The 140,880-nt window shown below is 44.6% G+C and overlaps 2 protein-coding genes across 7 annotated transcripts; both read right to left on the reverse strand.

Annotated features, from left to right (window-relative positions):
- Positions 1–7,124: 7,124 nt before the first annotated feature.
- Positions 7,125–98,064, reverse strand: LOC144611466 (CCR4-NOT transcription complex subunit 3-like). Of its 5 annotated transcripts, XM_078430583.1 has the most exons (22): positions 97,969–98,043; positions 69,752–69,790; positions 65,710–65,870; positions 57,131–57,198; positions 55,460–55,527; positions 52,604–52,678; positions 47,675–47,764; positions 46,222–46,350; positions 44,889–44,915; positions 44,703–44,771; positions 39,095–39,314; positions 37,437–37,579; positions 35,948–36,001; positions 28,130–28,302; positions 23,594–23,736; positions 20,972–21,080; positions 18,568–18,724; positions 16,499–16,601; positions 13,599–13,797; positions 12,104–12,236; positions 9,423–9,548; positions 7,125–7,490 (listed from the first exon to the last, which is right to left on the reverse strand). In XM_078430583.1, the coding sequence occupies exons 3-22, from the start codon at positions 65,760–65,762 to the stop codon at positions 7,392–7,394; spliced, it is 2,238 nt and encodes a 745-aa protein (XP_078286709.1). In that variant the 5' UTR covers positions 65,763–65,870; positions 69,752–69,790; positions 97,969–98,043; the 3' UTR covers positions 7,125–7,391. The 5 variants fall into 5 exon arrangements, with proteins under 5 accessions (XP_078286709.1, XP_078286710.1, XP_078286712.1 ...); XM_078430584.1 differs by lacking the exon at positions 65,710–65,870 and having other exon boundaries at positions 97,969–98,064; XM_078430586.1 differs by lacking the exon at positions 46,222–46,350.
- A 9,189-nt stretch (positions 98,065–107,253) lies between these two features.
- Positions 107,254–137,609, reverse strand: LOC144611497 (cilia- and flagella-associated protein 184-like). Of its 2 annotated transcripts, none has more exons than XM_078430629.1 (12): positions 137,579–137,609; positions 136,001–136,037; positions 132,473–132,580; positions 129,066–129,254; positions 127,120–127,169; positions 124,745–124,934; positions 121,039–121,142; positions 119,521–119,671; positions 117,638–117,831; positions 116,466–116,678; positions 113,286–113,423; positions 107,254–107,516 (listed from the first exon to the last, which is right to left on the reverse strand). In XM_078430629.1, the coding sequence occupies exons 3-12, from the start codon at positions 132,573–132,575 to the stop codon at positions 107,265–107,267; spliced, it is 1,584 nt and encodes a 527-aa protein (XP_078286755.1). In that variant the 5' UTR covers positions 132,576–132,580; positions 136,001–136,037; positions 137,579–137,609; the 3' UTR covers positions 107,254–107,264. The 2 variants fall into 2 exon arrangements, with proteins under 2 accessions (XP_078286755.1, XP_078286756.1); XM_078430630.1 differs by lacking the exon at positions 137,579–137,609 and adding an exon at positions 137,449–137,525.
- Positions 137,610–140,880: the final 3,271 nt, after the last annotated feature.

Raw genomic sequence — 140,880 nt, forward strand, 5'->3', positions numbered from 1 at the left:
CCGGACAGGATGCTCTCTACAGCCCCAGAGTAGAAGCAATGAAGGATCCTCAGAGACACTCTGAATTTCCTCAGTTGTCTAAGGTGGTAAAGGCGCTGCTTAGCCTTACCCACCAGTGCGGCAATGTGCGTTGCCCACGTCAGATCCTCTGCGATGCGGACTCCCAAGTATTTAAAACTGCTCACCCTATCCACAATAGACCCATTTATCTCCAGTGGCGTGTACGTCCTTGGATGTTTAGCCCTTCTGAAGTCCACAATCAGCTCCTTTGTTTTAGTGACATTCAAGAGGAGGCTATCCTTGCACCCCTGTTGTTAGCACATCGTCCCCAGCCAACAATGGATCATTGTGGACTCCACCCTGCCTGAAGGTATCTGCTGTCAGCCTTGTTTTGTTCTGTCGACCCACAACATCACCTATTCCTTTCCTCCAGAGATGCAGCCTGAACCGCTGAGTTACTCCAGATTTTTGTGTCTATCTTGGGTAGATTTCACAAGTGGCTAAACTTCAATCTTTCTCTCTCAGCGTCAAGGAATCTCAAAGCAGGAGGAGGTGGTGTCCAAAAATATCACCCTGCTTCACGTTTTCAAACACAGAGCTGCAAGTGGGGATTAAAACATAGTTCCTTCGTACCTATAAGAAGATAACTGCAGATGCTGGTACAATCGAAGGTTTTTATTCACAAAATGCTGGAGTAACTCAGCAGGTCAGGCAGCATCTCGGGAGAGGAATGGGTGACGTTTCGGGTCGAGACCCTTCTTCAGACCGAACCGAAATGTCACCCATTCCTTCTCTCCTGAGATGCTGCCTGACCTGCTGAGTTACTCCAGCATTTTGTGAATAAGTTCCTTCGTACCTGTTCATTTAGTTTTATACAGGGCGGCTCGGTGGCACAGCGGCAGAGTTGCTGCCTTACTGGCAGTGAACACTAGCCTGCATTATGTGGACTGTTTGATTCAGGAAGCACAATAAGTTTCTGACAACACACAAAACAAAAAGTGTTTAGTTTAGAAATACCGTGTGGAGGCAGGCCCATCGGGCAGCGATCCTCCGTACACTAGCCCTGTCAATAGACAATAGTCAATAGGTGCAGGAGGAGGCAATAGACAATAGACAATAGGTGCAGGAGTAGGCCATTCAGCCCTTCGAGCCAGCACCGCCATTCAATGCGATCATGGCTGATCACTCTCAATCAGTACCCTGTTCCTGCCTTCTCCCCATACCCCCTCACTCCGCTATCCTTAAGAGCTCTATCTAGCTCTCTCTTGAAAGCATCCAACGAACTGGCCTCCACTGCCTTCTGAGGCAGAGAATTCCACACCTTCACCACTCTGACTGAAAAAGTTCTTCCTCATCTCCGTTCTAAATGGCCTACCCCTTATTCTTAAACTGTGGCCCCTTGTTCTGGACTCCCCCAACATTGGGAACATGTTTCCTGCCTCTAATGTGTCCAATCCCCTAATTATCTTATATGTTTCAATAAGATCCCCCCTCATCCTTCTAAATTCCAGTGTATACAAGCCTAAGTGCTCCAGCCTTTCAACATACGACAGTCCCGCCATTCCGGGAATTAACCTAGTGAACCTACGCTGCACGCCCTCAATAGCAAGAATATCCTTCCTCAAGTTTGGAGACCAAAACTGCACACAGTACTCCAGGTGCGGTCTCACCAGGGCCCAGTACAACTGTAGAAGGACCTCTTTGCTCCTATACTCAACTCCTCTTGTTATGAAGGCCAACATTCCATCGGCCCTTCGAGCCAGCACCACCATTCAATGTGATCATGGCTGATCATTCTCAATCAGTACCCTGTTCCTGCCTTCTCCCCATACCCCCTGACTCCGCTACCCTTAAGAGCTCTATCTAGCTCTCTCTTGAATGCATTCAGAGAATTGGCCTCCACTGCCTTCTGAGGCAGAGAATTCCACAGATTCACAACTCTCTGACTGAAAAAGTTCCAACACACTGGGAACAATTTACAGAAGCTCTATTAACCTACAAATCTGGAAACCAGAGCAAACCCATTCAGTCACAGGGAGAATCTGCAAACTCCACACAGATTACACCCGTAGTCAGGATCGAACCTGGGTCTCAAGTGCTGGAGTGCTGCATCTTTACCGCTGGTTGAAGGTGACATTTTACATTAAGATATCCACAAAAAAAAAAGGCTTATTCTTTAACTGCAAATTATGTTTCCAAATACACAGGACAAGATGTTAGAAATGCAAAGTGCCAGATGTCAACTTGCTCCCGGTGGTGATGGGAGGCTTATGCACTCACCTGCGCTCCTCCGATGTTGAGAAAGGCTAGGCAGACACGTCATTGGGGTTATCAAGTGGGCACGTACTTTCATCGACGTTTCGCTGATTGGACCCACGACGTGTCCAGTAGGCTCAGCAGTGCATTCTGGCGTCCCAGAACCACCCCCTTCTGCATCTGCCTAGCCGGCTTATAAAGCAAACAGCGTTTGGCGTTAAATAAGAGCAGAGGACAAGAATAACAAATGGCGTGTTTATATAAAACGCAAGTCAGGCCATAATTAAGCAGTCAAAGATTTCACTCGGGTTTGAGTGTCTCATAACAGCCTTGAAGGCAGTCCAGTTCACCAGCATTCAGAAATTCAACCACCCGCTCCAGTCCAACGTGTTGTGATTACAGTCCCACAGGAATGTGGTTAACACTGCTTTCTGGATTGGCCTTGCCAGGAACTCAGCAAGAGAAAAATAACGATAAGACAAACTCCGGTATCTACATTACAGGAGAAAATATAACAATTTGGTTACAATCAGGCATGGGATGCATTAGACAGACACAAAGTGCTTGAGCAACTCAGCGGGTCAGGCAGCATCTCTGGAGAAAAAGGATGGTTGACGTTTCGGGTCGGAACCCTTCTTCAGACCGAGAACTGATTTATGCGGTCCCTGAAGATCCTTTACAACAACCTGCCCACTACTTGTAACACATAGGGGACACACAAGGAACTGCAGATGCTGGTTTATATATTTTTTAAAACAACAAGTGCTGGAGTAACTCAGCAGGTCAGGCAGCATCTCTGGAGAAAAAGGATGGGTGACATTTCGGGTCGGGACCTTCTTCAGATTCCCACCCATGGGATTAATTTGGGAATATAGTAAACCGAGGTCAGATCTGGTCAGTGTTTAAATAGCGGTAGGCATGAAATGCTGGAGTAACTCAGCGGGACAGGCAGCATCTCTGGAGAGAAGGAGTGGGTGACGTTTCAGGTCGAGATACTTCTTCAGACTGCTAAATGCTCGAATTATGATAGGTTGCTAGATTGAATAGGTAAGGACATTTTCTTATGCAGACTTATTTACCATACCAATGTCAATCACCGTGCACCAGCACATGGCACGTGTACAGGCAAGGAGGACAAGCTGTGCAGGAGAGTGTGCAGGCAGGTCTGCAACCCATCTACACCTCGCGACTTTCCATGGAGTAGTCACTAAAAGTCCACCTTGGCCTATGAGATCTCCCGGTCGGTGGCCAAACATTTTAACTTCCCGTCCCTGGGAACACATTAGAGGCAGGAAACATGTTCCCAATGTTGGGGGAGTCCAGAACAAGGGGCCACAGTTTAAGAATAAGGGGTAAGGCCATTTAGAACGGAGATGAGGAAGAACTTTTTCAGTCAGAGAGTGGTGAAGGTGTGGAATTCTCTGCCTCAGAAGGCAGTGGAGGCCAGTTCGTTGGATGCTTTCAAGAGAGAGCTGGATAGAGCTCTTAAGGATAGCGGAGTGAGGGGGTATGGGGAGAAGGCAGGGACGGGGTACTGATTGAGAGTGATCAGCCATGATCGCATTGAATGGCGGTGCTGGCTCGAAGGGCTGAATGGCCTACTCCTGCACCTATTGTCTATTGTCCCATTCCAATACTGACCTTTCTGTCCTGGGCTCCCTCCACTGTCAGTGGGAGGCCACACGCCAACTGGAGGAACAGCGCCTCGTATTTCACTTGGGGGGCTCACAACCAGGCAGTATGAACGCTGATTTCTCTAATTTCAAGTAACTCCTGGACTCTACACTTCCTGAGGTCATCTGATGCCAGCTCTGATTTGATCTAGCCCTCGAGTTTCCCTGCTATCTTTCAGACTGAAGGATTCCGACCCAAAACATCACCAATTCTTTTTCTCCAGAGCTGCTGCCTGACCTGCTGAATTACTTCAGCGTTGCTTTGTATCTTTGGTATAAACCTGCACCTGCAGTTCCTTCCTACACTAAAAGGTATTTATCTACTGGTTTATTGCAGCTGGTAGATCTAGCATTTATTTCCCCATCTCTAATTGCCCAAGAGGACAAACATTTTGAATCACTATTATCCATCCTGAAGGTACTCTCAGGGTATAATTGATGGTAATGTTCCAATAGACAATAGGTGCAGGAGGAGGCCATTCGGCCCTTCGAGCCAGCACCGCCATTCAATGTGATCATGGCTGATCATTTTCAATCAGTACCCCGTTCCTGCCTTCTCCCCATACCCCCTGACTCCGCTATCCTTAAGAGCTCTATCCAGCTCTCTGTTGAATGCATTCAGAGAATTGGCCTCCACTGCCTTCTGAGGCAGAGAATTCCACAGATTCACAACTCTGACTGAAAAAGTTTTTCCTCATCTCAGTTCTAAATGGCCTACCCCTTATTCTTAAACTGTGGCCCCTTGTTCTGGTAATGAGGTTCCAAAGTAATGAGGAAATGGATAGGAAGGAACTGCTTTACACCGAAGATGTACACAAAATACTGGCGTGAGGCAGAAGGGTCTTGACCTGAAACATCACTCCACCCTTCTCTCCAGAGATGCTGCCTGTCCCGCTGAGTTACTCCAGCACAGAGTCTACCTTCAATGAAGAAATTTAGCTGTAATTTGGTCAAGTCTGTGTGCAGTTTGGAGGGGAACCTGCAGATGGCAGTGTTCCTACGTGTCTGCTTCCCTTGGTGCTAGAGGTTAATGGGTCCCTTGGGATGGACAGGAGATACAATGTCCGAGGACATGTTCCCCTCTCCCCCAACGTTGCAATGCTGGAAAACCTTTCATTACAAATCTCTCCGCCCCAAACTCTCGCGCTTGAACTACTATCTACCTGGACAAAAAGCTGGAGTAACTCAGTAAGAAAATGTTCTTACCTATTCAATCTAGCAACCTATCATAATTTGAGCATTTAGCAGTCTGAAGAAGTATCTTGACCTGAAACATCACCCAGTCCTTCTCTCCAGAGATGCTGCCTGTCCCGCTGAGTTACTCCAGCATTTCATGCCCATCGTTATTTAAACACTGACCAGATCTTCCCTTGGTTTACTATATTCCAATTTAATCCCATGGGTCGGAATCTGAAGAAGGGTCCCGACCCGAAACCTCACCCATCCTTTTTCTCCAGAGATACTGCCCATCCCGCCGAGTTACTCCAGCATTGTCTGTCTTCAATCTAAACCAGCATCTGCAGTTCTTTCCGACACATTTTGACTACTATCTACCTCATTGGTGACACTCAGACTGCCCTTGACCGGAATTTGCTGGTTTTACCTTGCATTTAATGTTATTCCTTTATCATGTATCTGTAAACGGTAAATGGCACGATTGTAATCACGCATTGCCTTTGTGGTGACTGGACAGCATGCAACAAGCTCCTTTGACTCTACCTCGAAGGTAGACACAAAATGCTGGAGTAACTCAGCAGGTCAGGCAGCATCTCGGGAGAGACGGAATGGGTGACGTTTCGGGTCGAGACCCTTTCCTTTTCTCCAGAGATGCTGCCTGACCCGCTGAGTTTTGGGTAGAGACCCTTGGTACACATGACAATAAACTGAACTAACTAACTGTTACATAAGATTAGAGGAAGCCCTATAGCAGAGGGAGGAAAGAAAGTTAATCAAAAGGAAGCAGAACTGCAATATGCTTGAATTTCACCCCAGCATAAATGGGAAGAGAGAGGAATGAACACCCGAGATGAGAATAGAGAATAATGTTGAGGCATCAGAACATATACAGATAGAAGTTGCAACAGTGAAATACAAAGCTTATTTCAGAAATCTAATACAAAATACTGGTAAATCCCACATTCTGACCGCTGAGAAACCCCGATGGTTCAATGCCCGACTCTCTCCAGAGGGTGAACCAGGGTTGCAGAGTAGGAGTGGACTGTAGCGAGACTGGAGCTGGGGATCTCGAGTGTGGCAGGGTCCACCAGGGGGCCAGGACCATGGGAGGGCTTGAGGCCGGAACACCGGTGTATTTCGGGCCGCCTTCAAACACACTGTGGCTCACGACAAAACGATGCTGCGGGACGTTGGGGCATTAATGGGGCAGCCGAGAACAAAGGGGGACCCTGCCTGGGGGAGCCGAGAACAAAGGGGGACCCTGCCTGGGGGAGGGGGGTGGGGCCGAGAACAAAGGGGGACCCTGCCTGGGGGGGGGGGGGTGGGGCCGAGAACAAAGGGGGACCCTGCCTGGGGGGGGGGCCGAGAACAAAGGGGGACCCTGCCTGGGGAGGGGGCAAGAACAAAGGGGGACCCAGCGTGGGGAGGGGTGGGGCGCCGAGAACAAAGGGGGACCCTGCGTGGGGGGGGGGGGCGCTAGAACAAAGGGGGACCCTGTGTGGGGGGGGGGGGTGGGGCTGAGAACGACGGGAACCACTGGGGACCAAATGAAATACTCTGTAACTTTGTCAGCGCCCGATATTGGGCGACTATTCGTAAAATCGTCTGCGCAACAAAGAATCTCACTGCGACATGTTGCACCTGGCAATAAAGTTTCATTCATGATTAATAGGATCAACATCCAGTACAGGTGCCCCTCAGCTTCTGTTCCAAGAAACCCATCGGAAACGGAAAGTATTGCAAGTCGAAATGCATTGGGTAATACACGCGATCACGTGGCCGGAAGCGAGCGGCGGCTCACTGCCGTTTGCACCATCGCAAAGTCGAAACATCGTGAGCCGGGGGAGCACCTGTAGTCCAAAAAATAAATCAGTTCCAGCATTAAAGTGCCAGATTATCAGGACCTTAGCGACTTCCCTCATGGCCAATAAAATAAGGAAACTCGGACCATGCCACAAAATAAACATTAAGTATACATGAAAAATGTTTTATTTTTTTCATACAAGCACTAACTGCTTTTTAAACGCAGAACTGTACAGATTCCTGACAAAGTATTTTCCAATACAATATCTTATGCACAGGTTAGAACAAAATACATGATGTACAACATTTTTTGATTTCTTTCTTCTTTTTTTTTCCTCAAAATTGTACAAGGTCTCTAAACGAAAGCTCTCTTCCAAGAACACCGGTGTGTTCAGACTGCGAGTCCGATACTGGGGTACTGAGGTTCAATCAGTAGCGTGGGGAGCCGTTCCCCCACCCTGGCACTGGGTGTACACTTCCTGGTTACTGCAGGTCCCTGTCCTCCAAGTATCTGTATTCGAATGTGAAGCCTTCCTTCTTTCTCTGGCCCCATTTCTCATAGTCAAAGTAAATGTATGTTCCCTGTTGGGTCAGAAGGAGAGCCAAGTTAGACGCAGACACTGCTTCACACGGCTTTCATCCTGGGTAACATCAATCTGTGCCTACAATTTTAACCGTCACTTTGCAACTCAATGCTTCGTTTTTAACAACTCCTCGTTTATTTTCCTCCAAAGAGTGCTGGTTATTCCACTCCCAAACACAGGTCCAGCCATGCTATCAATAATACCACAGCTGGGCTTTAGACAGTGCAAGGCAAGACAGTGCCACCTGATGCATTGAGTAAATCAGACTCAATGCACACACAAAAGCAATGGGCCTCACCTAATAGGCAATACTCTGGAAGCCATACCCACCTGCACAATCTACTTGCATCTGCTCTTTTCTCTCTCCATTGTCCTCATCGCGTGAAACTGCCAACATCACTTACCTATATTGCTTGAGACTGATAGTATAATGAGAGGTTAGGTGCTGAGTAAGTAAACTCCAGCCCATTTGATGTAAAAGAGACTCTAAGTGCAGTGGGAACAGGAGAGATAAAGGTAGGAGGAGGATTGAATTAATACCATAAAATATTAGCCTCAAATAGTTTACAGTATCAGGAAAATTGCAGAAACAAAAATGTGAAGATGGCATTGTGATGGGGAAGTTAAGTTTACATCGAACAGCTTTGGACATACCAGGTTGTGTTACCTGAACTCAGAGGCTACTGCAGTGCCCAACCCAGAAGGTACAAAACCTACCTTTTGGTCACAGTACACTAAATGTAAAAGTAGCCAAGCCTTAAGCATTCAGCCAGAACCCCAGTCTGCAATCCAACTCACACGAGTCAACACCATTTAGTAACAAACGAGTCAGAACCTTGCAGAACCAGGAGACAATCATTCAGCCCGTCACACCACTGCCTATTCCAACAGCTTGCATCTACCCTATGTTTAGTTTAGTTCAGAGATACAGAGCAGAAACAGACCATTTGGCCCACCGAGTCCGCACCAACCAACAATCCCCGCACATTAGTACTTTACATTTATTCCAAGCCAATTAACCTACAAACCTGTTCGTCTTTGGAGTGTGGGAGGAAACCAGAGATCTCGGAGAAAACCCATGCGATCACAAGGTGAACGTACAAACTCCGTACAGACGGCGCCCGTAGTCAGGATTGAACCCGGGTCTCTGGCGCTGCAACTGCTGTAAGGCAGCAACTCTACCTCTGCGCCACCGTGCCGCCCAATCTGCTCACTACCCTGGAGATCTTTTCCGAGAGCATTTTCCCCAATTCACTTTTGGAACTTAAAATAAATTACATTTACCTCCACCAAACTTTCAGACAGTACATTCCTGTAGCAACTCAAACCTCATTTTCCCCCTGGAAAAATATGTCCTTTACCATTTTTGTGCTGTTGAATCCATTTCCTACCCACCCCATCCAGAGCTCCTAATTTCAAACCACCTGTTAAACCTCCCTGACCTTATTTGCGTCTATGACCCTGGCCTTTCTGAACTAGTTTGCAGGTAAGCAGGTTATGGATTTTTAAAAGTACAGCAACACCAGAGTGCAAAGCTGCTGCAAAGCCAGCCAGCTTCCTTCACATTTGTCAATTTAAGGCCACAGATGACAGTAAAATTGTTGTAATCCACTGATTTTTTGGGAAGACGGGGCAGCTTAGAGTCCAGCTCACCAGGTTCCCATTGCCCACACTCATTTTAAACTCTAATTCAATGAAAATGTTGTTATGCAAACGTGTGACATCTTTAAATAAGTGAACTGAAAGTGTATCGGATAATTAACAGGAGTAACATCCAATAGTCTGGAAAGTGTGCCAGGCTGGCACTGAGTCCCGAGGGCATTTCATTGCACTTGAAACACTAATGCAGAGCGATCCCAGGTCTCCTGGTCTACAAAGGATAATCAACTAAGTTTTATTGGCAGACTGAGAATGCCGGTCGGATCTGTACCTGTTCATATTCGTCTGTGATTGTTTTTGGCTCTTCGTGTCTCTGGAACCACATCATGTACTTGGTGTGGAACCTCCAGGACTGTTTCTTCAAAGCTTTAGCAGCCAAATACTGGGACTTGGTCCCCTGGTAAAGGGGAGGAAGGAAAAAAAAAAATAGCATCAGACTCCAGAGCAAGAACAGCCCGCAGAAGTGCACAGTAAAAGCAGCCAACTTAGGCGTCAGCTCTTCCACCACAATCTCCAATTTAGACACAAAATGCTGGAGTAACTCAGCGGGTCAGGCAGCATCTCTGGAGAGAAGGAATGGGTGATATTTTGGGTCAGCCCGAAACGCCGCCCATTCCTTCTCTCCAGAGATACTGCCTGACCCGCTGAGTTACTCCAGCATTTTGTGTCTACCTTCGATTTAAACCAGCACCTGCAGTTCTTCCTGCACAACCTCTAATTTGTTCCATTCCTACTACACTTTCCAAACGGCCCTTCACATTTCAAGCATCAATCCTATTCACTTATTTACACAATCTGTGTCCACTTCCCTTTCCAGCAATGCATCCCAGAGCTCCAGAACTCACTGTTAAACAACATTTGCCCTCCCATTATTTTGCCAATTTCTGCAAATCTGTTACCTGGTTACCAAGCCCGCTGTAGGATTCAGCTTCACCCTATTTTATCAACAAAATGCATTGTACTTTTGGAAACCTAGTGAATCTCTCCGTAATCTTCTCAGCTAAGAAAAACATCAGCTTCCCTTTTCTTAACTATTTTACAAGGTCCTAATCTCTCCGGGGAATAATTGCATACTTCGCTGGCAAAGTGCAGGATTCATAGATCATACAGCAGGAAAGCAGGCTCATCAGCAACGGAGAAAACAAGAGTGCAGAGGACAACTTGACTGCCAGCACGGATGCAATGGGCCTGCTTCCATGATGCACGACTCAAAGATCTCTGGCCTTGCTGGAATGTTTGCGCGAAACTTTCACGTTTTCAAGCAGAATCCTCAGCACTAATGCTTAATCTTGAAGCACTCTGAGCGGAGGCCAAGGGGACGATTAGAGCAAGTAAATAATGCAGGCACACCAGATGTTTACACTGCTTTTTCCTAATTTATAGTACGCACTTCATTACAGGGGACCACAAGAAACAAGGCAAGCCATTCAGAGTAATTCCACCTGGCAGATCATCGAAGTCTGGAATGCTACTCAAAGGAACAGCTGTGTGACATGTTCCAAGCACACTTTCCAAGCCAGGAATAATCTTATGGAGATAGAACCTTTTATTTAGGAGTTAGAACCTTTTATTCATTCCCCATAAGGGATATGGGGAAAAAGCAGGAACAGGGGACGGATTCTGGATGATCAGCCATGATCATATTGAATGGCGGTGCTGGCTGGAAGGGCCGAATGGCCTACTCCTGCACCTACTTTCTATGTTAACAATTTTCTCTCCCCGTATTCCTTTCTCCTCTCAAAAGAGGAGACTTATTTTGGAGGTGCACAGGTTACAGGGCTGTGCTCCAAAATGCCCATTCTTCCCATGCATGGCCACATGTAGTTGATGAGTGTCAACTACATGCGAAACGACCAAACAAACAGGAACAAACAGAGAAGGAATGGGTGACGTTTCTCCACCTGAAACGTCATCCATTCCTCTCCAGAGTTGGTGCCTGTCCCGCCGAGTTCCTCCAGCTTTTTGTGTGTCTTCGGTTTATAACAAGCATCTTCAGTTGCTTCCTACACACTTTAATCTGGAGCCCACTATGTGGTGGGGACTCAGATTGGATTAACGGCCCAGTGCAAGGATACAAATCCAGTGCAAAGTTCTGGTAAAGGTGGTCTCAAGGACAACATGAAGCTCTAATAAATAGGCAACATTGAACTGCTTCAACCTGCTGCTAAAACTGAACCCAATTTCCATCTTATTCCAAGTATGAATCCAAAGCACGTTTGCAAATTGAAACCCGAGCACTTTAGTGCCTTGTTACAGAATGGTTGACAGACACAAAAAGCTGGAGTAACTCGGCGGGTCTGGCAGCATCTCTGGAGAAAAGGAATTGGTGACATTTGGGGTTGAGACCCTTCTTCAGACAGAGATGCTGCCTGAGCCACTGAGTCACTCCGGCTTTTTGCGTCCGTGTTCGGTTTAATCAACCAGCATCTGCAGTTCCTCCCTACGGAATAGCTGCACTGCTCAGAACTAGGGCAAAGGTTTAACAGGGATCTGAAGTCAAGCCTTTCCACACGGGGAGGAGCAAGTACGTAGAAAGGGCTGCCAGAGGGAGGTACAATTATAACACGCAAATATTATTTGGGCACATACAATAGACAATAGACAATAAGTGCAGGAGGAGGCCATTCTGCCCTTCGAGCCAGCACCGCCATTCAATGTGATCATGGCAGATCATTCTCAATCAGTACCCCGTTCCTGCCTTCTCCCCATACCCCCTGACTCTGCTATCATTAAGAGCTCTATCCAGCTCTCTCTTGAATGCATTCAGAGAATTGGCCTCCACTGCCTTCTGAGGCAGAGAATTCCACAGATTCACAACTCATACAAGGATACAAAAGGTTTAGATGAGTATGGGCTAAAGGGGAGCAGTTTAGATCTTTATCGGCATGGATGATCTGGACCGAAGGCCCCTGTTCCCATGCAGTACAACTCCACCAATCCATGAATACTCACCTCTAGGTAGTAGAAAATAAAGAAGAGTGTTTCGGTGGACAATCGTTGGTAGAACTCCAGTGTGTCCGAATGGACAGGGGGTATCTGATGGTGATAAGGCGGCGTGGGACATGGATTACGCGGGAGGTAGTGTCTGCAGGGGGGGAAAAAAATCAAACATTTTCTTCAGAAACAACCAGACATCCTGGAATTGACTAACCAATGGTAATGTACAACTTGTAAAATACCGTTCTAGCTCACAAAAATCCAATGGATTCGGACAATGCCGTAGCCATAGACTAAACCGAGTGACACTAGCAAAATACTGGTATCAATGGCAAGGTCAAGAGTTGGGGGGGGGGAGGGGGGGGGGATTGTTGAATTAAACAGGGGTGGTATATACTGCCTCTCGGTTTCTGCGGGAACACAAAAGTAAACCACCAAGACACACAGGACCTACTCCCATCCAACTTAAACTCCGCAAAAAGCAAACGCTCTCCATTTTGTCTCCAGCTGGTCAGTGTGGTCAAATATTGAAGTCAATTACAAACATAGGGATGCAAAATAAATTACAACATGTCCATCCTCAATAGCCGAGATTCCACAACACACACACACCATGTTCATACATCTCTATTCAATTGCAACAATTAAAATCAAATCGCCTCTCCCAAATCGCATCAATCTGCGGCAACACACTTATAATACTGTCTCAGCCTTGCTAGCCCATTGGAGAAAATAGAAAATCCATAATATTTTTATCCACGAAATCAAATGTGCCACAGCTACCATTACACCATATTAATGGGCCACGTGACTTGGTTGAGGTAGCACCCAAGCTAAGCCTGCCCACTGGAACAATAGAACTCACCAACACTATTCCCAGTTCCGATTTATTTGTTGAACAAGTCAAAGTTTCTTTTATATACCGAGCACACAAAGCAGGATTTCCAGTTTGTTTTACTGACATAATCAGGCTTTAGGTTCAGTGTGAAACCAAGAATATTTAAGTGGTTTCATTGTAAGCTATTAAAGAAATCTTAATGTCATAAATGTGATTTGACATGAAAGCCCAAAAGGATAATATGCTCTCCAGTAAGTCAGTGGGACAGGCAGCATCTCTGGAGAGAAGGAATGGGTGACGTTTCGGGTCGAGACCTCAAATGTCACTCATTCCTTCTGAATGGAGGGTCTTCTTCAGAAGGGTCTCGACCCGAAACGTCACCCATTCCTTCTCTCCAGAGATGCCCCGCTGAGTTACTGCAGCTTTTTGTGGTCTATCTTCAGTTTAAACCAGCATCTGCAGTTCCTTCCTACACATATGCTCTCCAGTGGCTGGCTGAGGTATTTTCAGTTTTCGTAGTATTTTAGTATGGCTGGGAAATGGATTTGTTGAGATTCAAAATACAAAAGGGAAGGTTCACTATTGGAACCCATATTCATTGTTTCCATGTGTTGGAAATTAATCTTCTCATTTTCCCCGAATTTATTATCCTGCCCACGAGTGACTACTGACCGTATCCTCTCAGAGTCCGACGGGTGGGGCATGTGTAGCCAAGCTGATTCCACCATGTGCAGCTGGTATTCTTGGTCCTTGGAAAGATGCACTGGGCTGAGTGGGCACACACCCAGCATCGGCTGAAGATGAACCTCTGTTGTTTGCGGAACAGTAGATGTCATCGAGTTGCTCTGCGAAGATTGGGTGCTGAGGAGAACTGGAGAACAAAAAACACAACACACAAAATTTAGGTTATAAAAACAAAGTTTAGTTTAGAGATGCAGTGCGGAAACAGGCCCTTCAGCCCACCCAGTCCGTGCCGGCCAGCAAATCCCCGCACACTAATACTATCCTACACACTGGGGACAATTTACAATATTTACCTAAGCCAATTAACCTCCAAACATGCCCGTGTTTGGCGTGTGGGAGGAAATCGAGGCACCCGGAGATAACCCCTTCGCTGTCATAGGGAGAACGTATAATCTCTGTACAGCACGGATAGTCAGGATTGAACCCGGGTCTCTGGTGCTGTAAGGCAGCAACTCTACCGCTACGCCATTAATCTTACTCATTCCGTGATTGTACTAATACCCTACCCCACTTCAGGATGATTTACATTGAATGCAGGCCAGAACAAGCCCTGCTGACCATCAATGGTCAGATCTCCACTCCGTAGTGAGCTTTGAGTGCAAGAGCTCAAGCCTCGTGTAGCAGAGGCAGGTGAACTAGAGTGCTGACTGAACAAATGCAGCCAGACCAACTGCACAGTAGTGGACAGAATCAGACAAAAACTTCTCCACCGCACAAGGCATTGTTCATCATAAGGACTAGCAGACTCAAAACAGCATGAAGTATCCTCTGGAAATGAATGACAGCAGGCACAGGGTAGCACAGTGGCACAACAGTAACGTTACTGCCTCACTGCGCTGGAGACTGTCTGCGTTTGTACATTCTCCCTGTGACCGTGTGGGTTTTCCCTGCGTGCTCCGGTTTCTCCCACATTCCGAAGACGTGCAGGGTTGTAGGTTAATTTAGTTTAGTTCAGAGATACAGCACGGAAACAGGCCCTTCGGCCCACCAAGTCCGCGCCGACCAGTGATCCCCGCACACTATCCTACACACACTGGGGACAATTTACACTTATACCAAGCCAATTAACCTACAAACCTGTATGTCTCTGGAGAGTGGGAGGAAACCGAAGATCTTGGAGAAAACCCAGGCGGTCACAGGGGGAACGTATAAATTCCGTACAGACAGCACCCGTAGTGGGGATCGAACCCGGGTCTCCGGCGCTGCAACTACCGCTGTGCCACCCTGTAAAGAGTTTTGCTCTAGTGATCACTCTGCGCACTAGCATTATTCTACACGCTGGCGATAATTCACAAATTTACTGAAGTAAATTTGTAAATTATCGCCAGCGTGTAGAATAATGCTAGTGTGCAGGGTGATCGCTGGTCTGTGCGGATTCGGTGGGCCAAAGGGCCTGTTTCCTCACTATCTTTAAAGTCTAGAGCATGAGGAAGTTCAATGAGATTCAGATCCAAGTCTGCCCTCTTGAAGGATGAAACCCTTGCGCTCTGCAACGATCAGGAATATTATTTAAACCTGGTGATGCCCAAGTGAGCTGGAATTTCCCCACATGTATTTGGGTGCTGAGTGATTATCTGGCCTATTATCCAGGCAACATGAAACTTCTGGGAAAATAATTGGAGGATTTTCCAACAATAAAAGGTATTGGAACAGCTGCAACTGTGGGCAACTACTTCATTTGAGGCTCTTGGCTGTAGCGTTCTGCACCCTTTGCATCTTTTTAATCCTAGTTCTGGAACAGCTCTACCCAAGACCACAAGAAATTGCTGAGTTGTGGATGTATCCGAGTCCATCACACAGACAAAACTCCCCTCCATCTACACGTCACACTGCCTCACGAAAGCAGCCAACATAAAAGTCATAACACCACCTTTTCACACCGATCATTCCCTGTTCTCCCCGCTCCTGTTGAAAAGGTACAAAGCATGTACCACCAAACTCAGGGACAGCTTGTTACCCTATGTCATCAGAATTCTGAATGGTCTCCCAATTGTCTAACCTACCTAATTGGACATTGAACTTTTTCCTCAAACTGTATCGTTACAACACTGAAAACGACATCCAGCCACTTTGTATTTTTCTCATTGCTCTCCCTGGTGTATTTGTGTGTGGCTCCATTATATTCATTCATTGTATTATCTGATTTAACTGGACTGCATGCACACAAGAGCTTTTCACTATCTCGGCACACACCTGAATAATAAAGCAATAACAATCCTTGTGTCCTATTTGTTCAGGTTAATAAAGGCTGCTTTGATCCACAGTTGACAGTTCAGTGAGTTTAAGGTGAACATTACCTCCTTCAAAGATAGATAGCATCAGGAGGCCTGTACAAGTCACAAGGGCAACCAAGTAGACTGGGTGCAGATATCATTGGAATCTTCTCTAGAAGACCAGCCTCATGCACAGCAAACATTGCTGCCCTCAGCTTTCTCATGCTCTGAACACTCCATCACTTTGACTTGATCAAGGCTTTGCACAGGCACAACAAATTTGGTTTCCTTCTCAAACATTTCTAGGGTAACAGAGAGCTCCTGGATACTCAGCTAGTTTACCAGTACTAACTGGTCAATGATTCGGGGTGAAACTCGGGTCAATTTTCACCTCTGTCTCGGGTGAAGAGGTCGATTACTACAAAACCATCCTCGAGCCCTAAAACCATAAATCGGGGATTGCTGGTCGGCGCAAACTCGGTGAGCCAAAGGGCCCGTTTCTAGACTAAACTCTTGATGGTTTACCATAGAATGAAAGATTTTGGCACCCATGTTCCCATACGAGTGTGAAGTTCTACAACCCCATTACAGGAACATAGGTCTGCAGACGCTCACCTCTCTCGTTCAAATGCAAAGACTGGACTTGCTCTTCCAATCCTGCACTCACAGCTGCTCGTTCTGCCATACTTTTTAAAGAGCTGAGTGTCTCTGGAGCCTGCTGCATGTATAGAAAAATCAAACAATGTCAATACAAAGACTTCCCAAATATTTGCCTTGCATACAATGCATCCGTTTAATGACTTTCAGCACACACCAAGATCCCACCAAGAGCAGTTCAGATTCAACAGAGCTGCACTTTATCGAGGGAGGAGTAACAACTAGGATTCCCCTGGGCTTTGAGAGGTGCCCCAAGGCCTTGTATGCCCAGATGATAGCCATTGGTTCAGTGTGTTTTTAAGCATCTACAACAACACCCCAATAGAATGTCAGCCTAGATTATACATCCGAGCTCTGTACATGAACTTAAACCCAAAGCTTTGATTCAGGTGAACGCACTAATAAATTGGCAATAATAGCTTTTAATGAATGCTTAAATAAAGTTACAGCTCCAAAGCCAAATGCTAAACCTTGGCAATAACATTACTTTTTTTTGCCGAGATAAAGAATACATTTCAAGAACTCTGTGATCTAAGAGTACTTAGGAATTCTCACAAATAATGAAGTGAGCAAGATAGAATATCGAAAACGAGAGTCGGGCAGGGTGGACAGAAAAGGGTTAAATTAAAAGGATCACACATTCAATTGAAAACCCCATCCATTTTCCCATGGAAAAGATGAGACAAACCATTCAGCCTTTGCTGCAAAAAGCTTTGATAGACATTGGGAAAATCCCAATTTGAAGCAGCAGTAAGTTGGGCATGAACAGGAGTTTACCTTCAAACTGCAACCCTCTGAGCAGTACAGATTGTGACGTAACCGACCAGAACATTCCAATCAACAGTCCTTAGCCTTTCAAACAAAAACCTGTGTCAGGTTTTTATTTGCAGTCCTCACAGATACGGTAAAACTGTAATGTTTCATGCTTCAAAGGCTTAGCTAGAACACCATCTCATTGGCACAACAAGTCCTCAGTACATCAGGATTATACTTCAAAATAACAAACCCCAAGGCACTGCACCCTGCTTGGTACTTTGGAGACATTAGTGATAACAGACAAACCAGCTTTGGAAGTCCCCAAACAAAATAATGACACATGTCCCCTCTACTATATTTGAACAATATTTGTATTTTGTTGCACACGTAAGCCACCTACAATTGCCTGCAACAGGAACAATGACTCCCAGAAGAAAAGAAATCTTTGCAAAAAGTACCGGTAAACAAAACTGTGACGTGCATTGTAATGACCTGAAATTGTAACAATATCTTGTGGGTCATTTCGGGACCAGAATCAAATTTAGTTTTTATGCTTCTCACAAGTTTACTGCAACGATTCAGGATTATTCAGGGGTTATAAAATTAGGTGGTGGTAGCAGCATTAATTCAAAACAAGGACCAATCTTCAGTATATCTATTCTAATTCAGCTACCAAACAGTGCGATCACTTTGAAATTAAAGGGACAGCTTTGCAAACAGACAGACCTGTTCTCGTATGCATCAGCCAAATGTGAATTGTCCCACATAAAACCGTAAATCTTCAGCTTCAATTATTTCGCACCATTGTGATAAGAGATGAAGGAAGCTTCCAGACCAGACAAAATGGAGATATATTGTACCTTCCAATGGCTACAGATTGTTTTGGCTACTGCTGGTGAGGTTCACTGATTAACCAATTCCTGAATCACCCCAAGGGTCGAATGATCAAAGTCAGTTGCACCAATGAGTAGTAACAGGACTGCACGTCGGAGGATGATATCAACATGAACAATGCCATTTAGGCATCCGTTGAGGGTGGATGTACAAAATTAAACTCAGAAGTGCAGTGTTGTGCCTTGTATAAATTACTGCAAGAAACACACCAATCAATATTGCCTCTCACAAAAGCCACTTTAAAGTAGACATGGGTTGGTCAGAATTCCAGTACCCAATAGACACCAGCTGTGTACTGTTGAACTGCAGCGTTTGTGGGCAGCCAGAGAGGGACGAAGGTGGAATCACTTCACCCACCCATTTTAATCTGTACGTACCTTCAGCTCCTGGGAGACAAACGGCAAGGGTCCATTCATCATGGCTGGTGTTGGTTTAAGATCAGAAAAGTTGGAGGCTTGTGTGTTGACCTGGCTGGCTGCAAGTACAGGGATGATGCTTGTCGTGATAGCGACAGACACGCTGACCGGCTCTTTCCTGTGTAACAGAGGTTCACAAGAACAGAATTAAATACAAGATGTCTTCACATTAACGCCAACCTACACAAACTAGTCTGGTGAATTTAGTTAACTTCCCTGAAGAGTTCTTCACTTTATTGGGAAGATGCCCCGAATACGGCAGAAAATCTGAAAGTCAGGTCACATTTAAGGACAGTAAATGTACTTTTGTAAATCTGCTCTGAGGATGCTGACAATGCGGCAACTACAACAACACGTTAACAATCAGTGGCCTGCCAGGCCACCATTACAGTATCACATAGCACAAGATTGTAGACCAGAAGGGATTGAGAAAGCAGTTGTTTTCCCCTCAAAGGACATCAGCAAATCCATTGAGGTTTTAAAGTAAACCGACCACCCATAAATTACAAAGCAGAAGTATAAATGATGTAAATGTGAAATAAGGAGAGATTTGGGAGGTTGGACAACTGCCGGGGAGGGAAGAGAGTTCCGTGTTATCAGACCCTCTGAGTTGTAATGAAGGGCATCGATCTGAAAAATAGAACACATAACAGTACAGTACAGGAACAGGCCCTTCGGCCCCAATGTCCGAGCAGCTGAGCGAGATACCAAGTGAAGCTAATCTCCTCGCATGCACGCAAATCGTATTCCTCCATTCTCTGCATACCCACGTGCCTATCTAAAAGCCTCTTAGATGCCTATATGTGTCTACCCTCAGCAACACCACTGGCAGCGCGTTCCAGGCACTGACCACTTTCTGCAACAAAAAACACTTGCCCTGCACATCTCCATTAAACGTTGTCCCTCTCACCTATGTCCTCAAAGCTACGTCCTCTATTCTTTGACTTTTCCACCATTGGGGGGGGGGAAGGTTCTGTCTACCCCATCTATGCTTGTCATAATTTTGTAAACTTCCATCAGGTCTTCCGTAAGCCTCCGAAGCTCTAGAGAAATATAACTTTCAACAGATGGTGCCCGACCTGGTGAGTACCTCCTGCATTTGGAGTTTTTAAATTTCACGAAACATACTGGAATTAATTTCAACAGCCAGTATGATTTGAAGTTTGTTACCTCTTTCAGTTCCTAATCCAACAACTTTGTAACGGAATTGAAGAGCTTGAACCTCCAAAAATCAAATATTCTTATCATTTTTAGTGAGCACTGGCAAGATTGGGAAAGGGGACAACAACATTGGAAGGTCAGGCAGCATCTCAGGAGAGAAGGAATGGGTGATGTTTCGGGTCGAGACCCTTCTTCAGACTGACCCAAAACGTCACCCATTCCTTCTCTCCTGAGATGCTGCCTGACCTGCTGAGTTACTCCAGCATTTTGTGAAATAAATACCTTCGATTTGTACCAGCATCTGCAGTTATTTTCTTACAAACATTGGAAGGAATGCAGAACCACAGTGCGCAGAGTTGCCCAATGAGCCTGTGGTAGTTTCCCACAGCACCACTGAAGGATATGTGTAGAGGGAACTGCAGATTCCAGTTTACACCGAAAATAGACTCAAAATGCTGGAGTAACTCAGCGGGACAGACAGCATCTTTGGAAAGGAGGAATGGATGACATTTCGGGTCGAGACCCTTCTCGAGACGTCTCGACCCAAAGAGTCACCTATTCCTTCTCTCCAGAGACGCTGCCTGTCAATAGACAATACACAATAGGTGCAGGAGGAGGCCATTCGGCCCTTCGAGCCACCACCGCCATTCAATGTGATCATGGCTGATCATTCTCAATCAGTAACCCGTTCCTGCCTTCTCCCCATACCCCCTGACTCCGCTATCCTTAAGAGCCCTATCTAGCTCTCTCTTGAATGCATTCAGAGAATTGGCCTCCACTGCCTTCTGAGGCAGAGAATTCCATAGATTCACAACTCTCTGACTGAAAAAGTGTTTCCTCATCTCAGTTCTAAATGGCCTACCCCTTATTCTTAAACTGTGGCCCCTGGTTCTGGATTCCCCCAACATTGGGAACATGTTTCCTGCCTCTAACGTGTCCAACCCCTTAATAATCATACGTTTCGATAAGATCCCCTCTCATCCTTCTAAATTCCAGTGTATACAAGCCTAGTCGCTCCAGTCTTTCAACATATGACAGTCCCGCCATTCCGGGAATTAACCTAGTAAACCTACGCTGCACGCCCTCAATAGCAAGAATATCCTTCCTTAAATTTGGAGACCAAAACTGCATTCAACAGCATTGTCCCGTTACTCCAGCATTTTGTGCCGAACCATTGAAGGATGGAACTGACTGAGATACTCACACATTATTCTGGATGGGTGTGGTGCCACTCGGCTGACTGTTTGTACTGGAGGGAAGACTGTAGCTATTTTGATGTTCCACACTGTTCTCAGCGACAACAGCACTGTAACCTGAAAAACATTATTCAACGTTAGCAGCATATCCCAAAGCGTGTCCACAAATAAACGCAACGTTGATGCAATTAGAAAATGCAGTTGATACACAGGCTCAGTTGCAACATCTGGGACACACCACGAGCCTTTATGACAAGGCAGTGAGCTAGTTACCATATGATCACTCAAATAATTGTGAATGGGAGAACAAACTTTGTTTCTAATTAAGGCTATTGAAAAATGTTGAGTTTGTGTCAAGGAAGATAGAGCTCTTAAGGATAGCGGAGTTTGGGGGTATGGGGAGAAGGCATCAGCCATGATCACATTGAATGGCGGTGCAGGCTCGAAGGGCCGAATGGCCTCCTCCTGCACCTATTGTCTATTGAAACATAACAGCATTCAGCCCTTCATGGCTGGTACTAAATAAGATCATGGCTGGAATTTTTACTCTGTGCCATTTGTGTGCACTAACTCCATATCCTTAATATTTAACAATCTCTTAGACAATAGACAATAGGTGCAGGAGGAGGCCATTCGGCCCTTCGAGCCTGTACGCACCGCCATTCAATGTGATCATGGCTGATCAATCTCAATCAGTACCCCGTTCCTGCCTTCTCCCCATACCCCCTGACTCCGCTATCCCTGAGAGCTCTATCTGGCTCTCTCTTGAATGCATTCAGAGAATTGGCCTCCACTGCCTTCTGAGGCAGAGAATTCCACAGATTCACAACTCTGACTGAGAAAGTTTTTCCTCATCTCCGTTCTAAATGGCCTACCCCTTATTCTTAAACTGTGACCCCTGGTTCTCGACTCTCCCAACATTGGGAACATGTTTCCTGCCTCTAACGTGTCCAATCCCTTAATAATCTTATACATTTCAATAAGAACCCCTCTCATCCTTCTAAATTCCAGTGTGTACAAACATACTCGCTCCAGTCTTTCAACATACGACAGCCCCACCATTCCGGGAATTAACCTAGTGAACCTACGCTGTAGCAAGAGCGTACTCAATGGCAAGAATATCCTTCCTCAAATTTGGAGACCAAAACTGCACACAGTACTCCAGGTGCGGTCTCTGTAGGGCCGTGTACAACTGCAGAAGGACCTCTTTGCTCCTATACTCAACTCCTCTTGTCATAAAGGCCAACATGCCATTAGCTTTCTTCACTGCCTGGTGTACCTGCATGCTAACTTTAAGTGACCAGTGTCTGGAAGATACTCGGCAATCGAGTTTCCAGAGTGTTCAGAGGACAGAATTCCAAAGATTCACCACTTTCTGGATGAAGCTGGTTCTTCTCACTAGCCTTGAATTGTCAGCACTTGCTTTGAGACCGTGACCCCTGCTTTTTTGGCAGTACAACCAGAGTGAGCACCATCCTCACATCTAAAAAACAAAGTGCTGCAGTAACTCAGCGGGTCTGGCAGCATCTCTAGAGGACATTTCAATCCCAATACGTCACTTATCCATGTCCTCTACAAAACCTGCCCTACCCCTTGAGTTACTCCAGCACTGTTTATTTTTGGTAAACCAGCATCTGCAATTCCAGGCGTTTCTTTATCCTCGTGTCTGCACCATTTAGCTCTGGTCTATTTAGTGCCCCATGTAATTTGAGCAAGATGTACCCAACTCCACCAGCAAAATAAAATCCAACATCCGATTTGCATTGCTAATAGCTTGCTGTGCCTGTATATTAACTTTGAGTGATTCGTGTACAAGGACAATCAGATCCCTCTGAGCACCTTTCAATCTCTCGCCATTAAAACAAAAATCATCTCTTAAGATGGCGTCTCACATTTTCCATATTATACCCCACCTGTCATGTCCTCACCTGTTTATCTACACCCCCAGCATCACTGCGTCCTCTTCGCCATTATCTAGCTCTATAATCATATCTTTATTAATCTCAGTTTTTAAATAATGTTCAGACATTTAACCATTTTCTTTTGGAAGTGCAATTGCAGGATTATGGTAGCATGATCGCCACTGAACAAAGAAAGCTCCTATAAACAATAATGGCAAAATCCAAATCAGATAAACTGCTTCAGAAATGTTTGAATTTGCCATCTTCTGCCTCAGAAACGAATGCACTCGGCACATTCAATTCAGAAAAAGGTGGGCACTTTTTAGTCTACCGCACACTCAAAGCGAGGTCCAGCATGGATCAGATGCAAAGTAAAGCTCCCACCACTGTGCTTCATGAAGACTCTTCCATAGCCCCTCCCTGAAGAAGCACCACAGCCCACGTGCGACCTCCCCAAATGATGCTGCCAACTTCACACCAGTTAAGAGTTTTAACTTGAAGTTGCTATCGAAGCCCATTACTGAAGCAGAGCGACGGATGTTCACTCTGAATCTAACCCGTGCCCGCGTAGATGATTCCAAAATCATTTGATGCAAGACTGAATTGGGCCTCAGGGTTGGTGGGAAAGGCGTAGCGCCACCTTGTCCCCGCCAAATCTGCACCGCAATCCCCCAGGAGTATACTTGCCAGGGCAGGACAAGTGCAGAGCAAGCGGACAGTGTTACATACTTGCAGTCCCATTTTGCTGCTTGCTGGTGGGAATGGGCACCGCATTGGCAGGTCTTGACTGGAATGAGCTGGTGGTGTTGATTGTGGTGGTTCCCGCTGCCACAGCAGCTGCGTAGGCAGAAACTGAGTTCGTCCCTTGCGTCCTGGAAAATAGGTATGAGAAAATCTTCAGTGACACCCATCTCCTCAAATCATTGAACCAATCTGAACAAGAGCATCACGGCATGCCTCTTCCTGAGATGGTTCCAGGCTGTAGCTCCACCCCCCCTCCCTCCCCCCCCCCCCCCCCCCCCAGAGTCCACTCAAATTCCCGCTACATTACATGAAACCACCTCTTAGAAATAGATGGTATTTATTCACAAAATGCTGGAGTAACTCAGCAGGTCAGGCAGCATCTCGGGAAAGAAGGAATGGGTGACGTTTCGAGACCCGAAACGTCACCCATTCCTTCTCTCCCGAAATGCTGCCTGACCTGCTGAGTTACTCCAGCATTTTGTGAATAAATACCTTCGATTTGTACCAGCATCTGCAGTTATCTTCTTAGAAATAGATCTTTAGTCCATCAATGATGTTCTGCTGAACATGCATGACACACAGGTGATTTGCATCTTGAATCCATTATATTGGATGGGTGATGTTCAACATCTTCGGAGAACAAAATCTTTCAACCACCCCCTAGCCTCAACAGTTTTAAGGGATTTCTAAATTTCCAGTCTGCATGAATTGCTTACACACAACACCCCACATGGGCCTAATATCGAGGTGAATTCTCCCTTGTTCTGATTGAAGACACCACGTTTCGCTCACCTCTCAGCTTCAACGCTAAGAAATTATCCTCAAATTTGAAGCCAAATAAAAAAGTTTTTAAAGCACGGTGAAACTCAATCCCCGGAACGGATTTATAGTAACAATCTCTGGCCTACTAATTGCGTTTGGGGGTTTTAGAAAGTTACCAGACAAAAAAGCCCAAAATATTATCAAAGTCCCTAATATTTACCTCTCTTGCACTAGGTTAAACAACAAAACCATTTTGGGGTCTTTCCCAAATCAGTCTCATGATTTATTTTAGAGAAGAATATGTACAAACTCTTCATAAAAGGAAGGCTACACCAACACCATCAGCTCAGCAAGAATGGGTATCAGGCAGAGTTACACAGGAAAGCGAAGGGCACCAAATAGGAGGCAGAGTTCAAACATTGTCACCAGTGATTATTGTTAATTAAACCATGTAACTCCATAAACCATAGCCGTTTACCGTTGATGTCTCCAAAGATTGATCATTTCCAGGAGGGGCTGGCGCTAAAATATGCAAGTGCCTTTTACATTTCATTCCTTTTTCTCCCCTTATTATTGTTGGCTACCAGGTGGATGATCTGGCAAACATTGCATGGTCTGCACCCATCAAACAGAAGCTAACCTGAATCTGGGGAAAGCAAACAGGCTCCCCTGGACACTTCCTAAGTTTCTGTAACTCTAGAACACAGCGTGCATATATTCAGTGTGTGTGTGTACAAATATATATACATAAATATATAATTGAAGGCACAATACAGACAGGCCAGCTGCTCCCAATAAATAAACCTGGACACTAGAATATATCCCAGTGCATAAACAAGGAACTGCAGATTTCAGCAGGACAGGCAGCATCTGTGGAGGTACAAACACTGAATTCTCCAACTGTCGGTAACTAACCTACAATCACCGCCTCCCTCTCTCATATTTCCCTCGTCTCTGTGTCCCATCTGGTTGCACACCTATTTCTCTCTCCCCCCCCCCCCATCATCTCCTTGCTCCTACATTACTTTCTCTGGCTTGACAATTCATGCCTCCGCTAACCATATTGCACACTTTTGGGCTTTTTATCGCTGGCTTTTGTCCAACTGTCTGCCAATCAAACCTGCCGCCCCCTCCCCGCACCAGTATTCACCCATCACTTGCCAGACTTTGTTGCATCCCACATCTCTTCCAGCTTTCTCTCCCCACCCACCCCAAAGAAAAACACAATCTGTCTGAAGGAGGGCCTCGACCTGAAACTTTACCTATCCATGTTTTCCAGGGATGCTGCCCGACTGCCGAGTTACTCCATCACTTTGTCTTTTCTTCTACAATATACTCCAACTGTATCACAGAACTTCCCCTACCTCGGATGTCCTTTGAAGCCACCAACTTAGTCTATATAATGACAGGTTCTGTATTTTGGGCACAGATACACCCAAACACTGGCCAGAACTACAGTAAGAACTGGGCTGAATGTTTTAAACCTTCTCGTTGGACGTAAACAAGGTGGCAAAAAGGGTGTCAATTATTTATTCATTCATTCATTCGTGGGATGAGGACATTACTGGCAAATGCCAGCATTTATTGTCCATCCCTAAATGCCCCTGAATTAAGGAGGCAGTTAAGTGTCAACGACATTAGCAGCTCTGCAATCTCAAACAAATCAGACAGAGTACGTGTAACAAATTTCCTTCCCTGGGGAACATAATGAACCAGATGGTTTTAATCACCAAGTATTTTTACGAATACCATTAGAGAAACCACTTTTATTTAAAAAATCCAAATTCTGGATGCTTACATCTAAACCACAAAACTGCCAGGGTGCAATTCAAACTCCTGTCTAGATCAATGGTCCAGAACTGCAGCTGCCAGTCCAGTAACATTAAAATGACACCGTTCTACACCAATTCATTATTAGTCTGACTGGCTTCAGAACCTCTGGCAATGTAATGTGCTTTGTTTGAACAGTGCACATTCCCTCACTACAGTTCTGGTTACAGGTCTTTCACAGGCTCCAAAAGCACAGCTTACGGACTCCGTAAGCTTTCACATTATTAAATTCTAAAGTCCGATGCATGGTAGCTCATATGAACAGCAAAACCCGTTTCCATCTCCGCGCCCCCCCCCCCCCCTCCCACCCTCCACTTTAAGGAATTTCTTAACATCATGTTGATTTTTTAAAAATCAGTCTTGTGTGCTTTTGATACCATTCATTACAATGCTGTGGGGTACGATTACCACAGTGATTTTTTGTGCAGTTTATAACTTATGGACGTCTGCAAAAATGGAATGCGTTCATTAACTGGGCACAGTGTACCCTGAAGGGCTGTAAACTTTCAACGTTACACAGCAGCCAATTTAGACCCCACAAGATCCCAAAGAAAGCAAAGATGAATAGTTAAAGAACTCTTTGAAAGAAGAAAGTTAAGCTGTGTACTTGTACATAAGTGCAATGGCCACTGAATCACTGAAGTGGCACCTCAGATAACAGTATCCACTCAGTTTAGATCACAGCGGGATTCATTTAGACAATAGGTGCAGGAGTAGGCCATTCGGCCCTTCGAGCCAGCACCGCCATTCAATGTGATCATGGCTGATCATTCTCAATCAGTACCCCGTTCCTGGCTTCTCCCCATACCCCCTGACTCCGCTATCCTTAAGAGCTCTATCTAGCTCTCTCTTGAATGCATTCAGAGAATTGGCCTCCACTGCCTTCTGAGGCAGAGAATTCCACAGATTCACAACTCGTTGACTGAAAATGTTTTTCCTCATCTCCGTTCTAAATGGCATACCCCTTATTCTTAAACTGTGGCCCCTGGTTCTGGACTCCCCCAACATTGGGAACAAGTTTCCTGCCTCTAACGTGTCCAACCCCTTAATAATCTTATATGTTTCGATAAGATCCCCTCTCATCCTTCTAAATTCCAGTGTATACAAGCTTAGTCGCTCCAGTCTTTCAACATATGATAGTCCCGCCATTCCGGGAATTAACCTAGTAAACCTACGCTGCACGCCCTCAATAGCAAGAATATCCTTCCTCAAATTTGGAGACCAAAACTGCACACAGTACTCCAGGTGCGGTCTCACTAGGGCCCTGTACAACTGCAGAAGGACCTCTTTGCTGCTATACTCAACTCCTCTTGTTATGAAGGCCAACATTCCATTGGCTTTCTTCACTGCCTGCTGTACCTGCATGCTTACTTTCAGTGACTGATGCACTAGAACACCCAGATCTCGTTGTACGTTCCCTTTTCCTAACTTGACCCCATTCAGACAATAATCTGCCTTCCTATTCTTACCACCAAAGTGGATAACCTCACACTTATCCACATTAAACTGTATCTGCCATGCATCCGCCCACTCACACAACCTGTCCAAGTCACCCTGCAACCTCATAGCATCTTCCTCACAGCTCACACTACCACCCAGCTTTGTATCATCTGCAAATTTGCTAATGGTACTTTTAATCCCTTCATTTCTTATCCCTTAATTTCTTCAGCTTTTGATGCTGTAGTGAGAAAGCCACCCATTGAATCAAAAAGCAAACTTTCAACAAAACCATTTGATCCAGCCCAGAGTATTCGCTCTCCTTCGTTAAGATTTATACAGCACTACTCTTTGAGAAACATCAAGTGGTTTCACCGAGTACTCCTCCGTACTGTACAAAGCTTATGTTAAAGAACAAGACATTTCATGTCACTGCCAGAAGCAGAGTTAAACTTGCTTCTTAGGTATCATCACTGAGGTGTCTGCACTTACAGAGAGTAGCTTTTGCTGGTTTGTAGCAATTTATTTCCCCCGTTGCTGGATCCATTCGAGGGCAGGGTCGGCGTTTTTGTGGCGATCGACCCCTGCACACTCTGAGAAATAGAAATGGACGGAGGGAGGTTGTTACCATGATGCGTCTTGCTGCTAAGAACTTTTGCAGGGGACTGAGGGTGAAAAAAACAGGAAAAAAAATGTGAATACATGACAAACGGAAAGGAAAGACATTTTATTCACTTGCCGCCCCATACCGCCCTTCCTCCACCATGTCTCCAGATATATGTACACACACTAACATCACCAAAGCAACAAATTCTTATAAAATATCAAACTGAAATAGTGTTTCTCAACCGCAATCAATGCCTGACTTGATGAGCATTTCGTGCAATATTTGTTTGTAATAAAGAGCAAACTTGCAGAAAAATTGGCAAGAATGTCAAAGACCACAAGGTGGTGTCATTGGGGAAACATCGACTCTATCCAAATGTAGACTTGCAACACAATATGGAGCACAGAGGAGAAATAGTTTCCAAAATATGTTGAGAACTTTGCTTCGAGCAAGAGTTGATCAAAATGGCCCAATGTGGAAGGTTTCGTTGCTGGATTTTGCTCTGGGAAATAAGCATGGCCAAGTCAATGGAGCACGGATGGGAAACAGATTAGGTCAGAAATGCTCGGAATATTTATAGAAAAGTTAAGACCACTTCAAGGGGAAAACAATCAATTGGATCGGTATCAATTTCAGTCGTGCGAGAACAGAAGTAGCCTGGATGAATCAGAACCCAAGCCAGCAAACTAATAATGGAAGGCCTTTAAGTGGAGCTGTTTCTGCCACAGTCTAGGTACATACCCGTGAGGGAGCAGGGTTAGGAAATTATAGCCGTGGATGATCAAAACACAGAATAAATGAGCGCATGATAGCTGGCTGGTTGTATATACCACTAGAAATTGGGCTGATTACAGGAAATCCAGAAGAGAAGTGAAAACAGAAATGAGAAGCAAAGAAAGCGTAAAAGGCTGTCAGTAAAAGTAAAAGGAAATCCAAAAATATCCTGTAGACACGTGAACAGGGTGTAAAGGAAGAGGTGGGGCTGATCAGAGACCAAAACAGAAATCTATTCATGAAGGCAGAGGGCATGCTTGAGAAAATAAATCAATACTTTGACCACTGTCAGTTTACAAAAAAAAAAAAAAAAAAAGTGCTGGAGTAACTCAGCGGGTCAGGCAGCATCTCTGGAGATCACTGACATTACGCTTTGCGACTCTTCTTCAGACCGATTGTAGCGAGGTGGATAAAGCTGGAAGAGAGGTGGAGGCAGGACAACGTCTGGCAAGTGATAGGTGGAGACAGGCGAGGGGGATTTGATTGGTCGATGGTTGGACAAAGGCCAGAGGTAAAAGGACACGGGTAAATAAGAGGATCTGAGCCAAACACAGGTAGGTGGGACATCTTGATTGGTATGGGCAAGTTGGGCCGAAGGGCCTGTTTCCATGCTGCACGACTCCATGGCAAAAGGCTGTGAGATAATGAGATAAGGAGGGACGAGGCACGTGTGAAGCCAGGCAGTGATATAGATGGGAGGGGAAAAGGAGATAGGACTGTGAGCAAAATAGGTGCATTTCCAGGTTTGGCACAGGAAGAAAGGAATGCAAAAGTGTGAGCGGCTTGTTTGTTTGTTGGTTAGTTATCTAAAACTGGAGAATAAAATGTTCATACCGTTGGGTTGTAAGCTACCCAAATAAACACTTTACCCACTGATATCCACCAAGGAAGAAGCTATTGCTGGAATCTTAAAGCAGGATGTAAATGTGATTCAGGATGGAACAAGAATTTCTGCAGAAAAACTAAAATGCCTACTACAGCTAACCCAGAAGGGATATGTCCTGGGTCACTGAGAAATGAGGAAACTGCCGGAGATTCTAACATCTACAGAATTAGTCAAAGTCAAAGTCAACTTTATTGTCAATTTCCAGTTAGTTTACACAGACAGAAAATCGAAATACCGTTTCCCACAATCCCGAGGAATAAAGTGCATTAAATTAAGTTAAAATTAAAAAGGCACAGCAAACAACAATCAATATAAAATATAGTCACTTCAATGAAAAAAAGATGAAGATGAATATATTACAATAAAAAAATAATGAACAGTAGTGCAAAGCCTGTCCATAGCAGCGTTAAAAAAAAAAAAAGTGTCTGGTGCTGGATGTGCGTGTGTGTGGGGTGTTAAAGTCCAGGTCCAATGGGGGCAGGGGAGAGAGGAGGGAGGGAGGGGAGAGAGTTCAGCATCCTGACAGCCTGGTGGAAAAAACTGTTCTTTAGTCGGGTGGTGCTCGACCTCAGGTTGCGAAACCTTCTCCCTGAAGGCAGGAGGGTGAAGAGGCTGTTGGAGGGGTGGGAGGGGTCACCCACAATGCTCAATGCTTTGCGGGTGAGGCGGGTGGTGTAAAGGACCAGGAGTGTTGGGAGTGAGGCGCCAGTGATCCCCTCAGCAGTGTTCACTATGCGCTGCAGGGTCTTACGGCTGGAGGCTGTGCAGCTTCCGAACCACACAGTGATGCAGCTGCTGAGGATGCTCTCAATGGCGCCTCGGTAAAAAGTGTACATGATGGGTGTGGGGGCTCCCGCTCTCTTCAGTTTGCGGAGGAAGTAGAGGCGCTGCTGGGCTTTCTTGGCGATGGACGTGGTGTTGTTGCTCCAGGAGAGATCCTCGGTGATGTTCACCCCCAGGAATTTGGTGCTGCTCACCTGCTCCACAGCAGCACCATTGATGGTCAGTGGGTGGGGGTGTTGGGTGTGCGTTCTCCTGAAGTCGACAACAATCTCCTTTGTTTTCTCCACATTCAGGAAGAGATTGTTGTCTGTGCACCACGCGGCCAGCTGGTTCACCTCCTTCCTGTAGTGGGTCTCGTCGTTGTTGCTGATGAGACCCACCACGGTTGTGTCGTCCGCAAACTTGACGAAGTGGTTGGAGCTGTGGGTGGGTGTGCAGTCGTGGGTCAGCAAGGTGAAGAACAGGGGGCTTAACACACATCCTTGTGGGGCCCCCGTACTCAGCGTGATGGTGTCCGATGTGTTGCTGCCGACCCGCACAGACTGGGGTCTGGCAGTGAGGAAGTCCAGCAGCCAGTTGCAGAGAAGGGGGCTGAAGCCCAGATTTGTTAATTTACAAACCAGCTGCTGGGGGATGATGGTGTTGAATGCTGAGCTAAAGTCTATGAACAGCATCCTAACATATGAGTTTTTAGTGTCCAAGTGGGTGAGGGCTGGGTGTAGAGCAGAGGAGATGGCATCCTCAGTGGACCGCTTAGCTCGATATGCAAACTGAAACGGGTCCAGGGAGGGAGGGAGGTTGGATCTGATCTGCTTCATGACCAGCCTCTCGATGCACTTCATGATGGTTGAAGTCAGCGCTACAGGGCGGTAGCCGTTGAAGCAGGATGGAGAAGACTTCTTGGGCACAGGTATGATGGTGGTTTCTTTGAAGCATGAGGGAACAACAGCCTGGCTCAGGGAGATGTTGAAGATGTCTGTGAGGACATCTGTGAGCTCAGCTGCGCAGTCTTTTAGCACACGACCAGGAATGTTGTCAGGTCCAGAAGCTTTTCGGGTGTTAATCCTTAACAGTGTGCTCCTCACACTGCCTGGAGACAGACAAATAGCCTGGTCGTTGGGGGGGAGTTGTTTTCTGCGCAGGTGTGTTGCTCTGTGCTTCAAAGCGTGCGAAGAAGCCGTTGAGGTCGTTCAGGAGAGAGGTGTCACTGCCACAGGTCTGTGGTAAAGGTTTGTAGTCCGTGATAGTCCTAATACCCTTCCACAGGCTCCGTGTGTCTCTGCTGTCACTGAAGTGGGCTGTGATACGCCGGGTGTAGTGTTGTTTGGCTTTCCTGATGCCACTGGAAAGGTTGGCCCTGGCTGCTCTGAGACCGGCTGGATTGCCCTCTCTGAAGGCAACGTTGCGGACCCTCAGCAGCCCATGGACCTCCCCTGTCAGCCATGGCTTCTGGTTAGCCCGGATGGTGATGGCTCTGGTGTGGGTCACATCATCAATGCATTTGGTGATGTAGCCTGTAACTGTCTGTGTATTCCTGGATGTTGGTTGTGTTGTTGTATGTTGCTGCCTGCTTGAACATGTCCCAGCCTGTAGTCTCAAAGCAGTTTTGGAGTGCAGCTCTGACCACACACGTACCTCTTTTGAAACTGGTTTGGTGACTTTCACCCGGGGTCTGTATGCCGGTTTCAGCAGAACGGTGAGGTGATCAGAGAGGCCGATGTGGGGGAGGGGGGAAGCCTTGTATGCTCCTTTGATGGTCGTGTAAACAAGGTCCAAGGTGTTGTTTTCTCGTGTTGGGAAATCAACATGCTGGTATACTTTAGGCATGACAGTTTTTAGGTTAGCATGCTTGAAGTCCCCAGCTATGATGAGAAAGCCATCTGGGTGTGCTGTCTGCTGCTCAGAGATGGCCCGGTACAGTTCACAGAGTGCCTCCTCTCTGTCCTTGTTGTTGGAACTGGGAGGGATGTAAACAGCGACTAACAGGATAGCTGTTAGCTCCCTCGGGAGGTAGAAAGGCCGGCACTTCACAAACATAAACTCCGCCAGCTGAGAACAGTGTTTGTAGACCAACACAGCGTCCCGACACCAAGCATCACTGATGTAAACAATCACACCGCCGCCGCGAGTCTTCCCCCCGCTAACCGTAGCTCTGTCCGATTGGTAGCATGTTAGCCGGTCGAGCTGAACAGCGGAGTTGTCATTAAGCCATGTTTCCGTGAAAACGTAAACACAGCATTCCCTCACCTCGCGCTGGGTCGACCGGAGAAGTCTTATAGTGTCCATTTTATTGTCCAGTGAGCGTACATTAGCCATTAGCATGCTCGGAATAGCCGGTCTGTGTGGGCTAGCCGCTAGCCTAGCCCGGATGCCTCCGCGCTTACCCCTCTTCTGCTTCCTCTCACACCGCCTGCGGCGTCTCCTCTCACACCGCCTACGGCGTCTCCTTTCCAGCCGGGGGGCAGCACTCGAGGCCGAGGTCAGGCAGAGTATTCTGAGGCCGCTAAGTTCCTCTGCAAGCGTAGCTTCCAGTGTTGTTGATGTTGTTGTTGTTTTCTTGTCCAGCAAGAACTCACGACTATACTGTCTACTTAACAAACTTAACAAACTTGACAAACTTGAGGAAACACTCGAAAAATCGGGAGAGCGTGGGGCCGCTTTGTCTGCAAGCGCCGCCATAGGGTTTATTAGGGGTGGTACCCAAGGTCCAGAACACTGCAAATATTACACCCACATTCAAAAATCAGGGTAGATATAAACCCAGAAACTGCACATCAGTCAGTTTAATCTTGGAGGTGAGAAACGTTCCAGAAACAATCATGGACAGAGATAACTTGTGTAATTGCACATTAATGGAGAAAGCCAGAACAGATTTGTTAAAGGCAAAGTGTGTCTAATGGACTATTTTTGATGAAGTAACAGAAATGCAGTTGAAATGTTGTATAAAAGTCTGTGATTGGGTGCCAAATAATAGGCTTATGACCAAGACTGAACGCCAGACAAAAAGAGGGCTGCCCAAAAAGAAAACTGGCGGAGGTAACAGGAAACAGCAATCGTGTAAGCCAGGCTTTGGGACTGGAGGGAAGTGTGCAATGGAATTCACAGGGGATCAGTACCAACACCACTGATTTACTTTCTTGTACTGACTTTGGTCTTGGGTGTACTTGGCAGAATTTCCACAATGATTTAAACATAAGGGCCTTAATGAAATTTAATTCAAAGAAATGTGAGGCGTTCCGTCTTGGTAGGAAAAATGAGAACACAAGCTCCAGGGCACAATTCTAGAGTCAATTCATGCATTTTTCTTTGACTAGGTGGTTAAAAAAGCATATGGGATACCTGGCACTATAAATCGGGGCAAGCAGTAAAAGATCAAAGTCATGATAAACCTTTAGAAAAAGCTGTTTTAGCCACAACTAGAGTGTTGTATCCTGTTCTGTTCAGTTAGGTTTAGAGATACAGCGTGGAAAGAGGCCCTTCGGCCCAACAAGGCCTCGCCGACCAGCGATCCCCGCACATTAACACTATCCTACACACACTAGGGACAATTTATAATAATACCAAAGCCAATTAACCTACAAACCCTGTACATCTTTGGAGTGTGGGGAAAAAACTAGAGCACCCGGAGAAAACCCACACGGGTCTCAGGGAGAACATATCAACTACGTACAGACAGCACCGGTAGTCAGGATCGAACCCCAGGTCCCCGGCACTGTTAGACAGCAACTCTACCACTGAGCCACCGTGCTGCCCAAACTGCCCCATTTTAGGGATAACGTTCAAGCTTTAAAGGGTACAGGAGATATTTAGCAAGAAGATATATTTTGCGGAGGGGCTGGAGAAGCCCGAGAACAGAAATGGTTGCAATGGGAGCTGATGAAGGAACTTGAAATCACAAAAGGTATAAACAGGCAGGTAAAAAGATTGGTCCCACTGGCAGGGGGGGGGGGGGGGGGGGTCAAGAACTGGGTGACAAGGAATGAAGAACCTAAAGTGACAGGAGCAGGAACATTTTTTTAAAAACAAGTAAATGATTAGGAACAGAATGCATTACTGGAGAAAGCAGTGGAGGCAGAGTCTATTGTATCACTTAAAAAGGGAGCTGGGTAAGTATCTGAAAGGAAAGAGCTTGCTCGGCTTTGAGGAAAGGGCAGGGGAGGACTAGCTCGATTGCTCCTTCAGAGGGCTAGTATGGACCCAACAGTTCACCCGACCATCTTACACCCAGTGTGACTCTGCCATCTCAGATTTCCAGCACCTGCAATACTTTGCATAATACAGGTTTATTTTCATCGATAATGAGACTATGGAATGTGACAGAATGTTGCCCGCTCTGACAATGTGAGGTACAATTCCTTGCACTGTAAGCGTCAATGCATCACAGAGGCAGTACATGAAAGATGGATATTTTCCTCAGGGCTAAAGGGAAAATATGGCTCTCCCAGCAATCAGTTAATGAGCTGTCCCAGAGAAAACCTATATCAACCCTTTATGAATTGACAGGGCAGTAAAACCCTACAAATAGAATCTGAGGGGTATTTTTTACACAGAGGGTGGTGGGTGTGTGGAACAAGCTGCCAGAGGAGGCTTTTAATTTTTAGTTTAGAGATACAGCGCGGAAACAGGCCCTTCGGCCCACTGGGTCCGCGCCGACCAGCGATCCTCGCACATTAACACCATCCTACACCCACGAGGGACAATTATTACATTTACCAAGCCAATTAACCTACAAACCTGCACGTCTTTGGAGTGTGGGAGGAAACCGAGGATCTCGGAGAAAACCCACGCAGGTCACGGGGAGAACGTACAAACTCCGTACAGACAGCACCCGTAGTTGGGATCGAACCCGGGACTCTGGCGCTGCATTCGCTGTAAGGCAGCAACTCTACCGCTGCGCCACCGTGACCGCCGTTGAGGTAGGTACTATTGTGACGATTAAGAAACATTTAGAGATGTACATTGATAGGACAGGTCTAGAGGGATATATATGGGGCAAACGCAGGTAGGTGGGACTTGTGTAGATGGGATATGTTGGTCGGTGTGGGCAAGTTGGGCAAAAGGGCCTGTTTCCATGCTGCAAGACTCTAAGACTCCAAATGCCTTAAATACAGATTCTGATAATAATGTTCCATTTGTACTGCAGTTCCCAAATGGACAGATTTTACGCAGCAAGAAACAAACCAGGGCCCCAAGCTGAATTTGATGACAAACATTCTTTACAATACAGAGTGCAGTTTGCCCACTGTGAAAGCAGACTCACCATGCTCATCTCACTGTCTGACCTACTCCGCTTCCTTTCATCTTCATGATTTTCCTGAGGGGGAAAAAAAAAAACATTTAAAAATTAGCACAAAAACAGCTTAACGTCACAATGATTCCATGATTCAGTGCACCCTTTCTACGAAATCTAGGCAGGTTTAGGCCTATTACTGCCGCATGTACCAAGGTGCTGTGAAAAGCTTTATTTTGCATGCTGTCTAATCAATTAACACGATACACAAATACAATCAGGCCAAACTCAAGTACAATAGGTAAAGCAAAGGTGAAGATAGAGTTCAGAATAAAGGTCTCAGCATTGTAGCGCAGCAGTTTCAGACTGCTCAATGTACCTCAATGTACCCAATGAGGTAGAGGTGAATCAGATGGTACCCTAGTTTATGGAAGGACTGTTCAGAAGCCTTCAGTAAGATAGTCCTCAGTCCTCAGGAAGATATTTATCCAGATTGATCCAAGAAAGGAGACCCCAAGCATGTAGCAGGTGCGAGATAAATACCCAATAATTTTTGAGCATGATCGGGTTGAGATGGCAAGACACTTCCAAGATTCTCTCCTCAGTGCAGAAGGCCCATAAATTGATAAACTTGATAGACTGTGATGCAGTTATCCAACAACAAAGACTTGAACAATTAGCATTTAAGCCAAGATACAGCAAGATGAATAAAAAGTACCTCTTAGCACATTGCCGCTGATATAAATAGACAATTGACGCAGGAGTAGGCCATTCGGCCCTTCGAGCCAGCACCGCCATTCAATGTGATCATGGCTGATCATTCTCAATCAGTACCCCGTTCCTGCCTTCTCCCCATACCCCCTGACTCCACTATCCTTAAGAGCTCCATTTAGCTCTCTCTTGAATGCATTCAGAGAATTGGCCTCCACTGCCTTCTGAGGCAGAGAATTCCACAGATTCACAACTCTCTGACTGAAAAAGTTTTTCCTCATCTCTGTTCTAAATGGCCTACCCCTTATTCTTAAACTGTGGCCTCTTGTACTGGACTACCCCAACATTGGGAACATGTAAAGATAGAGCCGAGTAGGAGAAATACTTCCACAAAATAAGAGCAATATCCTAACTTGAAATATTTATAAATTAGAAGACAATCTTACACCAAAAATCTGTATTTGACCAGTATCTTACTCGGGAATAGCAAATGCAACAGACCTGCCCAGTCCATGGCATCAAGGCTTCTCTCATTACCAGCTGAGACACAACAATCCACAAACATGCAGCACAAGATATATCCACCACCTGATATGATCCAGTGGGTGGATACAAGTTGGAGAGAAGATAGCAATGAATTACATTACCAGCCAGTACCCGGATCAGCATTTGACTTTCCCCAAAATGGACAATTCCTTCTGACCTTGCCGAGCCAGGAGACGTTGTAATTGTTTTTGACAAGTTCTTCTCTCAAAGACTTGTAAAACAGAATCAGCACATTCAGCACAAAGGGCACGGAATTACTCACCGCAGACTGGTTGGCTGGACTGAGGGGTACAGGAGAACTTGAGGTTGTAGAGGTGGGAGTACTGTTACACTGGTTAAAAAGTTCATCTTCCACATTGCTGTTACTGTTGCTTGCTGGTGATGTTGCCATTATTGATGTTTGTGCTGCAAAAATGGAATGAGGGCTATTAAAACCGAAAGGCGTAATTGGTCAGGCTGCTGTCCATGTCCGACAAGGCATTGTGATGGCGCAGAAGCAGAGGGTGGATTCCCTCCTCACTCAGCACTGTTGGTTGGTTGGCCGGCCAGCCAGCCTCCCTCCCTCCCTTCCCCAGTCTCCCAGGGCTAAATTAGCAGCACCTGAAGGTCTCCTGATTGGGATCAGGAGTAATGATGGCTAGTGTGTCAGAGACACTCTGTAACACCCAATCAACAGTGCTGCACTCAACATGTCATTAACTAGCTAAATAAGCTAATCCAGAGCCCTTTTCTCTGAACAGGCTCAGCTGTTTGCTAGTTTAGAAGTCTTCCTTAAACTATCAATCTTAATCTAGCACATTTTCTTCAGCCTTACCACAGTTTCTGTTGAGAGTAACCTCTAATTCCTGAAAATTAATTGTCCTAATAGCTACCGAGTTATTTTGTTGACTACAATTATCGCCCCCCCCCCCCCCCCCCCCCCCCGACATTTAACATCAGATTTTTCAACAAGTATCAGTTTTATCTCATTCAATAAATGGTTTAGCTGATATCAGCACTTGCTACTGCAGTTTAAACAGATTACCTTCCATTTGCAATACCACACCATACAATTTATCTGTCAATCCCTTGCAATTTTTATTCCTTTGTTCATGCTCCAACTTTATATTGCATTCTCTCTCTGCGCCACATGGTGGAGCAGCACAGTGGCGCAGCAGTAGAGTTGCTACCTTACAGCGCCAGAGACCCAGGTTCGATCCTGACCACTGGTGTTGTCTGCATGGAGTTTGTACATTCTCCCCGTGACCTGCATGGGTTTTCTCCGATTTCTTCACACACTCCAAAGACATACAGGTTTGTAGGTTAATTGGCTTTGGTAAAATTGTAAAATTTCCCTAGTATATGTAGGATAGTTTTAGTGTGTAGGGACTGCTGGTCAGCAATGGACTCGGTGGGCCGAAGGGTCTGTATCCTCAGTGTATCTCTAAACTAGCAAACTAAAGTCTTCAAATATCTCCAAGTCTCAATTATACTTTCTACAAAGCTACCTTATCTCAATCTATTGCAATGTAAATGAGCTGCCATCTTATAGGTAGACACAAAATGCTGGAGTAACTCAGCGGGACAGGCGGCATCTACACAGAGCACAACGTTCTTGAGCACATGTAGTGATTTACCAGCAATCATCTCTTATTCTTCCTAAACTGTTTGTTAGTAATGACAACAACTAACAACAGCCTGTTGGCCATTTTACATGGTAGAAAGATAAAATATATCAAATCAGTTCAACAAAAAGGGCATTGAATTACAACTCAAGCTGTTATAATTCATTATTACAATGAATAATATAATTATTATGTTAAAATCAAAATGTTAATGTTAAAATCTTCCACCAGTGGGCAAGGTTAATGCATGCACGCTCACAGACAATTTCCACTGGCTGGTTTAAAGTATTTTAGTCATTTGGCTGAAAATACTTACCAATGTCCTCAAGATCAAGATCATCGTATAAAAACTCATTTTCCTTAAAGTCTGGGTCCTGAGAGGAATCAACGTAGTATTCAACGTCATCTTTGATCTTCTTAATCTGGTCCACTTCTATTGTGCTGTTGTCTAACATGCGCAGGAGAGTTTCTAGCATTTTAATGTGGTACCTGTGCCTCTCGATGTAATGCTTCAATTCTTCTAGCCTGTCCTGTTTCTGCAGGAGGATTTCCATGGGTTAGATTCAAAAGCTGAGCAATCGGATCATATTTAAATCTATTAACGAGTCTCGGAAGGCTCATCATCAGCAGCCCCCAATTATTATTATTAAACGTACACTATCTTGGTGTACGTTCACTCATTTTGTACCATTAGTGGAGAGACTGGGAAACAAAGTTCAATTAGTCCATCGATGATGACTTGCTATCTACCATATTAAAATACAAACAGCTTGCATTTAGACCCCTATCCAATTCGTCAGCCAAATTACTGACTTTAGAAATGTATTTACAGTCACTTTAGAGGGAAACATAAAGGTTAATTTGTATAAATCAAGAACCCACAAACAGTGATAAGACCGATCAATTAATCTGTTTTGGAGTTGTTAGTTGAAGGATAAATATTACCAGGACACTGGAAGAAAACACTGTTGTTTTCACAAAATGCTAATAGTATTATATTTTATAGTGATTCAGTTTAATGTCTCACCCAGAACCCTGAAGAGTGTCGGGCACATCTGACACTGAAGTGGTCAGGCACTGAAGAGTCAGCAAAGATTATGAGCCTCAAGGTTTGTACCAGGAAAACGGCTTGAACCCACAATCTTTTGATTCCAAGGTGACAGTGTCGACAACTGTGCCACAGCCTCACACCCGTGACATGTTCACAGGGGGTTTCTGACATGAAACCTTGGTAGAGGTCCGACGCACCTCTGTGAATAATCTGCTGTTGCTTGGCTGCCAGGCAGAAATGTCATGGTGCATCTTTTAAACTGCGTAAGACATACCAAACAGTATGTGTAGGAAAATAACTGCATATGCTGGTACAAATCGAAGGTATCACAAAATGCTGGAGTAACTCAGCGGGTCAGGCAGCATCTCAGGAGGGAAGGAATGAGTGACGTTTCGGGTCGAGATCCTTCTTCAGACTGATGGAAAGTCTCGACCCGAAACGTCACCCACTCCTTCTTTCCTGAGATGCTGCCTGACCCCCTCAGTTACTCCAGCATTTTGTGATACCAAACCGTATGCTCAATACTCACAATGCTGATCTTAAAGCTGTTTGAAAACACAGTTATTAAAAGTACCGCAATAAATAAAAATTGTGTAAAAGGCTATGATTGTAATTGTAATTGTGTAGGGCAGCACGGTGACACAGTGCTAGAGTTGCTGCCTTAAAGCACTTGCAGCGCCTGAGACCCGGGTTCAATCCCGAATGGTGCTGTCTGCATGGAGTTTGTACGTTCTCCCTGCGACCTGTGTGGGTTTTCTCCGAGATCTTCGGTTTCCTCCCACACTTCAAAGATGTACAGGTAATTGGCTGGGTATAGTGTAAAATTGTCCTTAGTATGTAGGTCAGTGTTAATGTGCGGGGATCGATGGTCGGTGTGGACTCGGTGTGCCGAAGGGCCTGTTTCCGTGCTGTATCTCTAAAATTAAAACCTAAACTAAAGGTTCTTGTTTTTACAATAGATTTGGTAATGGTACTATATCAGATAATAAATACCATCAGATTGTATTTGTATCGCGCCTTCGGCATATAAGAGCGGCCCACACTACAAAAGAAAAAAAGATGCAGTTTTACAGCACCTTTCACATGCCTCTCAGGATGTCTCCGTGCTTTGCAGCCAATTAAGTCATTTGGAAATCTAGGCACTGTTGTTGTAATGCAGGAGACCGGGGCAGCCAATTTGCACACACCAAGCTCCCAAAATCAGCAATGAGACAAGGACAAGTTACGGTTCATTTTAGTAATGTTGAATGGCAAATAAATTTTGTTTGAGGCGCCAACTCCCCAAAAGATTGGTTTGGGATTTTTTTACAGTGACCTGATAAGCTCTTGAACCTGAGTTTAACATCCAAAAGGTGGTGCTTGCAGCAAAGTGCTCTTTAAAAATGCAACAAAGTGCCAGGCTTACAGCACACGTTTCTGAAGCAGTTCTGAAGCTGCTTGAAGTTTCTGACTCAGAGGCACGTGTGACACACGAGGTTTCACAGAGGTACAATCAAAGGTGAGAATGCCAATAACGGTGCCAAGCTGACTTACACTCAGATCCATTTATTCACAAGAGGTATCTGACAGGGAAATTAATTCCTATCTACTTCTGTGCACAAAAGGGACACTCTTTTCTTCCGAAGGTTGCTGAGCGGGGTGATCAGACATTTTATTTTGGGGAATGGTTGGGTGAAGGAGGATGTGTGACACGGTGTGAAGGGGGGACATGGGGATGGATCACCTGGTGCTGTGCACATACTGAGATGGGGAAGTGCGAGGACACATATGGTGGCAAGAAAGCAGCATTGGGGCAAAGATGCTGAGTCCCTCCCACCGCGTTCCCTCCCCCACATTTGTCCTCCCGGGAATGTATTGGAGGTAAGAGGACAGTTTGCATTGGGAGGAAGGATGGGATGAGTTGACAAAGAGTCAGGATGCATTGGGTTGAGTGAAGAGAATATTAGGAGAAGTAAAGAGAATGGCCGTAAGGGTGTAGATGACCAGTTGGGTTGGGAGGTAGAGGATGTTGGGGTTGTATTGAAGAGAAAAGCCGGCTGCTGGGGAGAAAAGCTACAGCTGGGGGTAGATGATTACAGGAATCAGTTGATTTTAGAGGGAAATAAACACATTTTAAATACGAGGCATCAGGAGATCAGTGATAAGACGATGAAGAGTAGGATACACAAATCTAGCAACTCTCTGATTTGACAATGAGTCCCCAGTATTTTAGTTTATTGTTGAGTTCCCGGAGGACACAGGAAGCTCTGGACATCAATCTTGACCTACTGTGGTGCATCCAGAATTGGCGCATGTGTGCTCACCTAAATCAAAGACTGCGCTTGCAAAACCAAACCGTAACCTGTCTCTGCTCATCAACAGGGACCTGTTGGCTCCATTTAATGTCTGTACATTCGGTGTCAAAGCTGCAGGCCCATGAGGATCCTACAACCTGGAAAGTGTCTGGGCAAGCTCTTGAGATGTTGCCAGATATGCTGGGCTGAAGAGTTTTGGATTAACTGATTTAGAGAAGGACAGAGCTGGTTTAGCCCAGTCTGGAGAGGACAGGGATAGGTGAGAAATGTCACGAATGCAGCTACCTATGAAAGGAATAGCGTATATGGATAAGAAGTGCAGCTTTGGGTTGAGCAGGGTCCTGCAATTGCTAATAGTCTGGTTCTGTTTAAGACTGGTTGGAGAGAAGAATTAAGGATGATGGCAAATGGGCAGATGATGATGACTTTAGTTTCCCAATGTTTTAATTAGACGAATTTTCAATTCTATATCAACACATTCTTGTGGCATTTTTAACCTAGAGTATAAAAAGGAAATATTTCTTGACAGCAACACGACCACAATTAAAACAAGGAAGGTTGCTGTACATGGGGAGTGAATAATCAGAAAGCATTATTGTACTAGATCAGGGGCCTCCAAACTTTTCATCATGAGGGCCACATTATATATTTGGCACATTTTTGCGGGGCGTAGGAAAAAATAAAGAAGTTTTATAAATTTAATGAACTCAAAAAAGTTTAGACTAGGTTACGTTAGATTAGATTAGAAAAGGTTAAACTGTGGTTAGGTTAGATTAGGTTAGTTTACATTCGGTTTATATGGCAACAAATAAATAATATTCAATTTTTAAAAAGAGCTTGAAATATTGGAATATATATATACCATAGGTACACAATTATTTATAAAACAGAAAAAATACAGTGACCACCACTGGGGGGTGGGGGGGAGAGAGAGAGAGGTGGAGAGAGAGGGGGAGGGGGAGAGAGAGGGGGAGGGAGGGGGAGGGGGAGAGAGAGGGGGAGAGAGAGAGGGGAGAGAGAGAGAGAGGAGAGAGAGAGGGGAGAGAGAGAGGGGGGAGAGAGAGAGGGGAGAGGGAGAGAGGGGGGGGGGAAAGAGAGGGGGGGGAGAGAGAGAGGGGGAGAGAGAGATGGGGAGAGAGAGAGGGGGGGAGAGAGGGGGAGAGAGGGGGAGAGAGAGAGGGGAGAGAGGGGGGGAGAGAGGGGGGGAGAGAGAGGGGGAGAGAGAGAGGGGGAGAGAGAGAGGGGGAGAGAGAGAGCGGGAGAGAGGGGGAGAGAGGGGGGGAGAGAGGGGGGGAGAGAGGGGGGGAGAGAGGGAGGGAGAGAGTGAGAGTGAGAGAGAGAGAGGGGGGGAGGGGGCAGGGGGGCAGAGGCGCAGAGGGAGAGGGAGAGAGAGGTGGGGGGGAGAGAGAGTGGGAGGGGGAGAGAGTCGGGGTAGAGGGAGCAGTGGGTGAGAGCGGGAGCGCGGGGAGGGGAGGGGAAGGGTGTCAGAGGGTCCGGTGAAGGAGCGCCGCCACTTGCGGGTGTTGATCCTTCCCTCTCTCCCTCCCTCCCTCTCTCCCAGAGCCAGCGAGATCTGCGCCGCTCCTCCACGCTCTTCCCCGGCCCCGTCTCTAACGCAGCGAAACAAGAACAAACACAAGTGTGGTTGTTGTACAGAAGGCCCGCATCCCCGGGGTGAGCGGCGGTGGCGGCGAGGAGGGAAATTTCACTTGTGTTTAGAGGGAGACGGGGCCGAGGAAGAGAGTGGAGGAGCGGCGGAGATCTCGCTGGTGCTGGGAGAGGGGGAGAGAAAGAGAGGGAGGGAGGGGAGAGAGAGAGAGAGGGAGGGAGCAGCACCCGCAAGTGGCGGCGCTCCTCCACCGGACCCTCTGACACCCTCCCCCTTCCTGCGCTCCCGCTCCCACCCGCTGCTCCCTCTACCCCCACGCTCCCCCCCTCCCTCCCCCCTCTCTCACTGGGGTGAACAGCGGCGGCAAGGAGGGAAGTTTCGAGGGAGCGCTGCGATCTCTCGCCTTGTCCCGGCTCTGGGTCGGTGGCGATCCGTTCTCCGGTGAACCTTCGCCGGCAGCTTCTGCCTCCAGTCCCCGCCGCCTAAGAGCTTGCCGCGGGCCGGATAAAATCTCGTGGCGGGCCATAGTTTGGAGATCCCTGTACTAGATCAACAATCCTTCCATGGGTACTTTACCATGGAGTTTCGGTAGCAAGTGTGCAGTGCAAAACATAGAGCTATTCAGTAAACCGTTAAGAGGGGTGAGACTTGCACAACACGTTACAGAAACAGGAATGCAAGGGGCATTCGGAGTTATACGGTAAGCGGAATATTAGACATACTCAGACCACGCAGTGGCTGGGATGTGAGTAGCAGAACAAAACTATTAGCAATATGCGGAGGACTGAGGAGTTCGCGAGAAGTTTGCATGGGAGTTTGCAGGAAATTGAGTATACATAGTAACAGAAATTTAAGTTGTATGCACCAGGTTTTTCAGTAACAAGTATTAAACAAATGCTCAACATTATACAATAGCAGGCACATACATTCAAGTTAAACATGTAAACTGAATGAAAGCGCTTATTCCTACCTCTTTTTCACCCTTTTTTTTCCTTGTCACCGCTGACAATGTTTCCATTTCACTTTCAAAGAGATCAACCTGGGAACAGCAACATGATTACCTTCGCTGATCCGAACAGTGTAGTAAGAGGCTCAAAAATAAATCAACAATAATTAAGCTAAAATCATTTCAAACTAAATTAGCCATGCCGCTCACCTGCATATTTAAAGAGTCTATCGTATTCTGAAATGGAAGACGACACATTGCGGGATGGGAAGGGAAAGAAAAAGAGATTTGTGAGATTAATTAGAATCACTTTCTAAACATCAGAAATGATGCACTTAAGAAAGGCTGCTGTCAAAAGTTCTTTGCCAGAGTGTAACGGTGCAGGGTGATACACAGGGGAGTAGATTATGCTGACAATCTTATAGCAAACATCGGAAAGTAGAGCATCGGTTAAGTGGAGACATCTTTTCCAGATGGTTGTAACAAAACATTAATCCAACAACTCAGGCATTCATGATCAACCAAAAGTGTAATCAAAGAATGGGTCTAATAACTACTGAAATATCAGCTCCAAACCAGGCTTGGCATGAGTTGGTGGGGTTGGTGTCATAAGCCAATTTTTTTTAAATCTTAATTGCTTTGGAAATTTATTGGAAGGTAATAGTTACAAACGCCGACAGGGAGAATGTAACTGCAAATCTGCTTTTTAGGTAAGATTATTTCCAATTGGACCAGGCTTCAAAATCCAGAGATATTCCAGGGCCGTTTCAGGCACCTACACACGCTAACATTCTCCCCTTCAGGTTCCTAACTGATATTCTACTGCAACATTGAGCAGCACACTAAGTTAACACCCAATGCAGCAACACTTGTGGGTAAATGGACTGTGGCTGTTTCCAGTGACTAAGCCCATACCTGGGGAAGACTGGGTAACATCACAGGTGACAGTGGTATTATACTGCCAGCAGAAGCAGCGTTTACAACAGGCTTGTGAACAAAGAGCAACAATTTTTATTGATAGGGTGCTTTTGGTCTAATAAAACCTCCCAGGCAGTGGAAGGTTAGATTGTCATCATCCTCTTGTTTTGCAGTGTGAATTGGCTAAAATTGAAATAAAAAGGGCCAAAAGGAAGCAATCTCAGAAATGAATTTAAGATACAAAAGAGAAAGAAACAAGGGAGCAATTCCAGCAGCATTCCTGAAGTGGGAACTTCAGACTCACCACTTACTCTCCTCTTCCCCTGAATGCTACTGACGTCTGGGATCAGTGGCATTGGGAGTTCTCAGACTGATTGAAGTGTGTCGACAAATGTTTAAGCATTTAAAACTATCCCAAAGTTTAAGAAACATTTGGACAAGTACATAAATAGGACAGGTTTAGAGGGATATGAGCCAAAAGAATCAGGTAGGACTAGTGTTGCTGGGACATGTTGGTCGGAGTGTGCAAGTTGGGCCGAAGGGCCTGTTTACGCACTGTATGACTCTATAACTCTACACAGCACTGCGCCTCTGGAAAGACTCTGACTGCCCTGCCATCACTTACCGTCAACCACTGACAGATTTCTTCCTTCTCCTTCTGTGCAGGATCCACCTTTGTCGCCGATCCCAGCCCTTCTTTAGAATAGGCTTTGGTCTTTGTTTCTCTCTCCACTATCTTGAACCTTTCCATTTGCTTCATAGAAAAGATTTAAATACTTGAACTGCAAACTCAGATTTAAAAATTGTACCCTGCATTCTCTATAGCCCCACCCCACTTGCTTCCCCACCATCAACCTCCTTCGGCTGACCAAGACATGCCACAGACTCCTCCGAGACTGACTGACATGAGCTACGCTCGCAGGGAGGAGGTGACAGGTTTCCTTCTCACTCTCGCAGGTGGAAGTCTGAACGATCAAAAAATAACCACAGGAGAACAGGTGAATCTCCCAACCACAGAAGCCAGCAGATTTGAATGTCAAGATGGCCCACCATTCAAGCCTGAAACCTCGGCATAACGTGGGGATGCACAAAGCCTATTTAGACCTCTCCAGTACTGAATTAGAACCACAACATTAATATAAATATTACCACCAAAACACATCAAACAAATGACTTCAATAAAAAAACACACTCATTCTGTGGCCTTGTACATCACACAGGAGCCTCAGCAATATTTTCATGCAGCAGCCAAGTGCTGGTTACATAAGGTGCAGGGACAAAAGGATGTCTGTATTATTCTGCCAAAAACCAAGCAGGAAGTGGGGCTTTAAAAAGAGTGGGCTAGGTTAAACATGACAGTAAGAAACACACAAAATGTTCCCGCAGTCTTACTGAGGACAGTTGTCCAATATCAGGGCAGACACTGAAACCAAAGGGGAAGGTATTTAGACCATAAGACCTAGGAGCAGACTTGGGCCATTCGACCCATCGAGTCTACACACCATTCGATCATAGCTGATCTATTTTTCCCTCTCAACCCCATTTTCCTGCTTTCTACCTTTGACACCATTACTAATCAAGAATCTAGCAATCTCCCCTTTAAAAATACACAATGTCTTGGCCTCCACAGCCGTCTATGGCAATAAGTTCCACTGATTTACCACCCTTTAGCCAAAGAAAATCTTCCTCCTTTGTAGGGAACTGCATTGTGCTAACTGCAGAAAGGGGAGGGCAGAATTTACTAAGTCCAGGCCAGATAATGTCACTTTTCTAGTTGGTGCCATACTCATTGAATGGTTACAATATGTAACTGCATTATAACTGTGCTTTGGAACAATGTCGTGGGAGTCAATTTTCTCCTCACTGTTTGTTGCACACGGGCATTATCGCAAATGACAGGAAGGTCAAGGGGAACGTTCCCATGAGCAAGTATGTGCTGTTTTACATTACATGAAAATGCATCGTATGGTGGGGACATAGTAAAAGAAGTGCCAGGAGGTACCAGACATGATGTGACTGAGCCAACAGGTGCTATGGAATGGAGCAATGGCACTCTAGGATGCAAGGTGACATATTACCGTCTCAATTAGTTTCCTGTTTTCTTGCAACTGCCTCTTGTCTTTAATTTCGTTGGAGGCCACCCATGTCTTTATTTGGTCTCGTAACCTCTGTAGACATAAAAGACAACAATACAAACAAATTGAATTGATATTGTACGTAAGAATGAAAGGTATATCGTCTACTGCTTTTTCGTTTTTATGTTGTCTCCCAAGTATGTTTGAGAAAAGAACATAGTTTTAACGGAAAACTAGAGGAAAATGGGATGACACTTCTGTGTAGTCCTCTCGGCAGTCTCCTTATTCGTTCATTACTTTGAATGCCAATAATTCTTCCAAAATGCTATATTTCACAAATATTTTAACAGGTTCACGAATAGTTTTGCTATGGGGGAATTCATCTCAAAACTCGGTTTAATATTTCAGTCACACCTAAAAGCAATAGATTTTGTGAAACTCTTTGTTATGCTCAAGGAGGCATACGTCAGATATAGACAGCAGGGATCAAGTGAATCCCTGGAGTATAGGGAGTGTAGGAATATACACAAGGAAAATAAGTGGATGAAAAGGAGACTGGAAATAGCTTTAGCAGACAAGGAGAATCAAAAGATTTTACATATATTAAGGGCAAAATAGTAACTATGGAGATAATTATAGGCCCCCTTAAAGATCAACAACATTGTTAACGTGTGGAGCCACAGGAGATGGGCAAGGTGTTGAATGAATCACTTCTCGTGTATTTATGGAGAAAGACAGGGACGCTAGAGAACTTGGGAAAGTTAATAGTGAAAGCTTGAAGACAATAGACAAAACATAAAAGGTGCTGGAGGTCTTAAAACTCATGCTGACAAACCCCTGGGACCTGATCAAGTATATCCTAGCACATTGTGGGAAGCTGGGAAGAAATTGCAGGGACTCTGGCAGAGACAGTTATTTCTTCGATAGCATGAATGTGGTGACTGGGAAGTGGCTAATGTGTGCCTCTATTTAAGAAAATCTGCAATGAAAAGCCTGGGAACTACAGACAATCAGTCTAACATCAGCAGTGGGTAACTAATCAGAGGAGATTCTGAGTGACAAGATCTACATGTATTTGGAAAGGCAAAGAGTGATTACGGATAGTCAGCAAGATTGCATGTGTGGGAAATCATGTCTCACGAATTAGATTGATTGTTTTGAAGAGTGACCGAGGGCAGTACAGACGATATCTACATCGACTATATAGCAAGACCATTAACAAGGTGCCGCATTGTAGGCTGTCTAGAAGGTTACATCACATGGGATCCAAGGCAAGCTAGGTAATTGGTCACAAAATTGGCTTGAAGGCAGGGGAGAGAGGGTGGTTGTAGAGGTTTTTTCCACACTGGACAATAGTGATCGGCTTCATTATTTGTTATTTATTTATATTAATGATTTGGAAATGAATGCAGATGGCATGGTTAGTAAGTTTGCAAATGACACTAAAGTTGGGGTATAGTGAAAGTAAAGAAGAATATCTAAGATTATAACGGGACCTTGATGGACTGGGCAAATGTCAAAAATTGTTTTATTGTCATATTTCCAAAAACAGAACTATGAAATTCTTACCTGCTGAGGAATAGCAGGTTGGTTTTAATTTCGATAAGTGTGAGGTGTTGTATTTTGGTAAGACAAATCAGGGGAGGACTTATACAGTAAATTATAGGGCCGCAAGAGGGTTGTAGAACAGAGAGGCTTAGGATGGCAGGAACATAGTTCCATTAAATTTCTGACACCGGTAGACAGAGAAGTGAAGACAGTGTTTGGCATGCTTGCCTTCATCAATCAGGATATTGAATACAGTCGTGAATTGTCTGTAACAATGGTACAAAATGTTGGTAGGCTACATTCAGAGTACTGTGTACAGTTTTGTTCGCCCTGCTACAGGAAGGATGTCATAAAGGTGCAAACAAGATATATTTAAGAGAGAGTTAGATATAGCTCTTAGGGCTAACGGAATCAAGGGATATGGGGAGAAAGCAGGAACGGGGTACTGATTTTGGATGATCAACCATCATTATATTGAATGGTGCTGCTGGCTCGAAGGGCCAAATGGCTCACTCCTATGCTTATTTTCTATATACAAGGATGTTACCGGGTCTGAAAGGTTTGAATTACAGGAAAAGGTTGAATAGGCTGTGTATTTTCTCCCTGGAGCATACAAGGATGGACAGTGACTTTAGAGAAGTTGATAACATCATGAGGGACATAGACAAAGTGAATAGCCATGGTATCTTCCCCAGGGAGGGGTGTCTAAAACAAGAGGGTGTAGTGTAGGTTTAATGTGCAACAGGGAAGATTTAAAAGGGACCCAGGGGGTAACTTTTTTTTCCACAGAGGATGTGTGGTCCATATACGGAACAAGCTGCCAGTAAAAGTGATGAGAGGCAGGTACAGTTGCGACATTTAAAAGACAACTAGACCAAGTGGACCCGTTGGGCCCAAACCTCTCCTGCATTGGTGCAGCACCCTGTCCTCTCCCCTCTCTCCTCAACCCCCCTCTCCCTTCTCCCCCACTCCCTTCCCTCCCTCCTCCCTGCTCCCCTCCCTCTCCTCTCCTTTTAAACTTTAAAATGTGAATAACTTAAAAAATATAATACCGATTTCAATAAAACCACTAAAGTGACAATGCTGAGTAAGGTGGGCCTAAAATTGTCGCGCTATCGTGTACTGTTTTGGCTGAAGTTCAGTCACAAACAAGATAACAAACGAGAGTTTTAGTATACAGATTGGCAGGGACATGGATCGGAAAGGTTTGGAGTGATATGGGCGAGGCATAGGCAAGTGGGGCTGGGCTGAAGGGCCTATTTCCATGCTCCATAGTTCTATGTCTCTATGCCCTCCACCCTGTACACACCACCCACTGTTTATCCAAGTACTTATTTGTGAATTTCTAGTTTGTTCAAGCATGACAAGGATGAGCTCAAACACTTCTATATTCTTCCTTTTGAAGCTAGGGAAGTACACGACCAAACCAGATGAGGCTCATTTTGCATTAAAATCGATTCACTTCATTCTACTACATCTCTTTGACACACATTCTTTGACCGTCTTTAACATTCTTGGGTTCATGCAGACCAGATAGTTAATTCTGCCACCCACAATAAAATTACAGATATGTGTGTATCTAGGGCAGGGGTACTTGCTGCTGCCACCTCATCATCTACAACAGATAAATTAAGAGTGTGACGGAATATTCTCCGTTGCTTAGATCAATGTAGCTCCAACACGACAAAGCGGTTCCATTTGATTAACATTCAATCCTCCGTTCTAAAAATTCTCTCACACCACCATCGGCACACCATGCCTGTAGTACGTATCAGCAGCAAAATGTACCATAACAACTCACCATGAATCGTTTGAAACACAACTCCTGACCTCTACCAACTAGAATGGCATCCAGAGAGAAATAACCACGTTAACTCCTCTCCCAGCTCATACATTATCCTAATGCTGCTGTTTCTTCATTGTTGTAAGGGAAAACTATGGAAAACTCTGCCTGTTAACATTGTGGGAGCAACTTCACCAAACGGACAACCATGGCCCACGAATATAATTTACCACCATTTTCACAAGGACTATTAAGAATGGCAATAATGGTAATAGCAAGCTGGCCTTGCCAATGATGTCATGCACATCTATCAAAATATTTTATCCAGTCATTATCTAACCTGTTTATCAAATGCAGCTTTCAGTCCACTCTAAATCCTTGGGATAACATGACCCCTCACTGAGTGGCTTTAACATTGAGGCCTGTAAAGCTGCAAATGCAGCATCTCAGCACACCTATTCAGCCAATGACAAACATGAAGACAATAGGTCTGAGAGAATGTCAGAATGGTGCAACGTCTGTTCTGTTGTGTCACAATTCACAGCTTTTGACAAAAATCAAACCATTCATATTCACATCAGAACCATGAATTTCTGCTACATTCTAAGCCAGGAATCCTTTAGTGCTGTGCTCTCCTGCTTAGCTTTACATTGGTGTTTGCACTTAACAATATACTGAACAGGAAAAAGATGCCATATAGATGTGAGTAACAGGAAGGAGAATTAACACATGGAATTGCATTCTGCACAAAAAGAAACTTATTGCTTTCGCACATTATCATATTGGTTGGAATCACACTGAGCAGAAAACATAAAATTGCATTCACCTATAGGTTCCCATGGGGGGTGTGGGCTCTGACAATATCAGGGTCATGCATACGCTGTATAATTTAAACTTTTCTGGCACACATGGATGTGAAGTTGGCAACTTTTGAGGGGGTAGGGCGGGATATGAGAAACACAAGCTATTTGTTGCAGAGAATGCTGCCTGGATTAGAGCATTTCAGCCTCAGGGAGAGGTTGGTTAGACTTGGGATTGCGTTCTCTGGAACTTTGGAGGTTGAGGGGAGGCTTGATAGAAGTATATAATATTATGAGAGCCATAGATAGGGTTGACCACAACCTTTTTCCCCAGGGTGGAAATATCCAACACTAGAGGGCATCGCTACAAGGTGAGAAGGGATAGGTTTCATGAAGTTGTGTGGGCCAAGTTTTATTTTACGCAGAGAATGCTGGGGGCCTGGAACACATTGCCTGGGGTGGTGGTGGAGGCAGGTACAATGGTGGCATTTAAGAGGCTTTTAGATAGGCACATTAGTGCAGGGAATAGAGGGATATGGATCAAGTGTAGGCAGATGAGATCAGTTCAGCTAGGCTTTATGTTTGACACAAACATTGTGGGCTGAAGGGCCCATTCCTGTGCTGTTCTAAATTCTAGATTAACGGTGTAAATTCACAATCTGTCTGCTTGCACCAGTGATCTCCACTCTTCGAACAGTGCTGCACCAAACCTACCAACTTCCTGAGAGGGCAGCTAAGATCAGCTTGTTCAGCACCTAGGGCAGTACATGGTCAAACAAAGCTTTGTTTATTTTCTCTCACCTGTAGTTTCTTAATTTCCTTCTTCAGGTCAGCTTCATATTTTTCCTTCTGATTTGCATTTGCTGCGCTGTGAACCTGATTACAAGAAGATTGTTAGAATGAGTCATCGCTCAACCAAGCCTACCTGCCTCACGTTAAAGGTTCAGCATTCCCAGAGTTTCTGTTTATGCTATGCACAGTTAAATGCAGCTTTGATCAACAAACCATGATATTTAGCACTGTGCTTGGGGAACTTCACTTACCCATCTATCTGTACTCTTAAAAAAAGGTGAAATCCAGATTCTTATGTTTTCATAGAAACATAGAAAATAGATGCAGGAGTAGGCCATTCGGCCCTTCGAGCCTGCACCGCCATTCAATATGATCATGGCAGATCATCCAGCTCAGTAACCTGTACCTGCCTTCTCTCCATACCCCCTGATCCCTTTAGCCACAAGGGCCACATCTAACTCCCTCTTAAATATAGCCAATGAACTGGCCTCAACTACCTTCTGTGGCAGAGAATTCCACAGACTCACCACTCTCTTTAATTTGCAATTATCTCTGTGGTCTGAGGGGTATTGAAGGGAACGTGAGGTAAAATAAAACAGGATCTGTGATGGATTATTTTAATTGGGAGCTTGATAATCAGCATGGACTTGGTGGGCCAAAGAGTTTTTATGCTCAATGGCTCTTTGGCCCCAAGTAGCACAATTGTCAGCAAGTGAATTTAAGAAATTGACTTTAAAGTAATTAGTTCCATAGAAATGGTGAATGTGCCTTGTAACACTTCATTTCAAAATGTTCCATTTCCTTACCCACTCCAAACCTCAAAAACCCACCATCTCCCATATTTTAGCTTATTTTAAGTTGCAGTTCACACAGCAGCTTCTGCAACAGGCAACCAAGCTGAAAAGACTGCAGCATTTCCTTGCCTAGAAGGTAATGTGACTAATTGGGTGGCACGGTGGCGCAGCGGTAGAGTTGCTGCCTTACAGCGAATGCAGTGCCGGAGACCTGGGTTCGATCCCTACTACGGGTGCTGTCCGTACGGAGTTTGTACGTTCTCCCCATGACCTGCGTGGGTTTGCTGCGAGATCTTCGGTTTCCAAAGACGTACGGGTATGTAGGTTAATTGGCTTGGTAAATGTAAAAAATAAATTGTCCCTAGTGGGTATAGGATAGTGTTAATTTGCGGGGATCGCTGGTCGGCGCGGACCCGGTGGGCCGAAAGGGCCTGTTTCTGCGCTGTATCTCTAAACTAAACTAAATCTATTATTAGATAATAAAGATTATTTCACTGACTTTAATGTTTAGAGACATCAATTCTGATGATAGTCATTGCTCATAGCCCCCCCTCCCCCCCCGGTCCTTCCCAATCATCCCATTAAATACTACCTGGAGATGGGTATTACTAACTCTAGAGAGTTAACTAGAAATAAGGAATGGTGACAATGATATAAATGGATAAATATAATAAATGGAGATGGACAGAGGTGCATACGACTATATAAAAAAACATATTATGAGTACAAAAGTATTTTTGATTAATCTAATAGAATTTTGAGGATAAGAATAGTCAGGTAAATAATGGGGAACCAGTTAATACATAATAGGTGTAAGATCAGCTAATGAAGTAAACTCAAGGGACTTGGGGTGGCAGAGGAAGTAACGAGTGGCCAGAGACTATCTGTATATGGGCAGAGGGTGCCTATGGATGAGCAGAGGTGACTGGGAACAGGACCAATAATGTCACATCAAATCTTACTAGTTCTATTGCTATGGGATGTTATGGTATTATAAAACACACAGGAGCATTGTGAAAAAATGTAACAAAAAAAAATAATAATTTGCTCCTCGTCTGAAAATAGTAATTTAGGGAAATGAACCCAGTCAGTGAATAGTTTCGATGCACTCTTTAAGTTATGCAAGATAAATGGAAAGTGTGGTGGTGTAGAAGGCGGAGGCAGTGGTGAAAGACCAGTAGAAGTTCAGTATCAGCAGACTTGATTTGCATTATAATGTGAATTCATGGTTTTTAATCTCAAAAGGCGATGTATAACAAAGGTAAATCCAAAGATGAAATAAAATGTTTGATTTACTTGACCTTTTCAAATGCATATGCCTGTACAGATCAAGCATTTTATAACTAACACAAGCAACTCAGAATAAGAAACTTTATTCTCTATTCTACAAAGAGCAAAAGCTATAATAAAGAACAAACTCCATGGTGTGTTTCTTCCACTAGCTTGCTTTCCATTAGTATAGAAGAAATACTGAAACAAAAACTATGAACCGCCCCCACAAGTTCTAATATGAAATTCAAAACAATACTATTTCGATAAAATAACAGTGCTCTTGTTTAATTACTGTTGTGATTCTTAATATGGCTTGTTCTTTGACATAGACAGCAGTTTTTTGATTATGAACTGGAGCAAGGGCAGTTTGGAGTGAGGAGAGTAGGCAAGGAAGGCATATGTTACCATATTTAGTTTGTTAACAAACAAGGTAAGCCAGGCATTGAAAACATCAAAAGAGATGCTGAGTTACTCCAGCGTTTTGTGTCTATTTTTGATTTTAAACCAGCGTCTGCAGTTCCTTCCTACAAATTGAAAAGATAAAACAACATACCGTTGTACAATTGATATGCAGAAAGAAATGGGGGCGTTTTGAGGATTTTATAACAATCTTTATTAGGAAAATAATATTTGGCTTTTGAGGGATTAAAGTTTGAAATGTTTGCTAATGGGGTATAACTTGCAAATCTCCAAAATGGTTCAATGGTTTCTGGCATCTAGAGGTGGGCACCCACTGAAAAGATTATGGGCCTGAGCCAGTAGGTACAGGAATGGAACAGTCAACTTTCACCAACTCTACCTTTTGCCAGATGTCTTCGAAGGTTTCTACACCCTCACTGACTTTCTTCAGACAGCGATCAATTTCTCCTGCAGAATTTTAAAAAAATTGAAGGAATTAGCCTTTCATTTGAACTAAAGTTTCCATTCGAGCTTGTAATGATTCCATATTCCAAGTTAATTTCAACCTGGTGGGAACTGAGTGTGGAATGTCACCCCACCTCCAATCAAAACCTTAAACAATAACTTTAGATAATCTAGGAACATATTGCAGCATATGGATTACAGTCACTTATTTTAATTAAACAATAGGGCCGCACGGTGGCGCAGCGGTATAGTTGCTGCCTTACAGTGCCAGAGACCCGGGTTCCATCCTGACTACGGGGTGCTGACTGTATGGAGTTTGTACATTCTCCCCGTGGCCTGCGTGGGTTTTCTCCAGGTGCTCTAGTTTCCTCCCAAAATCCAAAGAAATACAGGATAATTGGCTTGGTAAAATTGTAAATTGTCCCTAGTGTGTGTAGGATAGCGTAAGTGTGCGGGGATCGCTGGTTACCGCGTAATCGGTTGGCTGAAGGGACTGTTTTCGCGCTGCATAACTAAACTAAACCAAACAGGACAGTGGCAGCTAAAAATTTGTTTAAATATGCATATTTCAAATAATATAGAATGGTATCTGGTACATTAGTCAATGATTCATTTTATTGGAATACTTTGCTTAATGCCTCTTCTTCTCAAATCCCTCACATCTTTTTGCTCAGCAGGATTACACTGACAGCTCAGCACCTTATCCTGAAACTCTAGCATTGACTACTCTATCCTGCCCCAACTGCATGACTTTCTTCCCCTCCTCACCAACTTGCGCTACTTCCCCCATAGCCCCCCTGAACAACTCCTGCACTTACTTTCCCCTCAAAGACCTGCTTGAACTCTACAATGCCCATATTTGTACAAAGTTTGAGAGACTCTCTCCATAGTGAAGCATTGTGTTTGCAGAGCGAGGATCACACCCAGCATCTGTTGATCATCGACAGCATCTGTTGAGCATCAGCAAATCTATAATCATAGCATTTTTCTAAAACTGTTATTAAAATAATCCTTGATCAGAATAAAGCTTGGCAGCACATGAGCCACAGGTTCTCTTTAGAGTTCGGTACATTCCACAATGGGCTGATAACCATAACGGAATTTGCAATCGTGACATGAAAATACAAAGAAGCCATTCTGAAAATTCCTTTGTGTTTGTATTTTTTACTCAAGCTAAATTAACTTTTCACTCATCTGTTACTGGTCCTATAATTGGACAATATTAAAGCCATTTCTGTACAGAGTAAGAGCTGGGAGTGGGATGGGTAAAAGTAAGAAATAGATCATATTGCAAAAGAATCCCATGGGAAATTGAAAGCGTGTTTATCAAGGATCTGATAAAAATGCAATCACCATCAACCTGACATGAGTGTTTTCTAATCCTGAATGGTGACCTGAATGAACCATATGAGGGGATTTGCCCAACAGTCTGGATCAGGGAGATCAAACGTCTGCCACACTCTCGAACAAGTTCAGGTATCCTTTATCACAATTCTTGCATAGACAAGACACGTAGATACTTTGTTTTTGATGAGAAACAGCCCCAACATACTGCATGCAAATGGCCCTTCCAAACAAATTGTCACAATCCACACAATGACCTTACCTTGTAATTTCCTCTTATCAGCCATGACTGATCGATCAGTCAGTGCCTTAAAACCATGCTCCAGTGCGCTGCAAGAGAGATTTACAGTTAGCATCTCTACAGATTATCATAAACAACATTCATCACAATCAAACACAGAGGAAAAACCATAACAGGCAACTAACAGTCAAAAATGTAATCTGGTACATAACTCCATCACACTAATTGACCCTCAGCTCAACACACTATAATGATCCTCAACCCAATATGCCCTAAATCACAGTGTGACATTTTTAACAAAGACACTATGGCTTGGCTACATGGAAGATGTCACAACCCGATTCACTGTAATCCAAATAAAATCTGACAGGTTAGCATGCTCTGAATTCTTACAACCCAATTTTGTTTTAATGCCAACAATCTGACATATTATAACAGCCTGACAAAGGGTCAGATCATCTGCCAGTTAGCGCAGCATATGTTGGTATTGTAGAAACAAGGAGCTGGCTACTGGTATTTATCTTCTTTACAGGCTGGACAGATGGAATCGCTTTTCAAAATGGTGACCTGTTCATCCACACAAACTCCCAGAAAAGAGTTGCTGGCTTTGACGTTGGCTGGTGACTCCAGGTATCAGACATGGACACTCCGAGGTTTTTCAATGTAACTAGACTGCATGGCTAGAGGAGGCTTCAGTGAATGAGACCCCAGAATTGCATTCACTGGCTCAGTCTGCGACTAGAGTGAAGGCATATGGAAAACTTTCATTTAAATTTTTGGCTTTCTGGTTCCTGGGATGAAGGTCTGCAGAATCTTAAATCCATTCATTAGGGGATTGCTCACATTAGAAGTGAAGAGGGCAACATATATTCACTGACTGTCTTTGCCTAATAAAAACATCTGTGCCAAGAACAGCATCCGGGAGAGAAAGGAGGTGACATGTTCACAAAGGTGAGCTTCCTCTTTCCACTCAGACCCATCAGATCAACCTTTCTGCAGTCTTGCACGACACAATATTTATTTCTTACCTAAAGACCACTAACTAATAATAATTCCTGACAATTTGTATTGAAGCCCCTACAACCTTTTATTCTCATTCACTTTATTACATTGAACATTAAATGGCAATTTCAACCCTCATCGAAGCCAAGAATGGGAAAATGGTGGATAAACTAATGTCATGGCAGAACCAAGATAACTTCACTATGGAACTGGCTAAGTAATATAGCCCTACACTCCAAGAATCAGACCCCATCTAAAAAATGATTTAACTTGATGACTTTACAGATGCTACTTAAAAAATAATTCATATTGATAAAATAATTTGGTAACAATTATAGATTTGTTGTACTATGATAGTGCATAAAAGTATGACATTGAATAAATTCTTAACAGCGCACTTTTTCTTAAAATTGCATTTCCCAATGATGTTCGCTTTACCTCCATTACATACTGATCAAAATGTCAAATTCTGCCTTATAGTTGGTTAGGTTACCAGCTACATGATTCTTCTTAAAATTACAATGGGATTCATTTTATAAAGTGGATTAATTTATTTAAGATCTGGATGCGACTATGAAGGAAAGTCCACTTTGAATTGCAGTAGTTTTCAGCTTTTGAAATAACAGACATAAAAGATTCAGCACAACTGGAAAGTATCACTCAATGATGTGAAAACAAAGTTTTCTTTTAGGGGGAAAAGGACACAAAGTACTGGAGTAACTCAGCAGATCAGGTAGCATCCCTGGAGAACATGAATAAGTGACTTTTGGATCGGGACCCTTCTTCAGACTTTTCTTTTGGGAAGGTGTGGGGAGGGGGAGGGGGGGGGGAAACAGCAGAGACACAATACCTCATCCCCTGTACGACCTGTGTGGGACTAGCTAGTAGGAGGGACCATCATAAGTTCCATCATAAATCTGATGCAATTGGTGAGATGTTGCCAGGCAATGCAAATAGCAGCCATTCATTCCAGTTAGGTTGCCAGCAAACGGCAGGATGGATATTGCAGCCCATGCTGTTAGACGTCACAAGCTGACACAATGATGCACCTACTCTTGTCAGATTATAGACACTCAACAAACTGTACCTTAACAACTCAACACATGGTAAAAGAACTCGTAGAAACCAGCACACTAACATAGATGCTAGAGTCTGACACCGTGCAGCATGAACAAATTCCAACAGACTACAACACAATTGCCAACACTGCCACACAGACACCAAACTATGACATGCTACAACCAATTATTCTGAAAGGAAAATCATGGTTCACTGCATCACCTCAAGTCATCTCCAATTGCTTCATAAATGTTCTGGAATTTTCATTTTGACATAAACGACAAACTTCTAAAAAGCAGATGGATTCTCGAAGAACAATGAGATGTTCATTAATAAAGGTGGTTACAGTGGTAAGTTGCTGCCTTACAGTGCCAGTGACTCGGGTTCAATGCTGACTGCGGGTGCTGCCTTTGGGAGTTTGTACGTTCTCCTTGTGACTCCGTGGGTTTTCTCCGGGTGCTCTGGTTTCCTCCCACACAGCAAAGACACACAGATTTGTACATTAATTATAGAGTCATAGAGTGATACAGTGTAGAAACAGGCCCTTTGGTCCAAATTGCCCACACCGGCCAACATGTACCAGCTACACTAGTCCCACCTGCCAGCATTTGGTCCTATCCATGTACTTATCTAACTGTTGGGTTAGTCCCAGCCTCAACAACGTCCTCTGGCAGCTTGTTCCATACACCTACCACCCTCTGTGTGCAAAAAGGTACCCCATAGATTCTTATTAAATCTTTTCCCCTTCACAATCCTATGTCCTCTGGTCCTCGATTCACATACTCTGGGCAAGAGACTCCGGATCTATTCCTCTCATGATTTTATACACCTCTATAAGATCACCCCTCATCCTCCTCCACTCCAAGGAATAGAGTCCCAGCCTGCTCAACCTCTGCCAACAGCTCAGACCCTCTAGTCCTGGCAATATCCTCGTAAATCTTCTCTGTACCTTTTTCAGCTTGACAACGTCTTTCCTATAATATGGTGCCCAGAACTAAACACAATGCTCTAAATGCAGTCTCCCCAACATCTTATACAACTGCAACATGACCTCCCAACTTTTATACTCAATACTCCAACTGATGAAGGACAATGTGCCAAAAGCCTTTTTGACCACCCTATCTACCTGCGACTCCACCTTCAAGGAATCGTGTACGTGCATTCCTAGATCCCTCTGCTTTACAACACTCCCCAGAGGCCTATCATTCACTGCGTAGGTCCTGCCTTTGTTAGGCTTCCCAAAATGCAACACCTCACAATGCTCTGTATTAAATTCCATCAAGCATTCCTCAGCCCACCTGGTCAATCGATCGAGATCCTGCTGCAATTTTTCACATCCATCTTCACTATCTGCAAAACCACCCACTTTTGTATCATCAGCCAACTTGCTAATCTTGTCATATATGTTCTGATCCAAATCATCATTGATATAGATGACAAACAGTAACTGGCCCAGCACTAGCACCACTAGTCACAGGCCTCCAGTCTGAGAAGCAACCTTCCGCCATCACCCTCTGCTTCCTTCCATGAAACCAATTTTCTATCCATTCAGCTATCACTCCTTGAAATTCTGGCTTATGTATTGGCTTCTGGAAATTTATCCCAATTTGTAGGATAACTGCAGATGCTGGTACAAATCGAAGGTATTTATTCACAAAATGCTGGAGTAACTCAGCAGGTCAGGCAGCATCTCAGGAGAGAAGGAATGGGTGACGTTTCGGGTCGAGACCCTTCTTCAGACCGATGTGTAGGATAGTGCTAGTGTACGGGGTGATCGCTAGTCAGCGCAGACACGGTGGACCGAAGAGCCTGTTTTGCTGCTGTATCTCTAAAGTCTAAAGAGAAATGTTGATCATTGTATTTCCTAATTCTCTTCAAAATATTCCACTTGAATCAACAGAACAGGATACCTATGCCTGTCCAGGTTGAGAAGTATCTTCGACCTAAAATACTAACTTAATTTCCCTTTCCACAGATGTTGCCTGACCTGCCGAATGTTCCTAGAAAAGTTAATAACGAGTTTCCAAGTGTGGAACCAGTAGGTTCAGGCACGGAGATATGATTGCCATCACTAAACCACAGTGATATTCCACATGGACTACATGTTGCAGTGAGTGTAAGTGAACATTCAATAAAAGACAGATTTAGAACTCCGGCTCTCAGCTACTTTTCGACAATACTACTACCCTACACCATAAAAATACGTTGGAGATCTCTGGAATTTATTTGAATCTCACAGATTCTGCAATTTCTACCATGATGCGTTGAAAACTGCAGACTGCTACATTAGAGCATCTGATAACTCCTAATGTGTTGTGATCAACCTTGACATTCAGATGGCATCAAATAAATATGTTACCACCTGAGCCTCAACTAAATTTCTACTTATACACAACCTCTCATCTACATTTTGCAATCTGAGAGTGGCTAGGGGGAATGGAGTGGGTCAGTAGGGGGGGATGTGGGGGGGTTGAGGGTGCTACAATACAGGAGAGGCTTTGGGTCCAGGCCTCACTCAATCATACACTCCCCCCTTCCCTGTCCCCCCTCGACGAGGAATGGGTCCAACGGGTCCACTTGGTCTAGTGCTTCATAAAATCAGCTTATTCATGGTTTTGCAAAGGGCATACAGAGATACCACCCACTGTGTGGTTCAACTGAATTACTCGGCATAACAGATTTTAGTTTAGTTTAGAGCAGGCCCTTCAGCCCAATGAATCCATGCTGACCAGCGATCACCCGTACACTAGTTCTATTCTACACACTAGAGATAATTTACAGAAGCCAATTAACCTATAAACCTGCACATCTTTGGAATGTGTGAGGAAACCGGAGCGCCCGAAGAAAACTCACACGGTCACAGGGAGAACATACAAATTCTGTACTGACACCAACGTAGTCAGGATTGAATCGAGGCTTCTGACAATGTAAGGCAGCAACTCTACCACTGAGCCACCTCAATTTTTAAGTACAGCTAGGGTTTTTAATTAGTTATTGGATTATGCAATATTCAGTACATCAGACGCTGTCTAGGAATAGAAATCACATATATTTTTCCATGTGGGTAGACCACTCCACAAACTACCTTTCGTGAATCTTTGATCCTTATGAGCTAAGACTGACTAATTTTACTGATCACATGAGTCAATGTTAACCCTTCTCACTACATTCGAGAATCTGTATATATTATTTAACATTGACTACCACCGGTGGGCGCCAGCAATGGCTGCCTCGCCAACAGCCTGTCTGTCCTTTCCTTCTTTGTGTTTTAATAGTAGGTGTTAAATGCATGTTTTTAGTGTTCTTTAGCTTGTTTTATGTGGGGGGGTGGGGGAAACTTTTTCTAATCTCATACCTCGACGGAGATGCGATTTTTTTTCCGTATCGTATCTCAATAGACAATAGACAATAGGTGCAGGAGGAGGCCATTCGGCCCTTCGAGCCAGCACCGCCATTCAATGTGATCATGGCTGATCATTCTCATCTCCATCCGCACTGCGGCCTAACATCGAGGAGTTGGCGGCCTTTGATGGCGAACGATTTCAAGAGCTCCATCGCAGGTGCCTAAGGGACTTTAACATCGCAGAGCCAGCGATCCCTTTGCCTGGGATCTACCTCGGAGCTCCAACCGTGGGTGCTTGCAGAGACTTAACATCACGGAGCCCCCGGTCTCTGGTCGGAGACTGACTTCGGGAACTCCAAGCCATGGGAGTTTCGACTGCCCCGACGTGGGGGTTTTGATCGCCCCGATGCAGGAGTTTCGATCGCCCCGATGCAGGAGTTTTAATCGCCCTAACGCGGGAGCTTCAACCGCTGGCTGCGGGAGCTTCGATCGCCCCGACAGATGGTTCGACTGCCCCAACCGTGGGAGAATAAAGAGGAAGCAGATTGGACTTTTTTGCCTTCCATCACAATGAGGAATGTGGGGAATCCGCTGCGGTGGATGTTTGTTAACTTTTATGTAGTTGTGTGTTTTATTGCTTTTTTATTCGTGTGGCTGTATGGTATCGCAAGTCACTGTACCTTAATTGGTACGTGACAATAAAAGACCTTTGAAACCTTTGAACACTTTAATAAAGGTGACGAAGCCTGGAATGGTATAGAAGAGATTTATTGAAATGCTACCAGGGATTTTAGATTTGGATATGTAGAGAAATTTGAGATTTTGGTTCTGTTCTTGTCTGAAAAGAGACAGTGAAGGGAATATTCAGCCAAAATATTCAAAAATTATGACTGATTTTGACAGATTAAATAAATTAATTTGATAGATTAAATAAAGACATCTTGTTTCCAGAGGGGTTGCGAACAAGAAGTCATAGATTCAAAGCAATTGGCAAAAGAACAAGAGCTCACGTAAGGAAACTTTGTTTTACACAGTAAATTGCAGTGATCTAGAACATATTTCCTTCAAGAATATTGGAATCAGATTCAATAGGAATGTGTAAAAGTGAAATAGTGATAAAACTATGGGAAGTGGGAATAATGGGAGATTTTCCAGGAATGAAGAAGATTGCAAACAGTGGCGAATACTGCCCAGTCCATCACGGGTACTGACTTCCCCACCATCGAAGGGATCAACTGGAGTCACTGCCTCAAAAAGGCAGCCAGCGTCATCCGTGACCCACACAGACAACAATGAAAATGACCACACAGGCACGGACAACAATGAACATGACCACATAGACACAGACAACAATTAAATCAGTCACGCAATGTTCACAGCCTCCTGCGGCACATCACCTGTTATATCATGCCGACTTGAAGATGATCCATTTATGCCTACTCTTGTTTCTCTTTTTCGCCAGCAAATCTTCAAGCCAATGTGTTATCCATGCCAATATGTTACTATCTACACCATTATTTTCAACATAATCTTTGACGTGGTACTATTTGAAATGCCTTCTGGAAATCTAAGTACAGACATCTCCCCCCCACCCCCCCCCCCCCCCCCAACATATTAATGTTCCATTTTGCAATATTCTATAACATGATGTGGCATATGTTGAGAAACGCAAGTTGAAAAAAAAGTTTTCACATAAATTCCTTGACAGCAAATTTTATTCTGCATCTCAAATTTTTGGTAGATATTTGCGAATTCTGCAAGGGAGCAGTTCAGTCATCTGACTAGCCACAGCATCAGGTTGGCCTGCACATCCACTAGGTCCTATTCTGATCAAATACATTGAACCATCTCTGGAGTATGATTACATACACAGTGATGTCTCGGGAATCTGAATTTAATGAAAGATAATATTATCTTCAAAATCTGATTAAATAGGAGCACCATTTTACAATTTTGATTGAATCATCCCAGGAATCTAATTATATACATCACATAATCTGATTAATTCTTCAGCACTATCCTTGGAATCCGATCAAATATGGACCATCTTCTCTCGAACTTTCTTCAACATGGAGCAAGATCACAAAAATACTGATTCCGTACACATCTATCTCTCAAGAGACAGAACAAATACATCCCACTCACTTTAGAGTTCAATTGATGAACAGGATTTGACTATATGCATAGCATCTCCAGAAGGCAGTCCACAACACCTTCTCTAGAATTTAATTAGTCCCTGTAAACCGATTTAAGTCTATCACTATGCATGGAAGGTAATTAAACAAATATCGTCTGTGAACTAATTACACAGCACCATAAAGCAATGTGTTTAAATACACAGCAGTATTTCTGGAATTTGATTGTCTTCTTTCACAATGCAAGATATGCAACAGAACCTCAGTCTGAAGAAGGGTCTCGACCTAAAATGACACCCATTCCTTCTCTCCAGAGATGCTGCCTGTCCTGCTGAGTTACCACAGCATTTTGTGTCTATCTTCGATTTAAACCAGCATCTGCTGTTCTTTCCTACATATATGCAACACACACATATGTCCAGACAGTCAATCCAAGCAACTGCTTCCAAAATTGCCAAGTGGAGAAAACAGATTTTAATGGGTAGGTTGAGATACGGTGTTCCTTGTTTTAGGGTCACTTAATCACCATCAGATCACCAAGTGCCTTCCACCTGTGGATAATGCGGCAAATTGCCCATAGTCTGGATGAGACCAAGTGAGGAGCTCAGCAGACTTTTTCCACTGAGATCTCCAAGTTTGTTTTTTTGCTCAAGATTCCAGCATCTGCAGTCTCATGTGGCTCAATTGAAGAGGGTTGAAGCCAGTGATTCATACTGAAAGATCAATGATGAAATATTTAATGATTGTACTGGATGTGCCCCACAGATCCTTCCATATGGACACTGTTCCAGCTGCTACGGTCAGGCGAACGCCTCCGCTGTCACGCTGTGAAAACAGAGAGGATGAGACGGAGTTTCTTCCCATAGGCCATCAGGACTGTTAACTCTCATATCACCAGGGACTCATTTAATTTACTGTATTAATTTATTTTTTGTTAAAAAAAAAAAATCTATTCTGTTTTGTAGTTTAGCACAATCCGCAGGCGTTGCCACTTTCATTTCACTGCACATCTTGTATATGGATGTGACAAATAAACTTGACTTGACTTGGTTTTTACTCACAATAAGGAGGTCAGCAGCGTTTTCCAAAATAATAGGTGCGATTTAAAGTGCATCTGTTGTGGATTTCCAAGCCTTTGAAAGTGGGGATGTTGATCCTATCTTGTAAGTTATGCTGGATAAGTAAATAAGTAGGGCTATGTTGTCCAGAAGTGGCAGCTACTCTGTTGGTGTGGACATGCTGGCATTTAATTACACATCTAAGGTATTTATGCATAACATAAGATTGTACAATAGTACACAACACTGCCTCTAGAATTAGATCAACCACACAGCAATGAAAGGATAGAATCGGAAGAAAAAACAGAAAGGAAAGATTATAATCAATCCACCAAACCAAAAGATGGGAGTTAATGTGCTAAGGTGGTAAATGTACAACAGCATGTCTGAAACTTGATTAATTACATGGCATTGTTGCTGGAATCAAATCAAATACACAACTCTGTTCTAGATTCTGATTAAACACAGTGCACCATTTCAAGAATCACATCAAATAATATTGTCTTTGGAAAGGCACAGTAACTTCTCAGGAATCTAATTAGACAGCAGCGTTGTTTCCAGAATCGAATTAAATGTAGAGCATTGTTCTAAAATCCTGTAAAAAAAAACTGTCGCCATAAACAGATAGAGCATTAGCACTGTTTCCAAAATCATATCAAATACACAGCAGAATCTTTGGAAATACATGGAACCATCTCAAGAATCTGATTTAAATAACACATGAAGTTGGTTTGATAATAGGAAACAGTGGGTAATGGAGCAAAGTTGGTTTTGTAATTGGAAGCCTATGACTAGTGGAGTACCACAGAGATCATTAATGGATATTAATGCAGGCAATATGATTAATGAGTTTGCAAATGACATAAAAATTGGAGGTTTATTAATTGTGAGGGGGATAGTTTAAGGCTAAAGAACAATAATGATCAACTAATAAAATGGGTAGTGCAATGTCAGATAAGTCCTGATAAGTATGAGGAGATACATAAGAGCAGTATATACACCATGAATTGTAGGATCCTAGGGAGTTTTGAGGGACAACATGGCCTTTGTGCACAGGTAAACATATCCCTAAAAGTAGTGAAGAAGGCATATGGGATGCTTGCCTTCCTTATTACCCACAGCATAGAATGCTAGAGCATGTAGGTGCTAGTCAGGCCACAGCTGGAGTATTATGTGCAGTTTTGGTAGCCATACTATAATGAATGTGATTCCTCTGGAGAAGGTGCAGAAGATTTACCAGGTTAGAACACTTATGAAAGTTGGTTAGGTTGGATTGGTTTTCCTTTGAGCAGAGAAGATGGAGGTGGGATCTGATGAAAATATCCAAAATTATGACAGGCATTGATTGATTGATAGGGTGGACAATAGGAACTATACGGTGGCGCAGCGGTAGAGTTGCTGCCTTACAGCGAATGCAGCGCCGGAGACAGGTTCGATCCTGACTACGGGCGCTGTCTGGACGAAGTTTGTATCTGCTTGGGGTTTCTCCGAGATCTCCGGTTTCCTCCCACACTCCAAAGACGTAAAGGTTTGTAGGTTAATTGGCTGAGCAAATGTAAAAATTGTCCCTAGTGGGTGTAGGATAGTGTTAATGTGCAGGGATCGCTGGGCGGCGCAGACCCGGTGGGCCGAGGGGCCTGTTTCTGCGCTGTATCTCTAAATCTAAAAAATCTAAATCTAAAATCTATAGTAAAAGGTAAACAGCACCAACAAAAACCACATGGGACAGGTTTGAGGTTAGGAGTTAGAGGGGATCCGAGTATTTTTTTTGGTTTACCTACAGGGAAATTGCACTCTGGATGCACTACCTGAAAAAGTGGTGCAGACAAGTGCTCTCATAAGATTTAGGACTGTGTGGACAAGCACCAGAATCGGCATGGAGTAAAAGACTATGGATCATATAATGATCAATGGGATCTACAGACACGTACTTGATGGTCGGCATGGGATGGTGGCCTAAGGTCCTGTATCCGTGCTGCACGACTCACTAGAATTTGGTTAAATATGTGGCACTGTTCTAAAATTCAGTTAAAAGCACTGTCGTTAGAAACTGTTCAGAAACAAAGCACCACTTCCAAATGTCATTAAATGTATGGCATCATTTTTATAACTAAATACATATCAACAATGTAATATTCAATTAAAAACACAACACCATCTCTAGAATCTGATTAAATAAAAATACATCCTTGGAATTTATCATGTATCTATCTATACACTATAAATTGATCAATTATAATCATGTATTGTCTTTCTGTTGACTGGTTGGCACACTACAAAAGCTCGGTACACGTGACAAGAAACTAAACTGAACTGAACTGACTGACTGACACATGTGCTGTTCTGGAATCTTTTGCCTGAATTAAATGCAATACAGAATATCTTTCTACACATAGCATCATCGATATAATCCATTTCAATACAACACAATGTTTCTGAAGTCTAAGTAAATTCAAAACAACCTCTCGGGTGCCTTATTAAATGCACTGCAATCTCTTCATTGGATTTTTAAATATTCAGCAACTTCTCCAGAGTCTAATTAAATACACAGAACTATTTCTAGATTCCGATCAAATTGATAGCACCTTCTCTAACTATTATTAAATACGCAGCGCTACCTCTGGAATCAGATCAGGTAGGTCGAGATCCTAGACTCTAGATGGCAAACTCCAGTCAGCGAGGAGGCATGCTGTGAGCTGGGATGCCTGCTTCTGTGAGAGTAGTCCACACATCTGGGGCCTAGTATGAGCCTGTGCTGCAATGTTCTATGTACACAGCAGCATCTCTACAACTGATCGTGTACACAATATTATTGCTAGAATTTAACAATATACAAGTGGGCGGCTCAGTGGTAAAGTTGCTGCCTTAAAGGGCCAGAGACCCAGGTTCGATCCTGGCTATGGGTGCTGTCTTTACGGAGTTTGTACGTTCCCCCTGCAGCTGCGTGGGTTTTCTCCAGGCGCTCCGGTTTCCTCCCACACTCCAAAGACGTGCGGGTTTATAGGTTAATTTGGCTTCGGTTGTAAATTGTCTCCAGTGTGTAGAATAGTGCTAGTGTACGGGGATTGCTGGTCGGCGCGGACTTGGTGGGCTGAAGGGCCTGTTTCTGCGCTCTATCTCTAAACTACATTAAACTAAACCTTGTAAGTACACAGAACCATATCTAGAATTTGATTACATACATCATTGTCTCAATCTAATTAAATACACATTTCCAGATTCTAATTACATGCACAGCAGCTTCATTAGAAACTGAAAAAATACACATCTTCAGAATTAAATTCACAGTTCCTTTCTACAAAATGACTAAAATAATATACTCTCTCTGATTAAATATTTAGATACCCTGGAATGTGACTAACTAAATTGTGCTCTCTAAATTCTAGTTAAATATGCAGTGCTCTCCAGAATCCTATTAAATGCACAATATTGTCTTAGCTAACAAACTATACGTGCTGCATTGTCTCCACATTCAGAATATATAGATGCCACCATTTCCAGATTTATATCAATTGTGCAGTACTATTTCATAATAAATAAAAATGCAGCAATCTCTAGGTTGCTTATCAGATACAGAGGGCCATCACTGTTACCTCATAAAATACAGTTTGTTTTAAATACTGCCTGACCCGCTAAGTTCCTCTAGCACTTTGTGTTTTGCTCAAGCTTTCTCTAAAACCCCTTTTTAATCAGAATAACATCTCCAGATTCTTATCAAATACACAACACTGACTCTGGAATTGGACCAAATGTAGAACAGAGTCTAGACTCTGAACAAATACTCTGCACTCAAACTCTAATCTAATTGAATACACATAGAAATCTCTAGAATGTGATGAATGCACAGTAACGTCCTGGAATTCTGATTTACTGCATGCACATACCTAGAGCAGAATTTAAGTAACTCAGTCCTTTCCTGTTTATATTTATGGCAGCTGATACCCTGGTACTTGCCTGTTCTTCCACCATTTGGCCATTATTCCCTTTTATATAAATATTAATTAAACATGTGACATGACAGAACTGAATCCAGTCCTGTTCTCACCTGATGTCTTCTGTCAGGCTCTACAGTAACTCTGGCCTCCTGTACAATATAAAATATTGAAAAGGAAAATTATAAGCAGCAGCATGTTTATTCAATAGGCTTCAGTAGTGCAATCACTATTCCTAGTCTAAACAGCTGCTTCACCCCTTGCGGGGGACGCTTGGCTCTATGCTTTGAAATGATACACGTCCATTTCAAAGCTAATCTGTCACGACTGTGATGCACCAACAATGCTACATCAATTGACTCTGTCAACAATACTCGTGTTAGAAGTCACATTAAATCGCATGATTAATCAGATCAATCTCTCTTCAGTTAACGCAGCAGGACAATGATAGCCCCCGTGTCCTCACAGCACCTAAAGAAACTTTGCTGAAAACAAACGCATCCACCAGACTTCTGTCTTATCTGCCAGTTCCTACAACAAAGACTTGAAGGCTGGAATAAAAAAGGAAAACAAGGCCTCGCCACCGCCAGATGCCCCTCCTCTTCCCCACCCACCACCACTCCTCGAACAAAGCCTCACACAAATACACTAATCAGCTTAGTCACAATCAAAATCCTCCATTTTCCACTTTCAAAGCACTGTTAAAGTAACCAAACATGTTGGGGGGGGGGGGGGGGGGATTAAACTACAAACTTGCTTAAAACTTTGCTGCTCCTGAATTTTAGTTTATTTGTTCCTGAGGGCTTGTAATTTCTCTCTCAGTGAAAAACAGAGAATCCTTCATAAACCACAACACAAGTAAGTAACCTTTACTGCTATCTGCTCCTACATTATTTTTTATTGCTTCTATCGGTCCTCTTATCTATTTTTTATCCTCACCCTACATCGCAACCAGTATTAAATTCACTGGAAGTCAATGTGCAGTAATTTCACTAAAATGTGTAGATTCTATAAAGTGACTCAGAGTGGGGTGAAATCATATAATGCCAATTTTATTCTCACTTTCAGCTTGATTGATCAAACATAAAGAGCATTCAAAGTAGGAGTTTGCTATACCAAACTGATTCACTGTAACAGACTAAATTTCCACACATCATTTTCTGTCAATCACGGTGCACCACTTGCCTTCATACCTCCCCTAATTAATCTCCACAAAATCACTCACCCTTACAGGGACAGAGTCCCCCTAGTCCTTACCTTTCACCCCATCAGCCGTCGCATACAACACATAATCCTCCGACATATTCGCCACCTCTACCAGGATCCCACCACGAGCCACATCTTCCCATCTCTACCCCTTTCCGCCTTCCGCAGAGACCCTTCCCTCCACAACTCCCTGGTTAACATCCCTTCCCACCCAAGCCACACCATCCCCAGAGACCTTCCCCTGCAAACGCAGGAGATGCAACACCGGTCCCCATACCTCCTCCCTCGACTCTGCCTCGGGACCCCGACAATCCTTTCAGGTTAGGCAGAGGTTAACTTGCACCTCCTCCAACCTCATTCATCTACTGTATCCGTTGTTCAAGAAGTGGACTCCTATATATCAGCAAGACCAAACGTAGACTGTTTCGTTGAACACCTTCGCTCAGTCCGCCTGACCTACCTGATCTCCCGGTTGTCCAACACTTTAATTCCCCCTCCCATTCCCACACTGACCGTTCTGTCCTCGCCCCCCTCCATTGTCAGAGTCAGGCTAATCGCAAATTGGAGGAACAGCACCTCATATTTCGCTTGGGCAGCTTACAACCCAGTGGTATGACTTTTGATTTCTCTAACTTCAAAAAACCCCTACACTCCCTCTCTCTCCATCCCTCCCCCACCCAAGTCGCACCAGGTTCCCGTTCTCACCTAGCAAACGGCTAACAATGGCCTGTTTCCTTTAGCATCGTTACTTTTTTAACATATCTTTCATTCATTTGTTCTATATTTCTCTACATCAGTCTATATGTCCCATTTCCCGTTCCCCTAACTAGTCTGGAGAAGGGTCTCGACCCAAAACATTACCCATTCCTTCTCTCCAGAGATGCTGCCTGACCCACTAAGTTACTCCAGCATTTTGTGTCTATCTTCAACCCTATTCTCTCAGCTATATGCAATTCCAATATACAGATACTTCTCCTCTAACCCAATTATACATTTACTACAATTATGGTCTTACCTACTTCCAAGTAAATAATATTCCAAAATAATCCCAAAATAAACCAATATTTGGTTCACATTTAATAGGCCAAATACATTTTCATTCACTCACGATGTTTACACGAAAAGCCATTTGAGACCAAAATGAGGAGAAATTTCATCACTCAAAGGATGTTGAATCCTTGAATTTCTTTACCTTGGAGGACTGACGACACTAGCCTCTGATCGTGCTCAACACAGGGATCAATAAATTTGTAGATACTCATGAAATCAAGCAATATGTGGATAGGATAGGAAAATAGTTTTCGATATAAAGGTTTCACCATGACCTTGTTGAATGGCAGAGCAGGCTCAGGAGACTAAGTTGTCTGCTGCTGCTCTGATTTTGTTTCCCCTTGTGGCAGTTTGAATTACACATTTATCCAAGTGCTTCCCCATTCTGAAATGCAAAAATCAGACACATCCCGGACAACATCGACATGGAGAAGGGTCTGAAGAAAGGTTTCGACCTGAAACGTCCCCCATTCCTTCTCTCCAGCGATGCTGCCTGCCCCGCTGAGTTACTCCAGCATTTTATGTCTATCTTCGATTTAAACCAGCATCTGCAGTTCTTTCCTACACATTGTGTTAGTTGTTATTTTGCAGAGAACACATCAAAATGGAGTTTCAATTCAAACAAATGTAAAGGATGTTTCAAGATCAAATTCATCAGATAGCTGCCCTTGCATTTTCAGATGGACCTGACCGGCTTTGTATCCATGCAATGAATAAATGAGCAAGCCGGGATCATTATTGGCTTCCCATTACAAAAAAAGCGAGTCACAGCATAACATGCAAGATGCTGGTTTACAAAAAGTATCCTTTTTGCATCTGCAGTTCCTTATTTCTACACTATGCAAGTATATAGTTTCAGTTCCTCAATACCATGCAGTGTTAGTTATGTTCCACAATGGTGATGATCATATCTCTAAAACCATTGAAAATGAAAAAAATGTAGATGTTGGAAGTTCAAAACAAAGATAGAAAGTGTTGTGAACATTCAGCAAGTCAGGCAGCATCCGTGGAGTGAGAAACTGAGTTAACATCTTGGACCTGACAAGTTAACTCTATTTCTCTTTTCATAAATGTTGCCCGACCTGCTGATTCCAGCATTTTCTGCTTTTATAACAAAAGTCATTGCTGGTTTATTTACAGTGATGAAAGAGGTAACAGAGGCAAAGATATTCAGCTACAAGCACAGGGAGCACAGACATGGCCGAGCTGGGGGAGGGGGTGGGGTAGGGGCTGCAGAGGGAATGGGGAATGCCACTCATGCCATCAGTGGCAGGGAGTGCTTGCACATCAGGTAATAACAATTATGGCACACCAGATAAGAGGAGCATCAAGAACTGGGTCACTGTAGATGGAGCTACAGAGACAATAGCTAGCGGGATTAAAGTGACACAAGGCCTCCTTAAAGATGTTGCATGGCAAGTGATGCAGAAGAACAGGATAATGGGGATTACAGAGGCATGGTTAGCAGGACTGCAAAGTACCCAGATGATAGGGGCTGCAGAAACGATGCATAACGCATAGAATCTAATGACCTGCCTTGAGCACAATGGGATATGGCTATTATGTGTCGAGTTAAGGGGGTGAATGTATAGAAAAATAGAGGTAGCATCTCTGGAGAGTCTGAAGAAGGGTCTCGACCCGAAACGTCACCCATTCCTTCTCTGCAGAGATGCTGCCTGACCCACTGTGTTACTCCAGTATTTTGTGTCTACCTTCGATTTAAACCAGCAGCTGCAGTTATTTTTCCTACATATAGAAAAATAGAATTCAGCAGGCTTGAATCAAATCAGATTGGGCCTGCTGTGGGACACGCTGAACTGAATGCTCGCAAGAAGCTGGGAAAGTTCAGGTATAGGGGAAGTAGTATCGATTTCTCAATCTATGCCCTCCAGAACATCTTGTGTAAGTTAAATGAACATTTAGGCATCTTACGGCCCCTTGCTCCAATTTTTAATTAGGTTTAACAGAGCCAGTGTTGCCAAGCTGGAAATGAGTGTGTGAAAAACAGGAATAGTCCACATATTGTCAAGCAGTTTGCAGAGTTCAGATTTAACTGTTTAAAGCAGTATTAGAAATATAAGAAGTGATAATGAAACACTGAATTTTTTAATTTAAAAATGGTCAGTAACTAACATGAACTTGCAAAATTTGATAGCATTTGAGATTCTTAAAATAATTTTTTGTCAGCGAAAAACTTAATATTTCGAAATATTGGGCAGATGGATAAAAACACTAGAAAATTGTGTGTTAACAATAGGTGTGTGTTAGAATGTGTGCTAAACAATTTCCTCTTAAAAAAACTATTAGGCAAAAATATATGATTTGTATGAGATGGCATGTAAACAGGCAGTAGATTCCACATCGTTTCTCATTTAGGATGAGTTCATAATGTACAGCCTGGATACCCGATTTTAAGCCTGACAGTACGTGAATGAATGCATCCGGTTTGGATGACGTTCAATATTTTTTTAAATGAGAATCCGTGCTCAGGTTAGGATCAGACTGGCTAGTAACAGGCTGGTAGCTACACGGGTAACAGATGTTACTGATACATGGAACTCCAATGGCTCAAAAGACAGCACTTGTAGTACACAGGTGATGGCTGCACATGCAGAGATACTGGCTGATGGTGGCTGCACAGACAATGAATAAAAATGCTGAACCTTACACCAGCAACACTGGTTATCATGAACAAAGAAAGGTGAGATGTTAGCTACAAGCAACTCCAGAGCAAATAAATGATAGTCTTGCTGTCACACTGGCCAACAAGAGTCTTCAATTACACTGGGAGGCTAGACTCAAATTCACAATAGACTAATGGGTATGACCCTAATACATGAGTGAGTGGACAAAGAACTAAATGTGATATATGTTGCAGGGGACTTGGCTGGTTCAATATCTTGAAATTAAGACCAAAATGCGAGAGAGAGAGATCCCAAGTTTGGAACTCAGTGTCAGTAACAAGAAATATTGGGACAGATTCTAAGTGCCTGCCCATGTTCTTCAATAAATGCCCGCGTGGGGTTTCTCCGGAAACTCCGGTTTCCTCCCGTATTCCAAAGACGTACAGGTTTGTAGGTTAATTGGCTTCGGTAAAGTTGGTCCCTAGTGTGTAGCATTGTGCTGGTGTATGGGGTTCACTGGTCGGCACGGACTCGGTGGGCCGAAGGGCCTGTTTCTGTGCTATATCTCTGAACTAAACTAAATATTATTGTTGTCCTAATGAACCAATTCCATCCTGAGTTGGATCTGCTAAAAGGGACATGGCCAAGTAAAATCAGAACATGATATTGGAAAGCTGCCGATAATCCGTTCCTAACACTGGGAATAATGAGCAAAGAAGGATGTGGTGCTACTGTGGTGGATCGCTTCAGGGGCTTCAGGGATCATCAGAACACAGCACTCGAAGGATGCTAAGGGTCAGCAAGGAAAAATGTTGTAAGAATTAATAAAGATTACTGCAGTTGTCTCATGCTCGAGAGAAATCCCATAAGGATAATGACCATAGTGAGACAGAAATTTAACAAAAGAAAAATTAAATAGTAAAAAGTAAAAGGGCAAAATAAAAAGTAGCACACTCATGACAAATTATGCCTGTGCGTAGGTTTCAGACACAAACAGAAAGGGAAGCTGGATTATCAAACACAATGGCCAAACAAAACTGTCTAGATCTTCTAAAGCTTTAAGGTAATATAGCAACCAAAGGCACAGGTGCAACATGACAAAGCCGATCATACTAATGTCAACAGGAAATCAGCATATTCATTCGTGTCAGCTTTCAGCCCAGAGAGGCATATTATGCATCTGTGGTGATAAGAGCATTGAGAAATGTTGAAGAGAACAGATAAATTAATTGGGATTATGCTGCGAAATCTGCAGATTTCAAAACTGGCAGATACCCTACTGCCAATTATGACCCATAGGATAGGATCCCTCCTGAGCTACCACCAGAACTACTTCATGCCTGCCTATGGCACCATTAATAGCAACCCAGGCACACAATCAACACGATAAACCCGCATTTGCTACTCATAATTACCAATGCACTTGTATGAAAGAGGACTTGGATTCCAAGGATAAATGGTCATTGTGTGTGCATGCGAAATAGGGAGTAGAAATTCAGTTTACTTGTAAGTCGATCCAAATATTTGCATGACCGTTTTTTTGTGTGAGAGAATTTCTTTAAAAAGTATCTGCAAATTGTCTGCTGTGTCCTTCAGTAATTTTACCTACAACCAGAACAATAGACAATAGACAATAGGTGCAGGAGTAGGCCATTCAGCCCTTCGAGCCAGCACCGCCATTCAATGCGATCATGGCTGATCACTCTCAATCAGTACCCCGTTCCTGCCTTCTCCCCATACCCCCTCACTCCGCTATCCTTAAGAGCTCTATCCAGCTCTCTCTTGAAAGCATCCAACGAACTGGCCTCCACTGCCTTCTGAGGCAGAGAATTCCACACCTTCACCACCCTCTGACTGAAAAATTTCTTCCTCATCTCCGTTCTAAATGGCCTACCCCTTATTCTTAAACTGTGGCCCCTTGTTCTGGACTCCCCCAACATTGGGAACATGTTATCTGCCTCTAATGTGTCCAATCCCCTAATTATCTTGTATGTTTCAATAAGATCCCCCCTCATCCTTCTAAATTCCAGTGTATACAAGCCCAATCGCTCCAGCCTTTCAACATACGACAGTCCCGCCATTCCGGGAATTAACCTAGTGAACCTACGCTGCACGCCCTCCATAGCAAGAATATCCTTCCTCAAATTTGGAGACCAAAACTGCACACAGTACTCCAGGTGCGGTCTCACCAGGGCCCGGTACAACTGTAGAAGGACCTCTTTGCTCCTATACTCAACTCCTCTTGTTACGAAGGCCAACATTCCATTGGCTTTCTTCACTGCCTGCTGTACCTGCATGCTTCCTTTCATTGACTGATGCACTAGGACACCCAGATCTCGTTGAACTCCCCCTCCTCCTAACTTGACACCATTCAGATAATAATCTGCCTTTCTATTCTTACTTCCAAAGTGAATAACCTCACACTTATCTACATTAAACTGCATCTGCCATGTATCCGCCCACTCACACAACCTGTCCAAGTCACCCTGCAGCCTTATTGCATCTTCCTCACAATTCACACTACCCCCCCAACTTAGTATCATCTGCAAATTTGCTAATGGTACTTTTAATCCCTTCGTCTAAGTCATTAATGTATATCGTTAAGTTATTTCTTTGTTCTTTTTCCTTTCAGTTAGTTGATTTGTTTAAGTTTGGTAAACTAAAACCTGGAGGGAATTTTGAACTAAAAGCTAAAGATTGGTTATATTACAATTTTGATCATAAACTGGAGAACTATTTAAAAGTTATTTTGGAAACTGATAAGTAGAGAAAAAAGATGTCTTGGATTTAAACAGGATGGAAGACATCCAGTTACCTTATAACTTCCCCACAGTAATCAGTCACCATTGCCCCTGAAGATCACAACTACTAGATTAACCATGGGGATCATTGAAATTGGCAATGGCTTCTAATGACTCGTTTGCAATGATACTCCATTAAACAATGTAACATGCAGATAGTTCTGCAATAACATGCCAGTTACGTTCGTGTTACAGAAAATCGTGTTATAAAAACAATTGTGTCAACGGGGACAAAAGGGGGTTCCAGCCTTGCAATAATAATGTTAATTTTCCCTGTAGGATTTACAAAAAATAAGGTATTTTAATAGCTATTAAATTATACCGCAACGCCCATTATAGCAAATCTGTTAACCCAGCACCATCAAGGTGATGTTGGACAAGCAGATTTTCTAAACTATTGGAATAAACTATTCTAACTCCTGTTACCCAAATATAATTTTATTTCACTCTCTTTTAAATATGTTATCCAGTAGTTAAAAAAGAATTCCAGTGAATTTGGTGAGTTTCCATTTTGTAAAATTTGGCTTATTAAAATAAGCTGAAACATGCAAGTTTCCGGACCCCACTTCAAACCCACGTTCTGGACCCCGCTCTGACCACAAACTTACTCACATTCCAACCCCAGTTCTGGCTGCACACTTGGCCCACACACCCAGTAATATACAGTCAATCTAGCAAGTACACAGTTCGCAGACAACAAAGACTTAGTGTACTACTGAGTAAGCCAGATGCCGAAGTATTAGGATTTCCGAACAGTCAAATACCAAATTATGAAAGTGTTATGGTAATTCTATTTTTGGTTCAGCTAGCAAGATCCTCCAAGGAAAATCGAAATGGTACAGCCCAGAATTGTGTCATTTATGACGCAAGATATTTGGTTGATAAAACAAACCTGTCATAAGCAATCCACCATACCCCTTAAGAGTGGAAAGCAATGCCTTGGAAAGAAAAGCAAATTACACCATGCACTCTATATCAAGGAGAATTACTGATCTAGGTAGAGGAGATTGGAGATGATGGGACCTTTGTTTAAAGCAATTAGGAAAAACACTGGGAGTCGAAGACCTTCAAGGTAAAAGTCCTTTGTAAACATAGGTAAACAAGATTTAGCCATGGACATAATTTAGGTTGACTGCTTCCTCCAGTGTGGTTATGAAATTTCAGTTAAGTAGGAACTTCTGAGAGGCTGATAAACCAAGAGCTCATCCCCATCATAACAACTCTTTAGTGAAAACTATTAGCATAAAACTTATTGGATTACGGTGCATGGAGATGTGCATTTACAGGGAATAAAACTGGGTATGGAATGGGACAATCACAAAAGAAGCAGCGTGCATCAAATAATTGTCATGGGCCTGATTCTTTTGTGAAGAGAAAAAGAGTAGGGAAGGACGGGCACATTAGGGCACACAAAAAGGGGGATAAATATTAATGCACTGTACATCCCTGCATAATGATTAGACCTACTACAATTAATGTTGGTGTTTATCCTATTAGCAATGATGTAGGTGAAGAATAAGAAAGACGAATGGGGAAACGGCAAAGAACTAGCAAGCATGGAGTTATGTGTAGGAAAGAACTGCAGACGCTGGTTTAAACCGAAGTTAGACACAAAAAGCTGGAGTAACTCAGCGGGACAGGCAGCATCTCTGGAGAGAAGGAATGGGTGATGTTTCGGGTCGAGACCCTTCTTCAGACCCGGGTGACGTTTTGGGTCGAGGCCCTTCTTCAGAATTATAACAGTCGCAGAAATAATAAGTAATGAGCATTGTAGCTGGGTATACTGTTATAATCAATAATCAGCTAAGTAATTGACTTTGTTAAATATAAGGGAACTGATGGTAAAAGCAATAGAAGGACATGTTGAAACAATTAACAAAATAGTTATGACAGAAGAAGAAGAATAATAGAAAGCAGTATCAAATGTTATGTGGGAAACATGGGAATGAGATAGTAGTGCAAGTGACAAAGAAATTTAAACAATTAACTCGAAGGAAAGCTGAATTGGGATAAGAAAGCGCAGCATAACTAATCCAAAGATAAGTGTATACATAGGATGGCAGCAAAGGCATGGTTTAATATGGGATAAGTAGAAAGTTGAATAGTAATAGGGATTACATTAGGACTATGATTATGGTTCCTGATCAGCAAGGTGATCAGGTGACAGAAGCCCAAATGACAGAGATAATACAAGGTAAAGCATGGCTTGGAAATCACGATGTAGCCATATTTGCCATGGAGAGGAATAGACTGCTAATCAAAGCAAATTTAAGACAAAATACACATATCATATCCTATCTGTGCTAAAGTCTTGGTCTCTATGTGGATTTAGGGACTTTATACAGTTAATTGGACCAATGAATCAGATCAATACACATCGCCATCGCATGGATAGCATATAAAGGGCACAGGACATATCCTACAACTACAACATGAAAGACATAACTATATGGAAGAATACCTATTTGAAACAAGTCATAGTAAAATTAGGACAAAGGAAACTGATTAATATTCATACTCAGTCAATTATGGTTATCAACATTTTGGAAATTATCAAAGCTGTACTACGTCAATACTTAAAACCATTTGGCCACTTCTACACACTTCACCTGAATATCTAAATGAAATCCAAGAGTGATTCCACAAAGTGTTGCCAAGGTATGTATCGTACAACGGATTCAAGAAGTCAGAACAAAAAAAAAGGGCATAAAAACACCTCATGGGGTGGTTTATGGAACTGGTTCAGGAGCAATGTACAAATCCACTCATAGCTTTACAGTGTGCACGTATATTAAGGGTATACTTAGCATATAGCGATAGTCTTTATTAATCAGTTATTTGAAATATTTATTTAGTCAAATTAAGTGTAAAAAAGTCTGCATTAGAAGTAAATACACCATATAACACTTAAGCTGAAAAAAAGTTTGCATAATCAAAGGGGAAATATAGCAGAGGGAGCTTCAGTTTAGGAATTCAAATGAGCCAAATAGATGTGAGCTTTATTGGTCAAGCAGGCTGGGAACCGATTAGGTATAGTTATAAAAGATGTAATAAGCAAAAGTAGAACCAAGAATGAAGGTCACAGACACACGATGAAGTATGAGCAAACAAAGAAGGCATAGATAGAAGCTTCAAACAGATTTCCACAAATAACATCTCATATGCAAGGGAGGTAAAGACATTTGGAATTATCTTAAGGCTACAAAATAATGGAGAACAGACAGGCAAGAAGGTTTGTATTAGCAGAAAACAATATTTGGATACATACCGCTTAACTAAACAAGATGAATAGAATGTGAATTAATTAGGAGGGAAGTATGTGCTTCACAATTCAGACTCTGAATTTACAAATAAAAGAGTAAGGTTGATAATGAAGGACACGTGAGCAAGATCCTGCACGGAGGATTGAACAAATGTACAAGGATATATAAAAAGACATCTTGGGCTGGTTCAGTAATGCAAACCAAGGACCAACATGCGAGAGAGGGGTTCCCGAGTTTGGAGCTCAATGGATGTTGTACATTCAGCCTGATCAACCCATGCCAGTAATGGAGAACATGTCGGAACAAGTTATTGTCAATTCACATCTCCATTTTACAATGTTGTAATTGAAATAGCAAAGTTATTAGGTTAGCCATAAATTTCAATAATAACAAATGACCAGGCTCAGGGTTACTTCAGTGAAATTAGGCTAAAGGTGGAAACTGTCATCTGTATGTCCTGCTGTTTTCCCTCTTGCAAACATACAAACGCAATAACACCTCACTACTTTGTCTGCCAAGATCTTAAAGCTTAGCTTCGGGCAATCTGACAAAGTTTATTGGATTTGAATCAATCATTAAAACTACCCGAAAACTATACAAATGACCGTAAAGAAGTTGTCAATTATGATGGTTGAGGAAATAGGAGTGTCATCCTAATACAATATTTAATGCTCTAGGGCACAGTGGTGCAGCAGGTAGTTCTGTTTCCTCACAGCTCCAGGGACGAGTTTGATCCTGAACCCCCCCCCCCCCAGTGCTATCTGTGTAGAGTTTCGACATTCTCCATGAAAATGCCTGGGTTTCACACAAGGTCTCTAGTTTCCTCCAATATGCCAAAGACATGCTGGTCACTAAGTTAATTGGCTTAACTGTTGTAAAGTGCCCCTATTACAGATGGATAGTAGGAGACTTAGAAGGCAGGTCAATTATGTAATTATGTAAGAGAGAACAAGTTGTGGGGATTGAATAGCATGGTGATTCTGCATTTTAAGATCGCCCCCTTTTATATATTTTGTGATGAGTTTATCCATAAATAATTAGTGACAATCATATCTATATGGAAAGCAAAGAACGAGAAGACGTACATATAAGTTGTAGTATGGTTGGGTTTGAGTGCAGAATTCATCTCAATGTCCCAGGAATCTGAACCCTTCCTCTGCTAAGCCATTTCCCCAACCCTGCATTATTTTCCTCATTTTCCCATTTCTATATCCACTATGGTGGCATAGGATGGTGGCATAGGAAGCAATCCAGAAATTATTCAATTCAAAGTCCTGCTTCTTAAGATTTTACCTAACTTCTTAGAATCTGTCTTCAGTATCTCGTCCCTTTTTCAAACTCTGTCTGATCACCCTCCAGAATGTTCTGCAGCCAATCAATGATGCCCTTAATACATCACCCTGGAATCTATTCTGAAACCATACTTCTGAACCCATACAAGTGCCTGTCTGCTCTATCAAATAAAGAATCCCCTCTAACTACTGTTCAGTTGATCTTTCTCCTCTGCGCCCGTACAGAAGAGCAAGCATGATCGTTGCCATGGCCCCGCTTTCCAGGAGAAGCCTAAAAATTGATTATGAAGGCAAATGCGATGTTTCCCTATAGTTATGATCTAATTTAAGCAATTTTGTGTCTACCTTACATCTAATTTAAGCACATTGGTACATTAGTGATCAGGGTCTCTGTTCCCAGAAACACTACTTGCAAAATCAGTGCTAAAATGTTTCATGATAGCATATTATATATGGAGGTGTGTAATTGTCAGTATTGTAATGTTGTGAACCTAACAGGAGCCCCTGTCCTTGCTGCTGCGGGTGGAACTTGCCCCCCCCCCTTGACAGCTAACCCGCAATAGTCAATGACCATTGATGCGATTGTTACCATAAAGAAATCTCTGGCCTTGGTGCAGCCAAATGAAAAAGAGAAGATGGCAACTTCCATTATACCCATCAGAAGGTAATCAAAGTGACCATGGTATCCTAACAGTTGGAAAACATATGGAGCAATCACTGCTGATCCCTAACAACAGCCCAAAATCACCATGCCAGCCTGGAGATCCGTATCTTAGTATTAAGTAGCCACAATGCTCACCATAGGTCATTCAATATCAGCCCTCACAGGCAGTCTCTGCACATTACCACAATGGTTCACTACCATGCAGGAATGAGATCAATCTTTCATTGATGTGGGAGCATCAACAGAAGGTAGGGGCTTGATGCAGGTTCCCGAGCATAGCAGTTGACAGCCCAAGTGAATGTTTTTTTTATAGTACCCGTGGGTGCTTTATAATCAAGAAGGCTCTGATGAACCATCAGTCTGCAAGATAGCACAATGTTTTACAACAAAAACATGGTGCCTTAGTAAGACTGCGCCTACAAGGAATATCATGTACAGTTCTAGTCTTACCTAAAAAGGCTTTTATTTGACATAAAGGGCAGGCAACAAAGATTCACTCTGATGTACAAGCATAGATAAACAGACTAGATAGAATTTAATTGGCAATGTGGTGCCTGAACATGGAGCTGACATGACGATGATGATGATGTAGAAATGACAGAGGTAAAAGTAAGCCAGCGTCTGCAGGTATCACTTCATACCTTGAATTAAACTTCCCCCAGCTATTATAGTCGAATTGAATCTCACATCGACACATCAAGTTGTTTCTGTGCTGTATAACTCTATGATTAAGTACTGGTTCTGAAATCTCTCCTGGACACTGAACATTTCAACCCCACTAGGCCTCTCACACTAAAGTAATCACAGATAATATTGAGGAACATGACATCCACTACCACTGTAGTCCTATTATGCTTGAACCTCTTGATGATGTCTGCATTTCTGCTCCTCTATTCGCTGCTGTCTGCCAAGAGGCTGCAGAATACCTCCAGCAATGCGAGTAGTCCCTTTCTTGTTCCCAAGTTCTATCCATACAGACTCATTTGAGCCTTCCAGTGTACCCTTCCTCATTACCACAGTAATTGATTCCTTACTCAATATTGCAACGTCACTTCCTCTTTTACATTATGCTCCTCACCGCCCCTTTTCCCTGCCTGAAGATTCTGTACCCTGAACCGTCGGGTAGTCAGTCCGACCCTTCTTTCAACCTCTGTGATAGAACATTGGAATACAGGTGCTCCTCAACTTACGATGGGGTTACGTTCCGGGAAACCCATCGCAAACCGAAAATATCGTAAGTCGAAATGCATTTAATACACCTGATCACGTGGCCGGAAGCGAGCTGCAGCTTGCCACGGGTCGCTGCCGTTTGCACCATCGCAAAGTCAAAATATCAAAAGTCGAAGCATCATAACTGTATATATTGCTGCTGAATTCATTTGCCTTATTAGTCAGACTTCTTGCATTAAAATAGACGCAGATCCTCTCATAATATAGCCTGCTTAACTGACATGGTTTTCCTTCTGTGTCTAGGTTCAAGAACAGGTTCTTCCCAGGCTATTGAACACAACAAACTCCAACTAACTGGGCTGCACTAGCGACTTTGGTCTTTGTTTTGTTTTTGCATTATATTGGATTTTTTATTTATTAAACTTTGTTTGTTGGATTAACCATTGAATGCTGTGTTTACAAACCTGTTGTGCTATTGCTGCCAAGATAAGTAAATAAGTATCTAACTGAAGAAGGGTCCCAAAATGTCACCCATCCCCGTTCTCCAGAGATGCTGTCTGGCCCACTGAGTAACTCCAAAACTTTGTGTCCTTTTTTTTGCAGCAAATAAGAATTTGTTTTTTCTGTTTTGGGACATACGAAAATAAAACACTCTTGACTCTTACATTTGACTGTACTTGCACCCCCACCCCCCAAATTGTACATCCACTCCCTTGCCTGAATAGTTTAAACCACACCGCCAACAGCATGGCAAACCTCCTGCAAGGATGTTCGACGTGTTCTGGTTTAGGTGCAACCTGGTGTATTTGTACAGGAGCCATCTTACTTAGAAAATGTCTGGGGGATCTGAAAATCAAAAGCCTTCCCAGTAGCATGCATTTATTTGATTTATTCCCTTATTCTATACTCATCAGAATTAATACAAAGATTACAACCATCGAGATCCTGCTTTTTAATCTGTGACCTAAATATCCCTGAATTTATGCTGCAGGACTTCATCCTTTTTGTAACCTATGGAGTTAGTACCAATGTGGATCATGATATCTGGCTTCTTGCCAACCAGAAAAAAGTGATGCACATTTGTCTAATCTCTTGTTTCCTGTTAGTCGCCAATCCTTCATCCACACCAACATGTCACCTCGTAAATGATGAGCATTTATTTTCTGCAAGAATCTTTGATGCAACACCTTACTGAATGTGCAGGAAAGAAAACTGCAGATGCTGGTTTAAATCGAAGGTAGATACAAAATGCTGGAGTAACTCAGCGGGTCAGGCAGCATCTCTGGAGAAAAGGAATGGGTGACGTTTCGGGTCGAGAAGGGTCTCGACCCGAAACGTCACCCATTCCTTCACTCCACAGATGCTGCCTGACCCACTGAGTTACTCCAGCATTTTGTGTCTACCTGACTGAATGCCTTCTACAAAACCATAGTATATCAACATAGTCCACTTTCACTACAGTTACTTCTTCAAATAACTCCAATAAATCATCAAATATGATTTTCCTCTCACAAAACTATGTTGACTTTCCCTGATGATCTTGATTTTTGTCTAAGTGCCCTGCTGCAATGTCTTTAACAATAGGCTCTAATATTTCCTATGGCAGGTGTTAAGCGTAGTGGCCTGTCATTTCCCGCTTCTGTCTCCCTCTCTTTTTAAATGAAAGAAATTACATTTACTATTTTCCAACCAAACGTAACAGTCCCTGAATCTATGGATATTTAGTGACCCGTTGTTATTAAAACCATGTTTAACTATTATCATGGTATTCTGTTGCCTCCATTTTCTTCCTACCTCAGTATTTTAAATGTTTCGCTTTAACCAAGGGCTTTTATATTTTTTTGTGCATTTACCAACCACAAGAAGATCGCAGTAGTCCAACAGGAAGTGGCAGAAAAGGTTAATGGTAAGGTTCTACATCCTGAGGAAACAAAATAGTGGCCTTCAACAGGGAAGCGGTTCAAATTTTGTTTTGAAGCTCAGGAACATACAGTAATGGTGTTTCTTGCTGCAATTATTTTTTTAAATTGTCCTATCACAACAAGAAAAATATCAAGAATAACCAGTTGGTGGTGTGAAACAGCAAATAACTGACAATAACAAAGATTATGCAAAAAGAGTACTGTTCATTGTGTCAAAACGCAGTTAAATCAGCACAAATTGGTAGGGTGGTAATAAGAGGTAAAGAAGACATATGGCACGCATGCCTTTATTGGTTAGAGCACTGAGTATAAAAACTGGGACGTTGTGTTGCAGCTACACAAGCATTCGTTAGGGCACATTTGGAGTACTGTGTGCAGTTCTAGTCACCACTGCATATGAAGAATGTGGTGCCAATGGAGAGGGTGCAGAGGAGGTTTACCAGGACGTTGCCTGGAATGAAATCATTTAGCTACAAGTAGAGGCTGGAAAAACTCAAGATTATTTTCACTGGAGCAACAGAGGCTGAAGGGTAACCCGATAGAAGTCTAGAAAAATATGAGGCATAGATGAGGTGGATGAGGGATTTGATATTTCTCAGGGGAGAAATATCAAATGCCAGGGGACATAAGTTTACCATGACAGGGAGAAAGTTCAAAGGAGATTTGTGAGGAAAGTTTTTTTTAAACAGTGCCAGGTGCCTGGAATACTTTGCCAAGGGAGATGGTAGAAGCAAATACAATAACGTTTAAGGGGCATTTTGACAGATCCACAAGCAGGCAGGGAATAGAGGGATATGGACCATGTGCAGACAGATGGGAATACTTCAGCTTGATTATACAGACATGATGGGCCGATGAGCCCATGGGTTGATGTTCCTGTGCTGTACTGCTCTATAATTTCATAATAACTTTGAGTAGAAGTCCAATAACTTGACCACTAAGCCACCACAAACATAGCTAATATCCCCTCAGTTTGAGAGTACACCTATATGAAGCATCTTGGCACTTTTTATACTAAATGTGCCACATAAATGTACAATGTGAATGATATCAGCAGAGCAGGAAACTGGCCACCACATACATCGTTCATATATCTTCCTTTCCATATCCTTATGGCCTTGACTGCTAGTTTGCAAAGTGCATGTTTTACAGGCTTATTGTTCAAACTCAGTGGGGTTAAAATTGTTAAGAGGGAAACTGGGGTCTAAGGAAATCGAAGCCAGGGATTAAATAAATAATTAAATAGATAATTAATTAAATCCAATAAATATTTTGGTCAGGAGTTTCCACCTAGCAAGGTGCATATCAGGTTTTTATCTTGGAGGATCTCCTACACTGTAATTGGTCATAATATTATATCAATTCACTATCTGCAATGCCAATATTACTACAAAACACAGTGCTAGAATAACTCAGCGGGCTAAACAACATCTGCAGAGGCAAATGGACAAACATTTCAGGTCAGGACTCTTCTTCAGACCGTTGGAAAACAGCTTTCTCCCCTCTACTCCATCGGTCTGAAGAAGGGGCGCGAACCAAAACATCAGCTGTCCATTTCCCTCCACAGATGCTGCCTGACCCGCTGTGTCCCTCCAGCACTTTGTTTTTTTGTTCAAGATTCCAGCATTTGCAGTTTGTATCTACAGATATTACTGCTATTCTTTTGGGGATCTGAGAGTTTAAATACATTCTTGGTGTAATAGGAAAATAAAATACTGACACAGAATCTCTAAATATTACCCATTTGGATTATAGAATAGATTAAAAACTACTTCATAATCCAATGTTTTCCTTCTCTGTGCATTGTTTGGGTAAACAACTTTACTCAATATTACGAGCTGTGATTGTGATCAATCCAACTGCAGTTCCAACACCCATTCCTTCTATTCAGAGATGCCGCCTGTCCCTCTGAGTTACTCCAGAATTTTGTGTCTATCTGCAGTTTCCAAATACTGTTAAATGAGGATTTGGGTAATAATACCACATCTGAACAATAAGATGACTTGGTGATGGAGTTGGAAAGGCAGAGAAAAAGTCAAGACAGATTCTTCAGGTAAAACCCGTACTTTCCAATACATTATCACAACATTTACAAATAATAATTTAAAAGAATACTTCTTTCTTTTAATTCCAAAGTTAATGTAGAGCAAGGGTTCCCAACCTGGGATACATTTACCCCCAGGGTAATTTCGCCTACACAGGGAGTTAATTTGTTGATTCTGGATTTGTACATATTGACTGACTGTGTTTGGTTCTGGTTATCATTAGTTGTTCATCATTAGTTGTTCATCATTAGTTGCTCATAAATAAGTGAAATAATATTGTTTTGTACTATTATTATTGTTATTTGAACTTAAAATAATAATGTTAAAAACAGTATTTTAAAATTTCCCCTTTGTCGGTTGCTTTATTATGGTAGAAGTGTACAGTCAAATTACTGAACAAAACAGGATGGGGGTAAATTTACTTTCGAAATGTTACAAAGGGGTAAACGGGACAAAAAAGATTGGGAACCCCTGCTGTAGAGCATTCCCATAACAGGAGCTAGAACTCTTCTCAAATTTGATCTGAGTTACCTATGTGAGGTTGCTCAAATGCAAAAGGATCTAGGTGAACCCCGATCTAAAATTAATTTCAAAAGATTGAACCCCCCCCCACAAAGTTAAACTATCCAGCACCAACCAATCTCCTTTAATGAAGGATTCAACAAGGATTCACCAAGCATGACCATTGCAGGGACAGTTTTAGTGAGTTTTACATTCATAAACTTAGAGAAAACCTCGATTCTCATGAGTTTCTAAGCATAGAACCTGTATCTCATTCAACCAAGCACTAGTGTTTTCATTTCCACTTTTTTCTTCATTTCTAATTAGTTTCCCTATAATTTCCCTCATTCTCAATCTCACTGCTCAGTTTCATCTTTCTCATCTTCAACCAATTATCCATTGTCCTCAACACATGTGGCCAGGAATCACATCTCCAATCGTATAAAGTTGCTGTCATTCAGTGCGCCAATTACCAGATCTTGCCAGTTTTCAAATCTTGTAATTAAATATGGGCACTCAGCATATGTTCTGCACTCAACACTGCTGCTTATCATAGATCCCATCAACAGATATGACCTTCAGACCTTCAGTATATAAATATCAATTAACACCCACAGATCCTTTTTACTACGCACTTTTTACTACGCTCTTTTACTGTGCTCCATACCACTCAGAGCAGACCCTCTGAGACTAGGATGACCAGCGACTTGCATCCATTACCTCCTGAGGTGACTGAAGAGTGCAAACATTGTAAATTTGCAACAGTGGAGCTTGGTAGAGTGGGTGAGATTGTTGGTGGAGATGCTGTACATTCCTTCCACTGTTTTCACTTGGCCTCCCCAAGCTCCTACTGTCAAGTCTTGGGGTACATAGCACCTCCTGAATGCTCTTGAGTGGTACGGTCCGGAATTTGTCAGAAGCAGTGAAGATGCTACATTTTTTCCAAGCAGACACTGAGAATACCCTTGATGTGGCTTTATTAGCCTGCAGGCCTCTTGCCAAGACAGTACTCAAATAAAGCGCATGTTTCAGTGGTCAAGCATTCATGTGGCGTGGAGTCACAATAAATTGCAGGTGCTGGTTTCGTGAGCAAAAGACAAACTGCTGGAGGAACTCAACAGGTCAGGCAGCATATAATGTTACTTGCCCACCAAAGCTGGTTCAGTATAAGGTGTTAACCTAGAAGAGAACATTAACATTATCTCATCTTTCCTGCTAATGACTTTGGAGGATTTTGCAGGAACATCATTGGCGACCTTTCTCCCTCAAGCATGGAGAGAGTAAGGATCACTGCTGCTCAGTAGGCCATGAGCTTGGTGCAGGATTTGTCTTAAACTTCTTTCCTTCAGCCAGCCTAAGGCTGTGTTGGTGCTCTGGAGGCAGTAGTCAATTTTGTCATAGATGCACATCGTAACAGTGAGGTGGGTCCCAAGAAATGGAAATTAGTCCACAATTTCCAAGGCGTCAATGTGAACGTTAATTGTCAGGAAACAATGTTTGTGTGGTAGGAGATGGTTTTAAACACCAGTTGTTTTCTGGATATTTAAGTGCAAGAAACTTAATAGTTTCATAACTATTAATGAACTATTCAACAATGATTTGGGATCATTTCTGAACATGCACATACAAAAATAACCACCAAAAATGACCATTCCCTAAATAATGAGGGAATTTGGGAGTGATCTTGGTTCTGGATTGGAGACAACAAAGGTCGAACATTTTCCCACCTGCCTTTTATCTCCACGCCATTGGAGGCAAAGTGCAATTGCAGCAAGGAGAGATCTGCTGGAATACCAAGCTTTGCTTCACCCAAACAGCACTGGGATTGAGTCTGCGGAAGACCTGGAACACAGCTTCCATGTCATTGCACAGCAGGTGCAGATTGGTAACAAACTGCAGAGGACAGCAACATCTCAGAAGGGTTCTTCACAATTTCTCCCACCCACCGATGACTGCTGAACACTGGTTCCATGTGACAATGAGCAATGGTTTTGAGAAATTTGCATATCCCACGGCAGCAATCGGGGAGGCCCAGAATAATTCATTAATGAAAATAAAGCTGACTTCAAGAAGATGTTTTTCCTTGGGAAACCGGCACCCACAGTTCCTTGTTTCATCTTCCGACTTGCCCTTCCAGGTGTACTGCCACCGTGCTTTCTGAACTGGTCTTCTCTTGCGTCATGCCTTACTCAAGGCATTCATGTCAACAATGGAGTATCCACGTTGTCAGGTTATGATAAAGGGTAACAATCTTGTCTATCACTTCAGTCTGTCCACGAGGTCCTGATGTTTCAGGTCTTGAATTCACGTTGAGTCGTGCAAGATCCACCTGGTTGCCCTTTTATAATATGGGGTGACCATTGCACATCAGCTACAACACTTTTGGCAGAATGAGCTCTTGATAATATGGCAACGCAAATAGAAACCAAATTCTGCTGCACTTACTTAACATGTATTCACACACAAATACACACATGCTCACATTCCACACTGACCACACGCAGATAAACAGGCACACGCTCATTTGATATTTCCCCCACACTCTCTTCAGTCCAGATGCTTCCCCTAGTCCACTCCCTCCTTATCTCCAACATCATCTCATTTGCCTTTCCCTAACCTTCCTCACTCTGTCCTTCCTTCCATTCAGGCCCTCCCCTCTCTCTTGTTCTAACCCCCCATTTACCCTCTCTCCCCTACTCTTCCTTATCCAGCCCCATTGTTCTTAACAGGACTGCCACCATACAGCTGCATCATTCAAGACTTTTTCTCACTATGCAACAAGTAGTAAAAACACTGCCAAACCTGCCTCGGCAGAATCTTCCAAATTCATTGGAAGAATAAGCGAACCAAGAACAGTGACTTCTCCCAGGTCAAATGTCGCAGCACTGAGGCCCTAGTTGATATCAGTCAGGTCCTTTGCATGCCTAACACCAGACTCCTATTCCAAGTTCTGTCACTGGAAGTGATTATGACGCGGACTGAGGAAAATAAATTCAAGGATTATTCTTAAAGCCACCTCAAAGAAATACAACGGACTCTTGGGAGCCTCTAGCCTATGGCCACTCAATGTGGAGAAGGAGCATTTAGGATGATATTGAGAACCTTGAGGCCGTACATCCAGAGCACATAGAAACCGTGCATAAGTGGCAGAACTAGCTGACTACATCACAAGTTGTCCATCCGCCTACCCCATCTAAAGAACAATCTAGGGCTCTTACAATGCCCGATTTTCCATCTTAGAATCCATACCAATCCATACAATGCCCAATTTGCCATCTTAGAATCCATTTACTTCCACAAGGAAGTAAATCCCCTTTGATTCCATGAGACTGCCTTAGAAACAAAGCTCAGTACCAAGCATCTCAAGAACACAGTGGAATGAGAAAAAGAAAGCTCATTGATGAAGATATCTTTCCCAGCCTCATAAAAGCCCACTTTTGCCCTGAAATTATACTGTTTTCACTACTGCACTCAGAAAGTAAAAGACAAAATCGTTTTATAAAAAACCCAGGGCAGCACAGTGCACAGCGGTAGAGTTGCTGCCTTACAGCGCCAGAGACCCAGGTTCAATCCTGACGATGGGTGCTATCTGTCCGGAGTTTGTACATTCTCCCTGTGACCACAAAGGTTTTCTTTGGGTGCTCCAGGTTCCTCACAAGCTTCAAAGAATCTACAGGTAAGTTAATTGGCTCTGGTAAAAATTGTAAAACTATTCCTAGTGTGTAGGATAGTGTTGGTGTATGGGGTGATCACTGGTCTGCGCAGACTCACTGCGCTCAAACAAAAAGGGCCTGTGTCCGAAGTCTAAAGTAAAGTAAAATCCTTCACGCAGCAATGAAATAAATGACCAGATCATTTCCTACATTAAGTGTTAGTTCTGCTATATATATTACCCAGGATTATTTTGTTCTTCTTCAGAAACTTGTAAACCACTGATAATTATACCACGCTGAACAAAAAAGCGCAAACAATCAGAGCTCCATTTTATAAACTAACAAAGTAAAAAACTAGGATTGAATCTAGGTTTGTTCTGGTGAGTAAAGAGGGCATGAGGTTTTTTATTTTAAGCAATAAATAAAGGGGCAAAGAAAATCTTCCTCCCTGACCCAATTGCTGCACTGTAGATAGACGCAAAATGTTGGAGTAACTCAGCAGGACATTTCTGGAGACGGAATGGGTGATGTTTCGGGTCCAGACCCTTCCTCAAATTGAGTCAGGGGAGGGAAACTAGATATATGGATGGGTATGGTGTGAAAAAGGCAGATTAAAGCAGACGATGACCAAGGAAATGTAGAATGGGTCATAGTTGGCTGACGGGAGGGTGACAACGAGGCATGCAAACAGTAAAATAAAATCTGCACTGTCCCAGCTTGTACTTGCTATGTGTGTAAACAAAGCTCACAGAAAAGCACAGCCACCATCACTGGGCGGCCACGGTGGCGCAATGGTAGAGTTGCTGCCTAACAGCGCTTGCGGTACCGGAGACCCCAGTGCCGGAGTAGCCGGTTTGATCCCGACTACTGTCTTTACGGAGTTTGTACGTTCTCCCAGTGGGTTTTCTCCAAGATCGTTAGTTTCCTCCCATACTCCAAAGATGTACAGGTATGTAGGTTAATTGGCTTGGTGTATGTGTAAATTATCCCTAGTGTGTGTTGGATAGTATTAATGTGCGGAGATCGTTGGTCGGTACGGACTCGGTGGGCCAAAGGGCCTGTTTCCACACTGAATCTCGAAACGAAACTAAACTGGGTGTAAAGAACAAACTTTAATTTAGGAAAGCGGGCTTCATGACCTCAGAAGGGGTTTTGGTAAAGTGATTATTTATTTATTTTTGCTGATAAATTTGCGTGCCATGCAGAATTTATGTTACGCTTTCAGAATTCTGCATATGGCTTTCAGAACTCCTAATATACAAACCACGCGTCTCAAGGATGGGCTGATCAGTAGCCTGGTGGTGGTGGAAAAAGGGCAGAGTGCAAGCTCAGACAAAAATGGGACGAAAAACAAGATAAGCATAAATAAGGGAGAGAAAAAAAATGAAGATTTTGCGGCAGTAATATTACGGAGAGGCTGAATTAGTCTGGTAATATTGCAGATTTGGAATTTCTGTGGTCACCATCAAAACCACCTGTAGGGTGTCCAGAATAAATCAATGCATTACATACAAAACTTTAAAAATCCAATCTCAACTTCAAGAGCTGTGCAGATATCATAAACAGAACTGTAACTAAAAGGAACAGAAAGCATCAAGAAAGGGATGCTACTCATAAATTTGAGTGAGCAGGAACCACGATGAATTAAGCACTGAATTGGGACTCTATTGCTTTCTTTTCCACAAGAACTCCAACATTGCAGACTAGCTTGACAACAAATATTTGCCAGAGGTTTTTGAAAATGATTTTGTGATGTGTTGCAAGCATAGCAAATGATGAAAGCTCATGACATTCCGGTTGGGCATCCCATTTGTGGCCAAGAAAACGCACCAACGCCTCTATTCCCTTGAGACAAAGGAACTATATAGCATGTCTCCAATGGTTCTTACCAACTTCCAGAGAGGTACTGCTGAAAGCATCCTTTCGGGATGCTTCGCAACTTGGTTAGGCAACAGCTCTGCTCAAGTTGTAGATGATGCCCAGTCAATCACACTGACCAGACTCCCCACCATCGACGATATCTACACTTCACTTGCCTCGGGAAAGCAGCCAACATAATCACTTTCACCGCAGTCATTCACTCGTCTCCCCTCGCCTGTCAGGTAGAAGGTACGAAAACTTGAACGCATATACCACCAGATTCAGGAACAGCTTCTTCCCCAGTTATTAGACCACTGAATGGTCTCCCCGTAATCTACGGGTGTAGAGCCAATCTTCCATCCTACCTCTTGCAGACCTTGCCACTTTTCATTTTAATCTGCACTTTCTCTGTAACTGCATTACGCTGTAACACCATATTCTGCACTCTGGTATTTTTCTCTTTGCACTACCTGTTGCACTTGTGCATGGCATGATTGTACTCATGTACAGTATAATTTGACAGGATAGCATGCAAACAAATCTTTTCAATGTTTCTCAGTACATCTGACAATAACCCAACACTAGCATCTATGAAGGATGAAACAGAAAGATTGGAAGTTGGTGTGGAACATGTGCATGTATGTAAACCCCTATCTTTAGCAACTCTATCTGGAAAAGGTGTCAACACAGCACTCATAACGACCAATTAGAATTGTACTGTCATACAATGCACACAGGCCCTTCAGCCCAATATATCCATGCCGATGATCACATAAGTACTCATTTATATTAATCTAATTTATCACCATTTGGTCCATAGCCTTCTAGGCATTCACAACTCGAGCTCATCCAGACAGATCTTAAATGTTGTCAGGATACCTGCCCCCACCACACCAGGTGATTAAAATATTCCTCAGGTCCCTCAAACCATCTTACTTCTCACCTTACACCCATGCCCTCTGGTTTTAGCTGTCTGTTATGCAGAAAAAAAATCTCACAATTCATTTATACCTCTATCAGGTCCCTCCTCGATTCCAAGAAATCCAAAGCCAGTCTACCCAGTCTCCCCTCATTAGCTGAAACATTCTGTCCCATGCAATATACTGGAAAATCTACTCTGCACAATCTCCACTGCAATCATGTATTTCCTATTGAATGGCGAGCAGAAGTGCACACAATACTCAACCTGGTAGCCAAACCAACATTTTACAAGGCTGCACCATGACCTCCATGCTCTTATATTCTTTGTCCCAGCTAATTGCTAAAATGCGAACAAGCTTCCATGTACCCACTTCACCACCTTATCAAAGAAGACACAAAATGCTGGAGTAACTAAGTGGGTCTGGCAGCATCTCTGGAGAACATGGATAGACGACGTTTCGGATTGGGACCCTGAAGAAGGGCCCAGACCCGAAATATCACTTATCCATATTCTCCAGGGATGCTGCTAGGCCCGCTGAGTTACTCCAGCACTTTGTGTTTTCTTATGTAAACCAGCATTTTTAGTTTAGTTTAGAGATACAGCATGGAAACAGGCTTTTTGGCCCACCGAGTCCAAGCGAACAATGATCACCCATACATTAGTTCTATCCTACACAATGGGAACAATTTACAGAAGCCAATTAACCTACAAACCTGCACGTCATTGGAATGTGGGAGGAAACCAAAACACCCAGAGAAAATGCAAGCTCCACAGGGAAATGCAAACTCTGTACAGACAGCACCCATAGTCAGGATCAAACCTGGATCTCTGGCACTGAGAGGCAGCAACTCCATCACTGTGCCACTGTGCTACCCCAACTTCACATTACTCTGTAGTCCCTTGTTTCTACATCATCTTACCAACCTATTCTGCTACCTTTAGGGAAATATGGACTCTGTACACCAAGGTCAATCTGTTCCTTGATACTTCCTAGGATCCACTATTCATGGTGTACATTCTACCTTTATTCCACATCCTAAGTGCCATCACCCGCACTTATCATGATTAAATTCCATCTGCCTTTGATTTGTTAAATTTACCAACTGATCAATATCGTCCTGTTGCATGAGACTCCCCATTACAAACAATGCCTTTGAGTTTTGTGTTTCCTCCAAACTTACTAATCATACTTCCAACATTCATATAGGTAATTAAATATATATATATATAAACAATAAGGCTTTTAGCACCAATCCCTGTGGTCCACCACTGCTGATGATGTGTAACTTAACGTATGTAAGTCAAGTTAACTAATTTTGTTGAATGTTTTTAAGAAAGAGAAATATCTCCAAACTGAGCCACAAAATAAACACTGAAAAATTCCATTCTTAATTCATGTAATTAATTCCTCTGAAGTCTTTATGAAATCTATTCTGTAGGATACCATGACAACTGAGTAAGCAGTCACTAATTTCTGAGGTATATTCAACAAAACAATAAGGGGATGGTGCTAAGAAATTCATTATCTTGGTTACTGAGCAGTGACAAGAATGCTATATCCCAGTCATGATGGTATCTATTGCCCATGCTTCCCTGACTTGGATATCTTGACGCATGGCAGCACAGGGATATTAGTGAGATGGTACAGAGGTACCTTCACTGCCGTTGCCCATGTTAACGGTGCTCCCCCCAAATCTGAGGGAACCTTTACATTTACATGTGTAGGAAGGAACTGTAGATGCTGGTTTACACCGAAGATTTACACCGAAGATCCACAGAAAATGCTGGAGTAATCTCTGGATGGAAGGAATGGGTGACGTTTCGGGTCTTGAGCCGAAACATCACCCATTCCTTCTCTCCAGGGATGCTGCCTGTCCCACTGAGTTACTCCAGCATTTTGTGTTTATTTACATTTACATGACTGCTCTCACAGATGCCACCATTAGTGTTTACACGACTGGTACATAGGTCAGTGTTGTCAATTTTAGTGGCGAGGCTCAGCACTCACCTGCTCACACCACCTCTTCTAGGCCTCAAGAATTGTGGGCTCAGTCCATTAAATCTAAGTCTCAGATGGTTGAGCACTATTGAACCAACCTTTGTATGTGGAATCTGACAAAACCACAAGCAAAACATTGGTGTTATCTCAAAACAAGAGGAAAGTGTTGTTACTGAACTGCCAACAAAAGTTGTTGCCCACAAGCGGATGTTCGAGTGTGCACTTCCTTAGTCGGTACTCGTCAAGAGCCAGAGGTAACATTGATCTGCATATTGTAAAAGGTGAGGGAGTACGAGTGAATGATGAGCAGCATTGAGCAATGTTTTGTCTATTGTTGCTGCTAAGACCTGCCCTGTGTAGTAGACCTGTTTGCAAACACTTGCACCAGTTAATTTTATTGAAGCAAGTTATGCTCATGTTCTCTTTCCAAAACACACTGAGAGGACAATTAGAGTGCAAGTTACGGATGCTTACAAATGACTCTGTTAAGTTTGTAAGTTACTCTGAATGTAACACTGGTGCCACATGTAGCAAATGCACCACATTGTGACATGTTTGGACTCCCAGAAATACAACTGGAGCTGTATGGTAGAAAGTAAGTAATTTCACTTGAGATTCTTTGTGATCTCTCCAGATGCTTAACATGTGCAACCCTCTCTCTCTCCCTCTCTCTCTCTCTCTCACTAGAATCACTTACACCAAAACAATCAGCCCGAATGCAATAAATGCACAAAGATCCTCAGTCAGAGTGGATCCTGTGCACTCTTTACACGTCCCCGTTCCTCTTTCTTAATTGTGGTTAAAATAACTCTGCTCCCCCAGATGCCTTGGCATCCAGGCTTCGTCCACAGAAGCAATGGACAGAGATACTGTAGTAAGAATGTGCTCACATCCCTTTGGAGCCTGAGTCTCTCCTTTGCACCCAGTGTTTACCTGCCTTGGCTCTCCAGTTGCACGGCAGTACCGAGGCATTAGTGAGATGGTACAGTGGTACCTTCACTGCCGTTGCCCATGGTAACCGTGCTCCCCCCAAATCTGAGGGAACCTTTCCGGAGGCGACATCGTGTTGGCATCCGGGGAGAAATTTAAGCCCTGCTTCTCTGGATCACGGACGACCAGAGATCGCAGGCAATTTGCCGGGCCTGGGGACCAGGCCTCGGCCTTTCTCCAGCCCCTACCGGAGCCAGGCCGCACAGCCTCGGGCTCTCCGCTCCTGCTGCTCCCGAGCCCAATCTGGCTCGCCCCCACTGCCAGCCCACCGGCAAAGCACCCCGGAACTACCACGGGAGGACGGCCAGCGCAGCCCGCCGTCCAAACCGCGGAGGAACCGGGCCGCGGGAGACGGTGGCGGGACTTACCGTGCGAGAGAAGCCGGATCCGGGGCCACGGCGGAGAACACGGTCACAAAATGGCGGCGGCTCGGCGGAGAGTGAGCGGAGGCGACGCCAGTGGCGACGCCGGGAACTGCAGGCGAGCGCTCGCCGCGCCTCCCGCGGCCACGCCGGGAACTGCAGGCGACCGCTCGCCGCGCCTCCCGCGGCAACGCCGGGAACTGCAGGCGAGCGCTCCCCGCGCCTCCCGCGGCCACGCTGGGAACTGCAGGCCGGCGACACGGGGAGCAGCGGTCCTGCTCTACCCAGCCTCCTGTGGCAACAGTCAGAATCGCAGCTCCGCCACCGGCAGCAAGCAGTACTTCAGGGATGCCTCATGTTATGTCTGTGGTGGGAATGAACAGTAACTCAGCAGGTCAGGCAGCATCCCATTCCTTCTCTCCTGAGATGCTGCCTGACCTGCTGAGTTACTCCAGCATTTTGTGAAATAAATACCTTCGATTTGTACCAGCATCTGCAGTTATTTTCTTACGGTGACATTGCAGGACTTCATCAGGATGGATCCCAACCTGAAACGTCACCTGTCCATTTCCCTCCACAGATGCTGCCTGGCCCGCTGAGTTCCTCCAGCACTCTGTGTTGGCATTTTTGCACCAGTTTTGTGGTTATTAATTTATTGATTTTATCTTGTTTATTATATGTTGCCTATGAGTGTTGTGTCTACAGGTTATGCTGCTGTATGTATTTTCATTATTTCATTGCTGGTACATATGACAATTAAAAACTGTCCTTATTAACAGTGTGAAAACGCATACCTCCAGATTCACATCTAGTCACAGACTATCCTTCCTTTGTCCCGCCCCCCTGACATCAGTCTGAAGAAGGGTCTCGACCCGAAACGTCACCCATTCCTTCTCTCCGGAGATGCTGCCTGACCTGCTGAGTTACTCCAGCATTTTGTGAATAAATACCTTCGATTTGTACCAGCATCTGCAGTTATTTTCTTATAGTCCACAGCCTGTTTCCTTTATCATCGTTACATTTTTGCATATCTTTCATTCATTTGTTCTATATCTTGCTACATCACCGTCTATATCTCTCGTTTCCCTTTCTCCTGACTCTCAGTCTGAAGAAGGGTCTCGACCTGAAATTCACTGGAATTTAAACGGATGGGAGGGGATCTAATAGAAACATAAAATTCTTAAAGGATTGGACAGGCTAGATGCAGGAAAAATATTCCCGATGTTGGGGGAGTCCAGAACCAGGGGTTACAATTTAAGAATAAGGGGTAGGCCATTTAGGACTGATATGAGGAGAAACTTTTTCACCCAGAGAGTTGTGAATCTGTGGAATTCTCTGCCACAGAAGGCAGTGGAGACCAATTCACTGGATGTTTTCAAGAGAGAGTTAGATTTCACTCTTAGAGCTAAAGGAGTCAAGGGATATGGGGAAAAAACAGGAACGGGGTACTGATTTTAGATGATCAGCCACAATCATATTGGATGGTGATGCTGGCTCAAATGGCTACTCTTGCACCTACTTTTCTATGTTTTTCTATGTTGAAACATCACCTATTCCTCTTCTCTAGAGATGCTGCCTGACCCACTGAGTTACTGCAGCTTTTTGTGTCTATCTCCAGATTCAGGGACAGTTTCTTCCCAGATGTTATCGTGCAACGGAATCATCCTACCAACAACCAGAGAGCAGTCCTGAACTACTATCTACCTCATTGGTGACTGATAAACCATCTTTGATTGAACTTTACTGTCTTAATCTTGCACTTATTCACGTTATTCCCTTTATCACACTGTAAATGGCTCGATTATAATTATTTATTGCTTTTCCGCTGACTGGTTAGCACGCAACAAAAGGTTTTGACTGTTCCTCGGTGCACGTGACAATAAACTAAACTCAAAAATGAAACTTAAACTCACAAAACTCTTGACTTAAGACAGACACAAAAAGCTGGAGTAACTCAGTGGGTCAGACAGTATCTCTGGAGAAAATGTTACTCCAGCTTCTTGTGTCCATCTTCGGTTTAAACCAGCATCTGCAGTTTGTAAGAAAATAACTGCAGATGCTGGTACAAATCGAAGGTATTTATTCACAAAATGCTGGAGTAACTCAGCAGGTCAGGCAGCATCTCAGGAGAGAAGGAATGGGTGATGTTTCGGGTCGAGATCCTTCAGACCGAAGAAGGGTCTCGACCCGAAACGTCACCCATTCCTTCCCTCCTGAGATGCTGCCTGACCTGCTGAGTTACTCCAGCATTTTGTGAATAAATATCTAGCATCTGCAGTTTAGTTTAGTTTAGATAAACAGCACGGAAACAGGCCCTTTCGGCCCACCGGGTCCATGCCGACCAGTGATCCCCGCACATTAACACTGTCCTATACCCACTTGGGGCATTTTTTACATTTACCAAGCCAATTAACCTACAAACCTGCACGTCTTTGGAGTGTGGGAGTAAACCGAAGATCTTGGAGAAAACCCACGCAGATCACGGGGTGAACGTACAAACTCCGTACAGACAGCACCCATAGTAGGGATCGAACCTGGGTCTCCGGCGCTGCATTCGCTGTAAGGCAGCAACTCTACCGCTGCGCCACCGTGCCGCCAACACAAGTGTAGTTCCTTCCTACACAAAACCCTTGATTTGTTTTGCTCACTATTCCAGCATCTGCAGTTTCGTGTGTCTCTGTAAGTGTGAAGTGCAGGAATAAGGGAAGAATTGACAAAGGTGAAGTTGAGAGTGCTGCCTAGCCTGCTTCTCAGTGTCAAACACGTCCTGTTTATTTATTGAATGTTGTGAACTGCTGCTTAGTCTGTAATGCAACCTCTCGGTCTGTGGCCAATAAACTGTCATTCGTGCCAATTACTGTCAGCGTGAATCAATGGATCAATGGATAAAACAGACCGTGTGTGTGTGTAGGAAGGATAGACACAAAAAGCTGGAGTAACTCAGCGGGACAGGCAGCATCTCTGGAGAGCCTTCTTCAGTCTGAAGAAGGGTCTCAACCAGAAAAATCACCCATTCCAGAGAAGCTGCCTGTCCCATAGAAACAAAGCAAAATAGGTGCAGGAGTAGGCCATTCGGCCCTTCAAGATAGCACTGCCAGTCAATATGATCATGGCTGATCATCCAAAATCAGTACCCTGTTCCTGCTTTTTCCCCATATCCCTTGATTCCGTTAGCCCTAAGGGCTAAATCTAATTCTCTCTTGAAAACATCCAGTGAATTGGTCTCCACTGCCTTCTGCGGCAGAGAATTCCCACTGAGTTACTCCAGCATTTTGTGTCTATCTTCGATTTAAACCAGCATCTGTAGTTCTTTCCTACACATGTGTAGGAAGGAACTGTGTAATGTGTAGAAAATGTGTAAGGCGGCACTGTGGAACAGCGATAGAGTTGCTGCCTTTCAGCGCTTGCAGCGCCGGAGACCCGGGTTCGATCCCGACTACGGGCGCTGTCTGTACGGAGTTTGTATGTTCCTCCCGTGACCGCGTGGGTTTTCTCCGAGATCTTCGGTTTCCTCCCACACTCCAAAGGGTTGTAGGTTAATTGGCTTGGTGTAAAGGTAAAGTTTTTCTTTATTTTACAACTCCAACTTTAGATAGTTCCCCTGTCCCTCTCTTCCCCTCCCACTTCTCAGATCTCCCACTGTCTTCCTGTCTCCACCTATATCCTTCCTTTGTCCCGCCCCCCTGACATCACTCTGAAGAAGGGTCTCGACCCGAAACGTCACCCATTCCTTCTCTCCCGAGATGCTGCCTGACCTGCTGAGTTACTCCAGCATTTTGTGAAAAAATATCTTCGATTTGTACCAGCATCTGCAGTTATTTTCTTATACTCTTTATTTTACATGATACTAGGATGAATTTAGCTTCAAATGGATATTTTATCATTGCTGGGAAAGGATGAGACAGACACAAAATGCTGGAGTAACTCAGCGGGACAGGCTGACAACTCTGCTGGGTTTCAATGATTGAATATTTACCGCACTTTTACAAATGTTGAGCTGAGTGTGCGTTGGGAAAAGTATCGAGCATGGACAATGATCTAACATGAGCAGACAAAAGTCATCAAACCAACAACGGAGATACGAGTCTGGGGTGAACAAATTGTTGCCAAAAAGACCGGTTTCAAGAGAGGTTGTAAAGGAGAGGCAAAGAGAAAGTGTTGAGGGAGACCCTGGCCGTCCTTTCAGGCGAGGCAGAGGTTCACTTGCGCCTCCTCCAACCTCATCTAACGTATCTTAAGGGGTTGGACAGGCTAGATGCAGGAAGATTGTTCCCGATGTTGGGGAAGTCCAGAACCAGGGGTCACAGTTTAAGGATAAGGGGGAAGTCTTTTAGGACCGAGGTGAGAACGTTTTTTTTCACACAGAGAGTGGTGAATCTGTGGAATTCTCTGCCACAGAAGGTAGTTGAGGCCAGTTCATTGGCTATATTTAAGAGGGAGTTAGATGTGGCCCTTGTGGCTAAAGGGGTCAGGGGGTATGGAGAGAAGGCAGGTACGGGATACTGAGCTGGATGATCAGCCATGATCATATTGAATGGCGGTGCGGGCTCGAAGGAACGAATGGCCTACTCCTGCACCTATTTTCTATGTTTCTATGTTTCTATCTGCTGTTCCAGGTGTGGAAGGAAGATGTGAAAGACCGGCCATTATCTGAATGTTCAATTCTTCCTTAGAACACAAACATTCTGAGCCAGACACTAACACTGCAGGCAGTTTAGAAACATAGAAACATAGAAAATAGGTGCAGGAGTAGGCCATTCGGCCCTTCGAGCCTGCACCGCCATTCAATATGATCATGGCTGATCATTCAGCTCAGTAGCCTGTACCTGCCTTCTCTCCATACCCCCTGATCCCTTTAGCCACAAGGGCCACATCTAACTCCCTCTTAAATATAGCCAATGAACTGGCCTCAACTACCTTCTGTGGCAGAGAATTCCACAGACTCACCACTCTCTGTGTGAAGAAATGTTTTCTCATCTCGGTCCTAAAAGACTTCCCCCTTATCCTTAAGCTGTGACCCCTGGTTCTGGACTCCCCCAAAATCGGGAACAATCTTCCCGCATCTAGCCTGTCCAACCCCTTAAGAATTTTATATGTTTCTATAAGATCCCCCTTCAGTCTTCTAAATTCCAGCGAGTACAAGCCCAGTCTATCCAGTCTTTCTTCATATGTAAGTCCCGCCTTTCCACAGACTCACCACTCTCTGTGTGAAGAAATGTTTTCTCATCTCGGTCCTAAAAGACTTCCCCCTTATCGCCTGCTCTCTCTCCCCTTAATAAGTACTATAAGCTATTAGTCGAAGGCTGAAACTTTTCTTTTGGAAATCCCCCTTATCCTATTCCCCCTGATCAATCTGGTGAACCTTCTCTGTACTCCCTCTAAGGCAAGATTAATTAAAATAGGTGTGAGACACACGTGAGACTGCCGATCACGTAAAGATAATATTAATCACAGTCTGCGAGTGTTGTGTTTATTTTGTTTTCATTCTCTGTCATTTTGTTCCGTTTTATTCCTAGAGCCTGCACGCATTGCTGGATTAACCCAAGGCAATGTGGACTATTTGCAGCTCTCTCACTCGCCTGCTCTCTTTCCCCTTAATAAGTACTATAAGCTATTAGTCGAAGGCTGAAACTTTTCTTTTGGAAAACCAAATCCATGAAGATGTAATTTAAACTGTAGCAGATGTGAAATTTACACAGATTTACCTCGCACTGAACAAAAAAGGCAAGGATTGCATAGAAAGTTCCACTAATGAAACAAGACATCCTGACCATTAAATGTGCAATGGGGTTTCTCTCCATACTAATCTCTCATTGTGTCACATCCCACATTCTTTAATATCCCACCTAATAGACAATAGACAATAGGTGCAGGAGGAGGCCATTCGGCCCTTCGAGCCAGCACCGCCATTCAATGTGATCATGGCTGATCATTCACAATCAGCACCCCGTTCCTGCCTTCTCCCCATACCCCCTGACTCCGCTATCCTAAAGAGCTCTATCTAGCTCTCTCTTTAATGCATTCAGAGAATTGGCCTCCATTGCATTCTGAGGCAGAGAATTCCACAGATTCACAACTCTTTGACTGAAATTCTTTTTCCTCATCTCAGTTCTAAATAGCCTACCCCTTATTCTTAAACTGTGGCCCCTTGTTCTGGATTCCCCCAACATTGGGAACATGTTTCCTGCCTCTAACGTGCCCAACCCCTTAATAATCTGATACGTTTCGATAAGATCCCCTCTCATCCTTCTAAATTCCAGTGAATACAAGCCTAGTCGCTCCAGTCTTTCAACATATGACAGTCTATTCCCACTCTTCCCTCACTCTGCATATTCCCTTTAATATCCCATCCGGTCTGATCCCACTCTCCTCTTCTTTTCCATGTCCTTCATCATCACTCCCAGTGTAATCCCATTCTTCCTTTATTCCCAGGACCAATCCAGTCCAATCTCGATCTTCCCACACCATTGCCTACTGCATGCAATCTAATTCCATTCTCCCCTTGGTTTACACTTTAATACCCCACTCAGGCCCTTGCCTATTCTCCATAATGATCCCGTCCCGAAATGTCACCTATCCATGTTCTCCAGAGATGCTGCCTGACCCGCTGAGTTACTCCAGCACTCTGTGAAACGTCACCTATCCATGTTCTCCAGAGATGCTGCCTGACCCGCTGAGTTACTCCAGCACTCTGTGAAACGTCACCTATCCATGTTCTCCAGAGATGCTGCCTGACCCGCTGAGTTACTCCAGCACTCTGTGAAACGTCACCTATCCATGTTCTCCAGAGATGCTGCCTGACCCGCTGAGTTACTCCAGCACTCTGTGAAACGTCACCTATCCATGTTCTCCAGAGATGCTACCTGACCCGCTGAGTTACTCCAGCACTCTGTGAAACGTCACTTATCCATGTTCTCCAGAGATGCTGCCTGACCCGCTGAGTTACTCCAGCACTCTGTGAAACGTCACCTCTCCATGTTCTCCAGAGATGCTGCCTGACCTGCTGAGTTACTCCAGCACTTTGTGTCTGTTTTTTTATGTGCACTGGTTCACATGTATGGGAGTGTACGCGGGAGTGCTCAGGTCATCAGGAACAGGAGTAGAATTAGGCCATTCAGCCCATCAAGTCTACTCCGGCCTTCAACCATGGCTGATCTATTTGTCTCTCCAAACCCCATTCTCCTGCCTTCTCCCCATAACCACTGACACCCGTACTAACCAAGAATCTATCTACCTCTGCCTTAAAAAATATCCACTGACTTGGCCTCTACAGCCTTCTGTGGCAAATAATTCCACAGATTCACTAAAGAAATTTCTCCTCATCTCCTTCTTAATAGAATGTCCTTTAATTCTGGTTAAGGGGCAGCACCTCTGGTGAGGGGCATGTTGCGCTCCTTTGAGGGTAGTTTGTCCACCTGTGGTCGTCACCTGGCACCCAGATCTCACCTGTGGCTCCAAGAAGCCGTGAGCATGCCACAGCGACCACACTCTGGGAAACCATTTTGGCTGGCGTGCTAAACCAGGCGAGGGTAGCCAACGGGTCTCACACCCTCGTTGAGTTTCGAGACACAAGGCAGATTGGGTGGAGGAAATCCACTGGGTGTGATAATAGACAATAGACAATAGGTGCAGGAGGAGGCCATTCAGCCCTTCGAGCCAGCACCGCCATTCTATGTGATCATGGCTGATCATCCACAATCAGTACCCCGTTCCTGCCTTCTCATGACCCTTCTCATGACTGAGAGTCGGTGGGAGGGGGGGGGGGGAAACTAGAGGTATGATTAATAACTTGATTAATAAGTGTCTAATTCTCACTTTGCTTTCAGATATCATTCTGATTTGTCCCTGGGAGGCATTCAGTCACTTGGAGCTTCACGAACTGGCTCAATATGGTCTTGTCTGACATGGGCGAGGAAAAGCAAACTGAACATAAGGGGGAGGCCGGTGTTTCCAATGCAACATTAATCCTAGTGGGGCAGATGGTGCAGAGTTGGAAGCCTCTGTGTGCTGTGCTGTTCACCATCAGGAGTCTGAACATTAATGTAGCTGTCAGTTTTCAGACAATGACAATGAGGAGCAGCGTACAGTCAAAGCCTATTTTTGTGGATTTAGTTTTGATTGTGCATTTGTACGGTAGAGTTCCACTTTTACGTATCGAACTTTGGTCTTAAGAGTCAGAGTCATACAGTGTGGAAACAGGCCCTTCGGCCCAACTCGCCCACACCGGCCAACAATGTCCCAGCTACCCGAGTCCCACCTGTCTGCGCTTGGTCCATAACCCTCCAAACCTGTCCCATCCATGTACCTGTCCAACTGTTTCTTAAATGATGGGATAGTCCCTGCCTCAACTCCCTCCTCTGGCAGCTTGTTTCATACATCCACCACCCTCTGTGAGAAAAAGTTACCCCTCGGATTCCAGGCGCAACGGTGGCGCAGCGGTAGAGTTGCTGCCTTACAGCGAATGCAGCGCCGGAGACTCAGGTTCGATCCTGACTACGGGCGCCGTCTGTACAGAGTTTGTACGTTCTCCCCGTGACCTGCGTGGGTTTTCTCCGAGATCTTCGGTTTCCTCCCACACTCCAAAGACGTACAGGTGTGCAGGTTAATTGACTGGGTAAATGTAAAAATTGTCCCTAGTGTGTGTAGGATAGTGTTAATGTGCGGGGATCGCTGGGCGGCGCGGACTCGGTGGGCCGAAGGGCCTGTTTCCGCGCTGTATCTCTAAATCTAAAAAAATAAAAATAAAAATCTATTCAATCTTTTCCCCTTCACCTTAAACCTATGTCCCCTGGTCCTCGATTCCCCTACGAAAGACTCTATGCTTCACATCCGTCATTTTCTCATCCATCTGTTTGGGTTCATATCATCATATCATATCATATCATATATATACAGCCGGAAACAGGCCTTTTCGGCCCACCAAGTCCGTTCTGCGCAAGAGAAATGGGAACCATGATTTCTACTCCTCCTCCAAATGAATTAATTTTAGCTGCAATAGGAATGCAGAGAGGGAAATGATTTGGAATGCAGAGACAGAAAATTTTAAAAACATATTCCGAAACTTTTGTCGTATTCGGACAAGATTCAGATCGTCCAGTGGATGAGAACCCCCCCGGTTTCCCCCTTGGTGACCAAACTAAGTCTTGGTGGATCTGCTGCAGTTGGACTCATTTCATGGCTTACGACACCCGTACAACCAGCCCCAATGTCTTCTCCTCACACACAGAAATCAAGAATGAAGTCACATACCATCTAACATTTATTGTAACAGCAGAAAGCGGAAACTCTTCCCTCGCCACCCGCTAAGTCTGCAACTGTCCCATCTTCACCCACTCGATTTTCTTCTTGATTCCGTAGGAGTCCAGGGTTAGGTCAGTGTGGCGCCTCTTTAGTTCCTCCAGCTTCTGCTGCAGGCTCTCGTTGGCGTCCACGTTGTCCTCAAGGTCGCGGAGCAACAACTTGTTGCACAGTAGCCCGCACTTCTCCTTCAACTCGAGGTTGGCCGTCCGCACTCTGTCCCGTGCTTGCTTGGTTTTGGTCGAGATCTCCCTCTTCTGCAACAACACAGAATGGACGTCGGGTTACAGAATCAAAAACCCCAGCACGGAGGGGAGGGGAAACAACTCCATTCAGCTCATTGGCTCATAAGATCATAAGAGATAGGAACAGGATTAGGCCATTGAGTCCTTCAATAGACAATAGACAATAGGTGCAGGAGTCGGCCATTCGAGCCAGCACCACCATTCAATGTGATCATGGCTGATCATTCTCAATCAGTACCCCGTTCCTGCCCTCTCCCCATACCCCCCTGACTCCGCTGTCCTTAAGAGCTCTATCTAGCTGCCTCTTGAATGCATTCAGAGAATTGGCCTCCACTGCCTTCTGAGGCAGAGAATTCCACAGATTCACAACTCTCTGATTGAAAAAGTTTTTCCTCATTTCAGTTCTAAATGGCCTACCCCTTATTCTTAAACTGTGGCCCCTGGTTCTGGACTCCCCCAACATTGGGAACATGTTTCCTGCCTCTAACGTGTCCAACCCCTTAACAATCTTATATGTTTCGATAAGATCTCCTCTCGTCCTTCTAAACTCCAGTGTATACAAGACAAGCCTAGTGGCTCCAGTCTTCAAGTCTACCCCGCCATTCAATCGTGGCTGATCTATCTTTCCCTCTCAACCCCATTCTCCTGCCTTCTCCCCATTACCCCTGGCACCCACTCAGTGCTAGAATAAACCACAAGCCTCCCCACCCTGAACTCTCTCTCTCTTGCCCTCCACTCTTTCTCTTTTCAAAGGTATATCCCATTCCCTTTCCAATGTCACAACTGGATCTGCCTCCACTATCTAACCCAGGCAGAACTTTTCAGAATCTAACCACGCACTATGTTGAAAGAGCTTGGCCTCTCATCACTTTCTGTTCTTTTGCCAATCAATTCATTGAACTTTCTGCCAATTATAAAACAAGGAACTGCAGATGCTGGTTTACAAAACAAAAAGTGCTGGAGTAACTCAAGGGGTCAGGCAGCATCCCTGGAGAGCATGTGTGGGAAGGAACTGCAGATGCGAGTTTACACCGAAGACAGACACAAAATGCTGGAGTAACTCAGAGGGACGGGCAGCATCTCTGGAGGACATGTCAAGCCCTGGAGAACAAGGATAGGTACAAAATGTATAAACAAGGAACTGCAGATGCTTGTTTACAAAAAAAAAGTGCTGGAGTGACTCAGTAACTCAGTGGGTCAGGCAGCATCCCTGGAGAACAAGGATAGGTACAAAATGTAGAAATAAGGAACCGCAGATGCTGGTTTGCAAGACAAAGTGCTGGAGTGACTGAAGAAAGGTCCCAAACTGAAATGTCATCAATCCATGTTCTCCAGGGATGCTGCCTGACCCACAGAGTTACTCCTGCACTTTGTGTCTTTTTTTTTTTTTGGAAAGGGATATGGTTTCAATAGACAATAGACAATAGGTGCAGGAGTAGGCCATTCAGCCCTTCGAGCCAGCACCGCCATTCAATGCGATCATGGCTGATCACTCTCAATCAGTACCCCGTTCCTGCCTTCTCCCCATACCCCCTCACTCCGCTATCCTTAAGAGCTCTATCCAGCTCTCTCTTGAAAGCATCCAACGAACTGGCCTCCACTGCCTTCTGAGGCAGAGAATTCCACACCTTCACCACTCTCTGACTGAAAAAGTTCTTCCTCATCTCCGTTCTAAATGGCCTACCCCTTATTCTTAAACTGTGGCCCCTTGTTCTGGACTCCCCCAACATTGGGAACATGTTTCCTGCCTCTAATGTGTCCAATCCCCTAATTATCTTATATGTTTCAATAAGATCCCCCCTCATCCTTCTAAATTCCAGTGTATACAAGCCCAATCGCTCCAGCCTTTCAACATACGACAGTCCCGCCATTCCGGGAATTAACCTAGTGAACCTACGCTGCACGCCCTCCATAGCAAGAATATCCTTCCTCAAATTTGGAGACCAAAACTGCACACAGTACTCCAGGTGCGGTCTCACCAGGGCCCGGTACTCCATGGGAACAGTTTCTCTCCGTGTAATCTGTCTGCTCCCAGGGTGTGCAACCTCAGTATTTAAGGATCCACTGAGGCTCCCGACCTGCATGGTCCACTTCTGTCCGGCCTGGCCAAATACCCCAGCTGTAGGGTGGCCAGGAATCTCTCTGGCTGCTCCAACTCCTCAAATGGAACCAATGATACCATTAGGCTGAGTGTATGGGGATTATAAAGAGCACTGTTTAGAGGCAACAGTAGTCTGAAGAAGGGTCTCGACCCGAAACGTTACCCATTCCCTCTCTCCAGAGATGCTACCTGACCTGCTGAGTTACTCCAGCATTTTGTGAAAAAATACCTTCGATTTGTACCAGCATCTGCAGTTATTTTCTTATACTCTTTATTTTACATGATACTAGGATGAATTTAGCTTCAAATGGATATTTTATCATTGCTGGGAAAGGATGAGACAGACACAAAAAGCTGGAGTAACTCAGCGGGGCAGGCTGACAACTCTGCTGGGTTTCAATGATTGAATATTTACCGCACTTTTACAAATGTTGAGCTGAGTGTGCGTTGGGAAAAGTATCGAGCATGGACAATGATCTAACATGAGCAGACAAAAGTCGTCAAACCAACAACGGAGATACGAGTCTGGGGTGAACAAATTGTTGCCAAAAAGACCGGTTTCAAGAGAGGTTGCAAAGGAGAGGCAAAGAGAAAGTGTTGAGGGAGACCCTGGCCATCCTTTCAGGCGAGGCAGAGGTTCACTTGCGCCTCCTCCAACCTCATCTAACGTATCTTAAGGGGTTGGACAGGCTAGATGCAGGAAGATTGTTCCCGATGTTGGGGAAGTCCAGAACCAGGGGTCACAGTTTAAGGATAAGGGGGAAGTCTTTTAGGACCGAGATGAGAAAGGTTTTTTTCACACAGAGAGTGGTGAATCTGTGGAATTCTCTGCCACAGAAGGTAGTTGAGGCCAGTTCATTGGCTATATTTAAGAGGGAATTAGATGTGGCCCTTGTGGCTAAAGGGGTCAGGGGGTATGGAGAGAAGGCAGGTACGGGATACTGAGTTGGATGATCAGCCATGATCATATTGAATGGCGGTGCGGGCTCGAAGGGCCGAATGGCCTACTCCTGCACCTATTTTCTATGTTTCTATGTTTCTATCTGCTGTTCCAGGTGTGGAAGGAAGATGTGAAAGACCGGCCATTATCTGAATGTTCAATTCTTCCTTAGAACACAAACATTCTGAGCCAGACACTAACACTGCAGGCAGTTTAGAAACATAGAAACATAGAAAATAGGTGCAGGAGTAGGCCATTCGGCCCTTCGAGCCTGCACCGCCATTCAATATGATCATGGCTGATCATTCAGCTCAGTAGCCTGTACCTGCCTTCTCTCCATACCCCCTGATCCCTTTAGCAAAAAGGGCCACATCTAACTCCCTCTTAAATATAGCCCATGAACTGGCCTCAACTACCTTCTGTGGCAGAGAATTCCACAGACTCACCACTCTCTGTGTGAAGAAATGTTTTCTCATCTCGGTCCTAAAAGACTTCCCCCTTATCCTTAAGCTGTGACCCCTGGTTCTGGACTCTTTCAACATCGGGAACAATTCCAGCGAATACAAGCCCAGTCTATCCAGTCTTTCCTCATATGCAAGTCCCGCCATCCCAGGGATTAATCTGGTGAACCTTCTCTGTACTCCCTCTAAGGCAAGAACGTCTTTCCTCAGGTTAGGAGACCAAAACTGCACACGATACACCAGGTGCGGTCTCACCAAGGCCCTGTACAACTGCAGCAGAACCTCCCTGCTCCTAAACTCAAATCCTCTTGCTATGAATGTCAACATACCATTCGCTTTCTTCACTGCCTGCTGCACCTGCATGCTTGCTTTCAATGACTGGTGCACCATGACACCCAGGTCACGTTGCATCTCCCCTTCTCCCAATCGGTCACCATTCAGGTAATACTCTGCTTTCCTGTTCTTGCCGCCAAAGTGGATAACCTCACATTTATCCACATTATATTGCATCTGCCATGCATTTGCCCACTCGCCTAATCTATCCAAGTCACTCTGCAGCCTCCTAGCATCCTCCTCGCAGCTAACACTGCCACCCAGCTTCGTGTCATCCGCAAACTTAGAGATGTTGCATTCAATTCCCTCGTCCAAATCATTAATATACACTGTAAATAACTGGGGTCCCAGCACTGAGCCTTGCGGTACCCCACTAGTCACTGCCTGCCATTCCGAAAAGGACCCGTTTATTCCTACTCTTTGCTTCCTGTCCGCCAACCAATTTTCTATCCACCTCAACACTGAACCCTCAATACCGTGTGCTTTAAGTTTGTACGCCAATCTCCTATGTGGGACCTTGTCGAAGGCCTTCTGAAAGTCCAGATATAACAAATCGACTGGTTCTCCCTTATCCACTCTACTAGTTACATCCTCGAAAAATTCTATAAGATTCGTCAGACATGATTTGCCTTTGGTAAATCCATGCTGACTTTGTCCGATGATTTCACCACTTTCCAAATGTGATGCTATCACATCTTTAATAACTGACTCTAGCATTTTCCCTACTACCGATGTTAGGCTAACTGGTCTATAATTCCCCGACCTGCTGAGTTACTCCAGCTTTTTGTGACTATCTTCGTTGGAAAGTTCCTTCCTACATTAGTGAGCATAGATCTGTTACTGAGTGACAATGGGGTGCAGTACAATCAGACAAGAGTCTGTCAATGTTACTGTTTAACATTGGGATTTAGTACTGGTGGGCATGTGTCTGTACCAGAATCCACAGAGGTATGTTACTGGTGGATACAGGTCTATCATTGTGCTACACTAGGGCACTGTACTACTGGGCAATGGTGGGAATAGTTCTTTCACTGTATAACACAGTAATGGTGGGCTCAGATTTGTCATTGTGTTAACACAGCACTGGTAGATACCAAAGATAGTCACAAAGTGCTGGAGTAAATCAGCGGATTAGGCAGCTTCTCTGGAGAGAAAAAAGGGTAGGTGACGTTTCGGGTCTTCGGGATTAATGTGAAGAAAGGTCCTGACCCAAAATGTCACCTATCCTTATTCTCCAGAGATGCTGCCTGACCTGCTAAGTTACACCGGCACTTTGTGTCTATTTTTGGTACAAGCCAGCTTCTGCAGTTCTTTGTTTCGACACCCTGGTAGATACAAGTCTGTCCCTTTATAACAGTGGTGGACACAGGTCTGTTCACTATGTTGCCAAACTCTCTCTGAGTACCTGGTCTCTCTTTGTGTTTCTAGTACCTCTCCATTCCTGCAGCATCGATTCTGTCTGCAGTATCTGCTCTACCCCTCTGCTTCCTACACTCACGCAACCTGCTGCACCCACTCCCCCTCCTTATTCTTCCCTGTATTCTCTGTTCCAACTCTCTCTCTCTCTCTCTCTCTCTCCAGTGCTTGCTCCCCCTGACTGGAACTTTAGATTAGTTAAGTTTAGAGATACAGCGTGGAAACAGGCCCTTCGGCCCACCGGGTCCGCATCGCCCAGCGATCCCCGCACATTAACACTACCCTAACCACACTAGGGACAATTTTACATTCATACCAAGCCAATTAACCTACTAATCTGCACGTCTTTGGAGTGTGGGAGGAAACTGAAGATCTCGGAGAAAACCCACGCAGGTCACGGGGAGAACGTACAAACTCCGTACAGACGGCGCCCGTAGTTGGGATGGAACCCGGGTCTCTGGCGCTGCAAGCGCTGTAAGGCAGCAACTCTGCAGCTGCGCCACCGTGGCTGCCCTCTCTGCCACCATTACCTGCGCCACAACCGCCTCGACCTCCCTGAGTCGAGTTTTCTTCTCCTCGTTCTCTTTCTCCACGTACTCCAGCTTCTCCTTGATGTGAGTCAGCACCTCGATTGTAGACGCGATTTTCTTCTTCATTTTGGTGACTTCCTGTAAAATGAACACGGGGGGGGGGGGGGGGGGGAGATACTGCTCTGATATCTCAGTTAACATACTTAGTCACAAAGTCAAATGCCAAACGGTGGCCTCCTTGTGCAAAACCTTCAGTGTTGAAGTCCTGCTGCCTTCGCCATATGGAATGCTATGTCCATCCACCTTTCAGTCTGTCCCTACGTCACTGGGTGACTAAGTGGAAACATCCACATTCTTCACCACCATCCATCTTTGAACAGTAATATAAACAGGGGTCCAAAAGCAAAGAACTACAGATGCTCCAAAGCAAATTTGAACATCTGCAGTATTATAAAGTTATAGGGTGTTATAGTGACAATAAAGGCTATTCTATTCTATTCTTCTATTCTATTCTAACAGGCCAGCGTTGGGATTCCAGCGGGTCAGGCAGCATCTCTGGAGAAAAGGAATGGGTCGAAACCCTTCTTCAGGCTGAAGAAGGGTCTCGACCTGAAACGTCACCCATTCCTTCTCTCCAGAGATGCTGCCTGACCCGCTGAGTTACTCCAGCATTTTGTGTCTACCTTCCACCAAAATGAGTCTTGAATAGCGACTTCAGGGATGAAGTGAGGACGCCAGGTACTAAGGAGCATTTCAGTTGAGACAGATTGTCGCTGGACAGACACAAAGTTTCAGCGAGACATCTCCATTCATTTAAAACTCTACACGCTGTTATCCTGTTTCCTCCTTCTGCTTCTGAAACTTCTCGTAGTTATAATCTCCACCTCTTTTCAACGGCCTTCAAGAGGGAATGGGGTGGAGTATTTGAAGGTGTGGGGGGGGCTCTTGGTTTAGCACAACCTTGCAGAGTCATAGGGTGACACAGCGTGGAAACAGGCCCTTCAGCAAAACTTGCCCACACTGGCCGTCATGTCCCAGCTACACTAGTCCCGAGTGGAATTTCCCTGCCACAGAAGGCAGTGGAGGCCAATTCACTGGATGTTTTCAAGAGAGGGTTAGATTTGGCTCTTCGGGCTGAGGGGATCAAGGGATGTGGGGTGAAAGCAGGAATGGGGTACTGATTTTCGATGATCAGCCATGATCGTATTGAATGGCGGTGCTGGCTCGAAGGGCCAAATGGCCTCCTCCTGCACCTATTTTCTATGTTTCTATGTCCCACCTTCCCCCATTTCACCCATGTCCCTTCAAACGAGGGCGTGCAGCCTAGGTTTACTAGGTTAATTCCCAGAATGGCGGGACTGTCATATGTTGAAAGACTGGAGCGACTAGGCTTGTATACACTGCAATTTAGAAGGATGAGAGGGGATCTTATCGAAACGTATAAGATTATTAAGGGGATGGACACGTTAGAGGCAGGAAACATGTTCCCAATGTTGGGGGAATCCAGAACAAGGGGCCACAGTTTAAGAATAAGGGGTAGGCCATTTAGAACTGAAATGAGGAAAAACTTTTTCAGTCAGAGAGTTGTGAATCTGTGGAATTCTCTGCCTCAGAAGGCAGTGGAGGCCAATTCTCTGAATGCTTTCAAGAGAGAGCTAGATATAGCTCTTAAGGATAGTGGAGTCAGGGGGTATGGGGAGAAGGCAGGAACGGGGTACTGATTGAGAATGATCAGCCATGATCACATTGAAAGGCGGGGCTGACTCGAAGGGCCAAATGGCCTCCTCCTGCACCTATTGTCTAAATCTGTCCTGTCCATGTATCTGTCCTCACCTTGTCCTCACCTGATAATTGTATATTGCCCCCTGCACAGGGAACAGAGCTGTGAATTCAGGAGAACTCCTTTGCCTGGACAGACACAAAGTGCTGGAGTAACTCAGATGATGGAGCAGCATCTCTGGAGAGCACAGATAAGGTGACGTTTCGGGTCGGGACCCTACCTCAGATAGGTCGCAGTGGGGGGTGGGGGGGAACTAAAAGCAAAAATTTTAAAAGCATGACAAATCGGGGCCAGCACTTTAGCATTTTATTCCAACATCTTGTGTCTTTTCAGTCTGAGGAAGTGTCCCGAAGCAAAACATCACCTATCCATGTTCCCCAGAGGTGTTGTCTGACCAGAAGGTAGGCATAAAAAGCTGGAGTAACTCAGCGGGTCAGGCAGCATCTCTGGAGAGAAGGAATGGGTGACTTTTCTGGTCGAGACCTTTCTTCAGACTGACCCATTGAGTTACTCCAGCACTTTGTGTCTCTCTTTGGTATAAACCAACATCTGCCGTTCCTTTTTATTACATTTAATACATTTAGACTTCTTTCCGATCCCCTTTCTCAAGGCACTCACATTGAGTTAATCCGACATTTCAGTCAGGCCAGACTGCAATGCTCATGTCGTTTGATATAACACTTATTGTTGCCTGGGAAGATTTTCTCCTCTTGAAGCTGTCCATTGAACCAAATTATTGCAACACTAACTTACGGTCCATCTACAGAGCCAACCTGATCACACTATCACGGTCACTGTGGTGCAGTGGTTGGCTTGTTGCCTCACAGCACCGGAGTCCCGGGTTCGATTCTGACTACTGGTGCTGTCTGTACGGAGTTTGCATGTTCTCACCATGACCGAGTGGGTTTTCATATCATATCATCATATATATACAGCCGGAAACAGGCCTTTTCGGCCCACCAAGTCCGTGCCGCCCAGCGATCCCCGTACATTAACACTATCCTACACCCACTAGGGACAATTTTTTTTTTTTTAATAACATTTTTACCCAGCCAATTAGCCTACATACCTGTACGTCTTTGGAGTGTGGGAGGAAACCGAAGATCTCGGAGAAAACCCACGCAGGTCACGGGGAGAACGTACAAACTCCTTACAGTGCAGCACCCGTAGTCAGGATCGAACCTGAGTCTCCGGCGCTGCATTCGCTGTAAAGCAGCAACTCTACCGCTGCGCTACCGTGCCGCCCGAGATCTTCGGTCTCCACCCACTTGGTGTATGTATAAATTGTCCCTCGTGTGTGTAGGTTAGTGTTAGTGTGCGGGGATCACTGGTCGGCGCAGACTCGGTGGGCCGAAGGGCCTGTTTCCGCGCTGTATCTCAGCTCTTTGGCCCCTGCTTACCTCAATGCGTTCTTCAATCTTTTCACTGTATGACTGGTTCTCGATTTTCAGCTGCTCGTAGTCGATAAGATTGAGTCCATCAGCCAGTTCCTCCTTCGCCTTCAGCTGATGCTCATAGTACTTTAGTTTATTCTTCATCTTGATGGTCAGGAACCGAATCTGCCTCGTCTCTTTCTCCTTTTGTTCCTCAATGTTTTGAACCCGTTCTAACTCCTGCACATGCACACACACACACACACACACACACACACGATACGATAGAACTTTATTTATCCCAGGAGGGAAATTGGTCTGCCAACAGTCCATAAAGAAACAACAAGATACACGAAACATGAAATTAAAGTGACGAGTGGAAAGTCCAGGATTGGGGATGTGCAAAGATTGGGGGGGGGGGGGGGGGGGGGGGGAATGGGGGGGTCTGTCTACCCCACGACAGAAGTGGGAGGAGTTGTACTGTTTGACAGCCACAGGGTCAAAGGATTTCCTGTGGCGTTCGGTGCTCCTCAGGTTGACCAGTGTGTCATGGAGGGGGTGAGCTGCAATGTCCAAGATGCTCCACAGTTGGAGGATATGCATGCCCATGCACACACAACACCTGCGTGTACACCCACACAGAGAGAAAATAAGATCATGAGCTGGTTTTTAATTTAACATGAACTTTGGTTTGAGTATATGAATTGCTCTAGTGTGTTTGGGACCAAGGAATATTGTTGTGTTGAAGTGGTTTCTTTAGACTGCATTGTAACCTTGCCATCCCTGATATTGAAGATCTTAATATTAACCTCAGATTTTGCATTCCCAAGTACTAACATTTCTCAATTGATTCACCAACAAACTTACGACCAGAGACATTGTATTAAGGGCTGTAATTCTAAGAATAAGCTGTAATTCACAGAAGGCAGTGGAGGCCAATTCACTGGATGTATTCAAGAGAGAGTTAGATAGAGCTCTTAGGGCTAATGGAATCAAGGGACATGGGGAGAAAACTGGAACAGGGTACTGATTCTGGATGATCGGCCATGATCATATTGAACATATATATATATAGTGTGTGTGTGTGTGTGTGTGTGCGTCCGTATGTGTGTGTGGGAAACAACATTGATGGGTTCCACATGGAATTCAGTTAGTGCTCTGTTACAAATGAAACATTGTGCAAAGCAATATGGATTTACCTGGAGCGCTGATTGCCTTCCTGGCCGTTTGTTGATTACATTCTTTGCTACAACTTTCTTCCTGGACTGAAACATCCGCCATGCATAATCAGTCAGCTGCTGCTGCTCCTCGCATTTACCACTGAGGTCATCGACCTGCCCCTGGTAGGAAGCGTGCTCTTCCTCATACGTGTCCTGCACCTTAGCAAGAGCATCTGTGCCAGACAAGCAAATGCAGGCCAATCAATGGTGGTTTACACAAAAGGAGTCAGAATCTGCAGAAGGGTCCCAACCCGAACAATCGTTCTCCAGCGATGCTGCCTGACCCGCTGAGTTACTCCAGCACCTTGCGTCCTCACAAGTCAATAATATCCACCTCAGTTTGCTTTTGGTATTTGGAACTTCTATCCCTCCTTTCCTGTTGGCAGAAACCAACAAAGGAAAGCACTCGGGAACTTGTCCTGTAACACATGCTCACTCTATATTAATGTGAACAGAGTCAAAAAGCTGCTAGCTGTCCAAATGGAATTCTGCGCATAACTGACACGCATGCACACACACACAGACACACGCACGCACAAGCATACACTCACGCAGCGCACACACATACACGCAAGCACACATACACACACACGCATGCACACACACACACACACACACACACAGGCATATACAAGCACGCACACATGCATACACACATGCATGCGCACACATACAAACGCACATGCACACACACGTACACACATGCACACATACACACGCACACACATACACGCACGCACACATATGCACACACACACACACACATACAGGTGCACTTCCCAGTGGATCTAACTGAGCTCAGAAAGGAGATGAGGAGGAATTTCTTTAGTCAGAGGGTGGTGAATCTGTGGAATTCATTGCCACAGAGTCAGTGGAGGCCGAGTCAGTGGATATTTTTAAGGGGGAGATTGGCAGATTCTTGATCAGTACAGGTGCCAGGGGTTATGTGGAGATGCCAGGAGAATGGGGTTGAGTGGAAAAGATAGATCGGCCATGAATGAATGGCGGAGTAGACTTGATGGGCCGAATGGCCTAATTCTGCTCCTAAACTTCTGTGTAGTTTAATTTAGATTAGTTTAGCGATACAACGTGGAAACAGGCCCTTCAACCCACCTTAGTCACGCCAACCATCGATTGCCCACACGTTAGTTTAATGTCCTACACACTAGGGGTAGTTTACAGTGGCCCATGAATCTACAAAGCTGCACGCCTTTGGAATGTGGGAGGAAACCGGAGCACCCGGAGAAATTCCATGTGGTCAGAGGGAGAACGTACAAACTCCGCACAGACAGCACCGGTCGCAAAGGATCGAACTAAGGTTTCAGTCACCGTGAGGGAGCAGCTCCACCTGCTGCACCACCGTGCCGCCCTCAATATGCCCCAAAGATGTGCTGAATACATAAATGGAACTAGACATATCAGAGATAGACACAAAAAGCGGGAGTAACTCAGCGGGTCAGGCTGCATCTCTGGAGAGAAGGAATGGGTGATGTTTCGGGTCGAGACCCTTCTTCAAACTTCAGTCTCGACCCGAAATGCAACCCATGCCGAAAAACCTCCAAACCTGCACGTCTTTTGGAGTGTGGGAGGAAACTGAAGGTCTCGGAGAAAGCCCACGCAGGTCACGGGGAGAACGTACAAACTCCGTACAGACGGCACCCGTATTCGGGACAAGTTGCGTGTACAAATGCTCCCATTGGCTTGAATGAGCACAGCCCCAGCAACATACAGAAGACGACACAGTCCAGTCGCCTGGCATTATATCCCACTATTCTAAATAATCACTCCCCAATTCCCGAGACTTACAGCACAATGTTTTCTTGACAGACAATCCTTTTCATGCCCTGATTTTCTTGCCTTACCCATGAATTTCGCGTATCGCTGATCATAATCTGCTTGGGGTTTCTTCAACTCAATCTTTGATTCCTCCGCTTTCTTCTTATAGTAATCAGCTAGTTTATTTTGTATGAGGTTATTATGACGCTTCACCCTCGTGTGTTCTTCAAGCAAATCCTGAATAACAATGGAAGAAAAAGAGCTTCAACCTCCTGTGGTTAGTTTAGTTTAGATGCACAGTGCGGAAACAGGGCCCATGGCCCACCGAGCCTGCGCCGACCAGCGATCCCCGCACACGAGCACTGTCCTACACACACTAGGGGCAAATTACATGTTAAACCTGGAAGAACCTTCATCAGAAGGACCACAGTTCCAGGAGACAGCTCACCACAATCTGCACGGGCAATGGGCAGCACATGGTTCATAAGTTGTTGGAGCGGAATTTAAGGCCATTCGGTCCATCGACTCTACTGTGCCATTCAATCATGGCTGACCTATCTCTCCCTCTCAGCCCCATTCTCCTGCCTTCTCCCCGTAACCCCTGACACCCGCACTATTCAATCTCCACCTTAAAAATATCCATTGACGTGGCCTCCACAGCCATCTGTGGCAATGAATTCCACAGATTCACCGCCCTCTGACTAAAGAAATCCCCCCCTCAGCTCCTATATTGTTTAGTTTGGAGATACAGCGCGGAAACAGGCCCTTCGGCCCACCGAGTCCGCGCCGACCAGCGATCCCCGCACACGAGCACTGTCCTACACACACTAGGGGCAATTTACATGTAAAAAAAAAAAATTGTCCCTAGTGTGTGTAGGATAGTGTTAATGTGCGGGGATCGCTGGGCGGTGCGGACTTGGTGGGCCGAAAAGGCCTGTTTCCACGCTGTATCTGAAATATGAAAATAAATATGAAAACTAACCCACAAAACCTGTACGTCTTTGGAGTGTGAGAGGAAACCGGAGCACCCGGAGAAAACCCACGCAGGTCACGGGAAGAACATACAAACTCTGTACAGACAGCACCCATAGTCAGTGTAGGAAAATAACTGCAGATGCTGGTACAAATCGAAGGTATCACAAAATGCTGGAGTAACTCAGCGGGTCAGGCAGCATCTAGGAGAGAGGGAATGGGTGCCGTTTCGGGTCGAGACCCTTCCTCAGACTGATGTCAGGGGGGGCGGGACAAAGAAAGGTGGAGACAGGAAGGCAGAGGGAGAACTGGGAAGGGGGAGGGAAAGAGAGGGACTATCTAAAGTTAGAGAGGATCAAACCTGGGTATCTGGCACTGCAAGGCAGCGACTCTACCGCTGTGCCACCGTGCTGCCTGCCCACCGATCTTATCAGAGTGCTGAGTATCTGTTTGATCTCCAGGTGCGACTTGGGTTGTGGGAGCGGTCGGTCTTGGAGAGCAACTACCCAGAGGAATAGATGACAAAAGATGAGGAATATGAGAAGTAGGAAAAGTGATGAAACCAAACACTGAGTGGGTCTAAGGATCCAATGTGAACCATCGGAAAGGAAGTCAAATAAAAAGAGATTTACTTTATATCTCAATTCCAATTTGAAACGCTCAAGTTTTCTCTGTTTCGTTTCTTCGTCTTCTTCTATCTCTTCCTCCTCCTCCTCCTCCTCGGCCATAGATGTTGCTACCAAAACACGAGAAGCACTTTATAAAGTGAGCTCTTGACCGGCACGGACATTTCATTGTTACAGTTCTGAATTCTAAAGTACAAATCCTTCAACACCGTTAAAAACGAGCCTTCCAATTATAAAGAAACGCTCGGATCAGACCCAACCTTCGAAGATGATGAAGCTGAATGCACAGATGCTCCTGGTCGCAGTGTCTCCACAACGAGTGCACAAGAACTGATGTGGATAACATAGAAACATAGAAAATAGGTGCAGGAGCAGGCCATTCGGCCCTTCCAGCCAGCACCGCCATTCAATATGATCATTGCTGATCATCCAAAATCAGTACCCCGTTCCTGCTTTCTTCACATATCCCTTGATTCCTTTAGCCCCAAGTGCTAAATCTAACTCTCTCTTGAACATATCCAGTGAATCGGCCTCCACTGCCTCCTGTGGCAGAGAATTCCACAGATTCACAACTCTCTGGGTGAAAATGTTTTTCCTCACCTCAGTCCCAAATGGTCTGCCCCTTATTCTTAACGTGCATGACTGCAGGGCAGCCTGACCAATTTTTGTTTCAGGTTTAAAAAGAAGAACCTCAAAGTTTCATTAGATCATAAGGCATAACTGCAGAATTAGGCCATTCGGCCCATCAGGTCTGCTCCGCCATTTGATCAAGCCTGATCTATTTTTTCCTCTCAACCCCATTCTCCTGACTCATCAAGAACTATCAATCTTTTAATACTTTTCTTTAGAGATGCAGTGTGGAAACAGGCTCTTCGGCCCACCGAGTCCGTGCCGACCAGCGATCACCCTGTACACTAGCACTATCCCACACACTAGGGACAATTTACGGAAGCCAATTAACCTACAAACCTGTACGCTTTTGCAATGTGGGAGGAAACCGGAGCACCCGGAGAAAACCCATGCGTTCACGGGGAGAACGTGCAAACTCCGCACAGACAGCACCCGTGGCCAGGATCTACCCCCACTAGAACTTTTTATTTCAAACTGCCGGCGTGACATCGGCCGCCTCAAATTTTCCACTCCCCTGACTAACTCTAACCTCTCCCCTCCTGAACGTGCAGCCCTCAACTCACTCCGCAATAACCCGGACTTAATAATTAAACCCGCTGACAAGGGAGGGGCTGTGGTAGTCTGGCGTGCTGACCTCTACCGCACCGAGGCCAGACGACAACTATCAGACACCTCTTCCTACCTATCCCTGGACCATGACCCCACCGATAAACACCAGACCTTCATCAGCAGCACCATCACCGACCTCACCAACTCCGGCGAACTACCCCTCAGTGCCTCCAATCTCATAGTTCCCCAGCCCCACACGGCCCGATTCTACCTCCTACCCAAAATCCACAAACACAATTGTCCCGGCAGACCTATTGTCTCTGCCTGCTCATGCCCCACCGAACTTATCTCTACCTACCTCGACTCCATCCTATCCCCCCTGGTCAAATCCCTCCCCACCTACGTCCAAGACACCTCACACGCTCTCCATCTCCTGGATAACTTCCGGTTCCCAGGCCCCCACTCCCTCATTTTCACCATGGATGTCCAGTCACTCTACACTTCCATCCCCCACAAGGATGGTCTTGAAGCCCTCCGTTTCTTCCTCGACCGTAGAACCAGCCAATCCCCATCGACCAACACTCTCCTCCGCCTAGCAGAGCTGGTTCTTACCCTCAACAACTTCTCCTTTGACTCCTCCCACTTCCTCCAAACCAGAGGCGTAGCTATGGGCACTCGCATGGGCCCCAGCTACGCCTGCCTCTTTGTCGGGTACGTCGAACAATCCCTGTTCCAGACGTACACTGGCCCCATCCCCGAACTCTACCTCCGCTACATCGATGACTGCATTGGTGCTACCTCTTGCACCCATGCAGAACTCACTGACTTTATACACTTCACCTCCAATTTCCATCCTGCCCTTAAATATACCTGGACTATCTCTGACATCTCCCTCCCGTTTCTGGACCTCACCATCTCCATCACAGGAGAAAAACTAGTGACGGACATTTATTACAAGCCCACCGACTCGCACAGCTATCTGGACTACACTTCTTCCCACCCGGTCCCCTGCAAAAAGTCTATCCCCTACTCCCAATTCCTCCGTCTACGCCGCATCTGCGCCCGGGATGAGGTGTTTCAGACTAGGGCTTCCGAGATGTCCTTGTTTTTCAGAAAACGGGGCTTCCCCTCCTCCATTATAGATGAGGCTCTCACTAGGGTCTCTTCTACATCCCGCAGCTCCGCTCTTGCTCCCCATCCCCCCACTCGCAACAAGGACAGGATCCCCCTCGTTCTCACCTTCCACCCCACCAGCCAGCGGATCCAACATATCATCCACCAACATTTCCGTCACCTACAACGGGACCCCACCACTGGCCATATCTTCCCATCCCCTCCCCTCTCTGCGTTCCGCAGAGACCGTTCCCTCCGTAACTCCCTGGTCCACTCGTCCCTTCCTACCCAAACCACCCCAACCCTGGGCACTTTCCCCTGCAACCGCACGAGATGCAACACCTGTCCCTTTACCTCCCCCCTCAACTCCATCAAAGGACCCAAACATTCTTTCCAGGTGAGACAGAGGTTCACCTGCACCTCCTCCAACCTCATCTATTGCATCCGCTGCTCTAGATGTCAACTTATCTATATCGGCGAAACCAAGCGCAGGCTCGGCGATCGCTTCGCTGAACACCTGCGCTCGGTCCGCATTAACGCAACTGATCTCCCGGTGGCCCAGCACTTTAACTCCCCCTCCCATTCCCAGTCTGACCTCTCTGTCATGGGCCTCCTCCAGTGCCATAGTGAGGCCCGCCGGAAATTGGAGGAGCAGCACCTCATATTTCGCCTGGGCAGTTTGCGGCCCGGTGGTATGAACGTCGACTTCTCCAACTTCAGATAGCTCCTCTGTCCCTCCCTTCCCCTCCTCCTTCCCAGAGCTCCCTCTATCTTCCTGTCTCCACCTATATCCTTCCTTTGTCCCACCCCCGACATCAGTCTGAAGAAGGGTCTCGACCCGAAACGTCACCCATTCCTTCTCTCCCGAGATGCTGCCTGACCTGCTGAGTTACTCCAGCATTTTGTGAATAAATCAAACTCAGGCCTCCGGCGCTGCAAGGCAGCTACTCTACCGCTGCACCACTGTGCCGTCCGCTTCAACCTAACCTTTGATAGTGGTTCTGGTTTCCTTGATGACCCACATTATCCATCCCAATCAGAAGTTGTAACCAAAGATACTAGAGGAACAAGATGGACCACTTTGTTGAAATCGCCTATACTGAAGTGTAGTACGCAAAGGAGCCATTTTAGTAAGCAAAACCCACCGTTCGCTCTGCCTCTCGCAGTGTAATCAGTGTTTTGGGGGAACAGTATGTGTGATGATACCATTCAAATGCAGAATATATCTCACCTATCAATTCACAGATTTTGGTTATTTTTCTTTTTAAATGTTTCTGCAAGTTTCTGCCGACTAAAATGGCGCCATGACGTACTACGGTTTTTAGGGTTGAGTGGTCTATCTTGTTCCTCTAGTATCTTTGGTAGTAACTTTCTAAATACATAATTCACTCTGTGCCGATCATTTGAATGCTGATAATACCTTCTCCCTCGGGTGTCACAGGTTCAATGGTTGGTAGACCACTTGTAAATTCCATCTCCACAGAAGTATCCTCACGAGATATATCTGCACCAGTTGTACGCATAGATTCTCCCCTCTCCTCTTCTGTAAAGCTCTCGGTACTGGGGATAGCAGTCGTGGTAGATTTTCCGGTTTCACTTGCTTCATCACTCTGATTAGTAATGGATAAAGATTAAACAGTGTGAATGAAACTGACAGATCACTAAAGCAGTCAAGTCAAGTCAAGTTTATTTGTCACGTACACATACACGATGTGCAGTGAAATGAAAGTGGCAATGCCTGCGGATTGTGCGAAAAAAAGAATTACAGTTACAGCATATAAATTAAAGTTAATACAGAAAAGACAAAATTTAGTCCCTGGAGTTATAATAGTTAACAGTCCTGATGGCCTGTGAGAAGAAACTCCGTCTCATCCTCTCCGTTTTCACAGCGTGACAGCGGAGGCGTTTGCCTGACCGTAGCAGCTGGAACAGTCCGTTACTGGGGTGGCAGGGGTCCCTCATAATGTTGCTCGCTCTCGATCTGCACCTCCTGATGTATAGGTCCTGCAGGGGGGCGAGTGTAGTTCCCATGGTGCGTTCTGCCAAACGCACTACTCTCTGCAGGGCCATCCTGTCCTGGGCAGAGCTGTTCCCAAACCAGACTGTGATGTTGCCGGACAGGATGCTCTCTACAGCCCCAGAGTAGAAGCAATGAAGGATCCTCAGAGACACTCTGAATTTCCTCAGCTGTCTGAGGTGGTAAAGGCGCTGCCTTGCCTTACCCACCAGTGCGGCAATGTGTGGTGTCCATGTCAGATCCTCTTTGACGTGGAATCCCAGGTATTTAAAGCTGCTCACCCTATCCACAGTAGACCCATTTATCTCCAGTAGAATATCTGGTGGAAACTATTAACAGATTGGACGTGGGTTGCAGTGAATTCATCACATTTGCCATTGCCTAGCCACAGTACATTCTACATTGATGTTAATCCATCTGTGCAAATATTAGAATGCATTTCTTATTCCCAGCCTTCAGTGCTTATGCTTACCTAGGTGTACATCCTACTCAAGTTTCCTCAGTCAAATGCAAGATATACAATGGTTCCCCTGGTGATTGGTAAATGTACAACAGTGTGATACTGGGACACAGAATAGAAGGTCACCACGTCTCTTGGCTTCAGCAGGAGTTCAATAGAAAATAGACAATAGGTGCAGGAGGAGGCCATTCGGCCCTTCGAGCCAGCACCGCCATTCAATGGTTCAATGGTTCTTTATTGTCACCTATGCACTGCATAGTGAAATTCTTGTAACCTGTCGCCATATTTTGGCGCCATTTACAAAAGAAAAAGTAAATGTCCAAAAGTCCAAAGTCCAGTCCGGGCGCTGGATGTACTGGAGCGGCTCCCGATCCAGGCGAGCCCCAGGCTGCTGCAGGGCCTCCTACGTCACCCGCCGACCCACGTCCCCCTCCTCATATTGTCTTTCCACCGACTGGTTAGCACGCAACAAAACTGTACCTCAGTACACGTGACAATAAACTAAACTAAACTCTCTTAAGACTAAACTAAACTCTCAAGACTTTATCGTGTCTGAGGAAGGGCCTCGACCCAAAACGTCGCCCATTCCTTCTATCCAGAGATGCTGCCTGCCCCGCTGAGTTACTGCAGCATTTTGTGTCTGTCTTCTCTTAATTTTCACTTCCCTTCCGATTGTCTTCTATTCAACCTGGTACTTGCTGACATTTCCAACCTGACACTTTGTCATGTGCATCACCATCACCACAGCTTCATCTTTCATAGAGTATGGAAACAGGTCCCTCTGCCCAACTTGCCCACTCAGGCCAACATGTCCCACCTACACTAATCCCACCTGCCTGCTTTTGGTCCATATAGACAATAGACAATAGGTGCAGGAGGAGGCCATTCGGCCCTTCGAGCCAGCACTGCCATTCACTGTGATCATGGCTGATCATTCTCAATCAGTACCCCGTTCCTGCCTTCTCCCCGTACCCCCTGACTCCGCTATCCTTAAGAGCTCTATCCAACTCTCTCTTGAATTCATTCAGAGAATTGGCCTCCACTGCCTTCTGAGGCAGAGAATTCCACAGATTCACAACTCTCTGACTGAAAAAGTTTTTCCTCATCTCAGTTCTAAACCTGTCCTATGTACCTGTCTAAATGTTTCTTAAACGTTGGGATAGTCCCAGCCTCAACTACCTCCTCTGGCAGCTCATTCCCGACACCCACCAACCTTTGTCTCCCTATAACTTTCTGTGTATGTAGTTTACCTCTCTTATTTACCACAATATTTTTTTAAACCACAGATTAATTTTGCAAAACAGGAATGGGTACTCACAGTAGTCTTTGTAATAATCACTTTCAGGCCCATTCTTTTCTCTCCTTCAGCTGAATTAAAACACAGTCAGTTAATATTACAGCTTCTAGAATAAATAAAAACATCCAAATTCATGAAGTTGACAAAGTTAAAGTTACCCTTCCTTGTTCTGCCTCATCCCCACACATTCCTTCTCCTTTATTCAATTTAATTAAATCGCAATCAAGGCTCATCCTACATTCCCCCCCTTTTTAACTTTTCATAAGTGATAGGAGCAGAATTGGGCCATTCGGCCCATCAAGTCCACTCCGCCATTCCATCGTGGCTGATCTTTCTCTCCCTCCTAACCCCATTCTCCTGCCTTCTCCCAATAACCCCCGGCACCCATGGAAACTATTCTTTCCATCTCACCTTTCCTTCCCTCACCAGTTTACAGACCTAAAACCGTCAACCTTGTCATTAATTATTGTTTCGTGCTTTGACTTTTCCTCACATTTTCTAAGTTTAATTCACATTCTGCACTCAGGAGATTATACGACTTGTCACCTCATATTTCGCCTGGGCAGCTTGCAGCCCAGCGGTATGAACATTGACTTCTCCAACTTTAGATAGTTCCTCTGTCCCTCTCTTTCCCCTCCTCCTTCCCAGATCTCCCACTGTCTTCCTATCTCCACCTATATCCTTCCTTTGTCCCGCCCCCCTGACATCAGTCTGAAGAAGGGTCTCGACCCGAAACGTCACCCATTCCTTCTCTCCTGAGATGCTGCCTGACCTGCTGAGTTACTCCCGCATTTTGTGAATAAATACCTTCGATTTGTACCAGCATCTGCAGTTATTTTCTTACACTGTCAGCTTATGGCAGTTAACTAAAACGAAATTAATGAGAAATCCCTTCCACAGTAAGTGGGGTGGTTATAATTCTAAGTATTTTTTTAATTTTTGTTCCCCCTTTTAAAAAAAAGTTTCCTCCAAGACGCTCGATTTATTCTAGTTGTGGGATAATTCCTGCACATTTACATGTGGAAGCAACAGATTGAGTCTGCCCTCAAGCAGAACGACAATTGTATTAAATGGAAACACTAAATTCAGTCTCTTCGTTCTTCGTTTCAGAAGGGACTACCAAGCTGTTGTTTGTTTGACGGCCAAAGCAGAAATTAAAATCTATTCCACAGGCGTGGGTTTTAGAAACATAGAAAACATAGAAAATAGGTGCAGGAGGAAGCCATTCGGCCCTTCGAGACAGCACCGCCATTCAATGTGATCATGGCTGATCATTCTCAATCAGTACCCCGTTCCTGCCTTCTCCCCATACCCCCTGACTACGCTATCCTTAAGAGCTCTATCTAGCTCTCTCTTGAATGCATTCAGAGAATTGGCCTGCACTGCCTTCTGAGGCAGAGAATTCCACAGATTCACAACTCTCTGACTGAAAAACCTCATCTCTGTTCTAAATGGAACATTCTTAAACTTATTCTTACCCCTTATTCTTAAACTGTGGCCCCTGGTTCTGGACTCCCCCAACGTTGGGAACATGTTTCCTGCCTCTAGCGTGTCCAATCCCTTAATAATCGTATGGGTTCAGTAAGATCCCCTCTCATCCTTCTAAATTCCAGTGTATACAAGCCCAGTCGCTCCAGTCTTTCAACATATGACAGTCCCGCCATTCCGGGAATTAACCTAGTGAACCTAAGCTGCACTCCCTCAATAGCAAGAAAGTCCTTCCTCAAATTTGGAGACCAAAACTGCACACAGTACTCCAGGTGCGGTCTCACTAGGGCCCTGTACAACTGCAAGACTGGACTGGAGCAAAACTGATTGCTTCCTGTGTAGGAAGGAACGGCAGATGCTGGTTTAAACCGAAGAAAGACACAAAAATCTGGAGGTACTCCAGCTTTTTTGTGCCTACCACTTAGGGATGACCAAGTCTTGGATTGCTCCCACATTTTTACTCACAAGGACAAACATACCAATACTGCTGCTCATTTCACTTTCCTTTTCCGTTAGTAATGCTTCATCGCTTTTCGACACTTGAAATTCTTGGGAAATCTGCTCGCTAGGAGACAACAGACTGATTTCCACCACGTCTTCGTCTGCATTTAGTTCAGAAATCATCAATTGCTCGGTATCTTCTGTTGTTTCGTCGACCGGCTTGGAAACTGGAAACAAAACCGTTCACATTATTTCCAGAAGATGTCAAGAGCACTGGGACTGAATATATAATTAGCCGCTTGAAAATAAAGCGTGTGCCTAGAATTGTTCCGTGGCAATTGTCAGTGCCTCTCCCAACCTAAGCACAGTCAGATTGGATAATAAGCTCCACCACAATGCTCCTCACCTCCCTCCATTCCCCCTATGCGTCTCTTTAGTCTCAGATGTGATTATCTGCCCTTTCTCCCGTCAGGCAGCGACCCTCTGTGGCTCCGGTTTCAACATACTAGGAGCATGGAGAACCAGCTGGGAACAGACATCGCCACCTCCTGAATTCACTGTCGCACCGAACACCACAGTTCCACCCGGCTCGGACACGCCCCGCAAAGTGTGGGTCGCCCTGAGCCGGCTCCGTACAGGGGTCGGCCGGATCAACGCCAACATGCATCGTTGGGGGTTGCGTCCGTCAGCAGCCTGCGTGTGTGGGGCAGACCAGCAAACAGCGCGGCACGTCGTGTTCGACTGCGCTGTCCTCCGCCCCCCTGGTGGAGGGATAGGCCTCACGGCCCTCGACAACAGCACATTGCACTGGCTACAGCGCCTGGAGGGCATCACATAACGTCTGCTGCCTCAAACGCAAGGATCTGCAGGTACTGTAACGTTACAGTACAGCAGGGGTGGCACAGGGGCTCAGCGGCAGAATCCGGGTTCAATCCTGACAACGCGTACGGAGTTTGTATGTTCCCCTTGTGTCCGCGTGGCTTTTCACCGGGTGCTCCGGTTTCCACCCACATTCCAAAGATGTGCAGGTTTGCCCGTTCTTTGGCTTCTATAAATTGCCTCTAGTGTGTAGGATGGAACTAGTCTAAGGGTGATCGCTGGCCAATGCAGACTAGATTCGCTGAAGGGCCTGTTTCCATGCTCCATCTCTAAAACAAAATTAGGACAGCACAGTTACGTCGCTGGCAGAAATGCTGTTTAGATTAGTTTAAAGATACAGCGCGGGAACAGACCCTTCGGCCCATCGAGTCCACGCCGACCAGCGATCCCTGCACGTTAACACCACCCTGCACACACAAGGGACAATTTTACATTTACACCAAGTCAATTAACCTGGGAACCTGCACATCTTTGGAGTGTGGGAGGAAACCGAAGATCTCAGAGAAAACCCACGCGGGTCACGGGGAGAACGTACAAACTCCGTACAGACAGCACCCGTAGTCGGGATCGAACCGGGGTCTCTGGCGCTGTGAGGCAATAGCTCTACCGCTGTGCTACTGAGTCAATCCTGACCTCGGCTGCTGTCTGTGTGGAGTACGCACATTCTCCCTGCGACCGTATGGGTCTCTTCAGATGTGCCAGTTTCCTTTCACATTCCAAAGACGGGCAGGTTGATAGGTTAATTAGCCTGTGTGATTTGTCCTGACCATGTAGGTGAATGGTGGAATCTAGAGCAGGTTGATGGGAAATTTGAGAATAAGAAATGGATTCGTGTAGGATTAGCAAAGGGTGGGTGCCTGATGGTTGGCAGGGTCTTGGTAAACCCTGGGTTCATTTCTGTGCTGTATGTTTAGTCTCTATGACTACAAAATCTAAGCATCCCAGCAAGCTTGTGACAAAGGCAACAGGTGTATTTGACCAGTAACGTTTCCCTTACACGGTTAACCAAAGTGCCAGAAACCCGGGTTCGATCCTGATTACAGAGGCTTGTCTGTACAGAGTTTATACCTTCTCCCCGTGACCTGTATGGGTTTTCTTCGGGAAGAAAGGCTGGAGCGATTGGGCTTGTATACACTGGAATTTAGAAGGATGAGGGGGATCTTATTGAAACATATAAGATAATTAGGGGATTGGACACATTAGAGGCAGATAACATGTTCCCAATGTTGGGGGAGTCCAGAACAAGGGGCCACAGTTTAAGAATAAGGGGTAGGCCATTTAGAACGGAGATGAGGAAGAACTTTTTCAGTCAGAGGGTGGTGAAGGTGTGGAATTCTCTGCCTCAGAAGGCAGTGGAGGCCAGTTCGTTGGATGCTTTCAAGAGAGAGCTGGATAGAGCTCTTAAGGATAGCGGAGTGAGGGGGTACGGGGAGAAGGCAGGAACGGGGTACTGATTGAGAGTGATCAGCCATGATCGCATTGAATGGCGGTGCTGGCTCGAAGGGCTGAATGGCCTACTCCTGCACCTATTGTCTATTGTCTATTGAAGCTCCTATTTCCTCCCACACTCCAAAGACGTACAGGTTTGTAGACTAATTGGCTTGGTATAAATGTGCAAATTGTTCCCTGGTGTGTGTGGGACAGTGCTAGTGTGCGGGGATCACTGGTTGGCACGGACTCGGTGGGCCGAAGGACCCGTTTCCGTGCTGTATCTCCAAACTAAATTAAAATGGTCAACTGTGTGAATGGTGGCATTTCTATCTCTCTCTGAGGGGAGGTGCAGAGTTTATCGTGCACACATAGCCAGATACATACTCACTATCCCGCGGTCTAGGCTTAAGCTCAGGGGTGACCGCGCTTTTGCGGTTGCAGCTCCTAGACTGTGGAACAGCATCCCTCTCCCCATCAGAACTGCCTCCTCCATCGACTCCTTTAAGTCCAGGCTCAAAACCTATTTCTACTCCCTAGCGTCTGAGGCTCATTGAGGAGGCGCTGTGAACTGTTTGTGTGCTACTGTATGTTTCATTTTTTTCCTTAGTACCTAATCAGATGTACAGCACTTTGGTCAATGTGGGTTGTTTTTAAATGTGCTATACAAATAAAAATTAATTGATTAATTAATTGATTAATTAATTAATTGATTGATTGATTGATTGACTAATTAATCAATTAATTAATTGATTGATTGATTGACTGACAGACAGACAGACAGACAGACAGACAGACAGACAGACAGACAGACAGACAGACAGACAGACAGACAGACAGACAGACAGACAGACAGACAGACAGACAGACAGACAGACAGACAGACAGACAGACAGACAGACAGACAGACAGACAGACAGACAGACAGACAGACAGACAGACAGACAGACAGACAGACAGACAGACAGACAGACAGACAGACAGACAGACAGACAGACAGACAGACAGACAGACAGACAGACAGACAGACAGACAGACAGACAGACAGACAGACAGACAGACAGACAGACAGACAGACAGACAGACAGACAGACAGACAGACAGACAGACAGACAGACAGATACATACTCCTTCTCACCTTTCTCACTAGTCTCAGTCAGCCCCGAAGAGCTGACTGGAGGTTCTTTCTGCATAGATCCTGATTCCTCTTCTTCCTCTTCTTCATTTTCTTCTTGAATCATTTTATCTAAAGGTGAATAAAATAAAGCACTTTTTCACAATAAACTTTAAAACAAACGCTACACTCGAGTATTCACCAAGACCTGCCTCTTTATATTATGGGACAATCAATATATATTATATTAAAAATTGTATAGAAGGTTAAAAGATCATGCTTTTACAAAGTACTTTCACCATCTCATGCCTTCGCCAACATTCATCACTGTCTAAGGCGCAGTCACTGTTCTAAGGCATGATAAGTGCAATAGGAATCGCCTGACCATGATCGACAAGGTCTGACGGTCCATTAGTCTGAAGAAGGGTCTTGACCTGAAACGTCACCCATTCCTTCTCTCCTGAGATGCTGCCTGACCCGCTTTTTGTGATACCTTCGATTTGTACCAGCATCTGCAGTTATTTTCCTACACATGATAGACAAGGCAGCCATTAACACCATCAATAACAGCTCAACTTTGCTTTTTCCAAACTATGGTGCATCATGCATGAAATGCACTGGAGTTCATCACTTAAGCCACTCTTCGTAGCATCTTGCCAACCCTGGGTACCTGCGTGGGTTTTCTCCGAGATCTTCGGTTTCCTCCCACACTCCAAAGACGTATGGGTTTGTAGGATAATTGGCTTGGTATAAATGTAAAATGTCCCTAGTGTGTGTGTAGGATAGTGTTAATGTGTGGGGGATCGTTGGTTGGCGCGGACTCGGTGGGCCGAAGGGCCTGTTTCCACGCTGTATCTCTAAACTAAACTACACCAAGGACTGCAGCTATTCAATCAAGTAGCTCACCTTTTTGAGGGCAATTAGAGATATAGAATAAACTAGACCAAGTGGACCCATTGGGCCCAAACCTCTCCTGCATTGGTATAGCACCGCTTCCTCCCCTCCCCCCTCCTTCCCTCCCCTCCCCCCTCCTTCCCTCCCCTCCCCCCTCCTTCCCTCCCCTCCTCCCTCCCTTCCCCCTCCTCCCTCCCCCCTCTCCACCCCCCTACCCCTCCCCCACCCCCTACCCCTCCCTCCCCCTCCCCCACACTTCATCCCCCTCAACCCCCCTTATCCCCCCTCCCTAGGAGATAGATTTAAACTTTAAAATGTGAATAGCTTTAAAAACATAACACCGATTTCAATGAAACTTCTTCCATTAATACCAAAGGGACGAGGGTGAGTAAGGTGGGCCTAAAATTGTCGGGTATTGTGTAGTGTTTTGGCTGTAGTTCAGGAACAAACAAACAAACAAACGAGAGTTTTAGTATATAGATACGGTCTTGTTAAGATGCCCATATATGAATAATAAAGCCAATGTGGGCTGATCCTGTCAATAGTTTTGTATGGAGTTACTCATGAACTGGACTAAAATTATTCCATCCTGAAAAGTCTGGGCAATGAGGGTGGGCCAGAACATTGGTTTTTTTTTAACTATAAGAGTTTAAGTGACAGAAAATGCAGGAGAAGACATTGCATGTAATACATAATAGTATGTAATCTAGGTTGGATCTAATGCAGAAGACAGACACAAAATGCTGGCGTAACTCGGCGGGTCAGGCAGCATCTCTGAAGAGAAGGAATAGGTGACGTTTCAGGTCGGAACCCTTCTTCAGACTCAATCTAATGCAGTAGCTGGAGAGTGCTACATTGTTGAAGGTGCCAGGAATCGGACCTAACAAATTGTGATCCACGTGCCTGGATGCAACAACACTTTCTGAGGAAGAGAAGAAATTCTGGATAGCATTTCCTCAACATTTAAAACTGATTATTAATCATTCATCTTCTGCTTGTTGCAGGGTTGTGCGTAAATCAGTAGGAAAGAAAACTGCAGGTGCTGGTTTATATCGAAGGTGGACACAAAAATGCTGGAGTAACTCAGCGGGTCAGGCAACATCTCTGGAGAGAAGGAATGGGCGACGTTTCGGGTCGAGACCCTTCTTCAGACTACCTGCGTAAATCAGCAGATATATTTCAACAGGAATTGCACTTCAAATAGTAGTTTATTGGTTAAATAATATGAGGCATTGTGAGCTTCTCATTTCTTAAGTGCTGAATAAACCCAGCCAGCCACTCCCTCTTCACCCCTCTCCCATCAGGCAAGAGGTATAGAAGTGTGAAAACGCACACCTCCAGATTCAGGGACAGTTTCTTCCCATATGTTATTAGGCAACTGAATCATCCTACCACAACTAGGAAGCTATGCTGAACTACTATTGACCTCAGTGGTGACCATCAGACATTCCTTGATCGAACTTTGCTGGCTTTACCTTGCACTAAACGTTATTCCCTTATCGTGTGTCTACACACTACAAATGGATCAATTGTAATCATGTATTGCTGACTGGTTAGCACGCCACAAAAGCTTTTCACTGTACCTCGGTACGCGTGACAATAAACTAAACTGAACTTAACTGAAGAAATAAAGTGTAAGAAAATAACTGCAGATGCTGGTACAAATCGAAGGTATTTATTCACAAAATGCTAGAGTAACTCAGCAGGTCAGGCAGCATCTCGGGAGAGAAGGAATGGGCGACGTTTCGGGTCGAGACCCTTCTTCAGACTGAAGAAGAGTCTCGACCCGAAACGTCGCCCATTCCTTCTCTCCCGAGATGCTGCCTGACCTGCTGAGTTACTCCAGCATTTTGTGTATAAATACCTGAAGAAATAAAGTGCTCAGTGTCTCATATTGTTTGCTTTTGGAATTATCCGTTGCCGTCTGCTACAAGATCCGCTGGTCAGAAATAAAAACGTTGCCTTCTTTTGAAGGCACTGGAATTGGACCATGTGAGCATCTTTTTGTAAACTCTGCTTACGACTCAAAGATATCATAGAAACATAGAAAATGGGTGCAGGAGTAGGCCATTCGGCCCTTCGAGCCTGCACCGCCATTCAATATGATCATGGCTGATATCAAATGGTTCCAGTTGTTTCCTGAACAATGTACCATCCATTTTAGATGAATTAGATGCCTTGATTTTGTATGCCTCGGTTGCTTTAGTAGATTTAGTGAACTCATGCCTTTGGATAAAGTCATCTGAAGTCATGAGTCATCTGAAATGAGTGTGGCTGATACCAAAAGTACACATCCAACATTAATTTGTATCTGAAATTGGTACGATTACAGGAATAAAGACAGATTGACATTTTTTTATTCTAAAGGTATGAGTTCAAATCCACTAAAGCCAGATGAGGCATCTGAAGAAGGGTCTCGACCCAAAACGTCGCCCATTCCTTCTCTCCCGAGATGCTGCCTGACCTGCTGAGTTACTCCAGCATTTTGTGAATAAATACCTTCGATTTGTACCAGCATTTGCAGTTATTTTCTTATACATACAAAATCAAGTCATTAAATAAATTTAGAATTAAAATCTTGTTATCATCAGTAGGAAAGAAATACATATAGTTATCATGCCAAGTCTTACAACTACAGGTTTATATGGTAACACTCACCTTCTTTTGGGTGGAGTTGGTTTGTTCCTGTCTGTTCCTAATAGAGAAGAAAATGAATGTGTCAAATGTTTATATCAATGTTTCTATAAGAGTCAACAAGGACACTGCATACTTGTAAAGGTCCAAATTCATTGGGGATTTGACCATTGCAACAGCTAGACTCAACCTTCAAACACTTCTGAAGGTGTGTTGATTTGCTCTGTTTCTTTTCCACAGGTGTGAAGATTCAGGTCCTCTTCCAGACACAAAGGCTGTGTGGGGTTTGCATGTTCTCCTGGTGTCTGCATTGGTTTCCCCCAGATTCTCTAATTTTCTCCCACATCCCAAACTGGCCGCTGTAAATGGCCCTGTGTGTCAATTACTGGCAGAATTATTTTTTTTGTTTAGTTTAGAGATACAGCACAGAAACAGGCCCTCGGGCCCAATTACATACACTAACACTATTCTACGCACTAGGGACAATTTTACAATTTTTACTAAAGCCAATTAACCTACAAACTTGGCCAATTAACCTACACACTTGGCCAATTAACCTACACACTTGGCCAATTAACCTACAAACTTGGCCAATTAACCTACAAACTTGGCCAATTAATCTACAAACCTGTACGTCTTTGGAGTGTGGGAGGAAACCGGAGATCTTGGAGAAAGCCCACGCAGGTCACGTACAAACTCCGTTCAGACAGCACCTGTAGTCAGGATCGAACCTGGGTCTCTGGTGCTGTGAGGCAGCAACTCTACCGCTGTGCCACCGTGTGACTGTGGGAAGTGAATGGGAATGTGTGGAGTCTGAAGAAGGGCCTCGACCCGAAACATCACCCATTCCTTCTCTCCCGAGATGCTGCCTGACCTGCTGAGTTACTCCAGCATTTTGTGAATAAATACCTTCGGTATGTGTGGAGAATAAAACTGGTTTATTATAAATGGGTAGGAAGGAACTGCAGATGCTGGTTCACTCTGGAGATAGACACAAAATGCTGGAGGAACTCAGCGGGGACAGGCGGCATCTCTGGAGAGAAGGAATGGGTGACGTTTCAGGTTTCGGGTCGAGACCCTTCTTCAGACTGAGAGTCAGGGGAAAGGGAAACGAGAGATATAGACGGTGATAATAGAGAGATGTAGAACAAATGAATGAAAGGTACGCAAAAACATAACAAAGGTATTTATTCACAAAATGCTGGAGTAACTCAGCGGGTCAGGCAGCATCTCAGGAGAGAAGGAATGGGTGACGTTTCAGGTTTCGGGTCGAGACCCTTCTTCAGACTGAAACAAAAACATAACGATGATCAAGGAGATGGTCCACTGTTGGTTGTGAACAAGGTGATATCGAGTTGTACAGTGAAACTTAGCAGGACAACAGTGAGACTAGAACAACGACTAGCCTAGGGTGGGGAGGGGAGAGAGGGGATGCAATGGGCACTTGAAGTTAGAGTAATCGATATTCACACCGCTGGGGGGGGTCAGCTGTTTCACCCAAACTCGGGATACACAGTTGGACGCATTAAGTCGTAATCGGAACTACTTTGGTGTCCGTTTGCGGGAATAATCTCGAGTAAAAGCCGGTAACCGCGCATTTACCTGCCCGGCTTCACACTGTTGCTACTTCAGTTGCCATGGTGATCGCAGCCGCTCGGCTACTTCCTCCTCCTCGGGTTTAAAGGGACAGGTCCCTCCCATAGACGGGTTAACATGCCCGCACACACTGGGTTAACATGCCCACACACACTGGGTTAACATGCCCACACACACTGGGTTAACATGCCCACACACACTGGGTTAACATGCCCACACACACTGGGTTAACATGCTCACACACACTGGGGTAACATGCCCACACACACTGGGTTAACATGCCCACACACACTGGGTTAACATGCTCACACACACTGGGGTAACGTGTGATGGGTTAACATGCCCACACACACTGGGTTAACATGCCCACACACACTGGGTTAACATGCCCACACACACTGGGTTAACATGCCCACACACACTGGGTTAACATGTCTACACACTCACTGGGTTAACATGCCCACACACACTGGGTTAACATGCCCACACACACTGGGTTAACATGCCCAAACACAGTGGGTTAACATGCCCCCACACAGTGGGTCAACATGCCCACACACACTGGGTTAACATGCCCACACACACTGGGTTAACATGCCCACACGCACTGGGTTAACATGCTCACACGCACTGAGTTAACATGCTCACACACACTGGGTTAACATGCCCACACACTGGGTTAACATGCTCACACACACTGGGTTAACATGCTCACACACACTGGGTTAACATGTGTCAATAGTCAATAGGTCACATACACATAAATGTGCAGTGAAATGAAAAATTACCCGCAGTTCAACAATAAGACCAATAAAAATAAGCAATAAAAATGCAATAACACATACAATCATAAACCAACACCAAACAAAAGAAACATCCATCACAGTGAGTCTCCTCCAGTCCCTCCTCACTGTGATGGAAGGCCAGAATGTCTTTTTCTCTTCCACTGCCGTCTTCTCCCGCGGTCAGGCTGTTGGAGTTGCCACATCGGGGCAGTCGGGGCTCCTGACATTGAAGCACCGCGCCGGACGGTGAAAGGTTAACACACACACACTGGGTTAACATGTGATGGGTTAACATGTGATGGGTTAACATGTGATGGGTTAACATGTGATGGGTTAACATGTGATGGGTTAACATGTGATGGTTAACATGCTCACACACACTGGGTTAACATGCTCACACACAGTGGGTTAACATGCCCACACACACTGGGTTAACATGTGATGGGTTAACATGCCCACACACACTGGGTTAACATGCTCACACACACTAAGTTAACATGTGATGGGTTAACATGTGATGGGTTAACATGTGATGGGTTAACATGTGATGGGTTAACATGTGATGGGTTAACATGTGATGGGTTAACATGTGATGGGTTAACATGTGATGGGTTAACATGTGATGGGTTAACATGTGATGGGTTAACATGTGATGGGTTAACATGTGATGGGTTAACATGTGATGGGTTAACATGCTCACATACACAGGGTTAACATGTGATGGGTTAACATGTGATGAGTTAACATGCTCACACACACTGGGTTAACATGTGATTGGTTAACATGCTCAACACACACTGGGTTAACATGCTCACACACGTGGGTTAACATGTTTCTCCACACGTGGGTTAACATGGTTCCCACACGTGGGTTAACACGTTTCCTACACGTGAGTTAACATGCTCGCAGATGTGGGTTGACGTTTCTCCACACGCGAGTTAACATGCTTCCCACACGCGGGTTAACATGCTTCCCACACGTGGGTTAACAAGCTCACGCACGTGGATTAACATGCTCACATGGGTTAACATATGATGGGCTAACGTGATAGGTTAACATGAGAGGGGTTAACATGCTCACATATGGGTTAACATGTGATGGGTCAACACTGTCTTATGGACAGACATCACATCTTTTATGGAGATGGAGCAATATTCCATTAATGCAAAAAGATTTAATTTTTTTAGGATGACCTTAAAATTATAGAGATTCATATTGAATTTAAACGTAATCAGTTTACTGCAGAAACAAAGAAATGCAGATGCTGGTTAATACACCAAAGGACACAAAGTTGTGGAGTAACACAACAGATCAGCCAGGCACATCCCTGGAGAGCATGAATGAATGGGTGACATTTTGGGTCAAGACCCCTCTGCTGAGTTACTCCAGAACTTTGTGCCCTTTGTGATCAGTTTCCTACTGGACTAGAGTTTTAAATCTAAACACAGGAAACTATAGTAAAGAGGGACACCTGTCCCTATACCTCCTCCCTCACCTCCCTACAGGGACCCCAGTGGCCCTTCCAGTTGAGACAGAGGTTCACAAGCATTCTTCAAACCTCATCTATTGCGTCTGGTTCTCCCGACATGGCCTCCTTTACATTGGCGAGACCAAACGTAGACTAGGCGACTGTTTTTGCAGAACACTTGCACTCTGTCCACCAAGGCCTGCTGGACCTTCCAGTAGCTAATCATTTTAAGCACCCTCCCTAACCTTAGTCCTCAGCCTCCTCCATTTTCAGTTAGCGCAAACACAAACTGGAGGAACAGCACCTCATATTCCACTTGAGTAGCTTATAAACCAAAGGTATGAACATAGAATTCTCCAATTTTAAGTAATACTCCCCCTATTACCCCATCTTCATTGACTCATCTCCCATCAAGTACTTCATTCCCTTTTATTCCCCTCGTTCTCCTATATCCATTTCACTTTCTCCTTGACACCTTTTGTCTCTTCACCTCTAGCCTTTGTTCCTTATTCTACACACTTGCTAATCAAAACACCCCCTCACCTGTATCAACCTATCACTTGCTACTTTGTCCCATCCCCCACCTATCTGTCCCAGCTTTCTTCCCCCCCCCCCCCCCCCCCCCATTACTATCAGTCTGAAGAAGTGTCCCAACTCAGAACATCATCTGTCCATTTCCTCCACATGTTGCCTGGCCCACTGAGTTCCTCCTGCACTTTGTGTTTTGCTCAAGCTTCCAACATCTGCAGTTCCTTCTTTCCAACATAGATTATTGGGACCAGTTAAAACACCAGAACAGTTAGACAAAATGAAAGGCAGATTATCATCTCAATTATGCCTTTTGCAACTCTTTCAGAATATGCTGAAGCACTGGAATACTTTACAGGGAGCATCTGTTGTAAAGTAGGAAATGTGGAGGCCAATTGGCAGCATAAATTCCCAGAACAGAAATGGGATAACCATTTTTACTAGTGAGGCAGCACAGTGGCAGGGAGAGATCGCAAAGCCGCAGAGACCTAGACTTAATCATGATCTCAGGAGCTGTCTGTGTGGAG

This window comes from Rhinoraja longicauda, chromosome 40 (genome assembly GCF_053455715.1).
Source record: "Rhinoraja longicauda isolate Sanriku21f chromosome 40, sRhiLon1.1, whole genome shotgun sequence".
NCBI lineage: Eukaryota > Metazoa > Chordata > Chondrichthyes > Rajiformes > Arhynchobatidae > Rhinoraja > Rhinoraja longicauda.

Bases quoted from the DNA above. Each gene is read 5' to 3' on its own strand.
- LOC144611466 (XM_078430583.1), bottom strand. From the start codon at position 65,762: ATGCACTTTAAATCGCACCTATTATTTTGGAAAACGCTGCTGACCTCC. The intron at 44,772-44,888 runs GTGAGCGGCATG...TGCTGTTCCCAG, and splicing joins TAGACTCTTTAAATATGCAG to GTTGATCTCTTTGAAAGTGA. The intron at 23,737-28,129 runs GTAAGTGCAGAC...CCTATTTTCCAG, and splicing joins ACCAGCAAAAGCTACTCTCT to GACGCAAGGGACGAACTCAG.
- LOC144611497 (XM_078430629.1), bottom strand. From the start codon at position 132,575: ATGATTCAAGAAGAAAATGAAGAAGAGGAAGAAGAGGAATCAGGATCT. The intron at 124,935-127,119 runs GTGAGTACCCAT...ATTACTAATCAG, and splicing joins TGATTATTACAAAGACTACT to AGTGATGAAGCAAGTGAAAC. The intron at 113,424-116,465 runs GTAAGCAGGGGC...TTCATTTTACAG, and splicing joins AGATTGAAGAACGCATTGAG to GAAGTCACCAAAATGAAGAA.